Source organism: Gymnoscopelus braueri (genome assembly GCF_963280865.1).
Source record: "Gymnoscopelus braueri genome assembly, chromosome: 14".
Taxonomy (NCBI): Eukaryota; Metazoa; Chordata; class Actinopteri; order Myctophiformes; family Myctophidae; genus Gymnoscopelus; species Gymnoscopelus braueri.
Genome location: NC_137619.1, coordinates 48,751,027 through 48,895,205, shown reverse-complemented (window position 1 = coordinate 48,895,205; position 144,179 = coordinate 48,751,027).

Sequence of the window (144,179 nt, the reverse complement as noted above, 5' to 3'; positions counted from 1 at the left end):
TCTCGGATAAGCCCGAGAGATGTAAAAAAAAGTGTGGCGGACCGTCCAGTGAGGTCAGAGGTCAGAAAAGTGCAGTTTTCAGACAACGGTGGACACTGGACCGGCGCCGGCGGACACTGCCGACACTTCTGACTTACGCACGCGTGCGGGGACACCTCCCCTACAACGCCAGACTCTCGGATAAGCCCGAGAGGTGTAAAGAAAAGTGTGGCGGACCGTCCAGTGAGGTCAGAGGTCAGAAAAGTGCAGTTTTCAGACAACGGTGGACACTGGACCGGCGCCGGCGGACACTGCCGACACTTCTGACATACGCACGCGTGCGGGGACACCTCCCCTACAATGCCAGACTCTCGGATAAGCCCGAGAGGTGTAAAAAAAAGTGTGGCGGACCGTCCAGTGAGGTCAGAGGTCAGAAAAGTGCAGTTTTCAGACAACGGTGGACACTGGACCGGCGCCGGCGGACACTGCCGACACTTCTGACATACGCACGCGTGCGGGAACACCTCCCCTACAACGCCAGACTCTCGGATAAGCCCGAGAGGTGTAAAGAAAAGTGTGGCGGACCGTCCAGTGAGGTCAGAGGTCAGAAAAGTGCAGTTTTCAGACAACGGTGGACACTGGACCGGCGCCGGCGGACACTGCCGACACTTCTGACATACGCACGCGTGCGGGGACACCTCCCCTACAACGCCACACTCTCGGATAAGCCCGAGAGATGTAAAAAAAAGTGTGGCGGACCGTCCAGTGAGGTCAGAGGTCAGAAAAGTGCAGTTTTCAGACAACGGTGGACACTGGACCGGCGCCGGCGGACACTGCCGACACTTCTGACATACGCACGCGTGCGGGGACACCTCCCCTACAACGCCACACTCTCGGATAAGCCCGAGAGGTGTAAAGAAAAGTGTGGCGGACCGTCCAGTGAGGTCAGAGGTCAGAAAAGTGCAGTTTTCAGACAACGGTGGACACTGGACCGGCGCCGGCGGACAATGCCGACACTTCTGACATACGCACGCGTGCGGGGACACCTCCCCTACAACGCCAGACACTCGGATAAGCCCGAGAGGTGTAAAGAAAAGTGTGGCGGACCGTCCAGTGAGGTCAGAGGTCAGAAAAGTGCAGTTTTCAGACAACGGTGGACACTGGACCGGCGCCGGCGGACACTGCCGACACTTCTGACATACGCACGCGTGCGGGGACACCTCCCCTACAACGCCACACTCTCGGATAAGCCCGAGAGATGTAAAAAAAAGTGTGGCGGACCGTCCAGTGAGGTCAGAGGTCAGAAAAGTGCAGTTTTCAGACAACGGTGGACACTGGACCGGCGCCGGCGGACACTGCCGACACTTCTGACATACGCACGCGTGCGGGGACACCTCCCCTACAACGCCACACTCTCGGATAAGCCCGAGAGATGTAAAAAAAAGTGTGGCGGACCGTCCAGTGAGGTCAGAGGTCAGAAAAGTGCAGTTTTCAGACAACGGTGGACACTGGACCGGCGCCGGCGGACACTGCCGACACTTCTGACATACGCACGCGTGCGGGGACACCTCCCCTACAACGCCACACTCTCGGATAAGCCCGAGAGATGTAAAAAAAAGTGTGGCGGACCGTCCAGTGAGGTCAGAGGTCAGAAAAGTGCAGTTTTCAGACAACGGTGGACACTGGACCGGCGCCGGCGGACACTGCCGACACTTCTGACATACGCACGCGTACGGGGACACCTCCCCTACAACGCCACACTCTCGGATAAGCCCGAGAGGTGTAAAGAAAAGTGTGGCGGACCGTCCAGTGAGGTCAGAGGTCAGAAAAGTGCAGTTTTCAGACAACGGTGGACACTGGACCGGCGCCGGCGGACAATGCCGACACTTCTGACATACGCACGCGTGCGGGGACACCTCCCCTACAACGCCAGACTCTCGGATAAGCCCGAGAGGTGTAAAGAAAAGTGTGGCGGACCGTCCAGTGAGGTCAGAGGTCAGAAAAGTGCAGTTTTCAGACAACGGTGGACACTGGACCGGCGCCGGCGGACACTGCCGACACTTCTGACATACGCACGCGTGCGGGGACACCTCCCCTACAACGCCAGACTCTCGGATAAGCCCGAGAGGTGTAAAGAAAAGTGTGGCGGACCGTCCAGTGAGGTCAGAGGTCAGAAAAGTGCAGTTTTCAGACAACGGTGGACACTGGACCGGCGCCGGCGGACACTGCCGACACTTCTGACATACGCACGCGTGCGGGGACACCTCCCCTACAACGCCACACTCTCGGATAAGCCCGAGAGATGTAAAAAAAAGTGTGGCGGACCGTCCAGTGAGGTCAGAGGTCAGAAAAGTGCAGTTTTCAGACAACGGTGGACACTGGACCGGCGCCGGCGGACACTGCCGACACTTCTGACATACGCACGCGTGCGGGGACACCTCCCCTACAACGCCAGACTCTCGGATAAGCCCGAGAGGTGTAAAGAAAAGTGTGGCGGACCGTCCAGTGAGGTCAGAGGTCAGAAAAGTGCAGTTTTCAGACAACGGTGGACACTGGACCGGCGCCGGCGGACACTGCCGACACTTCTGACATACGCACGCGTGCGGGGACACCTCCCCTACAACGCCACACTCTCGGATAAGCCCGAGAGATGTAAAAAAAAGTGTGGCGGACCGTCCAGTGAGGTCAGAGGTCAGAAAAGTGCAGTTTTCAGACAACGGTGGACACTGGACCGGCGCCGGCGGACACTGCCGACACTTCTGACATACGCACGCGTGCGGGGACACCTCCCCTACAACGCCAAACTCTCGGATAAGCCCGAGAGGTGTAAAGAAAAGTGTGGCGGACCGTCCAGTGAGGTCAGAGGTCAGAAAAGTGCAGTTTTCAGACAACGGTGGACACTGGACCGGCGCCGGCGGACAATGCCGACACTTCTGACATACGCACGCGTGCGGGGACACCTCCCCTACAACGCCAGACTCTCGGATAAGCCCGAGAGGTGTAAAGAAAAGTGTGGCGGACCGTCCAGTGAGGTCAGAGGTCAGAAAAGTGCAGTTTTCAGACAACGGTGGACACTGGACCGGCGCCGGCGGACACTGCCGACACTTCTGACATACGCACGCGTGCGGGGACACCTCCCCTACAACGCCAGACTCTCGGATAAGCCCGAGAGGTGTAAAGAAAAGTGTGGCGGACCGTCCAGTGAGGTCAGAGGTCAGAAAAGTGCAGTTTTCAGACAACGGTGGACACTGGACCGGCGCCGGCGGACACTGCCGACACTTCTGACATACGCACGCGTGCGGGGACACCTCCCCTACAACGCCACACTCTCGGATAAGCCCGAGAGATGTAAAAAAAAGTGTGGCGGACCGTCCAGTGAGGTCAGAGGTCAGAAAAGTGCAGTTTTCAGACAACGGTGGACACTGGACCGGCGCTGGCGGACACTGCCGACACTTCTGACATACGCACGCGTGCGGGGACACCTCCCCTACAACGCCAGACTCTCGGATAAGCCCGAGAGGTGTAAAGAAAAGTGTGGCGGACCGTCCAGTGAGGTCAGAGGTCAGAAAAGTGCAGTTTTCAGACAACGGTGGACACTGGACCGGCGCCGGCGGACACTGCCGACACTTCTGACATACGCACGCGTGCGGGGACACCTCCCCTACAACGCCACACTCTCGGATAAGCCCGAGAGATGTAAAAAAAAGTGTGGCGGACCGTCCAGTGAGGTCAGAGGTCAGAAAAGTGCAGTTTTCAGACAACGGTGGACACTGGACCGGCGCCGGCGGACACTGCCGACACTTCTGACTTACGCACGCGTGCGGGGACACCTCCCCTACAACGCCATTCTCTCGGATAAGCCCGAGAGGTGTAAAGAAAAGTGTGGCGGACCGTCCAGTGAGGTCAGAGGTCAGAAAAGTGCAGTTTTCAGACAACGGTGGACACTGGACCGGCGCCGGCGGACACTGCCGACACTTCTGACATACGCACGCGTGCGGGGACACCTCCCCTACAACGCCAGACTCTCGGATAAGCCCGAGAGGTGTAAAAAAAAGTGTGGCGGACCGTCCAGTGAGGTCAGAGGTCAGAAAAGTGCAGTTTTCAGACAACGGTGGACACTGGACCGGCGCCGGCGGACACTGCCGACACTTCTGACATACGCACGCGTGCGGGGACACCTCCCCTACAACGCCAGACTCTCGGATAAGCCCGAGAGGTGTAAAGAAAAGTGTGGCGGACCGTCCAGTGAGGTCAGAGGTCAGAAAAGTGCAGTTTTCAGACAACGGTGGACACTGGACCGGCGCCGGCGGACACTGCCGACACTTCTGACATACGCACGCGTGCGGGGACACCTCCCCTACAACGCCACACTCTCGGATAAGCCCGAGAGATGTAAAAAAAAGTGTGGCGGACCGTCCAGTGAGGTCAGAGGTCAGAAAAGTGCAGTTTTCAGACAACGGTGGACACTGGACCGGCGCCGGCGGACACTGCCGACACTTCTGACATACGCACGCGTGCGGGGACACCTCCCCTACAACGCCACACTCTCGGATAAGCCCGAGAGGTGTAAAGAAAAGTGTGGCGGACCGTCCAGTGAGGTCAGAGGTCAGAAAAGTGCAGTTTTCAGACAACGGTGGACACTGGACCGGCGCCGGCGGACAATGCCGACACTTCTGACATACGCACGCGTGCGGGGACACCTCCCCTACAACGCCAGACTCTCGGATAAGCCCGAGAGGTGTAAAGAAAAGTGTGGCGGACCGTCCAGTGAGGTCAGAGGTCAGAAAAGTGCCGTTTTCAGACAACAGTGGACACTGGACAGGCACCGGTGGACACTGCCGACACTTCTGACATACGCACGCGTGCGGGGACACCTCCCCTACAACGCCACACTCTCGGATAAGCCCGAGAGATGTAAAAAAAAGTGTGGCGGACCGTCCAGTGAGGTCAGAGGTCAGAAAAGTGCCGTTTTCAGACAACAGTGGACACTGGACAGGCACCGGTGGACACTGCCGACACTTCTGACATACGCACGCGTGCGGGGACACCTCCCCTACAACGCCAGACTCTCGGATAAGCCCGAGAGGTGTAAAGAAAAGTGTGGCGGACCGTCCAGTGAGGTCAGAGGTCAGAAAAGTGCAGTTTTCAGACAACGGTGGACACTGGACCGGCGCCGGCGGACACTGCCGACACTTCTGACATACGCACGCGTGCGGGGACACCTCCCCTACAACGCCACACTCTCGGATAAGCCCGAGAGGTGTAAAGAAAAGTGTGGCGGACCGTCCAGTGAGGTCAGAGGTCAGAAAAGTGCAGTTTTCAGACAACGGTGGACACTGGACCGGCGCCGGCGGACAATGCCGACACTTCTGACATACGCACGCGTGCGGGGACACCTCCCCTACAACGCCAGACTCTCGGATAAGCCCGAGAGGTGTAAAGAAAAGTGTGGCGGACCGTCCAGTGAGGTCAGAGGTCAGAAAAGTGCAGTTTTCAGACAACGGTGGACACTGGACCGGCGCCGGCGGACAATGCCGACACTTCTGACATACGCACGCGTGCGGGGACACCTCCCCTACAACGCCAGACTCTCGGATAAGCCCGAGAGGTGTAAAGAAAAGTGTGGCGGACCGTCCAGTGAGGTCAGAGGTCAGAAAAGTGCAGTTTTCAGACAACGGTGGACACTGGACCGGCGCCGGCGGACACTGCCGACACTTCTGACATACGCACGCGTGCGGGGACACCTCCCCTACAACGCCAGACTCTCGGATAAGCCCGAGAGGTGTAAAGAAAAGTGTGGCGGACCGTCCAGTGAGGTCAGAGGTCAGAAAAGTGCCGTTTTCAGACAACAGTGGACACTGGACAGGCACCGGTGGACACTGCCGACACTTCTGACATACGCACGCGTGCGGGGACACCTCCCCTACAACGCCACACTCTCGGATAAGCCCGAGAGGTGTAAAGAAAAGTGTGGCGGACCGTCCAGTGAGGTCAGAGGTCAAAAAAGTGCAGTTTTCAGACAACGGTGGACACTGGACCGGCGCCGGCGGACACTGCCGACACTTCTGACATACGCACGCGTGCGGGGACACCTCCCCTACAACGCCACACTCTCGGATAAGCCCGAGAGGTGTAAAGAAAAGTGTGGCGGACCGTCCAGTGAGGTCAGAGGTCAGAAAAGTGCCGTTTTCAGACAACAGTGGACACTGGACAGGCACCGGTGGACACTGCCGACACTTCTGACATACGCACGCGTGCGGGGACACCTCCCCTACAACGCCACACTCTCGGATAAGCCCGAGAGGTGTAAAGAAAAGTGTGGCGGACCGTCCAGTGAGGTCAGAGGTCAAAAAAGTGCAGTTTTCAGACAACGGTGGACACTGGACCGGCGCCGGCGGACACTGCCGTCACTTCTGACATACGCACGCGTGCGGGGACACCTCCCCTACAACGCCACACTCTCGGATAAGCCCGAGAGGTGTAAAGAAAAGTGTGGCGGACCGTCCAGTGAGGTCAGAGGTCAGAAAAGTGCAGTTTTCAGACAACGGTGGACACTGGACCGGCGCCGGCGGACACTGCCGACACTTCTGACATACGCACGCGTGCGGGGACACCTCCCCTACAACGCCAGACTCTCGGATAAGCCCGAGAGATGTAAAAAAAAGTGTGGCGGACCGTCCAGTGAGGTCAGAGGTCAGAAAAGTGCAGTTTTCAGACAACGGTGGACACTGGACCGGCGCCGGCGGACACTGCCGACACTTCTGACATACGCACGCGTGCGGGGACACCTCCCCTACAACGCCACACTCTCGGATAAGCCCGAGAGATGTAAAAAAAAGTGTGGCGGACCGTCCAGTGAGGTCAGAGGTCAGAAAAGTGCAGTTTTCAGACAACGGTGGACACTGGACCGGCGCCGGCGGACACTGCCGACACTTCTGACATACGCACGCGTGCGGGGACACCTCCCCTACAACGCCACACTCTCGGATAAGCCCGAGAGATGTAAAAAAAAGTGTGGCGGACCGTCCAGTGAGGTCAGATGTCAGAAAAGTGCAGTTTTCAGACAACGGTGGACACTGGACCGGCGCCGGCGGACACTGCCGACACTTCTGACATACGCACGCGTGCGGGGACACCTCCCCTACAACGCCAGACTCTCGGATAAGCCCGAGAGGTGTAAAGAAAAGTGTGGCGGACCGTCCAGTGAGGTCAGAGGTCAGAAAAGTGCAGTTTTCAGACAACGGTGGACACTGGACCGGCGCCGGCGGACACTGCCGACACTTCTGACATACGCACGCGTGCGGGGACACCTCCCCTACAACGCCAGACTCTCGGATAAGCCCGAGAGATGTAAAACAAAGTGTGGCGGACCGTCCAGTGAGGTCAGAGGTCAGAAAAGTGCAGTTTTCAGACAACGGTGGACACTGGACCGGCGCCGGCGGACACTGCCGACACTTCTGACTTACGCACGCGTGCGGGGACACCTCCCCTACAACGCCAGACTCTCGGATAAGCCCGAGAGGTGTAAAGAAAAGAGTGGCGGACCGTCCAGTGAGGTCAGAGGTCAGAAAAGTGCAGTTTTCAGACAACGGTGGACACTGGACCGGCGCCGGCGGACACTGCCGACACTTCTGACATACGCACGCGTGCGGGGACACCTCCCCTACAACGCCAGACTCTCGGATAAGCCCGAGAGGTGTAAAGAAAAGTGTGGCGGACCGTCCAGTGAGGTCAGAGGTCAGAAAAGTGCAGTTTTCAGACAACGGTGGACACAGGATCGGCGCCGGCGGACACTGCCGACACTTCTGACATACGCACGCGTGCGGGGACACCTCCCCTACAACGCCAGACTCTCGGATAAGCCCGAGAGGTGTAAAGAAAAGTGTGGCGGACCGTCCAGTGAGGTCAGAGGTCAGAAAAGTGCCGTTTTCAGACAACGGTGGACACTGGACCGGCGCCGGCGGACACTGCCGACACTTCTGACATACGCACGCGTGCGGGGACACCTCCCCTACAACGCCACACTCTCGGATAAGCCCGAGAGATGTAAAAAAAAGTGTGGCGGACCGTCCAGTGAGGTCAGAGGTCAGAAAAGTGCAGTTTTCAGACAACGGTGGACACTGGACCGGCGCCGGCGGACACTGCCGACACTTCTGACATACGCACGCGTGCGGGGACACCTCCCCTACAACGCCACACTCTCGGATAAGCCTGAGAGATGTAAAAAAAAGTGTGGCGGACCGTCCAGTGAGGTCAGAGGTCAGAAAAGTGCAGTTTTCAGACAACGGTGGACACTGGACCGGCGCCGGCGGACAATGCCGACACTTCTGACATACGCACGCGTGCGGGGACACCTCCCCTACAACGCCAGACTCTCGGATAAGCCCGAGAGGTGTAAAGAAAAGTGTGGCGGACCGTCCAGTGAGGTCAGAGGTCAGAAAAGTGCAGTTTTCAGACAACGGTGGACACTGGACCGGCGCCGGCGGACACTGCCGACACTTCTGACATACGCACGCGTGCGGGGACACCTCCCCTACAACGCCACACTCTCGGATAAGCCCGAGAGGTGTAAAGAAAAGTGTGGCGGACCGTCCAGTGAGGTCAGAGGTCAGAAAAGTGCAGTTTTCAGACAACGGTGGACACTGGACCGGCGCCGGCGGACACTGCCGACACTTCTGACATACGCACGCGTGCGGGGACACCTCCCCTACAACGCCACACTCTCGGATAAGCCCGAGAGATATAAAAAAAAGTGTGGCGGACCGTCCAGTGAGGTCAGAGGTCAGAAAAGTGCAGTTTTCAGACAACGGTGGACACTGGACCGGCGCCGGCGGACACTGCCGACACTTCTGACATACGCACGCGTGCGGGGACACCTCCCCTACAACGCCACACTCTCGGATAAGCCCGAGAGATGTAAAAAAAAGTGTGGCGGACCGTCCAGTGAGGTCAGAGGTCAGAAAAGTGCAGTTTTCAGACAACGGTGGACACTGGACCGGCGCCGGCGGACACTGCCGACACTTCTGACATACGCACGCGTGCGGGGACACCTCCCCTACAACGCCACACTCTCGGATAAGCCCGAGAGATATAAAAAAAAGTGTGGCGGACCGTCCAGTGAGGTCAGAGGTCAGAAAAGTGCAGTTTTCAGACAACGGTGGACACTGGACCGGCGCCGGCGGACACTGCCGACACTTCTGACATACGCACGCGTGCGGGGACACCTCCCCTACAACGCCACACTCTCGGATAAGCCCGAGAGGTGTAAAGAAAAGTGTGGCGGACCGTCCAGTGAGGTCAGAGGTCAGAAAAGTGCAGTTTTCAGACAACGGTGGACACTGGACCGGCGCCGGCGGACAATGCCGACACTTCTGACATACGCACGCGTGCGGGGACACCTCCCCTACAACGCCAGACTCTCGGATAAGCCCGAGAGGTGTAAAGAAAAGTGTGGCGGACCGTCCAGTGAGGTCAGAGGTCAGAAAAGTGCAATTTTCAGACAACGGTGGACACTGGACCGGCGCCGGCGGACACTGCCGACACTTCTGACATACGCACGCGTGCGGGGACACCTCCCCTACAACGCCAGACTCTCGGATAAGCCCGAGAGGTGTAAAGAAAAGTGTGGCGGACCGTCCAGTGAGGTCAGAGGTCAGAAAAGTGCAGTTTTCAGACAACGGTGGACACTGGACCGGCGCCGGCGGACACTGCCGACACTTCTGACAAACGCACGCGTGCGGGGACACCTCCCCTACAACGCCACACTCTCGGATAAGCCCGAGAGATGTAAAAAAAAGTGTGGCGGACCGTCCAGTGAGGTCAGAGGTCAGAAAAGTGCCGTTTTCAGACAACGGTGGACACTGGACCGGCGCCGGCGGACACTGCCGACACTTCTGACATACGCACGCGTGCGGGGACACCTCCCCTACAACGCCACACTCTCGGATAAGCCCGAGAGGTGTAAAGAAAAGTGTGGCGGACCGTCCAGTGAGGTCAGAGGTCAGAAAAGTGCAGTTTTCAGACAACGGTGGACACTGGACCGGCGCCGGCGGACAATGCCGACACTTCTGACATACGCACGCGTGCGGGGACACCTCCCCTACAACGCCAGACTCTCGGATAAGCCCGAGAGGTGTAAAGAAAAGTGTGGCGGACCGTCCAGTGAGGTCAGAGGTCAGAAAAGTGCAGTTTTCAGACAACGGTGGACACTGGACCGGCGCCGGCGGACACTGCCGACACTTCTGACATACGCACGCGTGCGGGGACACCTCCCCTACAACGCCAGACTCTCGGATAAGCCCGAGAGGTGTAAAGAAAAGTGTGGCGGACCGTCCAGTGAGGTCAGAGGTCAGAAAAGTGCAGTTTTCAGACAACGGTGGACACTGGACCGGCGCCGGCGGACACTGCCGACACTTCTGACAAACGCACGCGTGCGGGGACACCTCCCCTACAACGCCACACTCTCGGATAAGCCCGAGAGGTGTAAAGAAAAGTGTGGTGGACCGTCCAGTGAGGTCAGAGGTCAGAAAAGTGCAGTTTTCAGACAACGGTGGACACTGGACAGGCACCGGTGGACACTGCCGACACTTCTGACATACGCACGCGTGCGGGGACACCTCCCCTACAACGCCACACTCTCGGATAAGCCCGAGAGATGTAAAAAGAAGTGTGGCGGACCGTCCAGTGAGGTCAGAGGTCAGAAAAGTGCAGTTTTCAGACAACGGTGGACACTGGACCGGCGCCGGCGGACACTGCCGACACTTCTGACATACGCACGCGTGCGGGGACACCTCCCCTACAACGCCAGACTCTCGGATAAGCCCGAGAGGTGTAAAGAAAAGTGTGGCGGACCGTCCAGTGAGGTCAGAGGTCAGAAAAGTGCAGTTTTCAGACAACGGTGGACACTGGACCGGCGCCGGCGGACACTGCCGACACTTCTGACATACGCACGCGTGCGGGGACACCTCCCCTACAACGCCAGACTCTCGGATAAGCCCGAGAGGTGTAAAGAAAAGTGTGGCGGACCGTCCAGTGAGGTCAGAGGTCAGAAAAGTGCAGTTTTCAGACAACGGTGGACACTGGACCGGCGCCGGCGGACACTGCCGACACTTCTGACAAACGCACGCGTGCGGGGACACCTCCCCTACAACGCCACACTCTCGGATAAGCCCGAGAGGTGTAAAGAAAAGTGTGGCGGACCGTCCAGTGAGGTCAGAGGTCAGAAAAGTGCAGTTTTCAGACAACGGTGGACACTGGACAGGCACCGGTGGACACTGCCGACACTTCTGACATACGCACGCGTGCGGGGACACCTCCCCTACAACGCCACACTCTCGGATAAGCCCGAGAGATGTAAAAAAAAGTGTGGCGGACCGTCCAGTGAGGTCAGAGGTCAGAAAAGTGCAGTTTTCAGACAACGGTGGACACTGGACCGGCGCCGGCGGACACTGCCGACACTTCTGACATACGCACGCGTGCGGGGACACCTCCCCTACAACGCCACACTCTCGGATAAGCCCGAGAGATGTAAAAAAAAGTGTGGCGGACCGTCCAGTGAGGTCAGAGGTCAGAAAAGTGCAGTTTTCAGACAACGGTGGACACTGGACCGGCGCCGGCGGACACTGCCGACACTTCTGACATACGCACGCGTGCGGGGACACCTCCCCTACAACGCCACACTCTCGGATAAGCCCGAGAGATGTAAAAAAAAGTGTGGCGGACCGTCCAGTGAGGTCAGAGGTCAGAAAAGTGCAGTTTTCAGACAACGGTGGACACTGGACCGGCGCCGGCGGACACTGCCGACACTTCTGACATACGCACGCGTGCGGGGACACCTCCCCTACAACGCCACACTCTCGGATAAGCCCGAGAGGTGTAAAGAAAAGTGTGGCGGACCGTCCAGTGAGGTCAGAGGTCAGAAAAGTGCAGTTTTCAGACAACGGTGGACACTGGACCGGCGCCGGCGGACAATGCCGACACTTCTGACATACGCACGCGTGCGGGGACACCTCCCCTACAACGCCAGACTCTCGGATAAGCCCGAGAGGTGTAAAGAAAAGTGTGGCGGACCGTCCAGTGAGGTCAGAGGTCAGAAAAGTGCAGTTTTCAGACAACGGTGGACACTGGACCGGCGCCGGCGGACACTGCCGACACTTCTGACATACGCACGCGTGCGGGGACACCTCCCCTACAACGCCACACTCTCGGATAAGCCCGAGAGATGTAAAAAAAAGTGTGGCGGACCGTCCAGTGAGGTCAGATGTCAGAAAAGTGCAGTTTTCAGACAACGGTGGACACTGGACCGGCGCCGGCGGACACTGCCGACACTTCTGACATACGCACGCGTGCGGGGACACCTCCCCTACAACGCCAGACTCTCGGATAAGCCCGAGAGGTGTAAAGAAAAGTGTGGCGGACCGTCCAGTGAGGTCAGAGGTCAGAAAAGTGCAGTTTTCAGACAACGGTGGACACTGGACCGGCGCCGGCGGACACTGCCGACACTTCTGACATACGCACGCGTGCGGGGACACCTCCCCTACAACGCCACACTCTCGGTTAAGCCCGAGAGATGTAAAAAAAAGTGTGGCGGACCGTCCAGTGAGGTCAGAGGTCAGAAAAGTGCAGTTTTCAGACAACGGTGGACACTGGACCGGCGCCGGCGGACACTGCCAACACTTCTGACTTACGCACGCGTGCGGGGACACCTCCCCTACAACGCCAGACTCTCGGATAAGCCCGAGAGGTGTAAAGAAAAGTGTGGCGGACCGTCCAGTGAGGTCAGAGGTCAGAAAAGTGCAGTTTTCAGACAACGGTGGACACTGGACCGGCGCCGGCGGACACTGCCGACACTTCTGACATACGCACGCGTGCGGGGACACCTCCCCTACAACGCCACACTCTCGGATAAGCCCGAGAGATGTAAAAAAAAGTGTGGCGGACCGTCCAGTGAGGTCAGAGGTCAGAAAAGTGCAGTTTTCAGACAACGGTGGACACTGGACCGGCGCCGGCGGACACTGCCGACACTTCTGACATACGCACGCGTGCGGGGACACCTCCCCTACAACGCCACACTCTCGGATAAGCCCGAGAGGTGTAAAGAAAAGTGTGGCGGACCGTCCAGTGAGGTCAGAGGTCAGAAAAGTGCAGTTTTCAGACAACGGTGGACACTGGACCGGCGCCGGCGGACACTGCCGGCGGACACTGCCGACACTTCTGACATACGCACGCGTGCGGGGACACCTCCCCTACATCGCCACACTCTCGGATAAGCCCGAGAGGTGTAAAAAAAAGTGTGGCGGACCGTCCAGTGAGGTCAGAGGTCAGAAAAGTGCAGTTTTCAGACAACAGTGGACACTGGACAGGCACCGGTGGACACTGCCGACACTTCTGACATACGCACGCGTGCGGGGACACCTCCCCTACAACGCCACACTCTCGGATAAGCCCGAGAGGTGTAAAGAAAAGTGAGGTCAGAGGTCAGAAAAGTGCAGTTTTCAGACAACGGTGGACACTGGACCGGCGCCGGTGGACACTGCCGACACTTCTGACATACGCACGCGTGCGGGGACACCTCCCTACAACGCCAGACTCTCGGATAAGCCCGAGAGGTGTAAAGAAAAGTGTGGCGGACCGTCCAGTGAGGTCAGAAAAGTGCAGTTTTCAGACAACGGTGGACACTGGACCGGCGCCGGCGGACACTGCCGGCGGACACTGCCGACACTTCTGACATACGCACGCGTGCGGGGACACCTCCCCTACAACGCCACACTCTCGGATAAGCCCGAGAGATGTAAAAAAAAGTGTGGCGGACCGTCCACTGAGGTCAGAGGTCAGAAAAGTGCAGTTTTCAGACAACGGTGGACACTGGACCGGCGCCGGCGGACACTGCCGACACTTCTGACATACGCACGCGTGCGGGGACACCTCCCCTACAACGCCACACTCTCGGATAAGCCCGAGAGGTGTAAAGAAAAGTGTGGCGGACCGTCCAGTGAGGTCAGAGGTCAGAAAAGTGCAGTTTTCAGACAACGGTGGACACTGGACCGGCGCCGGCGGACACTGCCGACACTTCTGACATACGCACGCGTGCGGGGACACCTCCCCTACAACGCCACACTCTCGGATAAGCCCGAGAGGTGTAAAGAAAAGTGTGGCGGACCGTCCAGTGAGGTCAGAGGTCAGAAAAGTGCAGTTTTCAGACAACGGTGGACACTGGACCGGCGCCGGCGGAAAATGCCGACACTTCTGACATACGCACGCGTGCGGGGACACCTCCCCTACAACGCCACACTCTCGGATAAGCCCGAGAGATGTAAAAAAAAGTGTGGCGGACCGTCCAGTGAGGTCAGAGGTCAGAAAAGTGCCGTTTTCAGACAACAGTGGACACTGGACAGGTACCGGTGGACACTGCCGACACTTCTGACATACGCACGCGTGCGGGGACACCTCCCCTACAACGCCACACTCTCGGATAAGCCCGAGAGATGTAAAAAAAAGTGTGGCGGACCGTCCAGTGAGGTCAGAGGTCAGAAAAGTGCAGTTTTCAGACAACGGTGGACACTGGACCGGCGCCGGCGGACACTGCCGACACTTCTGACATACGCACGCGTGCGGGGACACCTCCCCTACAACGCCACACTCTCGGATAAGCCCGAGAGGTGTAAAGAAAAGTGTGGCGGACCGTCCAGTGAGGTCAGAGGTCAGAAAAGTGCAGTTTTCAGACAACAGTGGACACTGGACAGGCACCGGTGGACACTGCCGACACTTCTGACATACGCACGCGTGCGGGGACACCTCCCCTACAACGCCACACTCTCGGATAAGCCCGAGAGATGTAAAAAAAAGTGTGGCGGACCGTCCAGTGAGGTCAGAGGTCAGAAAAGTGCAGTTTTCAGACAACGGTGGACACTGGACCGGCGCCGGCGGACACTGACGACACTTCTGACATACGCACGCGTGCGGGGACACTGGACCGGCGCCGGCGGACACTGCCGACACTTTTGACATACGCACGCGTGCGGGGACACCTCCCCTACAACGCCACACTCTCGGATAAGCCCGAGAGGTGTAAAGAAAAGTGTGGCGGACCGTCCAGTGAGGTCAGAGGTCAGAAAAGTGCAGTTTTCAGACAACGGTGGACACTGGACCGGCGCCGGCGGACACTGCCGACACTTCTGACATACGCACGCGTGCGGGGACACCTCCCCTACAACGCCAGACTCTCGGATAAGCCCGAGAGGTGTAAAGAAAAGTGTGGCGGACCGTCCAGTGAGGTCAGAGGTCAGAAAAGTGCAGTTTTCAGACAACGGTGGACACTGGACCGGCGCCGGCGGACACTGCCGACACTTCTGACGTACGCACGCGTGCGGGGACACCTCCCCTACAACGCCACACTCTCGGATAAGCCCGAGAGATGTAAAAAAAAGTGTGGCGGACCGTCCAGTGAGGTCAGAGGTCAGAAAAGTGCAGTTTTCAGACAACGGTGGACACTGGACCGGCGCCGGCGGACACTGCCGAGACTTCTGACATACGCACGCGTGCGGGGACACCTCCCCTACAACGCCACACTCTCGGATAAGCCCGAGAGATGTAAAAAAAAGTGTGGCGGACCGTCCAGTGAGGTCAGAGGTCAGAAAAGTGCAGTTTTCAGACAACGGTGGACACTGGACCGGCGCCGGCGGACACTGCCGACACTTCTGACATACGCACGCGTGAGGGGACACCTCCCCTACAACGCCACACTCTCGGATAAGCCCGAGAGGTGTAAAAAAAAGTGTGGCGGACCGTCCAGTGAGGTCAGAGGTCAGAAAAGTGCCGTTTTCAGACAACAGTGGACACTGGACCGGCGCCGGCGGACACTGCCGACACTTCTGACATACGCACGCGTGCGGGGACACCTCCCCTACAACGCCACACTCTCGGATAAGCCCGAGAGATGTAAAAAAAAGTGTGGCGGACCGTCCAGTGAGGTCAGAGGTCAGAAAAGTGCAGTTTTCAGACAACGGTGGACACTGGACCGGCGCCGGCGGACACTGCCGACACTTCTGACATACGCACGCGTGCGGGGACACCTCCCCTACAACGCCACACTCTCGGATAAGCCCGAGAGATGTAAAAAAAAGTGTGGCGGACCGTCCAGTGAGGTCAGAGGTCAGAAAAGTGCCGTTTTCAGACAACGGTGGACACTGGACCGGCGCCGGCGGACACTGCCGACACTTCTGACATACGCACGCGTGCGGGGACACCTCCCCTACAACGCCACACTCTCGGATAAGCCCGAGAGGTGTAAAAAAAAGTGTGGCGGACCGTCCAGTGAGGTCAGAGGTCAGAAAAGTGCCGTTTTCAGACAACAGTGGACACTGGACAGGCACCGGTGGACACTGCCGACACTTCTGACATACGCACGCGTGCGGGGACACCTCCCCTACAACGCCACACTCTCGGATAAGCCCGAGAGGTGTAAAGAAAAGTGTGGCGGACCGTCCAGTGAGGTCAAAGGTCAGAAAAGTGCAGTTTTCAGACAACGGTGGACACTGGACCGGCGCCGGCGGACACTGCCGACACTTCTGACATACGCACGCGTGCGGGGACACCTCCCCTACAACGCCACACTCTCGGATAAGCCCGAGAGGTGTAAAGAAAAGTGTGGCGGACCGTCCAGTGAGGTCAGAGGTCAGAAAAGTGCAGTTTTCAGACAACGGTGGACACTGGACCGGCGCCGGCGGACACTGCCGACACTTCTGACATACGCACGCGTGCGGGGACACCTCCCCTACAACGCCAAACTCTCGGATAAGCCCGAGAGGTGTAAAGAAAAGTGTGGCGGACCGTCCAGTGAGGTCAGAGGTCAGAAAAGTGCAGTTTTCAGACAATGGTGGACACTGGACCGGCGCCGGCGGACACTGCCGACACTTCTGACATACGCACGCGTGCGGGGACACCTCCCCTACAACGCCACACTCTCGGATAAGCCCGAGAGATGTAAAAAAAAGTGTGGCGGACCGTCCAGTGAGGTCAGAGGTCAGAAAAGTGCAGTTTTCAGACAACGGTGGACACTGGACCGGCGCCGGCGGACACTGCCGACACTTCTGACATACGCACGCGTGCGGGGACACCTCCCCTACAACGCCACACTCTCGGATAAGCCCGAGAGATGTAAAAAAAAGTGTGGCGGACCGTCCACTGAGGTCAGAGGTCAGAAAAGTGCAGTTTTCAGACAACGGTGGACACTGGACCGGCGCCGGCGGACACTGCCGACACTTCTGACATACGCACGCGTGCGGGGACACCTCCCCTACAACGCCACACTCTCGGATAAGCCCGAGAGGTGTAAAGAAAAGTGTGGCGGACCGTCCAGTGAGGTCAGAGGTCAGAAAAGTGCAGTTTTCAGACAACGGTGGACACTGGACCGGCGCCGGCGGACACTGCCGACACTTCTGACATACGCACGCGTGCGGGGACACCTCCCCTACAACGCCACACTCTCGGATAAGCCCGAGAGGTGTAAAGAAAAGTGTGGCGGACCGTCCAGTGAGGTCAGAGGTCAGAAAAGTGCAGTTTTCAGACAACGGTGGACACTGGACCGGCGCCGGCGGAAAATGCCGACACTTCTGACATACGCACGCGTGCGGGGACACCTCCCCTACAACGCCACACTCTCGGATAAGCCCGAGAGATGTAAAAAAAAGTGTGGCGGACCGTCCAGTGAGGTCAGAGGTCAGAAAAGTGCCGTTTTCAGACAACAGTGGACACTGGACAGGTACCGGTGGACACTGCCGACACTTCTGACATACGCACGCGTGCGGGGACACCTCCCCTACAACGCCACACTCTCGGATAAGCCCGAGAGATGTAAAAAAAAGTGTGGCGGACCGTCCAGTGAGGTCAGAGGTCAGAAAAGTGCCGTTTTCAGACAACGGTGGACACTGGACCGGCGCCGGCGGACACTGCCGACACTTCTGACATACGCACGCGTGCGGGGACACCTCCCCTACAACGCCACACTCTCGGATAAGCCCGAGAGGTGTAAAAAAAAGTGTGGCGGACCGTCCAGTGAGGTCAGAGGTCAGAAAAGTGCCGTTTTCAGACAACAGTGGACACTGGACAGGCACCGGTGGACACTGCCGACACTTCTGACATACGCACGCGTGCGGGGACACCTCCCCTACAACGCCACACTCTCGGATAAGCCCGAGAGGTGTAAAGAAAAGTGTGGCGGACCGTCCAGTGAGGTCAAAGGTCAGAAAAGTGCAGTTTTCAGACAACGGTGGACACTGGACCGGCGCCGGCGGACACTGCCGACACTTCTGACATACGCACGCGTGCGGGGACACCTCCCCTACAACGCCACACTCTCGGATAAGCCCGAGAGGTGTAAAGAAAAGTGTGGCGGACCGTCCAGTGAGGTCAGAGGTCAGAAAAGTGCAGTTTTCAGACAACGGTGGACACTGGACCGGCGCCGGCGGACACTGCCGACACTTCTGACATACGCACGCGTGCGGGGACACCTCCCCTACAACGCCAAACTCTCGGATAAGCCCGAGAGGTGTAAAGAAAAGTGTGGCGGACCGTCCAGTGAGGTCAGAGGTCAGAAAAGTGCAGTTTTCAGACAATGGTGGACACTGGACCGGCGCCGGCGGACACTGCCGACACTTCTGACATACGCACGCGTGCGGGGACACCTCCCCTACAACGCCACACTCTCGGATAAGCCCGAGAGATGTAAAAAAAAGTGTGGCGGACCGTCCAGTGAGGTCAGAGGTCAGAAAAGTGCAGTTTTCAGACAACGGTGGACACTGGACCGGCGCCGGCGGACACTGCCGACACTTCTGACATACGCACGCGTGCGGGGACACCTCCCCTACAACGCCACACTCTCGGATAAGCCCGAGAGATGTAAAAAAAAGTGTGGCGGACCGTCCACTGAGGTCAGAGGTCAGAAAAGTGCAGTTTTCAGACAACGGTGGACACTGGACCGGCGCCGGCGGACAATGCCGACACTTCTGACATACGCACGCGTGCGGGGACACCTCCCCTACAACGCCACACTCTCGGATAAGCCCGAGAGGTGTAAAGAAAAGTGTGGCGGACCGTCCAGTGAGGTCAGAGGTCAGAAAAGTGCAGTTTTCAGACAACGGTGGACACTGGACCGGCGCCGGCGGACACTGCCGACACTTCTGACATACGCACGCGTGCGGGGACACCTCCCCTACAACGCCACACTCTCGGATAAGCCCGAGAGGTGTAAAGAAAAGTGTGGCGGACCGTCCAGTGAGGTCAGAGGTCAGAAAAGTGCAGTTTTCAGACAACGGTGGACACTGGACCGGCGCCGGCGGAAAATGCCGACACTTCTGACATACGCACGCGTGCGGGGACACCTCCCCTACAACGCCACACTCTCGGATAAGCCCGAGAGATGTAAAAAAAAGTGTGGCGGACCGTCCAGTGAGGTCAGAGGTCAGAAAAGTGCCGTTTTCAGACAACAGTGGACACTGGACAGGTACCGGTGGACACTGCCGACACTTCTGACATACGCACGCGTGCGGGGACACCTCCCCTACAACGCCACACTCTCGGATAAGCCCGAGAGATGTAAAAAAAAGTGTGGCGGACCGTCCAGTGAGGTCAGAGGTCAGAAAAGTGCAGTTTTCAGACAACGGTGGACACTGGACCGGCGCCGGCGGACAATGCCGACACTTCTGACATACGCACGCGTGCGGGGACACCTCCCCTACAACGCCAGACTCTCGGATAAGCCCGAGAGGTGTAAAGAAAAGTGTGGCGGACCGTCCAGTGAGGTCAGAGGTCAGAAAAGTGCAGTTTTCAGACAACGGTGGACACTGGACCGGCGCCGGCGGACACTGCCGACACTTCTGACATACGCACGCGTGCGGGGACACCTCCCCTACAACGCCACACTCTCGGATAAGCCCGAGAGATGTAAAAAAAAGTGTGGCGGACCGTCCAGTGAGGTCAGATGTCAGAAAAGTGCAGTTTTCAGACAACGGTGGACACTGGACCGGCGCCGGCGGACACTGCCGACACTTCTGACATACGCACGCGTGCGGGGACACCTCCCCTACAACGCCAGACTCTCGGATAAGCCCGAGAGGTGTAAAGAAAAGTGTGGCGGACCGTCCAGTGAGGTCAGAGGTCAGAAAAGTGCAGTTTTCAGACAACGGTGGACACTGGACCGGCGCCGGCGGACACTGCCGACACTTCTGACATACGCACGCGTGCGGGGACACCTCCCCTACAACGCCACACTCTCGGTTAAGCCCGAGAGATGTAAAAAAAAGTGTGGCGGACCGTCCAGTGAGGTCAGAGGTCAGAAAAGTGCAGTTTTCAGACAACGGTGGACACTGGACCGGCGCCGGCGGACACTGCCAACACTTCTGACTTACGCACGCGTGCGGGGACACCTCCCCTACAACGCCAGACTCTCGGATAAGCCCGAGAGGTGTAAAGAAAAGTGTGGCGGACCGTCCAGTGAGGTCAGAGGTCAGAAAAGTGCAGTTTTCAGACAACGGTGGACACTGGACCGGCGCCGGCGGACACTGCCGACACTTCTGACATACGCACGCGTGCGGGGACACCTCCCCTACAACGCCACACTCTCGGATAAGCCCGAGAGATGTAAAAAAAAGTGTGGCGGACCGTCCAGTGAGGTCAGAGGTCAGAAAAGTGCAGTTTTCAGACAACGGTGGACACTGGACCGGCGCCGGCGGACACTGCCGACACTTCTGACATACGCACGCGTGCGGGGACACCTCCCCTACAACGCCACACTCTCGGATAAGCCCGAGAGGTGTAAAGAAAAGTGTGGCGGACCGTCCAGTGAGGTCAGAGGTCAGAAAAGTGCAGTTTTCAGACAACGGTGGACACTGGACCGGCGCCGGCGGACACTGCCGGCGGACACTGCCGACACTTCTGACATACGCACGCGTGCGGGGACACCTCCCCTACATCGCCACACTCTCGGATAAGCCCGAGAGGTGTAAAAAAAAGTGTGGCGGACCGTCCAGTGAGGTCAGAGGTCAGAAAAGTGCAGTTTTCAGACAACAGTGGACACTGGACAGGCACCGGTGGACACTGCCGACACTTCTGACATACGCACGCGTGCGGGGACACCTCCCCTACAACGCCACACTCTCGGATAAGCCCGAGAGGTGTAAAGAAAAGTGAGGTCAGAGGTCAGAAAAGTGCAGTTTTCAGACAACGGTGGACACTGGACCGGCGCCGGTGGACACTGCCGACACTTCTGACATACGCACGCGTGCGGGGACACCTCCCTACAACGCCAGACTCTCGGATAAGCCCGAGAGGTGTAAAGAAAAGTGTGGCGGACCGTCCAGTGAGGTCAGAAAAGTGCAGTTTTCAGACAACGGTGGACACTGGACCGGCGCCGGCGGACACTGCCGGCGGACACTGCCGACACTTCTGACATACGCACGCGTGCGGGGACACCTCCCCTACAACGCCACACTCTCGGATAAGCCCGAGAGATGTAAAAAAAAGTGTGGCGGACCGTCCACTGAGGTCAGAGGTCAGAAAAGTGCAGTTTTCAGACAACGGTGGACACTGGACCGGCGCCGGCGGACACTGCCGACACTTCTGACATACGCACGCGTGCGGGGACACCTCCCCTACAACGCCACACTCTCGGATAAGCCCGAGAGGTGTAAAGAAAAGTGTGGCGGACCGTCCAGTGAGGTCAGAGGTCAGAAAAGTGCAGTTTTCAGACAACGGTGGACACTGGACCGGCGCCGGCGGACACTGCCGACACTTCTGACATACGCACGCGTGCGGGGACACCTCCCCTACAACGCCACACTCTCGGATAAGCCCGAGAGGTGTAAAGAAAAGTGTGGCGGACCGTCCAGTGAGGTCAGAGGTCAGAAAAGTGCAGTTTTCAGACAACGGTGGACACTGGACCGGCGCCGGCGGAAAATGCCGACACTTCTGACATACGCACGCGTGCGGGGACACCTCCCCTACAACGCCACACTCTCGGATAAGCCCGAGAGATGTAAAAAAAAGTGTGGCGGACCGTCCAGTGAGGTCAGAGGTCAGAAAAGTGCCGTTTTCAGACAACAGTGGACACTGGACAGGTACCGGTGGACACTGCCGACACTTCTGACATACGCACGCGTGCGGGGACACCTCCCCTACAACGCCACACTCTCGGATAAGCCCGAGAGATGTAAAAAAAAGTGTGGCGGACCGTCCAGTGAGGTCAGAGGTCAGAAAAGTGCAGTTTTCAGACAACGGTGGACACTGGACCGGCGCCGGCGGACACTGCCGACACTTCTGACATACGCACGCGTGCGGGGACACCTCCCCTACAACGCCACACTCTCGGATAAGCCCGAGAGGTGTAAAGAAAAGTGTGGCGGACCGTCCAGTGAGGTCAGAGGTCAGAAAAGTGCAGTTTTCAGACAACAGTGGACACTGGACAGGCACCGGTGGACACTGCCGACACTTCTGACATACGCACGCGTGCGGGGACACCTCCCCTACAACGCCACACTCTCGGATAAGCCCGAGAGATGTAAAAAAAAGTGTGGCGGACCGTCCAGTGAGGTCAGAGGTCAGAAAAGTGCAGTTTTCAGACAACGGTGGACACTGGACCGGCGCCGGCGGACACTGACGACACTTCTGACATACGCACGCGTGCGGGGACACTGGACCGGCGCCGGCGGACACTGCCGACACTTTTGACATACGCACGCGTGCGGGGACACCTCCCCTACAACGCCACACTCTCGGATAAGCCCGAGAGGTGTAAAGAAAAGTGTGGCGGACCGTCCAGTGAGGTCAGAGGTCAGAAAAGTGCAGTTTTCAGACAACGGTGGACACTGGACCGGCGCCGGCGGACACTGCCGACACTTCTGACATACGCACGCGTGCGGGGACACCTCCCCTACAACGCCAGACTCTCGGATAAGCCCGAGAGGTGTAAAGAAAAGTGTGGCGGACCGTCCAGTGAGGTCAGAGGTCAGAAAAGTGCAGTTTTCAGACAACGGTGGACACTGGACCGGCGCCGGCGGACACTGCCGACACTTCTGACGTACGCACGCGTGCGGGGACACCTCCCCTACAACGCCACACTCTCGGATAAGCCCGAGAGATGTAAAAAAAAGTGTGGCGGACCGTCCAGTGAGGTCAGAGGTCAGAAAAGTGCAGTTTTCAGACAACGGTGGACACTGGACCGGCGCCGGCGGACACTGCCGAGACTTCTGACATACGCACGCGTGCGGGGACACCTCCCCTACAACGCCACACTCTCGGATAAGCCCGAGAGATGTAAAAAAAAGTGTGGCGGACCGTCCAGTGAGGTCAGAGGTCAGAAAAGTGCAGTTTTCAGACAACGGTGGACACTGGACCGGCGCCGGCGGACACTGCCGACACTTCTGACATACGCACGCGTGAGGGGACACCTCCCCTACAACGCCACACTCTCGGATAAGCCCGAGAGGTGTAAAAAAAAGTGTGGCGGACCGTCCAGTGAGGTCAGAGGTCAGAAAAGTGCCGTTTTCAGACAACAGTGGACACTGGACCGGCGCCGGCGGACACTGCCGACACTTCTGACATACGCACGCGTGCGGGGACACCTCCCCTACAACGCCACACTCTCGGATAAGCCCGAGAGATGTAAAAAAAAGTGTGGCGGACCGTCCAGTGAGGTCAGAGGTCAGAAAAGTGCAGTTTTCAGACAACGGTGGACACTGGACCGGCGCCGGCGGACACTGCCGACACTTCTGACATACGCACGCGTGCGGGGACACCTCCCCTACAACGCCACACTCTCGGATAAGCCCGAGAGATGTAAAAAAAAGTGTGGCGGACCGTCCAGTGAGGTCAGAGGTCAGAAAAGTGCCGTTTTCAGACAACGGTGGACACTGGACCGGCGCCGGCGGACACTGCCGACACTTCTGACATACGCACGCGTGCGGGGACACCTCCCCTACAACGCCACACTCTCGGATAAGCCCGAGAGGTGTAAAAAAAAGTGTGGCGGACCGTCCAGTGAGGTCAGAGGTCAGAAAAGTGCCGTTTTCAGACAACAGTGGACACTGGACAGGCACCGGTGGACACTGCCGACACTTCTGACATACGCACGCGTGCGGGGACACCTCCCCTACAACGCCACACTCTCGGATAAGCCCGAGAGGTGTAAAGAAAAGTGTGGCGGACCGTCCAGTGAGGTCAAAGGTCAGAAAAGTGCAGTTTTCAGACAACGGTGGACACTGGACCGGCGCCGGCGGACACTGCCGACACTTCTGACATACGCACGCGTGCGGGGACACCTCCCCTACAACGCCACACTCTCGGATAAGCCCGAGAGGTGTAAAGAAAAGTGTGGCGGACCGTCCAGTGAGGTCAGAGGTCAGAAAAGTGCAGTTTTCAGACAACGGTGGACACTGGACCGGCGCCGGCGGACACTGCCGACACTTCTGACATACGCACGCGTGCGGGGACACCTCCCCTACAACGCCAAACTCTCGGATAAGCCCGAGAGGTGTAAAGAAAAGTGTGGCGGACCGTCCAGTGAGGTCAGAGGTCAGAAAAGTGCAGTTTTCAGACAATGGTGGACACTGGACCGGCGCCGGCGGACACTGCCGACACTTCTGACATACGCACGCGTGCGGGGACACCTCCCCTACAACGCCACACTCTCGGATAAGCCCGAGAGATGTAAAAAAAAGTGTGGCGGACCGTCCAGTGAGGTCAGAGGTCAGAAAAGTGCAGTTTTCAGACAACGGTGGACACTGGACCGGCGCCGGCGGACACTGCCGACACTTCTGACATACGCACGCGTGCGGGGACACCTCCCCTACAACGCCACACTCTCGGATAAGCCCGAGAGATGTAAAAAAAAGTGTGGCGGACCGTCCACTGAGGTCAGAGGTCAGAAAAGTGCAGTTTTCAGACAACGGTGGACACTGGACCGGCGCCGGCGGACACTGCCGACACTTCTGACATACGCACGCGTGCGGGGACACCTCCCCTACAACGCCACACTCTCGGATAAGCCCGAGAGGTGTAAAGAAAAGTGTGGCGGACCGTCCAGTGAGGTCAGAGGTCAGAAAAGTGCAGTTTTCAGACAACGGTGGACACTGGACCGGCGCCGGCGGACACTGCCGACACTTCTGACATACGCACGCGTGCGGGGACACCTCCCCTACAACGCCACACTCTCGGATAAGCCCGAGAGGTGTAAAGAAAAGTGTGGCGGACCGTCCAGTGAGGTCAGAGGTCAGAAAAGTGCAGTTTTCAGACAACGGTGGACACTGGACCGGCGCCGGCGGAAAATGCCGACACTTCTGACATACGCACGCGTGCGGGGACACCTCCCCTACAACGCCACACTCTCGGATAAGCCCGAGAGATGTAAAAAAAAGTGTGGCGGACCGTCCAGTGAGGTCAGAGGTCAGAAAAGTGCCGTTTTCAGACAACAGTGGACACTGGACAGGTACCGGTGGACACTGCCGACACTTCTGACATACGCACGCGTGCGGGGACACCTCCCCTACAACGCCACACTCTCGGATAAGCCCGAGAGATGTAAAAAAAAGTGTGGCGGACCGTCCAGTGAGGTCAGAGGTCAGAAAAGTGCCGTTTTCAGACAACGGTGGACACTGGACCGGCGCCGGCGGACACTGCCGACACTTCTGACATACGCACGCGTGCGGGGACACCTCCCCTACAACGCCACACTCTCGGATAAGCCCGAGAGGTGTAAAAAAAAGTGTGGCGGACCGTCCAGTGAGGTCAGAGGTCAGAAAAGTGCCGTTTTCAGACAACAGTGGACACTGGACAGGCACCGGTGGACACTGCCGACACTTCTGACATACGCACGCGTGCGGGGACACCTCCCCTACAACGCCACACTCTCGGATAAGCCCGAGAGGTGTAAAGAAAAGTGTGGCGGACCGTCCAGTGAGGTCAAAGGTCAGAAAAGTGCAGTTTTCAGACAACGGTGGACACTGGACCGGCGCCGGCGGACACTGCCGACACTTCTGACATACGCACGCGTGCGGGGACACCTCCCCTACAACGCCACACTCTCGGATAAGCCCGAGAGGTGTAAAGAAAAGTGTGGCGGACCGTCCAGTGAGGTCAGAGGTCAGAAAAGTGCAGTTTTCAGACAACGGTGGACACTGGACCGGCGCCGGCGGACACTGCCGACACTTCTGACATACGCACGCGTGCGGGGACACCTCCCCTACAACGCCAAACTCTCGGATAAGCCCGAGAGGTGTAAAGAAAAGTGTGGCGGACCGTCCAGTGAGGTCAGAGGTCAGAAAAGTGCAGTTTTCAGACAATGGTGGACACTGGACCGGCGCCGGCGGACACTGCCGACACTTCTGACATACGCACGCGTGCGGGGACACCTCCCCTACAACGCCACACTCTCGGATAAGCCCGAGAGATGTAAAAAAAAGTGTGGCGGACCGTCCAGTGAGGTCAGAGGTCAGAAAAGTGCAGTTTTCAGACAACGGTGGACACTGGACCGGCGCCGGCGGACACTGCCGACACTTCTGACATACGCACGCGTGCGGGGACACCTCCCCTACAACGCCACACTCTCGGATAAGCCCGAGAGATGTAAAAAAAAGTGTGGCGGACCGTCCACTGAGGTCAGAGGTCAGAAAAGTGCAGTTTTCAGACAACGGTGGACACTGGACCGGCGCCGGCGGACAATGCCGACACTTCTGACATACGCACGCGTGCGGGGACACCTCCCCTACAACGCCACACTCTCGGATAAGCCCGAGAGGTGTAAAGAAAAGTGTGGCGGACCGTCCAGTGAGGTCAGAGGTCAGAAAAGTGCAGTTTTCAGACAACGGTGGACACTGGACCGGCGCCGGCGGACACTGCCGACACTTCTGACATACGCACGCGTGCGGGGACACCTCCCCTACAACGCCACACTCTCGGATAAGCCCGAGAGGTGTAAAGAAAAGTGTGGCGGACCGTCCAGTGAGGTCAGAGGTCAGAAAAGTGCAGTTTTCAGACAACGGTGGACACTGGACCGGCGCCGGCGGAAAATGCCGACACTTCTGACATACGCACGCGTGCGGGGACACCTCCCCTACAACGCCACACTCTCGGATAAGCCCGAGAGATGTAAAAAAAAGTGTGGCGGACCGTCCAGTGAGGTCAGAGGTCAGAAAAGTGCCGTTTTCAGACAACAGTGGACACTGGACAGGTACCGGTGGACACTGCCGACACTTCTGACATACGCACGCGTGCGGGGACACCTCCCCTACAACGCCACACTCTCGGATAAGCCCGAGAGATGTAAAAAAAAGTGTGGCGGACCGTCCAGTGAGGTCAGAGGTCAGAAAAGTGCAGTTTTCAGACAACGGTGGACACTGGACCGGCGCCGGCGGACACTGCCGACACTTCTGACATACGCACGCGTGCGGGGACACCTCCCCTACAACGCCACACTCTCGGATAAGCCCGAGAGATGTAAAAAAAAGTGTGGCGGACCGTCCAGTGAGGTCAGAGGTCAGAAAAGTGCAGTTTTCAGACAACGGTGGACACTGGACCGGCGCCGGCGGACACTGCCGACACTTCTGACATACGCACGCGTGCGGGGACACCTCCCCTACAACGCCACACTCTCGGATAAGCCCGAGAGATGTAAAAAAAAGTGTGGCGGACCGTCCACTGAGGTCAGAGGTCAGAAAAGTGCAGTTTTCAGACAACGGTGGACACTGGACCGGCGCCGGCGGACACTGCCGACACTTCTGACATACGCACGCGTGCGGGGACACCTCCCCTACAACGCCACACTCTCGGATAAGCCCGAGAGGTGTAAAGAAAAGTGTGGCGGACCGTCCAGTGAGGTCAGAGGTCAGAAAAGTGCCGTTTTCAGACAACAGTGGACACTGGACAGGTACCGGTGGACACTGCCGACACTTCTGACATACGCACGCGTGCGGGGACACCTCCCCTACAACGCCACACTCTCGGATAAGCCCGAGAGATGTAAAAAAAAGTGTGGCGGACCGTCCAGTGAGGTCAGAGGTCAGAAAAGTGCAGTTTTCAGACAACGGTGGACACTGGACCGGCGCCGGCGGACACTGCCGACACTTCTGACATACGCACGCGTGCGGGGACACCTCCCCTACAACGCCACACTCTCGGATAAGCCCGAGAGATGTAAAAAAAAGTGTGGCGGACCGTCCAGTGAGGTCAGAGGTCAGAAAAGTGCAGTTTTCAGACAACGGTGGACACTGGACCGGCGCCGGCGGACACTGCCGACACTTCTGACATACGCACGCGTGCGGGGACACCTCCCCTACAACGCCACACTCTCGGATAAGCCCGAGAGATGTAAAAAAAAGTGTGGCGGACCGTCCACTGAGGTCAGAGGTCAGAAAAGTGCAGTTTTCAGACAACGGTGGACACTGGACCGGCGCCGGCGGACACTGCCGACACTTCTGACATACGCACGCGTGCGGGGACACCTCCCCTACAACGCCACACTCTCGGATAAGCCCGAGAGGTGTAAAGAAAAGTGTGGCGGACCGTCCAGTGAGGTCAGAGGTCAGAAAAGTGCAGTTTTCAGACAACGGTGGACACTGGACCGGCGCCGGCGGACACTGCCGACACTTCTGACATACGCACGCGTGCGGGGACACCTCCCCTACAACGCCACACTCTCGGATAAGCCCGAGAGGTGTAAAGAAAAGTGTGGCGGACCGTCCAGTGAGGTCAGAGGTCAGAAAAGTGCAGTTTTCAGACAACGGTGGACACTGGACCGGCGCCGGCGGAAAATGCCGACACTTCTGACATACGCACGCGTGCGGGGACACCTCCCCTACAACGCCACACTCTCGGATAAGCCCGAGAGATGTAAAAAAAAGTGTGGCGGACCGTCCAGTGAGGTCAGAGGTCAGAAAAGTGCCGTTTTCAGACAACAGTGGACACTGGACAGGTACCGGTGGACACTGCCGACACTTCTGACATACGCACGCGTGCGGGGACACCTCCCCTACAACGCCACACTCTCGGATAAGCCCGAGAGGTGTAAAGAAAAGTGTGGCGGACCGTCCAGTGAGGTCAGAGGTCAGAAAAGTGCAGTTTTCAGACAACGGTGGACACTGGACCGGCGCCGGCGGACACTGCCGACACTTCTGACATACGCACGCGTGCGGGGACACCTCCCCTACAACGCCAGACTCTCGGATAAGCCCGAGAGGTGTAAAGAAAAGTGTGGCGGACCGTCCAGTGAGGTCAGAGGTCAGAAAAGTGCAGTTTTCAGACAACGGTGGACACTGGACCGGCGCCGGCGGACATTGCCGACACTTCTGACATACGCACGCGTGCGGGGACACCTCCCCTACAACGCCACACTCTCGGATAAGCCCGAGAGATGTAAAAAAAAGTGTGGCGGACCGTCCAGTGAGGTCAGAGGTCAGAAAAGTGCAGTTTTCAGACAACGGTGGACACTGGACCGGTGCCGGCGGACACTGCCGACACTTCTGACATACGCACGCGTGCGGGGACACCTCCCCTACAACGCCACACTCTCGGATAAGCCCGAGAGGTGTAAAAAAAAGTGTGGCGGACCGTCCAGTGAGGTCAGAGGTCAGAAAAGTGCAGTTTTCAGACAACAGTGGACACTGGACAGGCACCGGTGGACACTGCCGACACTTCTGACATACGCACGCGTGCGGGGACACCTCCCCTACAACGCCACACTCTCGGATAAGCCCGAGAGGTGTAAAGAAAAGTGTGGCGGACCGTCCAGTGAGGTCAGAGGTCAGAAAAGTGCAGTTTTCAGACAACGGTGGACACTGGACCGGCGCCGGCGGACACTGCCGACACTTCTGACATACGCACGCGTGCGGGGACACCTCCCCTACAACGCCAGACTCTCGGATAAGCCCGAGAGGTGTAAAGAAAAGTGTGGCGGACCGTCCAGTGAGGTCAGAGGTCAGAAAAGTGCAGTTTTCAGACAACGGTGGACACTGGACCGGCGCCGGCGGACACTGCCGACACTTCTGACATACGCACGCGTGCGGGGACACCTCCCCTACAACGCCAGACTCTCGGATAAGCCCGAGAGGTGTAAAGAAAAGTGTGGCGGACCGTCCAGTTAGGTCAGAGGTCAGAAAAGTGCAGTTTTCAGACAACGGTGGACACTGGACCGGCGCCGGCGGACACTGCCGACACTTCTGACATACGCACGCGTGCGGGGACACCTCCCCTACAACGCCAAACTCTCGGATAAGCCCGAGAGATGTAAAAAAAAGTGTGGCGGACCGTCCAGTGAGGTCAGAGGTCAGAAAAGTGCAGTTTTCAGACAACGGTGGACACTGGACCGGCGCCGGCGGACACTGCCGACACTTCTGACATACGCACGCGTGCGGGGACACCTCCCCTACAACGCCACACTCTCGGATAAGCCCGAGAGGTGTAAAAAAAAGTGTGGCGGACCGTCCAGTGAGGTCAGAGGTCAGAAAAGTGCCGTTTTCAGACAACAGTGGACACTGGACAGGCACCGGTGGACACTGCCGACACTTCTGACATACGCACGCGTGCGGGGACACCTCCCCTACAACGCCACACTCTCGGATAAGCCCGAGAGGTGTAAAGAAAAGTGTGGCGGACCGTCCAGTGAGGTCAGAGGTCAGAAAAGTGCCGTTTTCAGACAACAGTGGACACTGGACAGGCACCGGTGGACACTGCCGACACTTCTGACATACGCACGCGTGCGGGGACACCTCCCCTACAACGCCACACTCTCGGATAAGCCCGAGAGGTGTAAAGAAAAGTGTGGCGGACCGTCCAGTGAGGTCAGAGGTCAGAAAAGTGCAGTTTTCAGACAACGGTGGACACTGGACCGGCGCCGGCGGACACTGCCGACACTTCTGACATACGCACGCGTGCGGGGACACCTCCCCTACAACGCCACACTCTCGGATAAGCCCGAGAGGTGTAAAGAAAAGTGTGGCGGACCGTCCAGTGAGGTCAGAGGTCAGAAAAGTGCAGTTTTCAGACAACGGTGGACACTGGACCGGCGCCGGCGGACACTGCCGACACTTCTGACATACGCACGCGTGCGGGGACACCTCCCCTACAACGCCAGACTCTCGGATAAGCCCGAGAGGTGTAAAGAAAAGTGTGGCGGACCGTCCAGTGAGGTCAAAGGTCAGAAAAGTGCAGTTTTCAGACAACGGTGGACACTGGACCGGCGCCGGCGGACACTGCCGACACTTCTGACATACGCACGCGTGCGGGGACACCTCCCCTACAACGCCACACTCTCGGATAAGCCCAAGAGATGTAAAAAAAAGTGTGGCGGACCGTCCAGTGAGGTCAGTGGTCAGAAAAGTGCAGTTTTCAGACAACGGTGGACACTGGACCGGCGCCGGCGGACACTGCCGACACTTCTGACATACGCACGCGTGCGGGGACACCTCCCCTACAACGCCACACTCTCGGATAAGCCCGAGAGATGTAAAAAAAAGTGTGGCGGACCGTCCAGTGAGGTCAGAGGTCAGAAAAGTGCCGTTTTCAGACAACAGTGGACACTGGACAGGCACCGGTGGACACTGCCGACACTTCTGACATACGCACGCGTGCGGGGACACCTCCCCTACAACGCCACACTCTCGGATAAGCCCGAGAGGTGTAAAGAAAAGTGTGGCGGACCGTCCAGTGAGGTCAGAGGTCAGAAAAGTGCAGTTTTCAGACAACGGTGGACACTGGACCGGCGCCGGCGGACACTGCCGACACTTCTGACATACGCACGCGTGCGGGGACACCTCCCCTACAACGCCACACTCTCGGATAAGCCCGAGAGGTGTAAAGAAAAGTGTGGCGGACCGTCCAGTGAGGTCAAAGGTCAGAAAAGTGCAGTTTTCAGACAACGGTGGACACTGGACCGGCGCCGGCGGACACTGCCGACACTTTTGACATACGCACGCGTGCGGGGACACCTCCCCTACAACGCCACACTCTCGGATAAGCCCGAGAGGTGTAAAGAAAAGTGTGGCGGACCGTCCAGTGAGGTCAGAGGTCAGAAAAGTGCAGTTTTCAGACAACGGTGGACACTGGACCGGCGCCGGCGGACACTGCCGACACTTCTGACATACGCACGCGTGCGGGGACACCTCCCCTACAACGCCAGACTCTCGGATAAGCCCGAGAGGTGTAAAGAAAAGTGTGGCGGACCGTCCAGTGAGGTCAGAGGTCAGAAAAGTGCAGTTTTCAGACAACGGTGGACACTGGACCGGCGCCGGCGGACACTGCCGACACTTCTGACGTACGCACGCGTGCGGGGACACCTCCCCTACAACGCCACACTCTCGGATAAGCCCGAGAGATGTAAAAAAAAGTGTGGCGGACCGTCCAGTGAGGTCAGAGGTCAGAAAAGTGCAGTTTTCAGACAACGGTGGACACTGGACCGGCGCCGGCGGACACTGCCGAGACTTCTGACATACGCACGCGTGCGGGGACACCTCCCCTACAACGCCACACTCTCGGATAAGCCCGAGAGATGTAAAAAAAAGTGTGGCGGACCGTCCAGTGAGGTCAGAGGTCAGAAAAGTGCAGTTTTCAGACAACGGTGGACACTGGACCGGCGCCGGCGGACACTGCCGACACTTCTGACATACGCACGCGTGAGGGGACACCTCCCCTACAACGCCACACTCTCGGATAAGCCCGAGAGGTGTAAAAAAAAGTGTGGCGGACCGTCCAGTGAGGTCAGAGGTCAGAAAAGTGCCGTTTTCAGACAACAGTGGACACTGGACCGGCGCCGGCGGACACTGCCGACACTTCTGACATACGCACGCGTGCGGGGACACCTCCCCTACAACGCCACACTCTCGGATAAGCCCGAGAGATGTAAAAAAAAGTGTGGCGGACCGTCCAGTGAGGTCAGAGGTCAGAAAAGTGCAGTTTTCAGACAACGGTGGACACTGGACCGGCGCCGGCGGACACTGCCGACACTTCTGACATACGCACGCGTGCGGGGACACCTCCCCTACAACGCCACACTCTCGGATAAGCCCGAGAGATGTAAAAAAAAGTGTGGCGGACCGTCCAGTGAGGTCAGAGGTCAGAAAAGTGCCGTTTTCAGACAACGGTGGACACTGGACCGGCGCCGGCGGACACTGCCGACACTTCTGACATACGCACGCGTGCGGGGACACCTCCCCTACAACGCCACACTCTCGGATAAGCCCGAGAGGTGTAAAAAAAAGTGTGGCGGACCGTCCAGTGAGGTCAGAGGTCAGAAAAGTGCCGTTTTCAGACAACAGTGGACACTGGACAGGCACCGGTGGACACTGCCGACACTTCTGACATACGCACGCGTGCGGGGACACCTCCCCTACAACGCCACACTCTCGGATAAGCCCGAGAGGTGTAAAGAAAAGTGTGGCGGACCGTCCAGTGAGGTCAAAGGTCAGAAAAGTGCAGTTTTCAGACAACGGTGGACACTGGACCGGCGCCGGCGGACACTGCCGACACTTCTGACATACGCACGCGTGCGGGGACACCTCCCCTACAACGCCACACTCTCGGATAAGCCCGAGAGGTGTAAAGAAAAGTGTGGCGGACCGTCCAGTGAGGTCAGAGGTCAGAAAAGTGCAGTTTTCAGACAACGGTGGACACTGGACCGGCGCCGGCGGACACTGCCGACACTTCTGACATACGCACGCGTGCGGGGACACCTCCCCTACAACGCCAAACTCTCGGATAAGCCCGAGAGGTGTAAAGAAAAGTGTGGCGGACCGTCCAGTGAGGTCAGAGGTCAGAAAAGTGCAGTTTTCAGACAATGGTGGACACTGGACCGGCGCCGGCGGACACTGCCGACACTTCTGACATACGCACGCGTGCGGGGACACCTCCCCTACAACGCCACACTCTCGGATAAGCCCGAGAGATGTAAAAAAAAGTGTGGCGGACCGTCCAGTGAGGTCAGAGGTCAGAAAAGTGCAGTTTTCAGACAACGGTGGACACTGGACCGGCGCCGGCGGACACTGCCGACACTTCTGACATACGCACGCGTGCGGGGACACCTCCCCTACAACGCCACACTCTCGGATAAGCCCGAGAGATGTAAAAAAAAGTGTGGCGGACCGTCCACTGAGGTCAGAGGTCAGAAAAGTGCAGTTTTCAGACAACGGTGGACACTGGACCGGCGCCGGCGGACACTGCCGACACTTCTGACATACGCACGCGTGCGGGGACACCTCCCCTACAACGCCACACTCTCGGATAAGCCCGAGAGGTGTAAAGAAAAGTGTGGCGGACCGTCCAGTGAGGTCAGAGGTCAGAAAAGTGCAGTTTTCAGACAACGGTGGACACTGGACCGGCGCCGGCGGACACTGCCGACACTTCTGACATACGCACGCGTGCGGGGACACCTCCCCTACAACGCCACACTCTCGGATAAGCCCGAGAGGTGTAAAGAAAAGTGTGGCGGACCGTCCAGTGAGGTCAGAGGTCAGAAAAGTGCAGTTTTCAGACAACGGTGGACACTGGACCGGCGCCGGCGGAAAATGCCGACACTTCTGACATACGCACGCGTGCGGGGACACCTCCCCTACAACGCCACACTCTCGGATAAGCCCGAGAGATGTAAAAAAAAGTGTGGCGGACCGTCCAGTGAGGTCAGAGGTCAGAAAAGTGCCGTTTTCAGACAACAGTGGACACTGGACAGGTACCGGTGGACACTGCCGACACTTCTGACATACGCACGCGTGCGGGGACACCTCCCCTACAACGCCACACTCTCGGATAAGCCCGAGAGATGTAAAAAAAAGTGTGGCGGACCGTCCAGTGAGGTCAGAGGTCAGAAAAGTGCAGTTTTCAGACAACGGTGGACACTGGACCGGCGCCGGCGGACACTGCCGACACTTCTGACATACGCACGCGTGCGGGGACACCTCCCCTACAACGCCACACTCTCGGATAAGCCCGAGAGGTGTAAAGAAAAGTGTGGCGGACCGTCCAGTGAGGTCAGAGGTCAGAAAAGTGCAGTTTTCAGACAACAGTGGACACTGGACAGGCACCGGTGGACACTGCCGACACTTCTGACATACGCACGCGTGCGGGGACACCTCCCCTACAACGCCACACTCTCGGATAAGCCCGAGAGATGTAAAAAAAAGTGTGGCGGACCGTCCAGTGAGGTCAGAGGTCAGAAAAGTGCAGTTTTCAGACAACGGTGGACACTGGACCGGCGCCGGCGGACACTGACGACACTTCTGACATACGCACGCGTGCGGGGACACTGGACCGGCGCCGGCGGACACTGCCGACACTTCTGACATACGCACGCGTGCGGGGACACCTCCCCTACAACGCCACACTCTCGGATAAGCCCGAGAGATGTAAAAAAAAGTGTGGCGGACCGTCCAGTGAGGTCAGAGGTCAAAAAAGTGCAGTTTTCAGACAACGGTGGACACTGGACCGGCGCCGGCGGACACTGCCGACACTTCTGACATACGCACGCGTGCGGGGACACCTCCCCTACAACGCCACACTCTCGGATAAGCCCGAGAGATGTAAAAAAAAGTGTGGCGGACCGTCCAGTGAGGTCAGAGGTCAGAAAAGTGCCGTTTTCAGACAACAGTGGACACTGGACAGGCACCGGTGGACACTGCCGACACTTCTGACATACGCACGCGTGCGGGGACACCTCCCCTACAACGCCACACTCTCGGATAAGCCCGAGAGATGTAAAAAAAAGTGTGGCGGACCGTCCAGTGAGGTCAGAGGTCAGAAAAGTGCAGTTTTCAGACAACGGTGGACACTGGACCGGCGCCGGCGGACACTGACGACACTTCTGACATACGCACGCGTGCGGGGACACTGGACCGGCGCCGGCGGACACTGCCGACACTTCTGACATACGCACGCGTGCGGGGACACCTCCCCTACAACGCCAGACTCTCGGATAAGCCCGAGAGGTGTAAAGAAAAGTGTGGCGGACCGTCCAGTGAGGTCAGAGGTCAGAAAAGTGCAGTTTTCAGACAACGGTGGACACTGGACCGGCGCCGGCGGACACTGCCGACACTTCTGACATACGCACGCGTGCGGGGACACCTCCCCTACAACGCCACACTCTCGGATAAGCCCGAGAGATGTAAAAAAAAGTGTGGCGGACCGTCCACTGAGGTCAGAGGTCAGAAAAGTGCAGTTTTCAGACAACGGTGGACACTGGACCGGCGCCGGCGGACACTGCCGACACTTCTGACATACGCACGCGTGCGGGGACACCTCCCCTACAACGCCACACTCTCGGATAAGCCCGAGAGGTGTAAAGAAAAGTGTGGCGGACCGTCCACTGAGGTCAGAGGTCAGAAAAGTGCAGTTTTCAGACAACGGTGGACACTGGACCGGCGCCGGCGGACACTGCCGACACTTCTGACATACGCACGCGTGCGGGGACACCTCCCCTACAACGCCACACTCTCGGATAAGCCCGAGAGGTGTAAAGAAAAGTGTGGCGGACCGTCCAGTGAGGTCAGAGGTCAGAAAAGTGCAGTTTTCAGACAACGGTGGACACTGGACCGGCGCCGGCGGACACTGCCGACACTTCTGACATACGCACGCGTGCGGGGACACCTCCCCTACAACGCCACACTCTCGGATAAGCCCGAGAGGTGTAAAGAAAAGTGTGGCGGACCGTCCAGTGAGGTCAGAGGTCAGAAAAGTGCAGTTTTCAGACAACGGTGGGCACTGGACCGGCGCCGGCGGAAAATGCCGACACTTCTGACATACGCACGCGTGCGGGGACACCTCCCCTACAACGCCACACTCTCGGATAAGCCCGAGAGATGTAAAAAAAAGTGTGGCGGACCGTCCAGTGAGGTCAGAGGTCAGAAAAGTGCCGTTTTCAGACAACAGTGGACACTGGACAGGTACCGGTGGACACTGCCGACACTTCTGACATACGCACGCGTGCGGGGACACCTCCCCTACAACGCCACACTCTCGGATAAGCCCGAGAGATGTAAAAAAAAGTGTGGCGGACCGTCCAGTGAGGTCAGAGGTCAGAAAAGTGCAGTTTTCAGACAACGGTGGACACTGGACCGGCGCCGGCGGACACTGCCGACACTTCTGACATACGCACGCGTGCGGGGACACCTCCCCTACAACGCCACACTCTCGGATAAGCCCGAGAGATGTAAAAAAAAGTGTGGCGGACCGTCCAGTGAGGTCAGAGGTCAGAAAAGTGCCGTTTTCAGACAACGGTGGACACTGGACCGGCGCCGGCGGACACTGCCGACACTTCTGACATACGCACGCGTGCGGGGACACCTCCCCTACAACGCCACACTCTCGGATAAGCCCGAGAGGTGTAAAAAAAAGTGTGGCGGACCGTCCAGTGAGGTCAGAGGTCAGAAAAGTGCCGTTTTCAGACAACAGTGGACACTGGACAGGCACCGGTGGACACTGCCGACACTTCTGACATACGCACGCGTGCGGGGACACCTCCCCTACAACGCCACACTCTCGGATAAGCCCGAGAGGTGTAAAGAAAAGTGTGGCGGACCGTCCAGTGAGGTCAAAGGTCAGAAAAGTGCAGTTTTCAGACAACGGTGGACACTGGACCGGCGCCGGCGGACACTGCCGACACTTCTGACATACGCACGCGTGCGGGGACACCTCCCCTACAACGCCACACTCTCGGATAAGCCCGAGAGGTGTAAAGAAAAGTGTGGCGGACCGTCCAGTGAGGTCAGAGGTCAGAAAAGTGCAGTTTTCAGACAACGGTGGACACTGGACCGGCGCCGGCGGACACTGCCGACACTTCTGACATACGCACGCGTGCGGGGACACCTCCCCTACAACGCCAAACTCTCGGATAAGCCCGAGAGGTGTAAAGAAAAGTGTGGCGGACCGTCCAGTGAGGTCAGAGGTCAGAAAAGTGCAGTTTTCAGACAATGGTGGACACTGGACCGGCGCCGGCGGACACTGCCGACACTTCTGACATACGCACGCGTGCGGGGACACCTCCCCTACAACGCCACACTCTCGGATAAGCCCGAGAGATGTAAAAAAAAGTGTGGCGGACCGTCCAGTGAGGTCAGAGGTCAGAAAAGTGCAGTTTTCAGACAACGGTGGACACTGGACCGGCGCCGGCGGACACTGCCGACACTTCTGACATACGCACGCGTGCGGGGACACCTCCCCTACAACGCCACACTCTCGGATAAGCCCGAGAGATGTAAAAAAAAGTGTGGCGGACCGTCCACTGAGGTCAGAGGTCAGAAAAGTGCAGTTTTCAGACAACGGTGGACACTGGACCGGCGCCGGCGGACACTGCCGACACTTCTGACATACGCACGCGTGCGGGGACACCTCCCCTACAACGCCACACTCTCGGATAAGCCCGAGAGGTGTAAAGAAAAGTGTGGCGGACCGTCCAGTGAGGTCAGAGGTCAGAAAAGTGCAGTTTTCAGACAACGGTGGACACTGGACCGGCGCCGGCGGACACTGCCGACACTTCTGACATACGCACGCGTGCGGGGACACCTCCCCTACAACGCCACACTCTCGGATAAGCCCGAGAGGTGTAAAGAAAAGTGTGGCGGACCGTCCAGTGAGGTCAGAGGTCAGAAAAGTGCAGTTTTCAGACAACGGTGGACACTGGACCGGCGCCGGCGGAAAATGCCGACACTTCTGACATACGCACGCGTGCGGGGACACCTCCCCTACAACGCCACACTCTCGGATAAGCCCGAGAGATGTAAAAAAAAGTGTGGCGGACCGTCCAGTGAGGTCAGAGGTCAGAAAAGTGCCGTTTTCAGACAACAGTGGACACTGGACAGGTACCGGTGGACACTGCCGACACTTCTGACATACGCACGCGTGCGGGGACACCTCCCCTACAACGCCACACTCTCGGATAAGCCCGAGAGATGTAAAAAAAAGTGTGGCGGACCGTCCAGTGAGGTCAGAGGTCAGAAAAGTGCCGTTTTCAGACAACGGTGGACACTGGACCGGCGCCGGCGGACACTGCCGACACTTCTGACATACGCACGCGTGCGGGGACACCTCCCCTACAACGCCACACTCTCGGATAAGCCCGAGAGGTGTAAAAAAAAGTGTGGCGGACCGTCCAGTGAGGTCAGAGGTCAGAAAAGTGCCGTTTTCAGACAACAGTGGACACTGGACAGGCACCGGTGGACACTGCCGACACTTCTGACATACGCACGCGTGCGGGGACACCTCCCCTACAACGCCACACTCTCGGATAAGCCCGAGAGGTGTAAAGAAAAGTGTGGCGGACCGTCCAGTGAGGTCAGAGGTCAGAAAAGTGCAGTTTTCAGACAACGGTGGACACTGGACCGGCGCCGGCGGACACTGCCGACACTTCTGACATACGCACGCGTGCGGGGACACCTCCCCTACAACGCCACACTCTCGGATAAGCCCGAGAGGTGTAAAGAAAAGTGTGGCGGACCGTCCAGTGAGGTCAGAGGTCAGAAAAGTGCAGTTTTCAGACAACGGTGGACACTGGACCGGCGCCGGCGAACACTGCCGACACTTCTGACATACGCACGCGTGCGGGGACACCTCCCCTACAACGCCAAACTCTCGGATAAGCCCGAGAGGTGTAAAGAAAAGTGTGGCGGACCGTCCAGTGAGGTCAGAGGTCAGAAAAGTGCAGTTTTCAGACAATGGTGGACACTGGACCGGCGCCGGCGGACACTGCCGACACTTCTGACATACGCACGCGTGCGGGGACACCTCCCCTACAACGCCACACTCTCGGATAAGCCCGAGAGATGTAAAAAAAAGTGTGGCGGACCGTCCAGTGAGGTCAGAGGTCAGAAAAGTGCAGTTTTCAGACAACGGTGGACACTGGACCGGCGCCGGCGGACACTGCCGACACTTCTGACATACGCACGCGTGCGGGGACACCTCCCCTACAACGCCACACTCTCGGATAAGCCCGAGAGATGTAAAAAAAAGTTTGGCGGACCGTCCAGTGAGGTCAGAGGTCAGAAAAGTGCCGTTTTCAGACAACGGTGGACACTGGACCGGCGCCGGCGGACACTGCCGACACTTCTGACATACGCACGCGTGCGGGGACACCTCCCCTACAACGCCACACTCTCGGATAAGCCCGAGAGGTGTAAAGAAAAGTGTGGCGGACCGTCCAGTGAGGTCAGAGGTCAGAAAAGTGCAGTTTTATTTCAAATATTCACTCGATGTCTCGCCTATGGGGAGAGCGCCCTCTGGCGTGATCACAGAAGCATTACCTTATAAACTCCAGACAAACCTTTGGCTGGATTCTGACCTCCCTCTGACTGGAGGGCCCGCCCTCCATCCTATATAAGTCAGGGGAGAGTCATTTTCCGTAATTCAGTTTTTCTTCTCGTTCGATCGAGGAAGCACCTTCTCAGTCCACCTTATGGAGTCGGCACGGCGAAAGTCTCATCAGGACAGGATAATATCTTGGACCGCGAGACGCTGCTGACGGTAGGTGTTGACTTTCTTTACAAAACCTGTGACAATATCGCACGGTTCTTCCCAGAGGAACTTAACATGTTCCCTAGTTTTTCTAGCTTAAATTGCTAACGTGTAGTATAGTCTGCTACTTCTCAGTCTAGTAGCCGTGAGCCAGGGGATGAGCCTAATAAGCTCTCCTCAGCCCCACGGGCTGCTAGCCACAGTTAGCCCCGAGCTAGCTAGGAGAAAAACAAACACGCCAGCATAGTCTGCTCGGCCCCCGTGTTTTGTTTTTCCCTCCTCCCTGTTCCGTTCCCGCGGATTCTTAGCCAAGAGCTAAAACACTGAACAAACACACCAGTGTTTACACTCTTAGTGTGTTTTTTCTCTGGGACAGCCCTGCACGCCACCAACTAGCATAATACGCTACCAGCTAGCTTAGTGCGTTGCCATCGGTGAGCTTAACAAGCTCCCACTAGCAACACGTTACACACTGCGTGCTGACACAGAGTAAACACGACAGCATAACCTGCTTCACATCGTGTTTTCTCTCCGAGGTGGTTTTTAGCCATGAGCTAAACACCGGGCAAACACACCAGCGTCGTCCGCTCCTACTGTGTTCTTTCAGAGACAGCCCTGCACGCCACCAACTAGCATAATATGCTACCAGCTTGCTTAGCACGTTGCCATCGGTAAGCTTAGAGCTCCCACTAGCAACAAGTTTTGCACACTGCGTGCTATCACCGAGTAAAACACGACAGCATCACTGCTCCACATCGTGTTTTTCTCTCTAAGGTGGCCTCTTAGCCACGAGCTAAAACCGAGCAAACACACCAGCGTCTTCCGCTCTTAGTGTTTTTCTTTGGGACAGCTCTGCAAGCCACCAGCTAGCATCATAAACTACCAGCTGGGCAGTCTACAGTTAGCTACACGCTAACACCGACATCGTGTTGTTTCTCTGGGACAATAAAAGCTTAGCAAGTTTTTCTCCCATACACGACTCCCCTGTTTTACAGACCTTGCCACAAACAGGCTCCACGCGTGTTGTGAACAATGACCGCTGCAGCCCAGCAACGAAGGGACCCCTGTCCCTCGAAAGAGTGCGGGGTCTGCGGGAATAGAATGTCGTGTCACAACGGACACAACTCATGTGTTATTTGCCTGGGACCGACCCACGCAGCCCGAGGGCCATGTGAGGAAGGTCCGTTCCGCATAGCATGCGGACTGACTGAACCTAGGTTCGTCAGAAAACGGGCCATACATTTCCAAATGTTTGACCCGGCCATAGGAGTCCACGTCCACCGGGGCGGAGGGGGACGAACCCCCCCAAACCCCGCGAGGCGTCCCTTCTACACCAAGTTAGGAAGAGGACACGGACGAGGCCCAACTACTCCAGGGTACAGAATATGTCCCCTATAACCAGGTCATTGAGCAGGCGATTGGCCAGTAAAACGAGCCTCTCCCCACGACTCATACTCGACCTCGAGTTACCAGCGGCGTAGCCTATGGCCACAGCCGCAGCCAGTATGGGAGAACGGTTTAATGCCTACTCCCGTTGGCAACCAGCACTGGGACAACAGTTGAAGTGTCCTGGGCTGAGCCCTACTCTTCCCGCTACCCGTGGAAGAAGGGGTTGCCACACACCTCACGTCAGAAGCCACGGCTCTGACACGAGAGCCCAACTCCATTGCGAAGCACACGTCGCCTAAACGGCAGGCGCTCCTGCTTGCAACCTACAGGCCAGGGGGGGCACCCTAGCCAGCCAGAGGCAGGCCTCGGGCAGCTACTCTACAAGAGCGAAATAAAGAAAGGAGAGGGACATGGCTGGGACTATGTCAGGAGGAGACGGTGGACACCGCCTCCCCCTCTCTCTCTGGTGGTCCTAGAGTTCTGGTGACCGGGCGGGGCGGGGTGAACACGTTCCACCACCCGATGGAAGGGAGAATGACTTTACACACTATACATTATGTGGATAATGTTGTGTGAATGTAAACATGGGTTACGACTGTAACCCCGGTTCGCTGATACTATGACCAAGATGTCTCCTTTGGCAAGACATCGGAGTGGTTATTAGAAATTGAACCCTCTCTACCTGTTTCTCCAATAAAATTTCAAACCGTTACAGCCTGATTTTCAGGGGCACGGCAAAAAGAAATGAAACAGGACAAAACCAGAACATAAGGGACACAAGCTCGCTACCACAGAGGTCTCACGGACACTTCATGGTAGCGGGGCGAATGCTCGCCATGGGGAGAGGACGATTACGCCCTGTCCCCAAGGGAACGGCTCACGGTCGACTCTGTTCAACCACTATACAGCTGCACTCTATATCCAGGGGATATATACTACAGTTCGCCTCGAGACCTCCCCATGCTAGTGAAAGCTATTTTCTCTTAAGCAGGGGACTGGCGGGCGACTTTCTACAGGAAGACAATTCTCCCTGTTGGGAAAAAGAACTGTACAAGAAATACCCAGAGACCAAGCGAACAGCGGGCTCTACTCGTGCTATTTCCTGGTCAAAAAGAAGGGGGGGGGGGGCTGTGTCCGATACTGGACCTAAGAGCCCTTAATCAGTATCTAAAGGTGTTCAAATTCAGGATGTTATCAAATCCGTCTCTCCTCCGCATGGTGCGCCAGAGAGACTGGTTCACATTGATAGACCTAAAAGACGCCTATTTTCATGCTCCTTTTACCCACCACACAGAAATCTCTGCGGTTAGGGTTCTGAGGTTGAAATTACGAATACACGGTGCTACCGTTTGTAACGTCCTCAGCCCCAGAGTATTCGTCGAATTCACGCAGGTTGCGATTGGCCCTCTGAGAAGAGAAGGCACTCGCATAGCGTCTTACATAGACGATGGGCTGCTACAAGCCGACTCAAGAATCGGCGGCAAGGCAGCATACTCAGAAAGTGGTGTCTCACCTACTGAAATCGGGTTTTCAGGGTCAACTGCGTGTTGGTGCCTGCACAGACGGCGAATTTCATAGGCAGGACTCTGAACTCGCTATCGTTCAGAGCCAGCCCGCCACCGAAAAGGATCAGTCCTTTTTGTCCTGCCTAGCACAATTTACACGGGCCGGAGGGTCTCCTTCAAAATGTGCATGGAAATGTCAGGTATGATGGCCTTAGCCGTATCGCTAAGACGATTGGGCAGTTGCTGTCGTGTGTTGGTCACAGAGGAATGTGTAACAACGCTGTGTCGCTGGAGGAATCTGTGATTCCTCTCAGACGAATGGTCTCTGCACCCGGAGATACCAGGACAGATCTGGGATCGTTTGATCGCCCCCAGATGGATCTTTTTGCTTCACTGGAAGACACGGGATGTCCGTTGTTCTTCCCAGTGGAGGGTGCAGTGCCTCTGGGTCGAAATGCACTAGTGCACGAATGGCTCAGAACTCTTTTTATGCTTTCCTCCGCTGTCCCTGTTAGGTCCCACACTCGTGAGAGTGAGGGACCAGGGGCTGATGGTGATACTGGTGGCCCCAGAATGGGGTCACTGGGTGTCAGTCGAACCTCTCCTGTACGACCGCTTGTGGCTGCTTCCGTTACGCGGAAACATGCTAACGCTAGCAGGGGGCGAGATATTTTGTCCCTGACCAGAACATCTGACTCTCTGGGCTCAGCCCATGAGGGGATGAATCTGAGTACTGAGGGGTTACCCCAGAACGGTTTTGAGATAAGGTGCGAGAAGTCTCGCACTGTGCCGTTCTAAGCCCATGTCCATTAAGTCCTTTTCTACAGGATTTAATGGATAAGGGCAGAGCCTTTTCCACAATAAAAGTCTACTTGGCGGCTATCTCAGCCTGCCGTATTTGCTTGAGGCCGAGACGGTGGGTCAGCACCGCCTGATTTGTCGGTTCATGGAAGGGACCGGACGTCTCTTCCCGAGTCAAAGTCCCCGGGTTCACCCTGGGATTTGAGCCTGGTGTTGGACTCCTTATCTCGGTCACTTTTCGAGCCTCTGAGTCAAATTGACAGAACAACTGTCAGTCAAGACTGCGTTACTGATGGCTTCAGTGACTACTGGAGAGCTCAGTAATCTTCATGCACTGTCAGTACACGAGGAGTGTACACAGTCAAGGAAGGGGCTACAAGGGTGGTTGTCAGACCCAGACCTGGGTATGTGCCAAAGAACCCCTTGGTACCACGTGTCCTTGTGACCTTGAATGCGTTTCGCCCGCCTCTTTTCGCCTCATAGGAGGATGAAAGGTTACATTGCCTTTGTCCGGTTCGGGCTTTGGAAATGTGCATTGGCAGATCTAGGGCTTTGAGAAAGTCAGATCAGCTATTTGTGTCATGGGCTCCACGGATGGTGGGCAAGCCCATTGCATAACAGACACTTTCCCACTGGATTGTAGAGGCTATTCAGTTAGCCTATTCCAGTGGTGGGATGCTGCCCCAGTGGGACTGAGGGCACATTCTACAAGGGAAATAGCGACATCATGGGCCCTCTTCGGGGGGGTCTCCATTTGGGATGTCTGCAGTGTGGCATGTTGGGCTTAGGCCTTGACATTTGCCAGGTTCTACAGTTTGGACGTAACTGCAGCCCCTGTGGCGCATACGGTCCATAGTGTAGCCACCAGACGGGGGTCAGGCCCCTAGGCTGGTTATTCTGGACTTCGAGATAACAATCAGGGAGTTTACTATATCTCCCATAGGCGAGACATCGAGTGAATATTTGAAATAAAACTATAGGTTACTGGACGTAACCCCGGTTTTATGATAATATGAGCGAGATGTCTCGAAAGACACCCTTCTTGTTTACGAACGAGAAGAAAAATGTTATCTTGAATTACGGAAAATGACTCTCCCCTGACTTATATAGGATGGAGGGCGGGCCCTCCAGTCAGAGGGAGGTCAGAATCCAGCCAAAGGTTTGTCTGGAGTTTATAAGGTAATGCTTCTGTGATCACGCCAGAGGGCGCTCTCCCCATAGGCGAGACATCTCGCTCATATTATCATAAAACCGGGGTTACGTCCAGTAACCTATAGTTTTCAGACAACGGTGGACACTGGACCGGTGCCGGCGGACACTGCCGACACTTCTGACATACGCACGCGTGCGGGGACACCTCCCCTACAACGCCAGACTCTCGGATAAGCCCGAGAGGTGTAAAGAAAAGTGTGGCGGACCGTCCAGTGAGGTCAGAGGTCAGAAAAGTGCAGTTTTCAGACAACGGTGGACACTGGACCGGCGCCGGCGGACACTGCCGACACTTCTGACATACGCACGCGTGCGGGGACACCTCCCCTACAACGCCACACTCTCGGATAAGCCCGAGAGATGTAAAAAAAAGTGTGGCGGACCGTCCAGTGAGGTCAGAGGTCAGAAAAGTGCAGTTTTCAGACAACGGTGGACACTGGACCGGCGCCGGCGGACACTGCCGACACTTCTGACATACGCACGTGTGCGGGGACACCTCCCCTACAACGCCACACTCTCGGATAAGCCCGAGAGGTGTAAAAAAAAGTGTGGCGGACCGTCCAGTGAGGTCAGAGGTCAGAAAAGTGCCGTTTTCAGACAACAGTGGACACTGGACAGGCACCGGTGGACACTGCCGACACTTTTGACATACGCACGCGTGCGGGGACACCTCCCCTACAACGCCACACTCTCGGAAAAGCCCGAGAGGTGTAAAAAAAAGTGTGGCGGACCGTCCAGTGACGTCAGAGGTCAGAAAAGTGCAGTTTTCAGACAACGGTGGACACTGGACCGGCGCCGGCGGACACTGCCGACACTTCTGACATACGCACACGTGCGGGGACACCTACCCTACAACGCCACACTCTCGGATAAGCCCGAGAGATGTAAAAAAAAGTGTGGCGGACCGTCCAGTGAGGTCAGAGGTCAGAAAAGTGCAGTTTTCAGACAACGGTGGAAACTGGACCGGCGCCGGCGGACACTGCCGACACTTCTGACATACGCAAGCATGCGGGGACACCTCCCCTACAACGCCACACTCTCGGATAAGCCCGAGAGGTGTAAAAAAAGTGTGGCGGACCGTCCAGTGAGGTCAGAGGTCAGAAAAGTGCCGTTTTCAGACAACAGTGGACACTGGACAGGCACCGGTGGACACTGCCGACACTTCTGACATACGCACGCGTGCGGGGACACCTCCCCTACAACGCCACACTCTCGGATAAGCCCGAGAGGTGTAAAAAAAAGTGTGGCGGACCGTCCAGTGAGGTCAGAGGTCAGAAAAGTGCCGTTTTCAGACAACAGTGGACACTGGACAGGCACCGGTGGACACTGCCGACACTTCTGACATACGCACGCGTGCGGGGACACCTCCCCTACAACGCCACACTCTCGGATAAGCCCGAGAGGTGTAAAGAAAAGTGTGGCGGACCGTCCAGTGAGGTCAGAGGTCAGAAAAGTGCAGTTTTCAGACAACGGTGGACACTGGACCGGCGCCGGCGGACAATGCCGACACTTCTGACATACGCACGCGTGCGGGGACACCTCCCCTACAACGCCAGACTCTCGGATAAGCCCGAGAGGTGTAAAGAAAAGTGTGGCGGACCGTCCAGTGAGGTCAGAGGTCAGAAAAGTGCAGTTTTCAGACAACGGTGGACACTGGACCGGCGCCGGCGGACACTGCCGACACTTCTGACATACGCACGCGTACGGGGACACCTCCCCTACAACGCCACACTCTCGGATAAGCCCGAGAGATGTAAAAAAAAGTGTGGCGGACCGTCCAGTGAGGTCAGAGGTCAGAAAAGTGCAGTTTTCAGACAACGGTGGACACTGGACCGGCGCCGGCGGACACTGCCGACACTTCTGACATACGCACGCGTGCGGGGACACCTCCCCTACAACGCCACACTCTCGGATAAGCCCGAGAGATGTAAAAAAAAGTGTGGCGGACCGTCCAGTGAGGTCAGAGGTCAGAAAAGTGCAGTTTTCAGACAACGGTGGACACTGGACCGGCGCCGGCGGACACTGCCGACACTTTTGACATACGCACGCGTGCGGGGACACCTCCCCTACAACGCCACACTCTCGGATAAGCCCGAGAGATGTAAAAAAAGGTTTGGCGGACCGTCCAGTGAAGTCAGAGGTCAGAAAAGTGCAGTTTTCAGACAACGGTGGACACTGGACCGGCGCCGGCGGACACTGCCGACACTTCTGACATACGCACGCGTGCGGGGACACCTCCCCTACAACGCCACACTCTCGGATAAGCCCGAGAGATGTAAAAAAAAGTGTGGCGGACCGTCCAGTGAGGTCAGAGGTCAGAAAAGTGCAGTTTTCAGACAACGGTGGACACTGGACCGGCGCCGGCGGACACTGCCGACACTTCTGACATACGCACGCATGCGGGGACACCTCCCCTACAACGCCAAACTCTCGGAAAAGCCCGAGAGGTGTAAAAAAAGTGTGGCGGACCGTCCAGTGAGGTCAGAGGTCAGAAAAGTGCCGTTTTCAGACAACAGTGGACACTGGACAGGCACCGGTGGACACTGCCGACACTTCTGACATACGCACGCGTGCGGGGACACCTCCCCTACAACGCCACACTCTCGGATAAGCCCGAGAGGTGTAAAAAAAAGTGTGGCGGACCGTCTAGTGAGGTCAGAGGTCAGAAAAGTGCCGTTTTCAGACAACAGTGGACACTGGACAGGCACCGGTGGACACTGCCGACACTTCTGACATACGCACGCGTGCGGGGACACCTCCCCTACAACGCCACACTCTCGGATAAGCCCGAGAGGTGTAAAGAAAAGTGTGGCGGACCGTCCAGTTAGGTCAGAGGTCAGAAAAGTGCAGTTTTCAGACAACGGTGGACACTGGACCGGCGCCGGCGGACACTGCCGACACTTCTGACATACGCACGCGTGCGGGGACACCTCCCCTACAACGCCAGACTCTCGGATAAGCCCGAGAGGTGTAAAGAAAAGTGTGGCGGACCGTCCAGTGAGGTCAGAGGTCAGAAAAGTGCAGTTTTCAGACAACGGTGGACACTGGACCGGCGCCGGCGGACACTGCCGACACTTCTGACATACGCACGCGTGCGGGGACACCTCCCCTACAACGCCACACTCTCGGATAAGCCCGAGAGATGTAAAAAAAAGTGTGGCGGACCGTCCAGTGAGGTCAGAGGTCAGAAAAGTGCAGTTTTCAGACAACGGTGGACACTGGACCGGCGCCGGCGGACACTGCCGACACTTCTGACATACGCACGCGTGCGGGGACACCTCCCCTACAACGCCACACTCTCGGATAAGCCCGAGAGATGTAAAAAAAAAGTGTGGCGGACCGTCCAGTGAGGTCAGAGGTCAGAAAAGTGCAGTTTTCAGACAACGGTGGACACTGGACCGGCGCCGGTGGACACTGCCGACACTTCTGACATACGCACGCGTGCGGGGACACCTCCCCTACAACGCCACACTCTCGGATAAGCCCGAGAGATGTAAAAAAAAGTGTGGCGGACCGTCCAGTGAGGTCAGAGGTCAGAAAAGTGCAGTTTTCAGACAACGGTGGACACTGGACCGGCGCCGGCGGACACTGCCGACACTTCTGACATACGCACGCGTGCGGGGACACCTCCCCTACAACGCCAGACTCTCGGATAAGCCCGAGAGGTGTAAAGAAAAGTGTGGCGGACCGTCCAGTGAGGTCAGAGGTCAGAAAAGTGCCGTTTTCAGACAACGGTGGACACTGGACCGGCGCCGGCGGACACTGCCGACACTTCTGACATACGCACGCATGCGGGGACACCTCCCCTACAACGCCAAACTCTCGGAAAAGCCCGAGAGGTGTAAAAAAAGTGTGGCGGACCGTCCAGTGAGGTCAGAGGTCAGAAAAGTGCCGTTTTCAGACAACAGTGGACACTGGACAGGCACCGGTGGACACTGCCGACACTTCTGACATACGCACGCGTGCGGGGACACCTCCCCTACAACGCCACACTCTCGGATAAGCCCGAGAGGTGTAAAAAAAAGTGTGGCGGACCGTCTAGTGAGGTCAGAGGTCAGAAAAGTGCCGTTTTCAGACAACAGTGGACACTGGACAGGCACCGGTGGACACTGCCGACACTTCTGACATACGCACGCGTGCGGGGACACCTCCCCTACAACGCCACACTCTCGGATAAGCCCGAGAGGTGTAAAGAAAAGTGTGGCGGACCGTCCAGTTAGGTCAGAGGTCAGAAAAGTGCAGTTTTCAGACAACGGTGGACACTGGACCGGCGCCGGCGGACACTGCCGACACTTCTGACATACGCACGCGTGCGGGGACACCTCCCCTACAACGCCAGACTCTCGGATAAGCCCGAGAGGTGTAAAGAAAAGTGTGGCGGACCGTCCAGTGAGGTCAGAGGTCAGAAAAGTGCAGTTTTCAGACAACGGTGGACACTGGACCGGCGCCGGCGGACACTGCCGACACTTCTGACATACGCACGCGTGCGGGGACACCTCCCCTACAACGCCACACTCTCGGATAAGCCCGAGAGATGTAAAAAAAAGTGTGGCGGACCGTCCAGTGAGGTCAGAGGTCAGAAAAGTGCAGTTTTCAGACAACGGTGGACACTGGACCGGCGCCGGCGGACACTGCCGACACTTCTGACATACGCACGCGTGCGGGGACACCTCCCCTACAACGCCAGACTCTCGGATAAGCCCGAGAGGTGTAAAAAAAAGTGTGGCGGACCGTCTAGTGAGGTCAGAGGTCAGAAAAGTGCCGTTTTCAGACAACAGTGGACACTGGACAGGCACCGGTGGACACTGCCGACACTTCTGACATACGCACGCGTGCGGGGACACCTCCCCTACAACGCCACACTCTCGGATAAGCCCGAGAGGTGTAAAGAAAAGTGTGGCGGACCGTCCAGTTAGGTCAGAGGTCAGAAAAGTGCAGTTTTCAGACAACGGTGGACACTGGACCGGCGCCGGCGGACACTGCCGACACTTCTGACATACGCACGCGTGCGGGGACACCTCCCCTACAACGCCAGACTCTCGGATAAGCCCGAGAGGTGTAAAGAAAAGTGTGGCGGACCGTCCAGTGAGGTCAGAGGTCAGAAAAGTGCAGTTTTCAGACAACGGTGGACACTGGACCGGCGCCGGCGGACACTGCCGACACTTCTGACATACGCACGCGTGCGGGGACACCTCCCCTACAACGCCACACTCTCGGATAAGCCCGAGAGATGTAAAAAAAAGTGTGGCGGACCGTCCAGTGAGGTCAGAGGTCAGAAAAGTGCAGTTTTCAGACAACGGTGGACACTGGACCGGCGCCGGCGGACACTGCCGACACTTCTGACATACGCACGCGTGCGGGGACACCTCCCCTACAACGCCAGACTCTCGGATAAGCCCGAGAGGTGTAAAGAAAAGTGTGGCGGACCGTCCAGTGAGGTCAGAGGTCAGAAAAGTGCCGTTTTCAGACAACAGTGGACACTGGACAGGCACCGGTGGACACTGCCGACACTTCTGACATACGCACGCGTGCGGGGACACCTCCCCTACAACGCCACACTCTCGGATAAGCCCGAGAGGTGTAAAAAAAAGTGTGGCGGACCGTCTAGTGAGGTCAGAGGTCAGAAAAGTGCCGTTTTCAGACAACAGTGGACACTGGACAGGCACCGGTGGACACTGCCGACACTTCTGACATACGCACGCGTGCGGGGACACCTCCCCTACAACGCCACACTCTCGGATAAGCCCGAGAGGTGTAAAGAAAAGTGTGGCGGACCGTCCAGTTAGGTCAGAGGTCAGAAAAGTGCAGTTTTCAGACAACGGTGGACACTGGACCGGCGCCGGCGGACACTGCCGACACTTCTGACATACGCACGCGTGCGGGGACACCTCCCCTACAACGCCAGACTCTCGGATAAGCCCGAGAGGTGTAAAGAAAAGTGTGGCGGACCGTCCAGTGAGGTCAGAGGTCAGAAAAGTGCAGTTTTCAGACAACGGTGGACACTGGACCGGCGCCGGCGGACACTGCCGACACTTCTGACATACGCACGCGTGCGGGGACACCTCCCCTACAACGCCACACTCTCGGATAAGCCCGAGAGATGTAAAAAAAAGTGTGGCGGACCGTCCAGTGAGGTCAGAGGTCAGAAAAGTGCAGTTTTCAGACAACGGTGGACACTGGACCGGCGCCGGCGGACACTGCCGACACTTCTGACATACGCACGCGTGCGGGGACACCTCCCCTACAACGCCACACTCTCGGATAAGCCCGAGAGATGTAAAAAAAAAGTGTGGCGGACCGTCCAGTGAGGTCAGAGGTCAGAAAAGTGCAGTTTTCAGACAACGGTGGACACTGGACCGGCGCCGGTGGACACTGCCGACACTTCTGACATACGCACGCGTGCGGGGACACCTCCCCTACAACGCCAGACTCTCGGATAAGCCCGAGAGGTGTAAAGAAAAGTGTGGCGGACCGTCCAGTGAGGTCAGAGGTCAGAAAAGTGCAGTTTTCAGACAACGGTGGACACTGGACCGGCGCCGGCGGACACTGCCGACACTTCTGACATACGCACGCGTGCGGGGACACCTCCCCTACAACGCCACACTCTCGGATAAGCCCGGGAGATGTAAAAAAAAGTGTGGCGGACCGTCCAGTGAGGTCAGAGGTCAGAAAAGTGCAGTTTTCAGACAACGGTGGACACTGGACCGGCGCCGGCGGACACTGCCGACACTTTTGACATACGCACGCGTGCGGGGACACCTCCCCTACAACGCCACACTCTCGGATAAGCCCGAGAGATGTAAAAAAAGGTTTGGCGGACCGTCCAGTGAAGTCAGAGGTCAGAAAAGTGCAGTTTTCAGACAACGGTGGACACTGGACCGGCGCCGGCGGACACTGCCGACACTTCTGACATACGCACGCGTGCGGGGACCACTCCCCTACAACGCCACACTCTCGGATAAGCCCGAGAGATGTAAAAAAAAGTGTGGCGGACCGTCCAGTGAGGTCAGAGGTCAGAAAAGTGCAGTTTTCAGACAACGGTGGACACTGGACCGGCGCCGGCGGACACTGCCGACACTTCTGACATACGCACGCATGCGGGGACACCTCCCCTACAACGCCAAACTCTCGGAAAAGCCCGAGAGGTGTAAAAAAAGTGTGGCGGACCGTCCAGTGAGGTCAGAGGTCAGAAAAGTGCCGTTTTCAGACAACAGTGGACACTGGACAGGCACCGGTGGACACTGCCGACACTTCTGACATACGCACGCGTGCGGGGACACCTCCCCTACAACGCCACACTCTCGGATAAGCCCGAGAGGTGTAAAAAAAAGTGTGGCGGACCGTCTAGTGAGGTCAGAGGTCAGAAAAGTGCCGTTTTCAGACAACAGTGGACACTGGACAGGCACCGGTGGACACTGCCGACACTTCTGACATACGCACGCGTGCGGGGACACCTCCCCTACAACGCCACACTCTCGGATAAGCCCGAGAGGTGTAAAGAAAAGTGTGGCGGACCGTCCAGTTAGGTCAGAGGTCAGAAAAGTGCAGTTTTCAGACAACGGTGGACACTGGACCGGCGCCGGCGGACACTGCCGACACTTCTGACATACGCACGCGTGCGGGGACACCTCCCCTACAACGCCAGACTCTCGGATAAGCCCGAGAGGTGTAAAGAAAAGTGTGGCGGACCGTCCAGTGAGGTCAGAGGTCAGAAAAGTGCAGTTTTCAGACAACGGTGGACACTGGACCGGCGCCGGCGGACACTGCCGACACTTCTGACATACGCACGCGTGCGGGGACACCTCCCCTACAACGCCACACTCTCGGATAAGCCCGAGAGATGTAAAAAAAAGTGTGGCGGACCGTCCAGTGAGGTCAGAGGTCAGAAAAGTGCAGTTTTCAGACAACGGTGGACACTGGACCGGCGCCGGCGGACACTGCCGACACTTCTGACATACGCACGCGTGCGGGGACACCTCCCCTACAACGCCACACTCTCGGATAAGCCCGAGAGATGTAAAAAAAAAGTGTGGCGGACCGTCCAGTGAGGTCAGAGGTCAGAAAAGTGCAGTTTTCAGACAACGGTGGACACTGGACCGGCGCCGGTGGACACTGCCGACACTTCTGACATACGCACGCGTGCGGGGACACCTCCCCTACAACGCCACACTCTCGGATAAGCCCGAGAGATGTAAAAAAAAGTGTGGCGGACCGTCCAGTGAGGTCAGAGGTCAGAAAAGTGCAGTTTTCAGACAACGGTGGACACTGGACCGGCGCCGGCGGACACTGCCGACACTTCTGACATACGCACGCGTGCGGGGACACCTCCCCTACAACGCCAGACTCTCGGATAAGCCCGAGAGGTGTAAAGAAAAGTGTGGCGGACCGTCCAGTGAGGTCAGAGGTCAGAAAAGTGCCGTTTTCAGACAACAGTGGACACTGGACAGGCACCGGTGGACACTGCCGACACTTCTGACATACGCACGCGTGCGGGGACACCTCCCCTACAACGCCACACTCTCGGATAAGCCCGAGAGGTGTAAAAAAAAGTGTGGCGGACCGTCTAGTGAGGTCAGAGGTCAGAAAAGTGCCGTTTTCAGACAACAGTGGACACTGGACAGGCACCGGTGGACACTGCCGACACTTCTGACATACGCACGCGTGCGGGGACACCTCCCCTACAACGCCACACTCTCGGATAAGCCCGAGAGGTGTAAAGAAAAGTGTGGCGGACCGTCCAGTTAGGTCAGAGGTCAGAAAAGTGCAGTTTTCAGACAACGGTGGACACTGGACCGGCGCCGGCGGACACTGCCGACACTTCTGACATACGCACGCGTGCGGGGACACCTCCCCTACAACGCCAGACTCTCGGATAAGCCCGAGAGGTGTAAAGAAAAGTGTGGCGGACCGTCCAGTGAGGTCAGAGGTCAGAAAAGTGCAGTTTTCAGACAACGGTGGACACTGGACCGGCGCCGGTGGACACTGCCGACACTTCTGACATACGCACGCGTGCGGGGACACCTCCCCTACAACGCCACACTCTCGGATAAGCCCGAGAGATGTAAAAAAAAGTGTGGCGGACCGTCCAGTGAGGTCAGAGGTCAGAAAAGTGCAGTTTTCAGACAACGGTGGACACTGGACCGGCGCCGGCGGACACTGCCGACACTTCTGACATACGCACGCGTGCGGGGACACCTCCCCTACAACGCCAGACTCTCGGATAAGCCCGAGAGGTGTAAAGAAAAGTGTGGCGGACCGTCCAGTGAGGTCAGAGGTCAGAAAAGTGCCGTTTTCAGACAACAGTGGACACTGGACAGGCACCGGTGGACACTGCCGACACTTCTGACATACGCACGCGTGCGGGGACACCTCCCCTACAACGCCACACTCTCGGATAAGCCCGAGAGGTGTAAAAAAAAGTGTGGCGGACCGTCTAGTGAGGTCAGAGGTCAGAAAAGTGCCGTTTTCAGACAACAGTGGACACTGGACAGGCACCGGTGGACACTGCCGACACTTCTGACATACGCACGCGTGCGGGGACACCTCCCCTACAACGCCACACTCTCGGATAAGCCCGAGAGGTGTAAAGAAAAGTGTGGCGGACCGTCCAGTTAGGTCAGAGGTCAGAAAAGTGCAGTTTTCAGACAACGGTGGACACTGGACCGGCGCCGGCGGACACTGCCGACACTTCTGACATACGCACGCGTGCGGGGACACCTCCCCTACAACGCCAGACTCTCGGATAAGCCCGAGAGGTGTAAAGAAAAGTGTGGCGGACCGTCCAGTGAGGTCAGAGGTCAGAAAAGTGCAGTTTTCAGACAACGGTGGACACTGGACCGGCGCCGGCGGACACTGCCGACACTTCTGACATACGCACGCGTGCGGGGACACCTCCCCTACAACGCCACACTCTCGGATAAGCCCGAGAGATGTAAAAAAAAGTGTGGCGGACCGTCCAGTGAGGTCAGAGGTCAGAAAAGTGCAGTTTTCAGACAACGGTGGACACTGGACCGGCGCCGGCGGACACTGCCGACACTTCTGACATACGCACGCGTGCGGGGACACCTCCCCTACAACGCCACACTCTCGGATAAGCCCGAGAGATGTAAAAAAAAAGTGTGGCGGACCGTCCAGTGAGGTCAGAGGTCAGAAAAGTGCAGTTTTCAGACAACGGTGGACACTGGACCGGCGCCGGTGGACACTGCCGACACTTCTGACATACGCACGCGTGCGGGGACACCTCCCCTACAACGCCAGACTCTCGGATAAGCCCGAGAGGTGTAAAGAAAAGTGTGGCGGACCGTCCAGTGAGGTCAGAGGTCAGAAAAGTGCAGTTTTCAGACAACGGTGGACACTGGACCGGCGCCGGCGGACACTGCCGACACTGTTGACATACGCACGCGTGCGGGGACACCTCCCCTACAACGCCACACTCTCGGATAAGCCCGAGAGATGTAAAAAAAAGTTTGGCGGACCTTCCAGTGAAGTCAGAGGTCAGAAAAGTGCAGTTTTCAGACAACGGTGGACACTGGACCGGCGCCGGCGGACACTGCCGACACTTCTGACATACGCACGCGTGCGGGGACACCTCCCCTACAACGCCACACTCTCGGATAAGCCCGAGAGATGTAAAAAAAAGTGTGGCGGACCGTCCAGTGAGGTCAGAGGTCAGAAAAGTGCAGTTTTCAGACAACGGTGGACACTGGACCGGCGCCGGCGGACACTGCCGACACTTCTGACATACGCACGCATGCGGGGACACCTCCCCTACAACGCCAAACTCTCGGAAAAGCCCGAGAGGTGTAAAAAAAGTGTGGCGGACCGTCCAGTGAGGTCAGAGGTCAGAAAAGTGCCGTTTTCAGACAACAGTGGACACTGGACAGGCACCGGTGGACACTGCCGACACTTCTGACATACGCACGCGTGCGGGGACACCTCCCCTACAACGCCACACTCTCGGATAAGCCCGAGAGGTGTAAAAAAAAGTGTGGCGGACCGTCTAGTGAGGTCAGAGGTCAGAAAAGTGCCGTTTTCAGACAACAGTGGACACTGGACAGGCACCGGTGGACACTGCCGACACTTCTGACATACGCACGCGTGCGGGGACACCTCCCCTACAACGCCACACTCTCGGATAAGCCCGAGAGGTGTAAAGAAAAGTGTGGCGGACCGTCCAGTTAGGTCAGAGGTCAGAAAAGTGCAGTTTTCAGACAACGGTGGACACTGGACCGGCGCCGGCGGACACTGCCGACACTTCTGACATACGCACGCGTGCGGGGACACCTCCCCTACAACGCCAGACTCTCGGATAAGCCCGAGAGGTGTAAAGAAAAGTGTGGCGGACCGTCCAGTGAGGTCAGAGGTCAGAAAAGTGCAGTTTTCAGACAACGGTGGACACTGGACCGGCGCCGGCGGACACTGCCGACACTTCTGACATACGCACGCGTGCGGGGACACCTCCCCTACAACGCCACACTCTCGGATAAGCCCGAGAGATGTAAAAAAAAGTGTGGCGGACCGTCCAGTGAGGTCAGAGGTCAGAAAAGTGCAGTTTTCAGACAACGGTGGACACTGGACCGGCGCCGGCGGACACTGCCGACACTTCTGACATACGCACGCGTGCGGGGACACCTCCCCTACAACGCCACACTCTCGGATAAGCCCGAGAGATGTAAAAAAAAAGTGTGGCGGACCGTCCAGTGAGGTCAGAGGTCAGAAAAGTGCAGTTTTCAGACAACGGTGGACACTGGACCGGCGCCGGTGGACACTGCCGACACTTCTGACATACGCACGCGTGCGGGGACACCTCCCCTACAACGCCAGACTCTCGGATAAGCCCGAGAGGTGTAAAGAAAAGTGTGGCGGACCGTCCAGTGAGGTCAGAGGTCAGAAAAGTGCAGTTTTCAGACAACGGTGGACACTGGACCGGCGCCGGCGGACACTGCCGACACTTCTGACATACGCACGCGTACGGGGACACCTCCCCTACAACGCCACACTCTCGGATAAGCCCGAGAGATGTAAAAAAAAGTGTGGCGGACCGTCCAGTGAGGTCAGAGGTCAGAAAAGTGCAGTTTTCAGACAACGGTGGACACTGGACCGGCGCCGGCGGACACTGCCGACACTTCTGACATACGCACGCGTGCGGGGACACCTCCCCTACAACGCCACACTCTCGGATAAGCCCGAGAGATGTAAAAAAAAGTGTGGCGGACCGTCCAGTGAGGTCAGAGGTCAGAAAAGTGCAGTTTTCAGACAACGGTGGACACTGGACCGGCGCCGGCGGACACTGCCGACACTGTTGACATACGCACGCGTGCGGGGACACCTCCCCTACAACGCCACACTCTCGGATAAGCCCGAGAGATGTAAAAAAAAGTTTGGCGGACCTTCCAGTGAAGTCAGAGGTCAGAAAAGTGCAGTTTTCAGACAACGGTGGACACTGGACCGGCGCCGGCGGACACTGCCGACACTTCTGACATACGCACGCGTGCGGGGACACCTCCCCTACAACGCCACACTCTCGGATAAGCCCGAGAGATGTAAAAAAAAGTGTGGCGGACCGTCCAGTGAGGTCAGAGGTCAGAAAAGTGCAGTTTTCAGACAACGGTGGACACTGGACCGGCGCCGGCGGACACTGCCGACACTTCTGACATACGCACGCATGCGGGGACACCTCCCCTACAACGCCAAACTCTCGGAAAAGCCCGAGAGGTGTAAAAAAAGTGTGGCGGACCGTCCAGTGAGGTCAGAGGTCAGAAAAGTGCCGTTTTCAGACAACAGTGGACACTGGACAGGCACCGGTGGACACTGCCGACACTTCTGACATACGCACGCGTGCGGGGACACCTCCCCTACAACGCCACACTCTCGGATAAGCCCGAGAGGTGTAACAAAAAGTGTGGCGGACCGTCTAGTGAGGTCAGAGGTCAGAAAAGTGCCGTTTTCAGACAACAGTGGACACTGGACAGGCACCGGTGGACACTGCCGACACTTCTGACATACGCACGCGTGCGGGGACACCTCCCCTACAACGCCACACTCTCGGATAAGCCCGAGAGGTGTAAAGAAAAGTGTGGCGGACCGTCCAGTTAGGTCAGAGGTCAGAAAAGTGCAGTTTTCAGACAACGGTGGACACTGGACCGGCGCCGGCGGACACTGCCGACACTTCTGACATACGCACGCGTGCGGGGACACCTCCCCTACAACGCCAGACTCTCGGATAAGCCCGAGAGGTGTAAAGAAAAGTGTGGCGGACCGTCCAGTGAGGTCAGAGGTCAGAAAAGTGCAGTTTTCAGACAACGGTGGACACTGGACCGGCGCCGGCGGACACTGCCGACACTTCTGACATACGCACGCGTGCGGGGACACCTCCCCTACAACGCCACACTCTCGGATAAGCCCGAGAGATGTAAAAAAAAGTGTGGCGGACCGTCCAGTGAGGTCAGAGGTCAGAAAAGTGCAGTTTTCAGACAACGGTGGACACTGGACCGGCGCCGGCGGACACTGCCGACACTTCTGACATACGCACGCGTGCGGGGACACCTCCCCTACAACGCCACACTCTCGGATAAGCCCGAGAGATGTAAAAAAAAAGTGTGGCGGACCGTCCAGTGAGGTCAGAGGTCAGAAAAGTGCAGTTTTCAGACAACGGTGGACACTGGACCGGCGCCGGTGGACACTGCCGACACTTCTGACATACGCACGCGTGCGGGGACACCTCCCCTACAACCCCACACTCTCGGATAAGCCCGAGAGATGTAAAAAAAAGTGTGGCGGACCGTCCAGTGAGGTCAGAGGTCAGAAAAGTGCAGTTTTCAGACAACGGTGGACACTGGACCGGCGCCGGCGGACACTGCCGACACTTCTGACATACGCACGCGTGCGGGGACACCTCCCCTACAACGCCAGACTCTCGGATAAGCCCGAGAGGTGTAAAGAAAAGTGTGGCGGACCGTCCAGTGAGGTCAGAGGTCAGAAAAGTGCAGTTTTCAGACAACGGTGGACACTGGACCGGCGCCGGCGGACACTGCCGACACTTCTGACATACGCACGCATGCGGGGACACCTCCCCTACAACGCCAAACTCTCGGAAAAGCCCGAGAGGTGTAAAAAAAGTGTGGCGGACCGTCCAGTGAGGTCAGAGGTCAGAAAAGTGCCGTTTTCAGACAACAGTGGACACTGGACAGGCACCGGTGGACACTGCCGACACTTCTGACATACGCACGCGTGCGGGGACACCTCCCCTACAACGCCACACTCTCGGATAAGCCCGAGAGGTGTAAAAAAAAGTGTGGCGGACCGTCTAGTGAGGTCAGAGGTCAGAAAAGTGCCGTTTTCAGACAACAGTGGACACTGGACAGGCACCGGTGGACACTGCCGACACTTCTGACATACGCACGCGTGCGGGGACACCTCCCCTACAACGCCACACTCTCGGATAAGCCCGAGAGGTGTAAAGAAAAGTGTGGCGGACCGTCCAGTTAGGTCAGAGGTCAGAAAAGTGCAGTTTTCAGACAACGGTGGACACTGGACCGGCGCCGGCGGACACTGCCGACACTTCTGACATACGCACGCGTGCGGGGACACCTCCCCTACAACGCCAGACTCTCGGATAAGCCCGAGAGGTGTAAAGAAAAGTGTGGCGGACCGTCCAGTGAGGTCAGAGGTCAGAAAAGTGCAGTTTTCAGACAACGGTGGACACTGGACCGGCGCCGGCGGACACTGCCGACACTTCTGACATACGCACGCGTGCGGGGACACCTCCCCTACAACGCCACACTCTCGGATAAGCCCGAGAGATGTAAAAAAAAGTGTGGCGGACCGTCCAGTGAGGTCAGAGGTCAGAAAAGTGCAGTTTTCAGACAACGGTGGACACTGGACCGGCGCCGGCGGACACTGCCGACACTTCTGACATACGCACGCGTGCGGGGACACCTCCCCTACAACGCCACACTCTCGGATAAGCCCGAGAGATGTAAAAAAAAAGTGTGGCGGACCGTCCAGTGAGGTCAGAGGTCAGAAAAGTGCAGTTTTCAGACAACGGTGGACACTGGACCGGCGCCGGTGGACACTGCCGACACTTCTGACATACGCACGCGTGCGGGGACACCTCCCCTACAACGCCAGACTCTCGGATAAGCCCGAGAGGTGTAAAGAAAAGTGTGGCGGACCGTCCAGTGAGGTCAGAGGTCAGAAAAGTGCAGTTTTCAGACAACGGTGGACACTGGACCGGCGCCGGCGGACACTGCCGACACTTCTGACATACGCACGCGTACGGGGACACCTCCCCTACAACGCCACACTCTCGGATAAGCCCGAGAGATGTAAAAAAAAGTGTGGCGGACCGTCCAGTGAGGTCAGAGGTCAGAAAAGTGCAGTTTTCAGACAACGGTGGACACTGGACCGGCGCCGGCGGACACTGCCGACACTTCTGACATACGCACGCGTGCGGGGACACCTCCCCTACAACGCCACACTCTCGGATAAGCCCGAGAGATGTAAAAAAAAGTGTGGCGGACCGTCCAGTGAGGTCAGAGGTCAGAAAAGTGCAGTTTTCAGACAACGGTGGACACTGGACCGGCGCCGGCGGACACTGCCGACACTGTTGACATACGCACGCGTGCGGGGACACCTCCCCTACAACGCCACACTCTCGGATAAGCCCGAGAGATGTAAAAAAAAGTTTGGCGGACCTTCCAGTGAAGTCAGAGGTCAGAAAAGTGCAGTTTTCAGACAACGGTGGACACTGGACCGGCGCCGGCGGACACTGCCGACACTTCTGACATACGCACGCGTGCGGGGACACCTCCCCTACAACGCCACACTCTCGGATAAGCCCGAGAGATGTAAAAAAAAGTGTGGCGGACCGTCCAGTGAGGTCAGAGGTCAGAAAAGTGCAGTTTTCAGACAACGGTGGACACTGGACCGGCGCCGGCGGACACTGCCGACACTTCTGACATACGCACGCATGCGGGGACACCTCCCCTACAACGCCAAACTCTCGGAAAAGCCCGAGAGGTGTAAAAAAAGTGTGGCGGACCGTCCAGTGAGGTCAGAGGTCAGAAAAGTGCCGTTTTCAGACAACAGTGGACACTGGACAGGCACCGGTGGACACTGCCGACACTTCTGACATACGCACGCGTGCGGGGACACCTCCCCTACAACGCCACACTCTCGGATAAGCCCGAGAGGTGTAACAAAAAGTGTGGCGGACCGTCTAGTGAGGTCAGAGGTCAGAAAAGTGCCGTTTTCAGACAACAGTGGACACTGGACAGGCACCGGTGGACACTGCCGACACTTCTGACATACGCACGCGTGCGGGGACACCTCCCCTACAACGCCACACTCTCGGATAAGCCCGAGAGGTGTAAAGAAAAGTGTGGCGGACCGTCCAGTTAGGTCAGAGGTCAGAAAAGTGCAGTTTTCAGACAACGGTGGACACTGGACCGGCGCCGGCGGACACTGCCGACACTTCTGACATACGCACGCGTGCGGGGACACCTCCCCTACAACGCCAGACTCTCGGATAAGCCCGAGAGGTGTAAAGAAAAGTGTGGCGGACCGTCCAGTGAGGTCAGAGGTCAGAAAAGTGCAGTTTTCAGACAACGGTGGACACTGGACCGGCGCCGGCGGACACTGCCGACACTTCTGACATACGCACGCGTGCGGGGACACCTCCCCTACAACGCCACACTCTCGGATAAGCCCGAGAGATGTAAAAAAAAGTGTGGCGGACCGTCCAGTGAGGTCAGAGGTCAGAAAAGTGCAGTTTTCAGACAACGGTGGACACTGGACCGGCGCCGGCGGACACTGCCGACACTTCTGACATACGCACGCGTGCGGGGACACCTCCCCTACAACGCCACACTCTCGGATAAGCCCGAGAGATGTAAAAAAAAAGTGTGGCGGACCGTCCAGTGAGGTCAGAGGTCAGAAAAGTGCAGTTTTCAGACAACGGTGGACACTGGACCGGCGCCGGTGGACACTGCCGACACTTCTGACATACGCACGCGTGCGGGGACACCTCCCCTACAACCCCACACTCTCGGATAAGCCCGAGAGATGTAAAAAAAAGTGTGGCGGACCGTCCAGTGAGGTCAGAGGTCAGAAAAGTGCAGTTTTCAGACAACGGTGGACACTGGACCGGCGCCGGCGGACACTGCCGACACTTCTGACATACGCACGCGTGCGGGGACACCTCCCCTACAACGCCAGACTCTCGGATAAGCCCGAGAGGTGTAAAGAAAAGTGTGGCGGACCGTCCAGTGAGGTCAGAGGTCAGAAAAGTGCAGTTTTCAGACAACGGTGGACACTGGACCGGCGCCGGCGGACACTGCCGACACTTCTGACATACGCACGCGTGCGGGGACACCTCCCCTACAACGCCAAACTCTCGGAAAAGCCCGAGAGGTGTAAAAAAAGTGTGGCGGACCGTCCAGTGAGGTCAGAGGTCAGAAAAGTGCCGTTTTCAGACAACAGTGGACACTGGACAGGCACCGGTGGACACTGCCGACACTTCTGACATACGCACGCGTGCGGGGACACCTCCCCTACAACGCCACACTCTCGGATAAGCCCGAGAGGTGTAAAAAAAAGTGTGGCGGACCGTCTAGTGAGGTCAGAGGTCAGAAAAGTGCCGTTTTCAGACAACAGTGGACACTGGACAGGCACCGGTGGACACTGCCGACACTTCTGACATACGCACGCGTGCGGGGACACCTCCCCTACAACGCCACACTCTCGGATAAGCCCGAGAGGTGTAAAGAAAAGTGTGGCGGACCGTCCAGTTAGGTCAGAGGTCAGAAAAGTGCAGTTTTCAGACAACGGTGGACACTGGACCGGCGCCGGCGGACACTGCCGACACTTCTGACATACGCACGCGTGCGGGGACACCTCCCCTACAACGCCAGACTCTCGGATAAGCCCGAGAGGTGTAAAGAAAAGTGTGGCGGACCGTCCAGTGAGGTCAGAGGTCAGAAAAGTGCAGTTTTCAGACAACGGTGGACACTGGACCGGCGCCGGCGGACACTGCCGACACTTCTGACATACGCACGCGTGCGGGGACACCTCCCCTACAACGCCACACTCTCGGATAAGCCCGAGAGATGTAAAAAAAAGTGTGGCGGACCGTCCAGTGAGGTCAGAGGTCAGAAAAGTGCAGTTTTCAGACAACGGTGGACACTGGACCGGCGCCGGCGGACACTGCCGACACTTCTGACATACGCACGCGTGCGGGGACACCTCCCCTACAACGCCACACTCTCGGATAAGCCCGAGAGATGTAAAAAAAAAGTGTGGCGGACCGTCCAGTGAGGTCAGAGGTCAGAAAAGTGCAGTTTTCAGACAACGGTGGACACTGGACCGGCGACGGTGGACACTGCCGACACTTCTGACATACGCACGCGTGCGGGGACACCTCCCCTACAACGCCAGACTCTCGGATAAGCCCGAGAGGTGTAAAGAAAAGTGTGGCGGACCGTCCAGTGAGGTCAGAGGTCAGAAAAGTGCAGTTTTCAGACAACGGTGGACACTGGACCGGCGCCGGCGGACACTGCCGACACTTCTGACATACGCACGCGTACGGGGACACCTCCCCTACAACGCCACACTCTCGGATAAGCCCGAGAGATGTAAAAAAAAGTGTGGCGGACCGTCCAGTGAGGTCAGAGGTCAGAAAAGTGCAGTTTTCAGACAACGGTGGACACTGGACAGGCGCCGGCGGACACTGCCGACACTTCTGACATACGCACGCGTGCGGGGACACCTCCCCTACAACGCCACACTCTCGGATAAGCCCGAGAGATGTAAAAAAAAGTGTGGCGGACCGTCCAGTGAGGTCAGAGGTCAGAAAAGTGCAGTTTTCAGACAACGGTGGACACTGGACCGGCGCCGGCGGACACTGCCGACACTGTTGACATACGCACGCGTGCGGGGACACCTCCCCTACAACGCCACACTCTCGGATAAGCCCGAGAGATGTAAAAAAAAGTTTGGCGGACCTTCCAGTGAAGTCAGAGGTCAGAAAAGTGCAGTTTTCAGACAACGGTGGACACTGGACCGGCGCCGGCGGACACTGCCGACACTTCTGACATACGCACGCGTGCGGGGACACCTCCCCTACAACGCCACACTCTCGGATAAGCCCGAGAGATGTAAAAAAAAGTGTGGCGGACCGTCCAGTGAGGTCAGAGGTCAGAAAAGTGCAGTTTTCAGACAACGGTGGACACTGGACCGGCGCCGGCGGACACTGCCGACACTTCTGACATACGCACGCATGCGGGGACACCTCCCCTACAACGCCAAACTCTCGGAAAAGCCCGAGAGGTGTAAAAAAAGTGTGGCGGACCGTCCAGTGAGGTCAGAGGTCAGAAAAGTGCCGTTTTCAGACAACAGTGGACACTGGACAGGCACCGGTGGACACTGCCGACACTTCTGACATACGCACGCGTGCGGGGACACCTCCCCTACAACGCCACACTCTCGGATAAGCCCGAGAGGTGTAACAAAAAGTGTGGCGGACCGTCTAGTGAGGTCAGAGGTCAGAAAAGTGCCATTTTCAGACAACAGTGGACACTGGACAGGCACCGGTGGACACTGCCGACACTTCTGACATACGCACGCGTGCGGGGACACCTCCCCTACAACGCCACACTCTCGGATAAGCCCGAGAGGTGTAAAGAAAAGTGTGGCGGACCGTCCAGTTAGGTCAGAGGTCAGAAAAGTGCAGTTTTCAGACAACGGTGGACACTGGACCGGCGCCGGCGGACACTGCCGACACTTCTGACATACGCACGCGTGCGGGGACACCTCCCCTACAACGCCAGACTCTCGGATAAGCCCGAGAGGTGTAAAGAAAAGTGTGGCGGACCGTCCAGTGAGGTCAGAGGTCAGAAAAGTGCAGTTTTCAGACAACGGTGGACACTGGACCGGCGCCGGCGGACACTGCCGACACTTCTGACATACGCACGCGTGCGGGGACACCTCCCCTACAACGCCACACTCTCGGATAAGCCCGAGAGATGTAAAAAAAAGTGTGGCGGACCGTCCAGTGAGGTCAGAGGTCAGAAAAGTGCAGTTTTCAGACAACGGTGGACACTGGACCGGCGCCGGCGGACACTGCCGACACTTCTGACATACGCACGCGTGCGGGGACACCTCCCCTACAACGCCACACTCTCGGATAAGCCCGAGAGATGTAAAAAAAAAGTGTGGCGGACCGTCCAGTGAGGTCAGAGGTCAGAAAAGTGCAGTTTTCAGACAACGGTGGACACTGGACCGGCGCCGGTGGACACTGCCGACACTTCTGACATACGCACGCGTGCGGGGACACCTCCCCTACAACCCCACACTCTCGGATAAGCCCGAGAGATGTAAAAAAAAGTGTGGCGGACCGTCCAGTGAGGTCAGAGGTCAGAAAAGTGCAGTTTTCAGACAACGGTGGACACTGGACCGGCGCCGGTGGACACTGCCGACACTTCTGACATACGCACGCGTGCGGGGACACCTCCCCTACAACGCCAGACTCTCGGATAAGCCCGAGAGGTGTAAAGAAAAGTGTGGCGGACCGTCCAGTGAGGTCAGAGGTCAGAAAAGTGCCGTTTTCAGACAACAGTGGACACTGGACCGGCGCCGGTGGACACTGCCGACACTTCTGACATACGCACGCGTGCGGGGACACCTCCCCTACAACGCCAGACTCTCGGATAAGCCCGAGAGGTGTAAAGAAAAGTGTGGCGGACCGTCCAGTGAGGTCAGAGGTCAGAAAAGTGCAGTTTTCAGACAACGGTGGACACTGGACCGGCGCCGGTGGACACTGCCGACACTTCTGACATACGCACGCGTACGGGGACACCTCCCCTACAACGCCACACTCTCGGATAAGCCCGAGAGATGTAAAAAAAAGTGTGGCGGACCGTCCAGTGAGGTCAGAGGTCAGAAAAGTGCAGTTTTCAGACAACGGTGGACACTGGACCGGCGCCGGCGGACACTGCCGACACTGTTGACATACGCACGCGTGCGGGGACACCTCCCCTACAACGCCACACTCTCGGATAAGCCCGAGAGATGTAAAAAAAAGTTTGGCGGACCTTCCAGTGAGGTCAGAGGTCAGAAAAGTGCAGTTTTCAGACAACGGTGGACACTGGACCGGCGCCGGCGGACACTGCCGACACTTCTGACATACGCACGCGTGCGGGGACACCTCCCCTACAACGCCACACTCTCGGATAAGCCCGAGAGATGTAAAAAAAAAGTGTGGCGGACCGTCCAGTGAGGTCAGAGGTCAGAAAAGTGCAGTTTTCAGACAACGGTGGACACTGGACCGGCGCCGGTGGACACTGCCGACACTTCTGACATACGCACGCGTGCGGGGACACCTCCCCTACAACCCCACACTCTCGGATAAGCCCGAGAGATGTAAAAAAAAGTGTGGCGGACCGTCCAGTGAGGTCAGAGGTCAGAAAAGTGCAGTTTTCAGACAACGGTGGACACTGGACCGGCGCCGGCGGACACTGCCGACACTTCTGACATACGCACGCGTGCGGGGACACCTCCCCTACAACGCCAGACTCTCGGATAAGCCCGAGAGGTGTAAAGAAAAGTGTGGCGGACCGTCCAGTGAGGTCAGAGGTCAGAAAAGTGCCGTTTTCAGACAACAGTGGACACTGGACAGGCACCGGTGGACACTGCCGACACTTCTGACATACGCACGCGTGCGGGGACACCTCCCCTACAACGCCACACTCTCGGATAAGCCCGAGAGGTGTAAAAAAAAGTGTGGCGGACCGTCTAGTGAGGTCAGAGGTCAGAAAAGTGCCGTTTTCAGACAACAGTGGACACTGGACAGGCACCGGTGGACACTGCCGACACTTCTGACATACGCACGCGTGCGGGGACACCTCCCCTACAACGCCACACTCTCGGATAAGCCCGAGAGGTGTAAAGAAAAGTGTGGCGGACCGTCCAGTTAGGTCAGAGGTCAGAAAAGTGCAGTTTTCAGACAACGGTGGACACTGGACCGGCGCCGGCGGACACTGCCGACACTTCTGACATACGCACGCGTGCGGGGACACCTCCCCTACAACGCCAGACTCTCGGATAAGCCCGAGAGGTGTAAAGAAAAGTGTGGCGGACCGTCCAGTGAGGTCAGAGGTCAGAAAAGTGCAGTTTTCAGACAACGGTGGACACTGGACCGGCGCCGGCGGACACTGCCGACACTTCTGACATACGCACGCGTGCGGGGACACCTCCCCTACAACGCCACACTCTCGGATAAGCCCGAGAGATGTAAAAAAAAGTGTGGCGGACCGTCCAGTGAGGTCAGAGGTCAGAAAAGTGCAGTTTTCAGACAACGGTGGACACTGGACCGGCGCCGGCGGACACTGCCGACACTTCTGACATACGCACGCGTGCGGGGACACCTCCCCTACAACGCCACACTCTCGGATAAGCCCGAGAGATGTAAAAAAAAAGTGTGGCGGACCGTCCAGTGAGGTCAGAGGTCAGAAAAGTGCAGTTTTCAGACAACGGTGGACACTGGACCGGCGCCGGTGGACACTGCCGACACTTCTGACATACGCACGCGTGCGGGGACACCTCCCCTACAACGCCAGACTCTCGGATAAGCCCGAGAGGTGTAAAGAAAAGTGTGGCGGACCGTCCAGTGAGGTCAGAGGTCAGAAAAGTGCAGTTTTCAGACAACGGTGGACACTGGACCGGCGCCGGCGGACACTGCCGACACTTCTGACATACGCACGCGTACGGGGACACCTCCCCTACAACGCCACACTCTCGGATAAGCCCGAGAGATGTAAAAAAAAGTGTGGTGGACCGTCCAGTGAGGTCAGAGGTCAGAAAAGTGCAGTTTTCAGACAACGGTGGACACTGGACCGGCGCCGGCGGACACTGCCGACACTTCTGACATACGCACGCGTGCGGGGACACCTCCCCTACAACGCCACACTCTCGGATAAGCCCGAGAGATGTAAAAAAAAGTGTGGCGGACCGTCCAGTGAGGTCAGAGGTCAGAAAAGTGCAGTTTTCAGACAACGGTGGACACTGGACCGGCGCCGGCGGACACTGCCGACACTGTTGACATACGCACGCGTGCGGGGACACCTCCCCTACAACGCCACACTCTCGGATAAGCCCGAGAGATGTAAAAAAAAGTTTGGCGGACCTTCCAGTGAAGTCAGAGGTCAGAAAAGTGCAGTTTTCAGACAACGGTGGACACTGGACCGGCGCCGGCGGACACTGCCGACACTTCTGACATACGCACGCGTGCGGGGACACCTCCCCTACAACGCCACACTCTCGGATAAGCCCGAGAGATGTAAAAAAAAGTGTGGCGGACCGTCCAGTGAGGTCAGAGGTCAGAAAAGTGCAGTTTTCAGACAACGGTGGACACTGGACCGGCGCCGGCGGACACTGCCGACACTTCTGACATACGCACGCATGCGGGGACACCTCCCCTACAACGCCAAACTCTCGGAAAAGCCCGAGAGGTGTAAAAAAAGTGTGGCGGACCGTCCAGTGAGGTCAGAGGTCAGAAAAGTGCCGTTTTCAGACAACAGTGGACACTGGACAGGCACCGGTGGACACTGCCGACACTTCTGACATACGCACGCGTGCGGGGACACCTCCCCTACAACGCCACACTCTCGGATAAGCCCGAGAGGTGTAACAAAAAGTGTGGCGGACCGTCTAGTGAGGTCAGAGGTCAGAAAAGTGCCGTTTTCAGACAACAGTGGACACTGGACAGGCACCGGTGGACACTGCCGACACTTCTGACATACGCACGCGTGCGGGGACACCTCCCCTACAACGCCACACTCTCGGATAAGCCCGAGAGGTGTAAAGAAAAGTGTGGCGGACCGTCCAGTTAGGTCAGAGGTCAGAAAAGTGCAGTTTTCAGACAACGGTGGACACTGGACCGGCGCCGGCGGACACTGCCGACACTTCTGACATACGCACGCGTGCGGGGACACCTCCCCTACAACGCCAGACTCTCGGATAAGCCCGAGAGGTGTAAAGAAAAGTGTGGCGGACCGTCCAGTGAGGTCAGAGGTCAGAAAAGTGCAGTTTTCAGACAACGGTGGACACTGGACCGGCGCCGGCGGACACTGCCGACACTTCTGACATACGCACGCGTGCGGGGACACCTCCCCTACAACGCCACACTCTCGGATAAGCCCGAGAGATGTAAAAGAAAACGTGTGGCGGACCGTCCAGTGAGGTCAGAGGTCAGAAAAGTGCAGTTTTCAGACAACGGTGGACACTGGACCGGCGCCGGCGGACACTGCCGACACTTCTGACATACGCACGCGTGCGGGGACACCTCCCCTACAACGCCACACTCTTGGATAAGCCCGAGAGATGTAAAAAAAAAGTGTGGCGGACCGTCCAGTGAGGTCAGAGGTCAGAAAAGTGCAGTTTTCAGACAACGGTGGACACTGGACCGGCGCCGGTGGACACTGCCGACACTTCTGACATACGCACGCGTGCGGGGACACCTCCCCTACAACCCCACACTCTCGGATAAGCCCGAGAGATGTAAAAAAAAGTGTGGCGGACCGTCCAGTGAGGTCAGAGGTCAGAAAAGTGCAGTTTTCAGACAACGGTGGACACTGGACCGGCGCCGGCGGACACTGCCGACACTTCTGACATACGCACGCGTGCGGGGACACCTCCCCTACAACGCCAGACTCTCGGATAAGCCCGAGAGGTGTAAAGAAAAGTGTGGCGGACCGTCCAGTGAGGTCAGAGGTCAGAAAAGTGCCGTTTTCAGACAACAGTGGACACTGGACAGGCACCGGTGGACACTGCCGACACTTCTGACATACGCACGCGTGCGGGGACACCTCCCCTACAACGCCACACTCTCGGATAAGCCCGAGAGGTGTAAAAAAAAGTGTGGCGGACCGTCTAGTGAGGTCAGAGGTCAGAAAAGTGCCGTTTTCAGACAACAGTGGACACTGGACAGGCACCGGTGGACACTGCCGACACTTCTGACATACGCACGCGTGCGGGGACACCTCCCCTACAACGCCACACTCTCGGATAAGCCCGAGAGGTGTAAAGAAAAGTGTGGCGGACCGTCCAGTTAGGTCAGAGGTCAGAAAAGTGCAGTTTTCAGACAACGGTGGACACTGGACCGGCGCCGGCGGACACTGCCGACACTTCTGACATACGCACGCGTGCGGGGACACCTCCCCTACAACGCCAGACTCTCGGATAAGCCCGAGAGGTGTAAAGAAAAGTGTGGCGGACCGTCCAGTGAGGTCAGAGGTCAGAAAAGTGCAGTTTTCAGACAACGGTGGACACTGGACCGGCGCCGGCGGACACTGCCGACACTTCTGACATACGCACGCGTGCGGGGACACCTCCCCTACAACGCCACACTCTCGGATAAGCCCGAGAGATGTAAAAAAAAGTGTGGCGGACCGTCCAGTGAGGTCAGAGGTCAGAAAAGTGCAGTTTTCAGACAACGGTGGACACTGGACCGGCGCCGGCGGACACTGCCGACACTTCTGACATACGCACGCGTGCGGGGACACCTCCCCTACAACGCCACACTCTCGGATAAGCCCGAGAGATGTAAAAAAAAAGTGTGGCGGACCGTCCAGTGAGGTCAGAGGTCAGAAAAGTGCAGTTTTCAGACAACGGTGGACACTGGACCGGCGCCGGTGGACACTGCCGACACTTCTGACATACGCACGCGTGCGGGGACACCTCCCCTACAACGCCACACTCTCGGATAAGCCCGAGAGATGTAAAAAAAAGTGTGGCGGACCGTCCAGTGAGGTCAGAGGTCAGAAAAGTGCAGTTTTCAGACAACGGTGGACACTGGACCGGCGCCGGCGGACACTGCCGACACTTCTGACATACGCACGCGTGCGGGGACACCTCCCCTACAACGCCACACTCTCGGATAAGCCCGAGAGGTGTAAAGAAAAGTGTGGCGGACCGTCCAGTGAGGTCAGAGGTCAGAAAAGTGCAGTTTTCAGACAACGGTGGACACTGGACCGGCGCCGGCGGACAATGCCGACACTTCTGACATACGCACGCGTGCGATGACACCTCCCCTACAACGCCAGACTCTCGGATAAGCCCGAGAGGTGTAAAGAAAAGTGTGGCGGACCGTCCAGTGAGGTCAGAGGTCAGAAAAGTGCAGTTTTCAGACAACAGTGGACACTGGACAGGCACCGGTGGACACTGCCGACACTTCTGACATACGCACGCGTGCGGGGACACCTCCCCTACAACGCCACACTCTCGGATAAGCCCGAGAGGTGTAAAGAAAAGTGTGGCGGACCGTCCAGTGAGGTCAGAGGTCAGAAAAGTGCAGTTTTCAGACAACGGTGGACACTGGACCGGCGCCGGCGGACACTGCCGACACTTCTGACATACGCACGCGTGCGGGGACACCTCCCCTACAACGCCAGACTCTCGGATAAGCCCGAGAGGTGTAAAGAAAAGTGTGGCGGACCGTCCAGTGAGGTCAGAGGTCAGAAAAGTGCAGTTTTCAGACAACGGTGGACACTGGACCGGCGCCGGCGGACACTGCCGACACTTCTGACATACGCACGCGTGCGGGGACACCTCCCCTACAACGCCACACTCTCGGATAAGCCCGAGAGATGTAAAAAAAAGTGTGGCGGACCGTCCAGTGAGGTCAGAGGTCAGAAAAGTGCAGTTTTCAGACAACGGTGGACACTGGACCGGCGCCGGCGGACACTTCCGACACTTCTGACATACGCACGCGTGCGGGGACACCTCCCCTACAACGCCACACTCTCGGATAAGCCCGAGAGATGTAAAAAAAAAGTGTGGCGGACCGTCCAGTGAGGTCAGAGGTCAGAAAAGTGCAGTTTTCAGACAACGGTGGACACTGGACCGGCGCCGGTGGACACTGCCGACACTTCTGACATACGCACGCGTGCGGGGACACCTCCCCTACAACGCCACACTCTCGGATAAGCCCGAGAGATGTAAAAAAAAGTGTGGCGGACCGTCCAGTGAGGTCAGAGGTCAGAAAAGTGCAGTTTTCAGACAACGGTGGACACTGGACCGGCGCCGGCGGACACTGCCGACACTTCTGACATACGCACGCGTGCGGGGACACCTCCCCTACAACGCCACACTCTCGGATAAGCCCGAGAGGTGTAAAGAAAAGTGTGGCGGACCGTCCAGTGAGGTCAGAGGTCAGAAAAGTGCAGTTTTCAGACAACGGTGGACACTGGACCGGCGCCGGCGGACAATGCCGACACTTCTGACATACGCACGCGTGCGATGACACCTCCCCTACAACGCCAGACTCTCGGATAAGCCCGAGAGGTGTAAAGAAAAGTGTGGCGGACCGTCCAGTGAGGTCAGAGGTCAGAAAAGTGCAGTTTTCAGACAACAGTGGACACTGGACAGGCACCGGTGGACACTGCCGACACTTCTGACATACGCACGCGTGCGGGGACACCTCCCCTACAACGCCACACTCTCGGATAAGCCCGAGAGGTGTAAAGAAAAGTGTGGCGGACCGTCCAGTGAGGTCAGAGGTCAGAAAAGTGCAGTTTTCAGACAACGGTGGACACTGGACCGGCGCCGGCGGACACTGCCGACACTTCTGACATACGCACGCGTGCGGGGACACCTCCCCTACAACGCCAGACTCTCGGATAAGCCCGAGAGGTGTAAAGAAAAGTGTGGCGGACCGTCCAGTGAGGTCAGAGGTCAGAAAAGTGCAGTTTTCAGACAACGGTGGACACTGGACCGGCGCCGGCGGACACTGCCGACACTTCTGACATACGCACGCGTGCGGGGACACCTCCCCTACAACGCCACACTCTCGGATAAGCCCGAGAGATGTAAAAAAAAGTGTGGCGGACCGTCCAGTGAGGTCAGAGGTCAGAAAAGTGCAGTTTTCAGACAACGGTGGACACTGGACCGGCGCCGGCGGACACTTCCGACACTTCTGACATACGCACGCGTGCGGGGACACCTCCCCTACAACGCCACACTCTCGGATAAGCCCGAGAGATGTAAAAAAAAGTGTGGCGGACCGTCCAGTGAGGTCAGAGGTCAGAAAAGTGCAGTTTTCAGACAACGGTGGACACTGGACCGGCGCCGGTGGACACTGCCGACACTTCTGACATACGCACGCGTGCGGGGACACCTCCCCTACAACGCCACACTCTCGGATAAGCCCGAGAGATGTAAAGAAAAGTGTGGCGGACCGTCCAGTGAGGTCAGAGGTCAGAAAAGTGCAGTTTTCAGACAACGGTGGACACTGGACCGGCACCGGCGGACAATGCCGACACTTCTGACATACGCACGCGTGCGGGGACACCTCCCCTACAACGCCAGACTCTCGGATAAGCCCGAGAGGTGTAAAGAAAAGTGTGGCGGACCGTCCAGTGAGGTCAGAGGTCAGAAAAGTGCAGTTTTCAGACAACGGTGGACACTGGACCGGCACCGGCGGACAATGCCGACACTTCTGACATACGCACGCGTGCGGGGACACCTCCCCTACAACGCCAGACTCTCGGATAAGCCCGAGAGGTGTAAAGAAAAGTGTGGCGGACCGTCCAGTGAGGTCAGAGGTCAGAAAAGTGCAGTTTTCAGACAACGGTGGACACTGGACCGGCGCCGGCGGACACTGCCGACACTTCTGACATACGCACGCGTGCGGGGACACCTCCCCTACAACGCCAAACTCTCGGATAAGCCCGAGAGGTGTAAAAAAAAGTGTGGCTGACCGTCCAGTGAGGTCAGAGGTCAGAAAAGTGCCGTTTTCAGACAACAGTGGACACTGGACAGGCACCGGTGGACACTGCCGACACTTCTGACATACGCACGCGTGCGGGGACACCTCCCCTACAACGCCACACTCTCGGATAAGCCCGAGAGGTGTAAAAAAAAGTGTGGCGGACCGTCTAGTGAGGTCAGAGGTCAGAAAAGTGCCGTTTTCAGACAACAGTGGACACTGGACAGGCACCGGTGGACACTGCCGACACTTCTGACATACGCACGCGTGCGGGGACACCTCCCCTACAACGCCACACTCTCGGATAAGCCCGAGAGGTGTAAAGAAAAGTGTGGCGGACCGTCCAGTTAGGTCAGAGGTCAGAAAAGTGCAGTTTTCAGACAACGGTGGACACTGGACCGGCGCCGGCGGACACTGCCGACACTTCTGACATACGCACGCGTGCGGGGACACCTCCCCTACAACGCCAGACTCTCGGATAAGCCCGAGAGGTGTAAAGAAAAGTGTGGCGGACCGTCCAGTGAGGTCAGAGGTCAGAAAAGTGCAGTTTTCAGACAACGGTGGACACTGGACCGGCGCCGGCGGACACTGCCGACACTTCTGACATACGCACGCGTGCGGGGACACCTCCCCTACAACGCCACACTCTCGGATAAGCCCGAGAGATGTAAAAAAAAGTGTGGCGGACCGTCCAGTGAGGTCAGAGGTCAGAAAAGTGCAGTTTTCAGACAACGGTGGACACTGGACCGGCGCCGGCGGACACTGCCGACACTTCTGACATACGCACGCGTGCGGGGACACCTCCCCTACAACGCCACACTCTCGGATAAGCCCGAGAGATGTAAAAAAAAAGTGTGGCGGACCGTCCAGTGAGGTCAGAGGTCAGAAAAGTGCAGTTTTCAGACAACGGTGGACACTGGACCGGCGCCGGTGGACACTGCCGACACTTCTGACATACGCACGCGTGCGGGGACACCTCCCCTACAACGCCACACTCTCGGATAAGCCCGAGAGATGTAAAAAAAAGTGTGGCGGACCGTCCAGTGAGGTCAGAGGTCAGAAAAGTGCAGTTTTCAGACAACGGTGGACACTGGACCGGCGCCGGCGGACACTGCCGACACTTCTGACATACGCACGCGTGCGGGGACACCTCCCCTACAACGCCACACTCTCGGATAAGCCCGAGAGGTGTAAAGAAAAGTGTGGCGGACCGTCCAGTGAGGTCAGAGGTCAGAAAAGTGCAGTTTTCAGACAACGGTGGACACTGGACCGGCGCCGGCGGACAATGCCGACACTTCTGACATACGCACGCGTGCGGGGACACCTCCCCTACAACGCCAGACTCTCGGATAAGCCCGAGAGGTGTAAAGAAAAGTGTGGCGGACCGTCCAGTGAGGTCAGAGGTCAGAAAAGTGCAGTTTTCAGACAACAGTGGACACTGGACAGGCACCGGTGGACACTGCCGACACTTCTGACATACGCACGCGTGCGGGGACACCTCCCCTACAACGCCACACTCTCGGATAAGCCCGAGAGGTGTAAAGAAAAGTGTGGCGGACCGTCCAGTGAGGTCAGAGGTCAGAAAAGTGCAGTTTTCAGACAACGGTGGACACTGGACCGGCGCCGGCGGACACTGCCGACACTTCTGACATACGCACGCGTGCGGGGACACCTCCCCTACAACGCCAGACTCTCGGATAAGCCCGAGAGGTGTAAAGAAAAGTGTGGCGGACCGTCCAGTGAGGTCAGAGGTCAGAAAAGTGCAGTTTTCAGACAACGGTGGACACTGGACCGGCGCCGGCGGACAATGCCGACACTTCTGACATACGCACGCGTGCGGGGACACCTCCCCTACAACGCCACACTCTCGGATAAGCCCGAGAGATGTAAAAAAAAGTGTGGCGGACCGTCCAGTGAGGTCAGAGGTCAGAAAAGTGCAGTTTTCAGACAACGGTGGACACTGGACCGGCGCCGGCGGACAATGCCGACACTTCTGACATACGCACGCGTGCGGGGACACCTCTCCTACAACGCCACACTCTCGGATAAGCCCGAGAGGTGTAAAGAAAAGTGTGGCGGACCGTCCAGTGAGGTCAGAGGTCAGAAAAGTGCAGTTTTCAGACAACGGTGGACACTGGACCGGCGCCGGCGGAAAATGCCGACACTTCTGACATACGCACGCGTGCGGGGACACCTCCCCTACAACGCCACACTCTCGGATAAGCCCGAGAGGTGTAAAGAAAAGTGTGGCGGACCGTCCAGTGAGGTCAGAGGTCATAAAAGTGCAGTTTTCAGACAACGGTGGACACTGGACCGGCGCCGGCGGACACTGCCGACACTTCTGACATACGCACGCGTGCGGGGACACCTCCCCTACAACGCCACACTCTCGGATAAGCCCGAGAGATGTAAAAAAAAGTGTGGCGGACCGTCCAGTGAGGTCAGAGGTCAGAAAAGTGCAGTTTTCAGACAACGGTGGACACTGGACCGGCGTCGGCGGACACTGCCGACACTTCTGACATACGCACGCGTGCGGGGACACCTCCCCTACAACGCCAAACTCTCGGATAAGCCCGAGAGATGTAAAAAAAAGTGTGGCGGACCGTCCAGTGAGGTCAGAGGTCAGAAAAGTGCAGTTTTCAGACAACGGTGGACACTGGACCGGCGCCGGCGGACACTGCCGACACTTCTGACATACGCACGCGTGCGGGGACACCTCCCCTACAACGCCACACTCTCGGATAAGCCCGAGAGGTGTAAAGAAAAGTGTGGCGGACCGTCCAGTGAGGTCAGAGGTCAGAAAAGTGCAGTTTTCAGACAACGGTGGACACTGGACCGGCGCCGGCGGACACTGCCGACACTTCTGACATACGCACGCGTGCGGGGACACCTCCCCTACAACGCCACACTCTCGGATAAGCCCGAGAGATGTAAAAAAAAGTGTGGCGGACCGTCCAGTGAGGTCAGAGGTCAGAAAAGTGCAGTTTTCAGACAACGGTGGACACTGGACCGGCGCCGGCGGACACTTCCGACACTTCTGACATACGCACGCGTGCGGGGACACCTCCCCTACAACGCCACACTCTCGGATAAGCCCGAGAGATGTAAAAAAAAGTGTGGCGGACCGTCCAGTGAGGTCAGAGGTCAGAAAAGTGCAGTTTTCAGACAACGGTGGACACTGGACCGGCGCCGGTGGACACTGCCGACACTTCTGACATACGCACGCGTGCGGGGACACCTCCCCTACAACGCCACACTCTCGGATAAGCCCGAGAGATGTAAAGAAAAGTGTGGCGGACCGTCCAGTGAGGTCAGAGGTCAGAAAAGTGCAGTTTTCAGACAACGGTGGACACTGGACCGGCACCGGCGGACAATGCCGACACTTCTGACATACGCACGCGTGCGGGGACACCTCCCCTACAACGCCAGACTCTCGGATAAGCCCGAGAGGTGTAAAGAAAAGTGTGGCGGACCGTCCAGTGAGGTCAGAGGTCAGAAAAGTGCAGTTTTCAGACAACGGTGGACACTGGACCGGCACCGGCGGACAATGCCGACACTTCTGACATACGCACGCGTGCGGGGACACCTCCCCTACAACGCCAGACTCTCGGATAAGCCCGAGAGGTGTAAAGAAAAGTGTGGCGGACCGTCCAGTGAGGTCAGAGGTCAGAAAAGTGCAGTTTTCAGACAACGGTGGACACTGGACCGGCGCCGGCGGACACTGCCGACACTTCTGACATACGCACGCGTGCGGGGACACCTCCCCTACAACGCCAAACTCTCGGATAAGCCCGAGAGGTGTAAAAAAAAGTGTGGCTGACCGTCCAGTGAGGTCAGAGGTCAGAAAAGTGCCGTTTTCAGACAACAGTGGACACTGGACAGGCACCGGTGGACACTGCCGACACTTCTGACATACGCACGCGTGCGGGGACACCTCCCCTACAACGCCACACTCTCGGATAAGCCCGAGAGGTGTAAAAAAAAGTGTGGCGGACCGTCTAGTGAGGTCAGAGGTCAGAAAAGTGCCGTTTTCAGACAACAGTGGACACTGGACAGGCACCGGTGGACACTGCCGACACTTCTGACATACGCACGCGTGCGGGGACACCTCCCCTACAACGCCACACTCTCGGATAAGCCCGAGAGGTGTAAAGAAAAGTGTGGCGGACCGTCCAGTTAGGTCAGAGGTCAGAAAAGTGCAGTTTTCAGACAACGGTGGACACTGGACCGGCGCCGGCGGACACTGCCGACACTTCTGACATACGCACGCGTGCGGGGACACCTCCCCTACAACGCCAGACTCTCGGATAAGCCCGAGAGGTGTAAAGAAAAGTGTGGCGGACCGTCCAGTGAGGTCAGAGGTCAGAAAAGTGCAGTTTTCAGACAACGGTGGACACTGGACCGGCGCCGGCGGACACTGCCGACACTTCTGACATACGCACGCGTGCGGGGACACCTCCCCTACAACGCCACACTCTCGGATAAGCCCGAGAGATGTAAAAAAAAGTGTGGCGGACCGTCCAGTGAGGTCAGAGGTCAGAAAAGTGCAGTTTTCAGACAACGGTGGACACTGGACCGGCGCCGGCGGACACTGCCGACACTTCTGACATACGCACGCGTGCGGGGACACCTCCCCTACAACGCCACACTCTCGGATAAGCCCGAGAGATGTAAAAAAAAAGTGTGGCGGACCGTCCAGTGAGGTCAGAGGTCAGAAAAGTGCAGTTTTCAGACAACGGTGGACACTGGACCGGCGCCGGTGGACACTGCCGACACTTCTGACATACGCACGCGTGCGGGGACACCTCCCCTACAACGCCACACTCTCGGATAAGCCCGAGAGATGTAAAAAAAAGTGTGGCGGACCGTCCAGTGAGGTCAGAGGTCAGAAAAGTGCAGTTTTCAGACAACGGTGGACACTGGACCGGCGCCGGCGGACACTGCCGACACTTCTGACATACGCACGCGTGCGGGGACACCTCCCCTACAACGCCACACTCTCGGATAAGCCCGAGAGGTGTAAAGAAAAGTGTGGCGGACCGTCCAGTGAGGTCAGAGGTCAGAAAAGTGCAGTTTTCAGACAACGGTGGACACTGGACCGGCGCCGGCGGACAATGCCGACACTTCTGACATACGCACGCGTGCGGGGACACCTCCCCTACAACGCCAGACTCTCGGATAAGCCCGAGAGGTGTAAAGAAAAGTGTGGCGGACCGTCCAGTGAGGTCAGAGGTCAGAAAAGTGCAGTTTTCAGACAACAGTGGACACTGGACAGGCACCGGTGGACACTGCCGACACTTCTGACATACGCACGCGTGCGGGGACACCTCCCCTACAACGCCACACTCTCGGATAAGCCCGAGAGGTGTAAAGAAAAGTGTGGCGGACCGTCCAGTGAGGTCAGAGGTCAGAAAAGTGCAGTTTTCAGACAACGGTGGACACTGGACCGGCGCCGGCGGACACTGCCGACACTTCTGACATACGCACGCGTGCGGGGACACCTCCCCTACAACGCCAGACTCTCGGATAAGCCCGAGAGGTGTAAAGAAAAGTGTGGCGGACCGTCCAGTGAGGTCAGAGGTCAGAAAAGTGCAGTTTTCAGACAACGGTGGACACTGGACCGGCGCCGGCGGACAATGCCGACACTTCTGACATACGCACGCGTGCGGGGACACCTCCCCTACAACGCCACACTCTCGGATAAGCCCGAGAGATGTAAAAAAAAGTGTGGCGGACCGTCCAGTGAGGTCAGAGGTCAGAAAAGTGCAGTTTTCAGACAACGGTGGACACTGGACCGGCGCCGGCGGACAATGCCGACACTTCTGACATACGCACGCGTGCGGGGACACCTCTCCTACAACGCCACACTCTCGGATAAGCCCGAGAGGTGTAAAGAAAAGTGTGGCGGACCGTCCAGTGAGGTCAGAGGTCAGAAAAGTGCAGTTTTCAGACAACGGTGGACACTGGACCGGCGCCGGCGGAAAATGCCGACACTTCTGACATACGCACGCGTGCGGGGACACCTCCCCTACAACGCCACACTCTCGGATAAGCCCGAGAGGTGTAAAGAAAAGTGTGGCGGACCGTCCAGTGAGGTCAGAGGTCATAAAAGTGCAGTTTTCAGACAACGGTGGACACTGGACCGGCGCCGGCGGACACTGCCGACACTTCTGACATACGCACGCGTGCGGGGACACCTCCCCTACAACGCCACACTCTCGGATAAGCCCGAGAGATGTAAAAAAAAGTGTGGCGGACCGTCCAGTGAGGTCAGAGGTCAGAAAAGTGCAGTTTTCAGACAACGGTGGACACTGGACCGGCGTCGGCGGACACTGCCGACACTTCTGACATACGCACGCGTGCGGGGACACCTCCCCTACAACGCCAAACTCTCGGATAAGCCCGAGAGATGTAAAAAAAAGTGTGGCGGACCGTCCAGTGAGGTCAGAGGTCAGAAAAGTGCAGTTTTCAGACAACGGTGGACACTGGACCGGCGCCGGCGGACACTGCCGACACTTCTGACATACGCACGCGTGCGGGGACACCTCCCCTACAACGCCACACTCTCGGATAAGCCCGAGAGGTGTAAAGAAAAGTGTGGCGGACCGTCCAGTGAGGTCAGAGGTCAGAAAAGTGCAGTTTTCAGACAACGGTGGACACTGGACCGGCGCCGGCGGACACTGCCGACACTTCTGACATACGCACGCGTGCGGGGACACCTCCCCTACAACGCCACACTCTCGGATAAGCCCGAGAGGTGTAAAGAAAAGTGTGGCGGACCGTCCAGTGAGGTCAGAGGTCAGAAAAGTGCAGTTTTCAGACAACGGTGGACACTGGACCGGCGCCGGCGGACACTGCCGACACTTCTGACATACGCACGCGTGCGGGGACACCTCCCCTACAACGCCACACTCTCGGATAAGCCCGAGAGATGTAAAAAAAAGTGTGGCGGACCGTCCAGTGAGGTCAGAGGTCAGAAAAGTGCAGTTTTCAGACAACGGTGGACACTGGACCGGCGCCGGCGGACACTGCCGACACTTCTGACATACGCACGCGTGCGGGGACACCTCCCCTACAACGCCACACTCTCGGATAAGCCCGAGAGATGTAAAAAAAAGTGTGGCGGACCGTCCAGTGAGGTCAGAGGTCAGAAAAGTGCAGTTTTCAGACAACGGTGGACACTGGACCGGCGCCGGCGGACAATGCCGACACTTCTGACATACGCACGCGTGCGGGGACACCTCTCCTACAACGCCACACTCTCGGATAAGCCCGAGAGGTGTAAAGAAAAGTGTGGCGGACCGTCCAGTGAGGTCAGAGGTCAGAAAAGTGCAGTTTTCAGACAACGGTGGACACTGGACCGGCGCCGGCGGACACTGCCGACACTTCTGACATACCCACGCGTGCGGGGACACCTCCCCTACAACGCCACACTCTCGGATAAGCCCGAGAGGTGTAAAAAAAAGTGTGGCGGACCGTCCAGTGAGGTCAGAGGTCAGAAAAGTGCAGTTTTCAGACAACGGTGGACACTGGACCGGCGCCGGCGGACACTGCCGACACTTCTGACATACGCACGCGTGCGGGGACACCTCCCCTACAACGCCACACTCTCGGATAAGCCCGAGAGATGTAAAAAAAAGTGTGGCGGACCGTCCAGTGAGGTCAGAGGTCAGAAAAGTGCAGTTTTCAGACAACGGTGGACACTGGACCGGCGCCGGCGGACACTGCCGACACTTCTGACATACGCACACGTGCGGGGACACCACCCCTACAACGCCACACTCTCGGATAAGCCCGAGAGATGTAAAAAAAAGTGTGGCGGACCGTCCAGTGAGGTCAGAGGTCAGAAAAGTGCAGTTTTCAGACAACGGTGGACACTGGACCGGCGCCGGCGGACACTGCCGACACTTCTGACATACGCACGCGTGCGGGGATACCTCCCCTACAACGCCAGACTCTCGGATAAGCCCGAGAGGTGTAAAGAAAAGTGTGGCGGACCGTCCAGTGAGGTCAGAGGTCAGATAAGTGCAGTTTTCAGACAACGGTGGACACTGGACCGGCGCCGGCGGACACTGCCGACACTTCTGACATACGCACGCGTGCGGGGACACCTCCCCTACAACGCCACACTCTCGGATAAGCCCGAGAGATGTAAAAAAAAGTGTGGCGGACCGTCCAGTGAGGTCAGAGGTCAGAAAAGTGCAGTTTTCAGACAACGGTGGACACTGGACCGGCGCCGGCGGACACTGCCGACACTTCTGACATACGCACGCGTGCGGGGACACCTCCCCTACAACGCCAGACTCTCGGATAAGCCCGAGAGGTGTAAAGAAAAGTGTGGCGGACCGTCCAGTGAGGTCAGAGGTCAGATAAGTGCAGTTTTCAGACAACGGTGGACACTGGACCGGCGCCGGCGGACACTGCCGACACTTCTGACATACGCACGCGTGCGGGGACACCTCCCCTACAACGCCACACTCTCGGATAAGCCCGAGAGATGTAAAAAAAAGTGTGGCGGACCGTCCAGTGAGGTCAGAGGTCAGAAAAGTGCAGTTTTCAGACAACGGTGGACACTGGACCGGCGCCGGCGGACACTGCCGACACTTCTGACATACGCACGCGTGCGGGGACACCTCCCCTACAACGCCAGACTCTCGGATAAGCCCGAGAGGTGTAAAGAAAAGTGTGGCGGACCGTCCAGTGAGGTCAGAGGTCAGAAAAGTGCAGTTTTCAGACAACGGTGGACAATGGACCGGCGCCGGCGGACACTGCCGACACTTCTGACATACGCACGCGTGCGGGGACACCTCCCCTACAACGCCACACTCTCGGATAAGCCCGAGAGATGTAAAAAAAAGTGTGGCGGACCGTCCAGTGAGGTCAGAGGTCAGAAAAGTGCAGTTTTCAGACAACGGTGGACACTGGACCGGCGCCGGCGGACACTGCCGACACTTTTGACATACGCACGCGTGCGGGGACACCTCCCCTACAACGCCACACTCTCGGATAAGCCCGAGAGATGTAAAAAAAAGTGTGGCGGACCGTCCAGTGAGGTCAGAGGTCAGAAAAGTGCAGTTTTCAGACAACGGTGGACACTGGACCGGCGCCGGCGGACACTGCCGACACTTCTGACATACGCACGCGTGCGGGGACACCTCCCCTACAACACCAGACTCTCGGATAAGCCCGAGAGGTGTAAAGAAAAGTGTGGCGGACCGTCCAGTGAGGTCAGAGGTCAGATAAGTGCAGTTTTCAGACAACGGTGGACACTGGACCGGCGCCGGCGGACACTGCCGACACTTCTGACATACGCACGCGTGCGGGGACACCTCCCCTACAACGCCACACTCTCGGATAAGCCCGAGAGATGTAAAAAAAAGTGTGGCGGACTGTCCAGTGAGGTCAGAGGTCAGAAAAGTGCAGTTTTCAGACAACGGTGGACACTGGACCGGCGCCGGCGGACACTGCCGACACTTCTGACATACGCACGCGTGCGGGGACACCTCCCCTACAACGCCACACTCTCGGATAAGCCCGAGAGATGTAAAAAAAAGTGTGGCGGACCGTCCAGTGAGGTCAGAGGTCAGAAAAGTGCAGTTTTCAGACAACGGTGGACACTGGACCGGCGCCGGCGGACACTGCCGACACTTCTGACATACGCACGCGTGCGGGGACACCTCCCCTACAACGCCACACTCTCGGATAAGCCCGAGAGATGTAAAACAAAGTGTGGCGGACCGTCCAGTGAGGTCAGAGGTCAGAAAAGTGCAGTTTTCAGACAACGGTGGACACTGGACCGGCGCCGGCGGACACTGCCGACACTTCTGACATACGCACGCGTGCGGGGACACCTCCCCTACAACGCCACACTCTCGGATAAGCCCGAGAGATGTAAAAAAAAGTGTGGCGGACCGTCCAGTGAGGTCAGAGGTCAGAAAAGTGCAGTTTTCAGACAACGGTGGACACTGGACCGGCGCCGGCGGACACTGCCGACACTTCTGACATACGCACGCGTGCGGGGACACCTCCCCTACAACGCCAAACTCTCGGATAAGCCCGAGAGATGTAAAAAAAAGTGTGGCGGACCGTCCAGTGAGGTCAGAGGTCAGAAAAGTGCAGTTTTCAGACAACGGTGGACACTGGACCGGCGCCGGCGGACACTGCCGACACTTCTGACATACGCACGCGTGCGGGGACACCTCCCCTACAACGCCACACTCTCGGATAAGCCCGAGAGGTGTAAAGAAAAGTGTGGCGGACCGTCCAGTGAGGTCAGAGGTCAGAAAAGTGCAGTTTTCAGACAACGGTGGACACTGGACCGGCGCCGGCGGACACTGCCGACACTTCTGACATACGCACGCGTGCGGGGACACCTCCCCTACAACGCCACACTCTCGGATAAGCCCGAGAGGTGTAAAGAAAAGTGTGGCGGACCGTCCAGTGAGGTCAGAGGTCAGAAAAGTGCAGTTTTCAGACAACGGTGGACACTGGACCGGCGCCGGCGGACACTGCCGACACTTCTGACATACGCACGCGTGCGGGGACACCTCCCCTACAACGCCACACTCTCGGATAAGCCCGAGAGATGTAAAGAAAAGTGTGGCGGACCGTCCAGTGAGGTCAGAGGTCAGAAAAGTGCAGTTTTCAGACAACGGTGGACACTGGACCGGCGCCGGCGGACACTGCCGACACTTCTGACTTACGCACGCGTGCGGGGACACCTCCCCTACAACGCCAGACTCTCGGATAAGCCCGAGAGGTGTAAAGAAAAGTGTGGCGGACCGTCCAGTGAGGTCAGAGGTCAGAAAAGTGCAGTTTTCAGACAACGGTGGACACTGGACCGGCGCCGGCGGACACTGCCGACACTTCTGACATACGCACGCGTGCGGGGACACCTCCCCTACAACGCCACACTCTCGGATAAGCCCGAGAGGTGTAAAGAAAAGTGTGGCGGACCGTCCAGTGAGGTCAGAGGTCAGAAAAGTGCAGTTTTCAGACAACGGTGGACACTGGACCGGCGCCGGCGGACACTGCCGACACTTCTGACATACGCACGCGTGTGGGGACACCTCCCCTACAACGCCACACTCTCGGATAAGTCCGAGAGGTGTAAAGAAAAGTGTGGCGGACCGTCCAGTGAGGTCAGAGGTCAGAAAAGTGCAGTTTTCAGACAACGGTGGACACTGGACCGGCGCCGGCGGACACTGCCGACACTTCTGACATACGCACGCGTGCGGGGACACCTCCCCTACAACGCCACACTCTCGGATAAGCCCGAGAGATGTAAAAAAAAGTGTGGCGGACCGTCCAGTGAGGTCAGAGGTCAGAAAAGTGCAGTTTTCAGACAACGGTGGACACTGGACCGGCGCCGGCGGACACTGCCGACACTTCTGACATACGCACGCGTGCGGGGACACCTCCCCTACAACGCCACACTCTCGGATAAGCCCGAGAGATGTAAAAAAAAGTGTGGCGGACCGTCCAGTGAGGTCAGAGGTCAGAAAAGTGCAGTTTTCAGACAACGGTGGACACTGGACCGGCGCCGGCGGACACTGCCGACACTTCTGACATACGCACGCGTGCGGGGACACCTCTCCTACAACGCCACACTCTCGGATAAGCCCGAGAGGTGTAAAGAAAAGTGTGGCGGACCGTCCAGTGAGGTCAGAGGTCAGAAAAGTGCAGTTTTCAGACAACGGTGGACACTGGACCGGCGCCGGCGGACACTGCCGACACTTCTGACATACGCACGCGTGCGGGGACACCTCCCCTACAACGCCACACTCTCGGATAAGCCCGAGAGGTGTAAAAAAAAGTGTGGCGGACCGTCCAGTGAGGTCAGAGGTCAGAAAAGTGCAGTTTTCAGACAACGGTGGACACTGGACCGGCGCCGGCGGACACTGCCGACACTTCTGACATACGCACGCGTGCGGGGACACCACCCCTACAACGCCACACTCTCGGATAAGCCCGAGAGATGTAAAAAAAAGTGTGGCGGACCGTCCAGTGAGGTCAGAGGTCAGAAAAGTGCAGTTTTCAGACAACGGTGGACACTGGACCGGCGCCGGCGGACACTGCCGACACTTCTGACATACGCACGCGTGCGGGGACACCCCCCCTACAACGCCACACTCTCGGATAAGCCCGAGAGATGTAAAAAAAAGTGTGGCGGACCGTCCAGTGAGGTCAGAGGTCAGAAAAGTGCAGTTTTCAGACAACGGTGGACACTGGACCGGCGCCGGCGGACACTGCCGACACTTCTGACATACGCACGCGTGCGGGGACACCTCCCCTACAATGCCACACTCTCGGATAAGCCCGAGAGGTGTAAAGAAAAGTGTGGCGGACCGTCCAGTGAGGTCAGAGGTCAGAAAAGTGCAGTTTTCAGACAACGGTGGACACTGGACAGGCACCGGTGGACACTGCCGACACTTCTGACATACGCACGCGTGCGGGGACACCTCCCCTACAACGCCACACTCTCGGATAAGCCCGAGAGGTGTAAAGAAAAGTGTGGCGGACCGTCCAGTGAGGTCAGAGGTCAGAAAAGTGCAGTTTTCAGACAACGGTGGACACTGGACCGGCGCCGGCGGACACTGCCGACACTTCTGACATACGCACGCGTGCGGGGACACCACCCCTACAACGCCAAACTCTCGGATAAGCCCGAGAGATGTAAAAAAAAGTGTGGCGGACCGTCCAGTGAGGTCAGAGGTCAGAAAAGTGCAGTTTTCAGACAACGGTGGACACTGGACCGGCGCCGGCGGACACTGCCGACACTTCTGACATACGCACGCGTGCGGGGACACCTCCCCTACAACGCCACACTCTCGGATAAGCCCGAGAGATGTAAAAAAAAGTGTGGCGGACCGTCCAGTGAGGTCAGAGGTCAGAAAAGTGCCGTTTTCAGACAACAGTGGACACTGGACAGGCACCGGTGGACACTGCCGACACTTCTGACATACGCACGCGTGCGGGGACACCTCCCCTACAACGCCACACTCTCGGATAAGCCCGAGAGGTGTAAAGAAAAGTGTGGCGGACCGTCCAGTTAGGTCAGAGGTCAGAAAAGTGCAGTTTTCAGACAACGGTGGACACTGGACCGGCGCCGGCGGACACTGCCGACACTTCTGACATACGCACGCGTGCGGGGACACCTCCCCTACAACGCCAGACTCTCGGATAAGCCCGAGAGGTGTAAAGAAAAGTGTGGCGGACCGTCCAGTGAGGTCAGAGGTCAGAAAAGTGCAGTTTTCAGACAACGGTGGACACTGGACCGGCGCCGGCGGACACTGCCGACACTTCTGACATACGCACGCGTGCGGGGACACCTCCCCTACAACGCCACACTCTCGGATAAGCCCGAGAGATGTAAAAAAAAGTGTGGCGGACCGTCCAGTGAGGTCAGAGGTCAGAAAAGTGCAGTTTTCAGACAACGGTGGACACTGGACCGGCGCCGGCGGACACTGCCGACACTTCTGACATACGCACGCGTGCGGGGACACCTCCCCTACAACGCCACACTCTCGGATAAGCCCGAGAGATGTAAAAAAAAAGTGTGGCGGACCGTCCAGTGAGGTCAGAGGTCAGAAAAGTGCAGTTTTCAGACAACGGTGGACACTGGACCGGCGCCGGTGGACACTGCCGACACTTCTGACATACGCACGCGTGCGGGGACACCTCCCCTACAACGCCACACTCTCGGATAAGCCCGAGAGATGTAAAAAAAAGTGTGGCGGACCGTCCAGTGAGGTCAGAGGTCAGAAAAGTGCAGTTTTCAGACAACGGTGGACACTGGACCGGCGCCGGCGGACACTGCCGACACTTCTGACATACGCACGCGTGCGGGGACACCTCCCCTACAACGCCACACTCTCGGATAAGCCCGAGAGGTGTAAAGAAAAGTGTGGCGGACCGTCCAGTGAGGTCAGAGGTCAGAAAAGTGCAGGTTTCAGACAACGGTGGACACTGGACCGGCGCCGGCGGACAATGCCGACACTTCTGACATACGCACGCGTGCGGGGACACCTCCCCTACAACGCCAGACTCTCGGATAAGCCCGAGAGGTGTAAAGAAAAGTGTGGCGGACCGTCCAGTGAGGTCAGAGGTCAGAAAAGTGCAGTTTTCAGACAACAGTGGACACTGGACAGGCACCGGTGGACACTGCCGACACTTCTGACATACGCACGCGTGCGGGGACACCTCCCCTACAACGCCACACTCTCGGATAAGCCCGAGAGGTGTAAAGAAAAGTGTGGCGGACCGTCCAGTGAGGTCAGAGGTCAGAAAAGTGCAGTTTTCAGACAACGGTGGACACTGGACCGGCGCCGGCGGACACTGCCGACACTTCTGACATACGCACGCGTGCGGGGACACCTCCCCTACAACGCCAGACTCTCGGATAAGCCCGAGAGGTGTAAAGAAAAGTGTGGCGGACCGTCCAGTGAGGTCAGAGGTCAGAAAAGTGCAGTTTTCAGACAACGGTGGACACTGGACCGGCGCCGGCGGACAATGCCGACACTTCTGACATACGCACGCGTGCGGGGACACCTCCCCTACAACGCCACACTCTCGGATAAGCCCGAGAGATGTAAAAAAAAGTGTGGCGGACCGTCCAGTGAGGTCAGAGGTCAGAAAAGTGCAGTTTTCAGACAACGGTGGACACTGGACCGGCGCCGGCGGACAATGCCGACACTTCTGACATACGCACGCGTGCGGGGACACCTCTCCTACAACGCCACACTCTCGGATAAGCCCGAGAGGTGTAAAGAAAAGTGTGGCGGACCGTCCAGTGAGGTCAGAGGTCAGAAAAGTGCAGTTTTCAGACAACGGTGGACACTGGACCGGCGCCGGCGGAAAATGCCGACACTTCTGACATACGCACGCGTGCGGGGACACCTCCCCTACAACGCCACACTCTCGGATAAGCCCGAGAGGTGTAAAGAAAAGTGTGGCGGACCGTCCAGTGAGGTCAGAGGTCATAAAAGTGCAGTTTTCAGACAACGGTGGACACTGGACCGGCGCCGGCGGACACTGCCGACACTTCTGACATACGCACGCGTGCGGGGACACCTCCCCTACAACGCCACACTCTCGGATAAGCCCGAGAGATGTAAAAAAAAGTGTGGCGGACCGTCCAGTGAGGTCAGAGGTCAGAAAAGTGCAGTTTTCAGACAACGGTGGACACTGGACCGGCGCCGGCGGACACTGCCGACACTTCTGACATACGCACGCGTGCGGGGACACCTCCCCTACAACGCCAAACTCTCGGATAAGCCCGAGAGATGTAAAAAAAAGTGTGGCGGACCGTCCAGTGAGGTCAGAGGTCAGAAAAGTGCAGTTTTCAGACAACGGTGGACACTGGACCGGCGCCGGCGGACACTGCCGACACTTCTGACATACGCACGCGTGCGGGGACACCTCCCCTACAACGCCACACTCTCGGATAAGCCCGAGAGGTGTAAAGAAAAGTGTGGCGGACCGTCCAGTGAGGTCAGAGGTCAGAAAAGTGCAGTTTTCAGACAACGGTGGACACTGGACCGGCGCCGGCGGACACTGCCGACACTTCTGACATACGCACGCGTGCGGGGACACCTCCCCTACAACGCCACACTCTCGGATAAGCCCGAGAGGTGTAAAGAAAAGTGTGGCGGACCGTCCAGTGAGGTCAGAGGTCAGAAAAGTGCAGTTTTCAGACAACGGTGGACACTGGACCGGCGCCGGCGGACACTGCCGACACTTCTGACATACGCACGCGTGCGGGGACACCTCCCCTACAACGCCACACTCTCGGATAAGCCCGAGAGATGTAAAGAAAAGTGTGGCGGACCGTCCAGTGAGGTCAGAGGTCAGAAAAGTGCAGTTTTCAGACAACGGTGGACACTGGACCGGCGCCGGCGGACACTGCCGACACTTCTGACTTACGCACGCGTGCGGGGACACCTCCCCTACAACGCCAGACTCTCGGATAAGCCCGAGAGGTGTAAAGAAAAGTGTGGCGGACCGTCCAGTGAGGTCAGAGGTCAGAAAAGTGCAGTTTTCAGACAACGGTGGACACTGGACCGGCGCCGGCGGACACTGCCGACACTTCTGACATACGCACGCGTGCGGGGACACCTCCCCTACAACGCCACACTCTCGGATAAGCCCGAGAGGTGTAAAGAAAAGTGTGGCGGACCGTCCAGTGAGGTCAGAGGTCAGAAAAGTGCAGTTTTCAGACAACGGTGGACACTGGACCGGCGCCGGCGGACACTGCCGACACTTCTGACATACGCACGCGTGCGGGGACACCTCCCCTACAACGCCACACTCTCGGATAAGCCCGAGAGGTGTAAAGAAAAGTGTGGCGGACCGTCCAGTGAGGTCAGAGGTCAGAAAAGTGCAGTTTTCAGACAACGGTGGACACTGGACCGGCGCCGGCGGACAATGCCGACACTTCTGACATACGCACGCGTGCGGGGACACCTCTCCTACAACGCCACACTCTCGGATAAGCCCGAGAGGTGTAAAGAAAAGTGTGGCGGACCGTCCAGTGAGGTCAGAGGTCAGAAAAGTGCAGTTTTCAGACAACGGTGGACACTGGACCGGCGCCGGCGGACACTGCCGACACTTCTGACATACGCACGCGTGCGGGGACACCTCCCCTACAACGCCACACTCTCGGATAAGCCCGAGAGATGTAAAAAAAAGTGTGGCGGACCGTCCAGTGAGGTCAGAGGTCAGAAAAGTGCAGTTTTCAGACAACGGTGGACACTGGACCGGCGCCGGCGGACAATGCCGACACTTCTGACATACGCACGCGTGCGGGGACACCTCTCCTACAACGCCACACTCTCGGATAAGCCCGAGAGGTGTAAAGAAAAGTGTGGCGGACCGTCCAGTGAGGTCAGAGGTCAGAAAAGTGCAGTTTTCAGACAACGGTGGACACTGGACCGGCGCCGGCGGACACTGCCGACACTTCTGACTTACGCACGCGTGCGGGGACACCTCCCCTACAACGCCAGACTCTCGGATAAGCCCGAGAGGTGTAAAGAAAAGTGTGGCGGACCGTCCAGTGAGGTCAGAGGTCAGAAAAGTGCAGTTTTCAGACAACGGTGGACACTGGACCGGCGCCGGCGGACACTGCCGACACTTCTGACATACGCACGCGTGCGGGGACACCTCCCCTACAACGCCACACTCTCGGATAAGCCCGAGAGGTGTAAAGAAAAGTGTGGCGGACCGTCCAGTGAGGTCAGAGGTCAGAAAAGTGCAGTTTTCAGACAACGGTGGACACTGGACCGGCGCCGGCGGACACTGCCGACACTTCTGACATACGCACGCGTGCGGGGACACCTCCCCTACAACGCCACACTCTCGGATAAGCCCGAGAGGTGTAAAGAAAAGTGTGGCGGACCGTCCAGTGAGGTCAGAGGTCAGAAAAGTGCAGTTTTCAGACAACGGTGGACACTGGACCGGCGCCGGCGGACACTGCCGACACTTCTGACATACGCACGCGTGCGGGGACACCTCCCCTACAACGCCACACTCTCGGATAAGCCCGAGAGATGTAAAAAAAAGTGTGGCGGACCGTCCAGTGAGGTCAGAGGTCAGAAAAGTGCAGTTTTCAGACAACGGTGGACACTGGACCGGCGCCGGCGGACACTGCCGACACTTCTGACATACGCACGCGTGCGGGGACACCTCCCCTACAACGCCACACTCTCGGATAAGCCCGAGAGATGTAAAAAAAAGTGTGGCGGACCGTCCAGTGAGGTCAGAGGTCAGAAAAGTGCAGTTTTCAGACAACGGTGGACACTGGACCGGCGCCGGCGGACAATGCCGACACTTCTGACATACGCACGCGTGCGGGGACACCTCTCCTACAACGCCACACTCTCGGATAAGCCCGAGAGGTGTAAAGAAAAGTGTGGCGGACCGTCCAGTGAGGTCAGAGGTCAGAAAAGTGCAGTTTTCAGACAACGGTGGACACTGGACCGGCGCCGGCGGACACTGCCGACACTTCTGACATACCCACGCGTGCGGGGACACCTCCCCTACAACGCCACACTCTCGGATAAGCCCGAGAGGTGTAAAAAAAAGTGTGGCGGACCGTCCAGTGAGGTCAGAGGTCAGAAAAGTGCAGTTTTCAGACAACGGTGGACACTGGACCGGCGCCGGCGGACACTGCCGACACTTCTGACATACGCACGCGTGCGGGGACACCTCCCCTACAACGCCACACTCTCGGATAAGCCCGAGAGATGTAAAAAAAAGTGTGGCGGACCGTCCAGTGAGGTCAGAGGTCAGAAAAGTGCAGTTTTCAGACAACGGTGGACACTGGACCGGCGCCGGCGGACACTGCCGACACTTCTGACATACGCACACGTGCGGGGACACCACCCCTACAACGCCACACTCTCGGATAAGCCCGAGAGATGTAAAAAAAAGTGTGGCGGACCGTCCAGTGAGGTCAGAGGTCAGAAAAGTGCAGTTTTCAGACAACGGTGGACACTGGACCGGCGCCGGCGGACACTGCCGACACTTCTGACATACGCACGCGTGCGGGGACACCTCCCCTACAACGCCAGACTCTCGGATAAGCCCGAGAGGTGTAAAGAAAAGTGTGGCGGACCGTCCAGTGAGGTCAGAGGTCAGATAAGTGCAGTTTTCAGACAACGGTGGACACTGGACCGGCGCCGGCGGACACTGCCGACACTTCTGACATACGCACGCGTGCGGGGACACCTCCCCTACAACGCCACACTCTCGGATAAGCCCGAGAGATGTAAAAAAAAGTGTGGCGGACCGTCCAGTGAGGTCAGAGGTCAGAAAAGTGCAGTTTTCAGACAACGGTGGACACTGGACCGGCGCCGGCGGACACTGCCGACACTTCTGACATACGCACGCGTGCGGGGACACCTCCCCTACAACGCCACACTCTCGGATAAGCCCGAGAGATGTAAAAAAAAGTGTGGCGGACCGTCCAGTGAGGTCAGAGGTCAGAAAAGTGCAGTTTTCAGACAACGGTGGACACTGGACCGGCGCCGGCGGACAATGCCGACACTTCTGACATACGCACGCGTGCGGGGACACCTCTCCTACAACGCCACACTCTCGGATAAGCCCGAGAGGTGTAAAGAAAAGTGTGGCGGACCGTCCAGTGAGGTCAGAGGTCAGAAAAGTGCAGTTTTCAGACAACGGTGGACACTGGACCGGCGCCGGCGGACACTGCCGACACTTCTGACATACCCACGCGTGCGGGGACACCTCCCCTACAACGCCACACTCTCGGATAAGCCCGAGAGGTGTAAAAAAAAGTGTGGCGGACCGTCCAGTGAGGTCAGAGGTCAGAAAAGTGCAGTTTTCAGACAACGGTGGACACTGGACCGGCGCCGGCGGACACTGCCGACACTTCTGACATACGCACGCGTGCGGGGACACCTCCCCTACAACGCCACACTCTCGGATAAGCCCGAGAGATGTAAAAAAAAGTGTGGCGGACCGTCCAGTGAGGTCAGAGGTCAGAAAAGTGCAGTTTTCAGACAACGGTGGACACTGGACCGGCGCCGGCGGACACTGCCGACACTTCTGACATACGCACACGTGCGGGGACACCACCCCTACAACGCCACACTCTCGGATAAGCCCGAGAGATGTAAAAAAAAGTGTGGCGGACCGTCCAGTGAGGTCAGAGGTCAGAAAAGTGCAGTTTTCAGACAACGGTGGACACTGGACCGGCGCCGGCGGACACTGCCGACACTTCTGACATACGCACGCGTGCGGGGACACCTCCCCTACAACGCCAGACTCTCGGATAAGCCCGAGAGGTGTAAAGAAAAGTGTGGCGGACCGTCCAGTGAGGTCAGAGGTCAGATAAGTGCAGTTTTCAGACAACGGTGGACACTGGACCGGCGCCGGCGGACACTGCCGACACTTCTGACATACGCACGCGTGCGGGGACACCTCCCCTACAACGCCACACTCTCGGATAAGCCCGAGAGATGTAAAAAAAAGTGTGGCGGACCGTCCAGTGAGGTCAGAGGTCAGAAAAGTGCAGTTTTCAGACAACGGTGGACACTGGACCGGCGCCGGCGGACACTGCCGACACTTCTGACATACGCACGCGTGCGGGGACACCTCCCCTACAACGCCAAACTCTCGGATAAGCCCGAGAGATGTAAAAAAAAGTGTGGCGGACCGTCCAGTGAGGTCAGAGGTCAGAAAAGTGCAGTTTTCAGACAACGGTGGACACTGGACCGGCGCCGGCGGACACTGCCGACACTTCTGACATACGCACGCGTGCGGGGACACCTCCCCTACAACGCCACACTCTCGGATAAGCCCGAGAGGTGTAAAGAAAAGTGTGGCGGACCGTCCAGTGAGGTCAGAGGTCAGAAAAGTGCAGTTTTCAGACAACGGTGGACACTGGACCGGCGCCGGCGGACACTGCCGACACTTCTGACATACGCACGCGTGCGGGGACACCTCCCCTACAACGCCACACTCTCGGATAAGCCCGAGAGGTGTAAAGAAAAGTGTGGCGGACCGTCCAGTGAGGTCAGAGGTCAGAAAAGTGCAGTTTTCAGACAACGGTGGACACTGGACCGGCGCCGGCGGACACTGCCGACACTTCTGACATACGCACGCGTGCGGGGACACCTCCCCTACAACGCCACACTCTCGGATAAGCCCGAGAGATGTAAAGAAAAGTGTGGCGGACCGTCCAGTGAGGTCAGAGGTCAGAAAAGTGCAGTTTTCAGACAACGGTGGACACTGGACCGGCGCCGGCGGACACTGCCGACACTTCTGACTTACGCACGCGTGCGGGGACACCTCCCCTACAACGCCAGACTCTCGGATAAGCCCGAGAGGTGTAAAGAAAAGTGTGGCGGACCGTCCAGTGAGGTCAGAGGTCAGAAAAGTGCAGTTTTCAGACAACGGTGGACACTGGACCGGCGCCGGCGGACACTGCCGACACTTCTGACATACGCACGCGTGCGGGGACACCTCCCCTACAACGCCACACTCTCGGATAAGCCCGAGAGGTGTAAAGAAAAGTGTGGCGGACCGTCCAGTGAGGTCAGAGGTCAGAAAAGTGCAGTTTTCAGACAACGGTGGACACTGGACCGGCGCCGGCGGACACTGCCGACACTTCTGACATACGCACGCGTGCGGGGACACCTCCCCTACAACGCCACACTCTCGGATAAGCCCGAGAGGTGTAAAGAAAAGTGTGGCGGACCGTCCAGTGAGGTCAGAGGTCAGAAAAGTGCAGTTTTCAGACAACGGTGGACACTGGACCGGCGCCGGCGGACAATGCCGACACTTCTGACATACGCACGCGTGCGGGGACACCTCTCCTACAACGCCACACTCTCGGATAAGCCCGAGAGGTGTAAAGAAAAGTGTGGCGGACCGTCCAGTGAGGTCAGAGGTCAGAAAAGTGCAGTTTTCAGACAACGGTGGACACTGGACCGGCGCCGGCGGACACTGCCGACACTTCTGACATACGCACGCGTGCGGGGACACCTCCCCTACAACGCCACACTCTCGGATAAGCCCGAGAGATGTAAAAAAAAGTGTGGCGGACCGTCCAGTGAGGTCAGAGGTCAGAAAAGTGCAGTTTTCAGACAACGGTGGACACTGGACCGGCGCCGGCGGACAATGCCGACACTTCTGACATACGCACGCGTGCGGGGACACCTCTCCTACAACGCCACACTCTCGGATAAGCCCGAGAGGTGTAAAGAAAAGTGTGGCGGACCGTCCAGTGAGGTCAGAGGTCAGAAAAGTGCAGTTTTCAGACAACGGTGGACACTGGACCGGCGCCGGCGGACACTGCCGACACTTCTGACTTACGCACGCGTGCGGGGACACCTCCCCTACAACGCCAGACTCTCGGATAAGCCCGAGAGGTGTAAAGAAAAGTGTGGCGGACCGTCCAGTGAGGTCAGAGGTCAGAAAAGTGCAGTTTTCAGACAACGGTGGACACTGGACCGGCGCCGGCGGACACTGCCGACACTTCTGACATACGCACGCGTGCGGGGACACCTCCCCTACAACGCCACACTCTCGGATAAGCCCGAGAGGTGTAAAGAAAAGTGTGGCGGACCGTCCAGTGAGGTCAGAGGTCAGAAAAGTGCAGTTTTCAGACAACGGTGGACACTGGACCGGCGCCGGCGGACACTGCCGACACTTCTGACATACGCACGCGTGCGGGGACACCTCCCCTACAACGCCACACTCTCGGATAAGCCCGAGAGGTGTAAAGAAAAGTGTGGCGGACCGTCCAGTGAGGTCAGAGGTCAGAAAAGTGCAGTTTTCAGACAACGGTGGACACTGGACCGGCGCCGGCGGACACTGCCGACACTTCTGACATACGCACGCGTGCGGGGACACCTCCCCTACAACGCCACACTCTCGGATAAGCCCGAGAGATGTAAAAAAAAGTGTGGCGGACCGTCCAGTGAGGTCAGAGGTCAGAAAAGTGCAGTTTTCAGACAACGGTGGACACTGGACCGGCGCCGGCGGACACTGCCGACACTTCTGACATACGCACGCGTGCGGGGACACCTCCCCTACAACGCCACACTCTCGGATAAGCCCGAGAGATGTAAAAAAAAGTGTGGCGGACCGTCCAGTGAGGTCAGAGGTCAGAAAAGTGCAGTTTTCAGACAACGGTGGACACTGGACCGGCGCCGGCGGACAATGCCGACACTTCTGACATACGCACGCGTGCGGGGACACCTCTCCTACAACGCCACACTCTCGGATAAGCCCGAGAGGTGTAAAGAAAAGTGTGGCGGACCGTCCAGTGAGGTCAGAGGTCAGAAAAGTGCAGTTTTCAGACAACGGTGGACACTGGACCGGCGCCGGCGGACACTGCCGACACTTCTGACTTACGCACGCGTGCGGGGACACCTCCCCTACAACGCCAGACTCTCGGATAAGCCCGAGAGGTGTAAAGAAAAGTGTGGCGGACCGTCCAGTGAGGTCAGAGGTCAGAAAAGTGCAGTTTTCAGACAACGGTGGACACTGGACCGGCGCCGGCGGACACTGCCGACACTTCTGACATACGCACGCGTGCGGGGACACCTCCCCTACAACGCCACACTCTCGGATAAGCCCGAGAGGTGTAAAGAAAAGTGTGGCGGACCGTCCAGTGAGGTCAGAGGTCAGAAAAGTGCAGTTTTCAGACAACGGTGGACACTGGACCGGCGCCGGCGGACACTGCCGACACTTCTGACATACGCACGCGTGCGGGGACACCTCCCCTACAACGCCACACTCTCGGATAAGCCCGAGAGGTGTAAAGAAAAGTGTGGCGGACCGTCCAGTGAGGTCAGAGGTCAGAAAAGTGCAGTTTTCAGACAACGGTGGACACTGGACCGGCGCCGGCGGACACTGCCGACACTTCTGACATACGCACGCGTGCGGGGACACCTCCCCTACAACGCCACACTCTCGGATAAGCCCGAGAGATGTAAAAAAAAGTGTGGCGGACCGTCCAGTGAGGTCAGAGGTCAGAAAAGTGCAGTTTTCAGACAACGGTGGACACTGGACCGGCGCCGGCGGACACTGCCGACACTTCTGACATACGCACGCGTGCGGGGACACCTCCCCTACAACGCCACACTCTCGGATAAGCCCGAGAGATGTAAAGAAAAGTGTGGCGGACCGTCCAGTGAGGTCAGAGGTCAGAAAAGTGCAGTTTTCAGACAACGGTGGACACTGGACCGGCGCCGGCGGACACTGCCGACACTTCTGACTTACGCACGCGTGCGGGGACACCTCCCCTACAACGCCAGACTCTCGGATAAGCCCGAGAGGTGTAAAGAAAAGTGTGGCGGACCGTCCAGTGAGGTCAGAGGTCAGAAAAGTGCAGTTTTCAGACAACGGTGGACACTGGACCGGCGCCGGCGGACACTGCCGACACTTCTGACATACGCACGCGTGCGGGGACACCTCCCCTACAACGCCACACTCTCGGATAAGCCCGAGAGGTGTAAAGAAAAGTGTGGCGGACCGTCCAGTGAGGTCAGAGGTCAGAAAAGTGCAGTTTTCAGACAACGGTGGACACTGGACCGGCGCCGGCGGACACTGCCGACACTTCTGACATACGCACGCGTGCGGGGACACCTCCCCTACAACGCCACACTCTCGGATAAGCCCGAGAGGTGTAAAAAAAAGTGTGGCGGACCGTCCAGTGAGGTCAGAGGTCAGAAAAGTGCAGTTTTCAGACAACGGTGGACACTGGACCGGCGCCGGCGGACACTGCCGACACTTCTGACATACGCACGCGTGCGGGGACACCTCCCCTACAACGCCACACTCTCGGATAAGCCCGAGAGATGTAAAGAAAAGTGTGGCGGACCGTCCAGTGAGGTCAGAGGTCAGAAAAGTGCAGTTTTCAGACAACGGTGGACACTGGACCGGCGCCGGCGGACACTGCCGACACTTCTGACTTACGCACGCGTGCGGGGACACCTCCCCTACAACGCCAGACTCTCGGATAAGCCCGAGAGGTGTAAAGAAAAGTGTGGCGGACCGTCCAGTGAGGTCAGAGGTCAGAAAAGTGCAGTTTTCAGACAACGGTGGACACTGGACAGGCACCGGTGGACACTGCCGACACTTCTGACATACGCACGCGTGCGGGGACACCTCCCCTACAACGCCACACTCTCGGATAAGCCCGAGAGGTGTAAAGAAAAGTGTGGCGGACCGTCCAGTGAGGTCAGAGGTCAGAAAAGTGCAGTTTTCAGACAACGGTGGACACTGGACCGGCGCCGGCGGACACTGCCGACACTTCTGACATACGCACGCGTGCGGGGACACCACCCCTACAACGCCAAACTCTCGGATAAGCCCGAGAGATGTAAAAAAAAGTGTGGCGGACCGTCCAGTGAGGTCAGAGGTCAGAAAAGTGCAGTTTTCAGACAACGGTGGACACTGGACCGGCGCCGGCGGACACTGCCGACACTTCTGACATACGCACGCGTGCGGGGACACCTCCCCTACAACGCCACACTCTCGGATAAGCCCGAGAGATGTAAAAAAAAGTGTGGCGGACCGTCCAGTGAGGTCAGAGGTCAGAAAAGTGCAGTTTTCAGACAACGGTGGACACTGGACCGGCGCCGGCGGACACTGCCGACACTTCTGACATACGCACGCGTGCGGGGACACCTCCCCTACAACGCCACACTCTCGGATAAGCCCGAGAGGTGTAAAGAAAAGTGTGGCGGACCGTCCAGTGAGGTCAGAGGTCAGAAAAGTGCAGTTTTCAGACAACGGTGGACACTGGACAGGCACCGGTGGACACTGCCGACACTTCTGACATACGCACGCGTGCGGGGACACCTCCCCTACAACGCCACACTCTCGGATAAGCCCGAGAGATGTAAAAAAAAGTGTGGCGGACCGTCCAGTGAGGTCAGAGGTCAGAAAAGTGCAGTTTTCAGACAACGGTGGACACTGGACCGGCGCCGGCGGACACTGCCGACACTTCTGACATACGCACGCGTGCGGGGACACCTCCCCTACAACGCCACACTCTCGGATAAGCCCGAGAGGTGTAAAGAAAAGTGTGGCGGACCGTCCAGTGAGGTCAGAGGTCAGAAAAGTGCAGTTTTCAGACAACGGTGGACACTGGACCGGCGCCGGCGGACACTGCCGACACTTCTGACATACGCACGCGTGCGGGGACACCTCCCCTACAACGCCACACTCTCGGATAAGCCCGAGAGGTGTAAAGAAAAGTGTGGCGGACCGTCCAGTGAGGTCAGAGGTCAGAAAAGTGCAGTTTTCAGACAACGGTGGACACTGGACCGGCGCCGGCGGACAATGCCGACACTTCTGACATACGCACGCGTGCGGGGACACCTCTCCTACAACGCCACACTCTCGGATAAGCCCGAGAGGTGTAAAGAAAAGTGTGGCGGACCGTCCAGTGAGGTCAGAGGTCAGAAAAGTGCAGTTTTCAGACAACGGTGGACACTGGACCGGCGCCGGCGGACACTGCCGACACTTCTGACATACGCACACGTGCGGGGACACCACCCCTACAACGCCACACTCTCGGATAAGCCCGAGAGATGTAAAAAAAAGTGTGGCGGACCGTCCAGTGAGGTCAGAGGTCAGAAAAGTGCAGTTTTCAGACAACGGTGGACACTGGACCGGCGCCGCCGGACACTGCCGACACTTCTGACATACGCACGCGTGCGGGGACACCCCCCCTACAACGCCACACTCTCGGATAAGCCCGAGAGATGTAAAAAAAAGTGTGGCGGACCGTCCAGTGAGGTCAGAGGTCAGAAAAGTGCAGTTTTCAGACAACGGTGGACACTGGACCGGCGCCGGCGGACACTGCCGACACTTCTGACATACGCACGCGTGCGGGGACACCTCCCCTACAACGCCACACTCTCGGATAAGCCCGAGAGATGTAAAAAAAAGTGTGGCGGACCGTCCAGTGAGGTCAGAGGTCAGAAAAGTGCAGTTTTCAGACAACGGTGGACACTGGACCGGCGCCGGCGGACACTGCCGACACTTCTGACATACGCACGCGTGCGGGGACACCTCCCCTACAACGCCACACTCTCGGATAAGCCCGAGAGGTGTAAAGAAAAGTGTGGCGGACCGTCCAGTGAGGTCAGAGGTCAGAAAAGTGCAGTTTTCAGACAACGGTGGACACTGGACAGGCACCGGTGGACACTGCCGACACTTCTGACATACGCACGCGTGCGGGGACACCTCCCCTACAACGCCACACTCTCGGATAAGCCCGAGAGATGTAAAAAAAAGTGTGGCGGACCGTCCAGTGAGGTCAGAGGTCAGAAAAGTGCAGTTTTCAGACAACGGTGGACACTGGACCGGCGCCGGCGGACACTGCCGACACTTCTGACATACGCACGCGTGCGGGGACACCTCCCCTACAACGCCACACTCTCGGATAAGCCCGAGAGATGTAAAGAAAAGTGTGGCGGACCGTCCAGTGAGGTCAGAGGTCAGAAAAGTGCAGTTTTCAGACAACGGTGGACACTGGACCGGCGCCGGCGGACACTGCCGACACTTCTGACTTACGCACGCGTGCGGGGACACCTCCCCTACAACGCCAGACTCTCGGATAAGCCCGAGAGGTGTAAAGAAAAGTGTGGCGGACCGTCCAGTGAGGTCAGAGGTCAGAAAAGTGCAGTTTTCAGACAACGGTGGACACTGGACCGGCGCCGGCGGACACTGCCGACACTTCTGACATACGCACGCGTGCGGGGACACCTCCCCTACAACGCCACACTCTCGGATAAGCCCGAGAGGTGTAAAGAAAAGTGTGGCGGACCGTCCAGTGAGGTCAGAGGTCAGAAAAGTGCAGTTTTCAGACAACGGTGGACACTGGACCGGCGCCGGCGGACACTGCCGACACTTCTGACATACGCACGCGTGCGGGGACACCTCCCCTACAACGCCACACTCTCGGATAAGCCCGAGAGGTGTAAAGAAAAGTGTGGCGGACCGTCCAGTGAGGTCAGAGGTCAGAAAAGTGCAGTTTTCAGACAACGGTGGACACTGGACCGGCGCCGGCGGACACTGCCGACACTTCTGACATACGCACGCGTGCGGGGACACCTCCCCTACAACGCCACACTCTCGGATAAGCCCGAGAGATGTAAAGAAAAGTGTGGCGGACCGTCCAGTGAGGTCAGAGGTCAGAAAAGTGCAGTTTTCAGACAACGGTGGACACTGGACCGGCGCCGGCGGACACTGCCGACACTTCTGACTTACGCACGCGTGCGGGGACACCTCCCCTACAACGCCAGACTCTCGGATAAGCCCGAGAGGTGTAAAGAAAAGTGTGGCGGACCGTCCAGTGAGGTCAGAGGTCAGAAAAGTGCAGTTTTCAGACAACGGTGGACACTGGACCGGCGCCGGCGGACACTGCCGACACTTCTGACATACGCACGCGTGCGGGGACACCTCCCCTACAACGCCACACTCTCGGATAAGCCCGAGAGGTGTAAAGAAAAGTGTGGCGGACCGTCCAGTGAGGTCAGAGGTCAGAAAAGTGCAGTTTTCAGACAACGGTGGACACTGGACCGGCGCCGGCGGACACTGCCGACACTTCTGACATACGCACGCGTGCGGGGACACCTCCCCTACAACGCCACACTCTCGGATAAGCCCGAGAGGTGTAAAGAAAAGTGTGGCGGACCGTCCAGTGAGGTCAGAGGTCAGAAAAGTGCAGTTTTCAGACAACGGTGGACACTGGACCGGCGCCGGCGGACAATGCCGACACTTCTGACATACGCACGCGTGCGGGGACACCTCTCCTACAACGCCACACTCTCGGATAAGCCCGAGAGGTGTAAAGAAAAGTGTGGCGGACCGTCCAGTGAGGTCAGAGGTCAGAAAAGTGCAGTTTTCAGACAACGGTGGACACTGGACCGGCGCCGGCGGACACTGCCGACACTTCTGACATACGCACGCGTGCGGGGACACCTCCCCTACAACGCCACACTCTCGGATAAGCCCGAGAGGTGTAAAAAAAAGTGTGGCGGACCGTCCAGTGAGGTCAGAGGTCAGAAAAGTGCAGTTTTCAGACAACGGTGGACACTGGACCGGCGCCGGCGGACACTGCCGACACTTCTGACATACGCACGCGTGCGGGGACACCTCCCCTACAACGCCACACTCTCGGATAAGCCCGAGAGATGTAAAAAAAAGTGTGGCGGACCGTCCAGTGAGGTCAGAGGTCAGAAAAGTGCAGTTTTCAGACAACGGTGGACACTGGACCGGCGCCGGCGGACACTGCCGACACTTCTGACATACGCACGCGTGCGGGGACACCACCCCTACAACGCCACACTCTCGGATAAGCCCGAGAGATGTAAAAAAAAGTGTGGCGGACCGTCCAGTGAGGTCAGAGGTCAGAAAAGTGCAGTTTTCAGACAACGGTGGACACTGGACCGGCGCCGCCGGACACTGCCGACACTTCTGACATACGCACGCGTGCGGGGACACCCCCCCTACAACGCCACACTCTCGGATAAGCCCGAGAGATGTAAAAAAAAGTGTGGCGGACCGTCCAGTGAGGTCAGAGGTCAGAAAAGTGCAGTTTTCAGACAACGGTGGACACTGGACCGGCGCCGGCGGACACTGCCGACACTTCTGACATACGCACGCGTGCGGGGACACCTCCCCTACAATGCCACACTCTCGGATAAGCCCGAGAGGTGTAAAGAAAAGTGTGGCGGACCGTCCAGTGAGGTCAGAGGTCAGAAAAGTGCAGTTTTCAGACAACGGTGGACACTGGACAGGCACCGGTGGACACTGCCGACACTTCTGACATACGCACGCGTGCGGGGACACCTCCCCTACAACGCCACACTCTCGGATAAGCCCGAGAGGTGTAAAGAAAAGTGTGGCGGACCGTCCAGTGAGGTCAGAGGTCAGAAAAGTGCAGTTTTCAGACAACGGTGGACACTGGACCGGCGCCGGCGGACACTGCCGACACTTCTGACATACGCACGCGTGCGGGGACACCACCCCTACAACGCCAAACTCTCGGATAAGCCCGAGAGATGTAAAAAAAAGTGTGGCGGACCGTCCAGTGAGGTCAGAGGTCAGAAAAGTGCAGTTTTCAGACAACGGTGGACACTGGACCGGCGCCGGCGGACACTGCCGACACTTCTGACATACGCACGCGTGCGGGGACACCTCCCCTACAACGCCACACTCTCGGATAAGCCCGAGAGATGTAAAAAAAAGTGTGGCGGACCGTCCAGTGAGGTCAGAGGTCAGAAAAGTGCAGTTTTCAGACAACGGTGGACACTGGACCGGCGCCGGCGGACACTGCCGACACTTCTGACATACGCACGCGTGCGGGGACACCTCCCCTACAACGCCACACTCTCGGATAAGCCCGAGAGGTGTAAAGAAAAGTGTGGCGGACCGTCCAGTGAGGTCAGAGGTCAGAAAAGTGCAGTTTTCAGACAACGGTGGACACTGGACAGGCACCGGTGGACACTGCCGACACTTCTGACATACGCACGCGTGCGGGGACACCTCCCCTACAACGCCACACTCTCGGATAAGCCCGAGAGGTGTAAAGAAAAGTGTGGCGGACCGTCCAGTGAGGTCAGAGGTCAGAAAAGTGCAGTTTTCAGACAACGGTGGACACTGGACCGGCGCCGGCGGACACTGCCGACACTTCTGACATACGCACGCGTGCGGGGACACCTCCCCTACAACGCCAGACTCTCGGATAAGCCCGAGAGGTGTAAAGAAAAGTGTGGCGGACCGTCCAGTGAGGTCAGAGGTCAGAAAAGTGCAGTTTTCAGACAACGGTGGACACTGGACCGGCGCCGGCGGACACTGCCGACACTTCTGACATACGCACGCGTGCGGGGACACCTCCCCTACAACGCCACACTCTCGGATAAGCCCGAGAGATGTAAAAAAAAGTGTGGCGGCCCGTCCAGTGAGGTCAGAGGTCAGAAAAGTGCAGTTTTCAGACAACGGTGGACACTGGACCGGCGCCGGCGGACACTGCCGACACTTCTGACATACGCACGCGTGCGGGGACACCTCCCCTACAACGCCACACTCTCGGATAAGCCCGAGAGATGTAAAAAAAAGTGTGGCGGACCGTCCAGTGAGGTCAGAGGTCAGAAAAGTGCAGTTTTCAGACAACGGTGGACACTGGACCGGCGCCGGCGGACACTGCCGACACTTCTGACATACGCACGCGTGCGGGGACACCTCCCCTACAACGCCACACTCTCGGATAAGCCCGAGAGATGTAAAAAAAAGTGTGGCGGACCGTCCAGTGAGGTCAGAGGTCAGAAAAGTGCAGTTTTCAGACAACGGTGGACACTGGACCGGCGCCGGCGGACACTGCCGACACTTCTGACATACGCACGCGTGCGGGGACACCTCCCCTACAACGCCACACTCTCGGATAAGCCCGAGAGGTGTAAAGAAAAGTGTGGCGGACCGTCCAGTGAGGTCAGAGGTCAGAAAAGTGCAGTTTTCAGACAACGGTGGACACTGGACAGGCACCGGTGGACACTGCCGACACTTCTGACATACGCACGCGTGCGGGGACACCTCCCCTACAACGCCACACTCTCGGATAAGCCCGAGAGGTGTAAAGAAAAGTGTGGCGGACCGTCCAGTGAGGTCAGAGGTCAGAAAAGTGCAGTTTTCAGACAACGGTGGACACTGGACCGGCGCCGGCGGACACTGCCGACACTTCTGACTTACGCACGCGTGCGGGGACACCTCCCCTACAACGCCAGACTCTCGGATAAGCCCGAGAGGTGTAAAGAAAAGTGTGGCGGACCGTCCAGTGAGGTCAGAGGTCAGAAAAGTGCAGTTTTCAGACAACGGTGGACACTGGACCGGCGCCGGCGGACACTGCCGACACTTCTGACATACGCACACGTGCGGGGACACCTCCCCTACAACGCCACACTCTCGGATAAGCCCGAGAGGTGTAAAGAAAAGTGTGGCGGACCGTCCAGTGAGGTCAGAGGTCAGAAAAGTGCAGTTTTCAGACAACGGTGGACACTGGACCGGCGCCGGCGGACACTGCCGACACTTCTGACATACGCACGCGTGCGGGGACACCTCCCCTACAACGCCACACTCTCGGATAAGCCCGAGAGGTGTAAAGAAAAGTGTGGCGGACCGTCCAGTGAGGTCAGAGGTCAGAAAAGTGCAGTTTTCAGACAACGGTGGACACTGGACCGGCGCCGGCGGACACTGCCGACACTTCTGACATACGCACGCGTGCGGGGACACCTCCCCTACAACGCCACACTCTCGGATAAGCCCGAGAGATGTAAAAAAAAGTGTGGCGGACCGTCCAGTGAGGTCAGAGGTCAGAAAAGTGCAGTTTTCAGACAACGGTGGACACTGGACCGGCGCCGGCGGACACTGCCGACACTTCTGACATACGCACGCGTGCGGGGACACCTCCCCTACAACGCCACACTCTCGGCTAAGACCGAGAGGTGTAAAGAAAAGTGTGGCGGACCGTCCAGTGAGGTCAGAGGTCAGAAAAGTGCAGTTTTCAGACAACGGTGGACACTGGACCGGCGCCGGCGGACAATGCCGACACTTCTGACATACGCACGCGTGCGGGGACACCTCCCCTACAACGCCACACTCTCGGATAAGCCCGAGAGGTGTAAAGAAAAGTGTGGCGGACCGTCCAGTGAGGTCAGAGGTCATAAAAGTGCAGTTTTCAGACAACGGTGGACACTGGACCGGCGCCGGCGGACACTGCCGACACTTCTGACATACGCACGCGTGCGGGGACACCTCCCCTACAACGCCACACTCTCGGATAAGCCCGAGAGATGTAAAAAAAAGTGTGGCGGACCGTCCAGTGAGGTCAGAGGTCAGAAAAGTGCAGTTTTCAGACAACGGTGGACACTGGACCGGCGCCGGCGGACACTGCCGACACTTCTGACATACGCACGCGTGCGGGGACACCTCCCCTACAACGCCAAACTCTCGGATAAGCCCGAGAGATGTAAAAAAAAGTGTGGCGGACCGTCCAGTGAGGTCAGAGGTCAGAAAAGTGCAGTTTTCAGACAACGGTGGACACTGGACCGGCGCCGGCGGACACTGCCGACACTTCTGACATACGCACGCGTGCGGGGACACCTCCCCTACAACGCCACACTCTCGGATAAGCCCGAGAGGTGTAAAGAAAAGTGTGGCGGACCGTCCAGTGAGGTCAGAGGTCAGAAAAGTGCAGTTTTCAGACAACGGTGGACACTGGACCGGCGCCGGCGGACACTGCCGACACTTCTGACATACGCACGCGTGCGGGGACACCTCCCCTACAACGCCACACTCTCGGATAAGCCCGAGAGGTGTAAAGAAAAGTGTGGCGGACCGTCCAGTGAGGTCAGAGGTCAGAAAAGTGCAGTTTTCAGACAACGGTGGACACTGGACCGGCGCCGGCGGACACTGCCGACACTTCTGACATACGCACGCGTGCGGGGACACCTCCCCTACAACGCCACACTCTCGGATAAGCCCGAGAGATGTAAAGAAAAGTGTGGCGGACCGTCCAGTGAGGTCAGAGGTCAGAAAAGTGCAGTTTTCAGACAACGGTGGACACTGGACCGGCGCCGGCGGACACTGCCGACACTTCTGACTTACGCACGCGTGCGGGGACACCTCCCCTACAACGCCAGACTCTCGGATAAGCCCGAGAGGTGTAAAGAAAAGTGTGGCGGACCGTCCAGTGAGGTCAGAGGTCAGAAAAGTGCAGTTTTCAGACAACGGTGGACACTGGACCGGCGCCGGCGGACACTGCCGACACTTCTGACATACGCACGCGTGCGGGGACACCTCCCCTACAACGCCACACTCTCGGATAAGCCCGAGAGGTGTAAAGAAAAGTGTGGCGGACCGTCCAGTGAGGTCAGAGGTCAGAAAAGTGCAGTTTTCAGACAACGGTGGACACTGGACCGGCGCCGGCGGACACTGCCGACACTTCTGACATACGCACGCGTGCGGGGACACCTCCCCTACAACGCCACACTCTCGGATAAGCCCGAGAGGTGTAAAGAAAAGTGTGGCGGACCGTCCAGTGAGGTCAGAGGTCAGAAAAGTGCAGTTTTCAGACAACGGTGGACACTGGACCGGCGCCGGCGGACACTGCCGACACTTCTGACATACGCACGCGTGCGGGGACACCTCCCCTACAACGCCACACTCTCGGATAAGCCCGAGAGATGTAAAAAAAAGTGTGGCGGACCGTCCAGTGAGGTCAGAGGTCAGAAAAGTGCAGTTTTCAGACAACGGTGGACACTGGACCGGCGCCGGCGGACACTGCCGACACTTCTGACATACGCACGCGTGCGGGGACACCTCCCCTACAACGCCACACTCTCGGATAAGCCCGAGAGATGTAAAAAAAAGTGTGGCGGACCGTCCAGTGAGGTCAGAGGTCAGAAAAGTGCAGTTTTCAGACAACGGTGGACACTGGACCGGCGCCGGCGGACACTGCCGACACTTCTGACATACGCACGCGTGCGGGGACACCTCCCCTACAACGCCACACTCTCGGATAAGCCCGAGAGATGTAAAAAAAAGTGTGGCGGACCGTCCAGTGAGGTCAGAGGTCAGAAAAGTGCAGTTTTCAGACAACGGTGGACACTGGACCGGCGCCGGCGGACACTGCCGACACTTCTGACATACGCACACGTGCGGGGACACCACCCCTACAACGCCACACTCTCGGATAAGCCCGAGAGATGTAAAAAAAAGTGTGGCGGACCGTCCAGTGAGGTCAGAGGTCAGAAAAGTGCAGTTTTCAGACAACGGTGGACACTGGACCGGCGCCGGCGGACACTGCCGACACTTCTGACATACGCACGCGTGCGGGGACACCCCCCCTACAACGCCACACTCTCGGATAAGCCCGAGAGATGTAAAAAAAAGTGTGGCGGACCGTCCAGTGAGGTCAGAGGTCAGAAAAGTGCAGTTTTCAGACAACGGTGGACACTGGACCGGCGCCGGCGGACACTGCCGACACTTCTGACATACGCACGCGTGCGGGGACACCCCCCCTACAACGCCACACTCTCGGATAAGCCCGAGAGATGTAAAAAAAAGTGTGGCGGACCGTCCAGTGAGGTCAGAGGTCAGAAAAGTGCAGTTTTCAGACAACGGTGGACACTGGACCGGCGCCGGCGGACACTGCCGACACTTCTGACATACGCACGCGTGCGGGGACACCTCCCCTACAACGCCACACTCTCGGATAAGCCCGAGAGGTGTAAAGAAAAGTGTGGCGGACCGTCCAGTGAGGTCAGAGGTCAGAAAAGTGCAGTTTTCAGACAACGGTGGACACTGGACAGGCACCGGTGGACACTGCCGACACTTCTGACATACGCATGCGTGCGGGGACACCTCCCCTACAACGCCACACTCTCGGATAAGCCCGAGAGGTGTAAAGAAAAGTGTGGCGGACCGTCCAGTGAGGTCAGAGGTCAGAAAAGTGCAGTTTTCAGACAACGGTGGACACTGGACCGGCGCCGGCGGACACTGCCGACACTTCTGACATACGCACGCGTGCGGGGACACCACCCCTACAACGCCAAACTCTCGGATAAGCCCGAGAGATGTAAAAAAAAGTGTGGCGGACCGTCCAGTGAGGTCAGAGGTCAGAAAAGTGCAGTTTTCAGACAACGGTGGACACTGGACCGGCGCCGGCGGACACTGCCGACACTTCTGACATACGCACGCGTGCGGGGACACCTCCCCTACAACGCCACACTCTCGGATAAGCCCGAGAGATGTAAAAAAAAGTGTGGCGGACCGTCCAGTGAGGTCAGAGGTCAGAAAAGTGCAGTTTTCAGACAACGGTGGACACTGGACCGGCGCCGGCGGACACTGCCGACACTTCTGACATACGCACGCGTGCGGGGACACCTCCCCTACAACGCCACACTCTCGGATAAGCCCGAGAGGTGTAAAGAAAAGTGTGGCGGACCGTCCAGTGAGGTCAGAGGTCAGAAAAGTGCAGTTTTCAGACAACGGTGGACACTGGACAGGCACCGGTGGACACTGCCGACACTTCTGACATACGCACGCGTGCGGGGACACCTCCCCTACAACGCCACACTCTCGGATAAGCCCGAGAGGTGTAAAGAAAAGTGTGGCGGACCGTCCAGTGAGGTCAGAGGTCAGAAAAGTGCAGTTTTCAGACAACGGTGGACACTGGACCGGCGCCGGCGGACACTGCCGACACTTCTGACATACGCACGCGTGCGGGGACACCTCCCCTACAACGCCAGACTCTCGGATAAGCCCGAGAGGTGTAAAGAAAAGTGTGGCGGACCGTCCAGTGAGGTCAGAGGTCAGAAAAGTGCAGTTTTCAGACAACGGTGGACACTGGACCGGCGCCGGCGGACACTGCCGACACTTCTGACATACGCACGCGTGCGGGGACACCTCCCCTACAACGCCACACTCTCGGATAAGCCCGAGAGATGTAAAAAAAAGTGTGGCGGCCCGTCCAGTGAGGTCAGAGGTCAGAAAAGTGCAGTTTTCAGACAACGGTGGACACTGGACCGGCGCCGGCGGACACTGCCGACACTTCTGACATACGCACGCGTGCGGGGACACCTCCCCTACAACGCCACACTCTCGGATAAGCCCGAGAGATGTAAAAAAAAGTGTGGCGGACCGTCCAGTGAGGTCAGAGGTCAGAAAAGTGCAGTTTTCAGACAACGGTGGACACTGGACCGGCGCCGGCGGACACTGCCGACACTTCTGACATACGCACGCGTGCGGGGACACCTCCCCTACAACGCCACACTCTCGGATAAGCCCGAGAGATGTAAAAAAAAGTGTGGCGGACCGTCCAGTGAGGTCAGAGGTCAGAAAAGTGCAGTTTTCAGACAACGGTGGACACTGGACCGGCGCCGGCGGACACTGCCGACACTTCTGACATACGCACGCGTGCGGGGACACCTCCCCTACAACGCCACACTCTCGGATAAGCCCGAGAGATGTAAAAAAAAGTGTGGCGGACCGTCCAGTGAGGTCAGAGGTCAGAAAAGTGCAGTTTTCAGACAACGGTGGACACTGGACCGGCGCCGGCGGACACTGCCGACACTTCTGACATACGCACACGTGCGGGGACACCACCCCTACAACGCCACACTCTCGGATAAGCCCGAGAGATGTAAAAAAAAGTGTGGCGGACCGTCCAGTGAGGTCAGAGGTCAGAAAAGTGCAGTTTTCAGACAACGGTGGACACTGGACCGGCGCCGGCGGACACTGCCGACACTTCTGACATACGCACGCGTGCGGGGACACCCCCCCTACAACGCCACACTCTCGGATAAGCCCGAGAGATGTAAAAAAAAGTGTGGCGGACCGTCCAGTGAGGTCAGAGGTCAGAAAAGTGCAGTTTTCAGACAACGGTGGACACTGGACCGGCGCCGGCGGACACTGCCGACACTTCTGACATACGCACGCGTGCGGGGACACCTCCCCTACAACGCCACACTCTCGGATAAGCCCGAGAGGTGTAAAGAAAAGTGTGGCGGACCGTCCAGTGAGGTCAGAGGTCAGAAAAGTGCAGTTTTCAGACAACGGTGGACACTGGACAGGCACCGGTGGACACTGCCGACACTTCTGACATACGCACGCGTGCGGGGACACCTCCCCTACAACGCCACACTCTCGGATAAGCCCGAGAGGTGTAAAGAAAAGTGTGGCGGACCGTCCAGTGAGGTCAGAGGTCAGAAAAGTGCAGTTTTCAGACAACGGTGGACACTGGACCGGCGCCGGCGGACACTGCCGACACTTCTGACATACGCACGCGTGCGGGGACACCACCCCTACAACGCCAAACTCTCGGATAAGCCCGAGAGATGTAAAAAAAAGTGTGGCGGACCGTCCAGTGAGGTCAGAGGTCAGAAAAGTGCAGTTTTCAGACAACGGTGGACACTGGACCGGCGCCGGCGGACACTGCCGACACTTCTGACATACGCACACGTGCGGGGACACCACCCCTACAACGCCACACTCTCGGATAAGCCCGAGAGATGTAAAAAAAAGTGTGGCGGACCGTCCAGTGAGGTCAGAGGTCAGAAAAGTGCAGTTTTCAGACAACGGTGGACACTGGACCGGCGCCGGCGGACACTGCCGACACTTCTGACATACGCACGCGTGCGGGGACACCCCCCCTACAACGCCACACTCTCGGATAAGCCCGAGAGATGTAAAAAAAAGTGTGGCGGACCGTCCAGTGAGGTCAGAGGTCAGAAAAGTGCAGTTTTCAGACAACGGTGGACACTGGACCGGCGCCGGCGGACACTGCCGACACTTCTGACATACGCACGCGTGCGGGGACACCTCCCCTACAACGCCACACTCTCGGATAAGCCCGAGAGGTGTAAAGAAAAGTGTGGCGGACCGTCCAGTGAGGTCAGAGGTCAGAAAAGTGCAGTTTTCAGACAACGGTGGACACTGGACAGGCACCGGTGGACACTGCCGACACTTCTGACATACGCACGCGTGCGGGGACACCTCCCCTACAACGCCACACTCTCGGATAAGCCCGAGAGGTGTAAAGAAAAGTGTGGCGGACCGTCCAGTGAGGTCAGAGGTCAGAAAAGTGCAGTTTTCAGACAACGGTGGACACTGGACCGGCGCCGGCGGACACTGCCGACACTTCTGACATACGCACGCGTGCGGGGACACCTCCCCTACAACGCCACACTCTCGGATAAGCCCGAGAGATGTAAAAAAAAGTGTGGCGGACCGTCCAGTGAGGTCAGAGGTCAGAAAAGTGCAGTTTTCAGACAACGGTGGACACTGGACCGGCGCCGGCGGACACTGCCGACACTTCTGACATACGCACGCGTGCGGGGACACCTCCCCTACAACGCCACACTCTCGGATAAGCCCGAGAGATGTAAAAAAAAGTGTGGCGGACCGTCCAGTGAGGTCAGAGGTCAGAAAAGTGCAGTTTTCAGACAACGGTGGACACTGGACCGGCGCCGGCGGACACTGCCGACACTTCTGACATACGCACGCGTGCGGGGACACCTCCCCTACAACGCCACACTCTCGGATAAGCCCGAGAGATGTAAAAAAAAGTGTGGCGGACCGTCCAGTGAGGTCAGAGGTCAGAAAAGTGCAGTTTTCAGACAACGGTGGACACTGGACCGGCGCCGGCGGACACTGCCGACACTTCTGACATACGCACACGTGCGGGGACACCACCCCTACAACGCCACACTCTCGGATAAGCCCGAGAGATGTAAAAAAAAGTGTGGCGGACCGTCCAGTGAGGTCAGAGGTCAGAAAAGTGCAGTTTTCAGACAACGGTGGACACTGGACCGGCGCCGGCGGACACTGCCGACACTTCTGACATACGCACGCGTGCGGGGACACCTCCCCTACAACGCCACACTCTCGGATAAGCCCGAGAGATGTAAAAAAAAGTGTGGCGGACCGTCCAGTGAGGTCAGAGGTCAGAAAAGTGCAGTTTTCAGACAACGGTGGACACTGGACCGGCGCCGGCGGACACTGCCGACACTTCTGACATACGCACGCGTGCGGGGACACCTCCCCTACAACGCCACACTCTCGGATAAGCCCGAGAGATGTAAAAAAAAGTGTGGCGGACCGTCCAGTGAGGTCAGAGGTCAGAAAAGTGCAGTTTTCAGACAACGGTGGACACTGGACCGGCGCCGGCGGACACTGCCGACACTTCTGACATACGCACGCGTGCGGGGACACCTCCCCTACAACGCCACACTCTCGGATAAGCCCGAGAGATGTAAAAAAAAGTGTGGCGGACCGTCCAGTGAGGTCAGAGGTCAGAAAAGTGCAGTTTTCAGACAACGGTGGACACTGGACCGGCGCCGGCGGACACTGCCGACACTTCTGACATACGCACACGTGCGGGGACACCACCCCTACAACGCCACACTCTCGGATAAGCCCGAGAGATGTAAAAAAAAGTGTGGCGGACCGTCCAGTGAGGTCAGAGGTCAGAAAAGTGCAGTTTTCAGACAACGGTGGACACTGGACCGGCGCCGGCGGACACTGCCGACACTTCTGACATACGCACGCGTGCGGGGACACCCCCCCTACAACGCCACACTCTCGGATAAGCCCGAGAGATGTAAAAAAAAGTGTGGCGGACCGTCCAGTGAGGTCAGAGGTCAGAAAAGTGCAGTTTTCAGACAACGGTGGACACTGGACCGGCGCCGGCGGACACTGCCGACACTTCTGACATACGCACGCGTGCGGGGACACCTCCCCTACAACGCCACACTCTCGGATAAGCCCGAGAGGTGTAAAGAAAAGTGTGGCGGACCGTCCAGTGAGGTCAGAGGTCAGAAAAGTGCAGTTTTCAGACAACGGTGGACACTGGACAGGCACCGGTGGACACTGCCGACACTTCTGACATACGCACGCGTGCGGGGACACCTCCCCTACAACGCCACACTCTCGGATAAGCCCGAGAGGTGTAAAGAAAAGTGTGGCGGACCGTCCAGTGAGGTCAGAGGTCAGAAAAGTGCAGTTTTCAGACAACGGTGGACACTGGACCGGCGCCGGCGGACACTGCCGACACTTCTGACATACGCACGCGTGCGGGGACACCACCCCTACAACGCCAAACTCTCGGATAAGCCCGAGAGATGTAAAAAAAAGTGTGGCGGACCGTCCAGTGAGGTCAGAGGTCAGAAAAGTGCAGTTTTCAGACAACGGTGGACACTGGACCGGCGCCGGCGGACACTGCCGACACTTCTGACATACGCACGCGTGCGGGGACACCTCCCCTACAACGCCACACTCTCGGATAAGCCCGAAAGATGTAAAAAAAAGTGTGGCGGACCGTCCAGTGAGGTCAGAGGTCAGAAAAGTGCAGTTTTCAGACAACGGTGGACACTGGACCGGCGCCGGCGGACACTGCCGACACTTCTGACATACGCACGCGTGCGGGGACACCTCCCCTACAACGCCACACTCTCGGATAAGCCCGAGAGGTGTAAAGAAAAGTGTGGCGGACCGTCCAGTGAGGTCAGAGGTCAGAAAAGTGCAGTTTTCAGACAACGGTGGACACTGGACAGGCACCGGTGGACACTGCCGACACTTCTGACATACGCACGCGTGCGGGGACACCTCCCCTACAACGCCACACTCTCGGATAAGCCCGAGAGGTGTAAAGAAAAGTGTGGCGGACCGTCCAGTGAGGTCAGAGGTCAGAAAAGTGCAGTTTTCAGACAACGGTGGACACTGGACCGGCGCCGGCGGACACTGCCGACACTTCTGACATACGCACGCGTGCGGGGACACCTCCCCTACAACGCCAGACTCTCGGATAAGCCCGAGAGGTGTAAAGAAAAGTGTGGCGGACCGTCCAGTGAGGTCAGAGGTCAGAAAAGTGCAGTTTTCAGACAACGGTGGACACTGGACCGGCGCCGGCGGACACTGCCGACACTTCTGACATACGCACGCGTGCGGGGACACCTCCCCTACAACGCCACACTCTCGGATAAGCCCGAGAGATGTAAAAAAAAGTGTGGCGGCCCGTCCAGTGAGGTCAGAGGTCAGAAAAGTGCAGTTTTCAGACAACGGTGGACACTGGACCGGCGCCGGCGGACACTGCCGACACTTCTGACATACGCACGCGTGCGGGGACACCTCCCCTACAACGCCACACTCTCGGATAAGCCCGAGAGATGTAAAAAAAAGTGTGGCGGACCGTCCAGTGAGGTCAGAGGTCAGAAAAGTGCAGTTTTCAGACAACGGTGGACACTGGACCGGCGCCGGCGGACACTGCCGACACTTCTGACATACGCACGCGTGCGGGGACACCTCCCCTACAACGCCACACTCTCGGATAAGCCCGAGAGATGTAAAAAAAAGTGTGGCGGACCGTCCAGTGAGGTCAGAGGTCAGAAAAGTGCAGTTTTCAGACAACGGTGGACACTGGACCGGCGCCGGCGGACACTGCCGACACTTCTGACATACGCACGCGTGCGGGGACACCTCCCCTACAACGCCACACTCTCGGATAAGCCCGAGAGGTGTAAAGAAAAGTGTGGCGGGACCGTCCAGTGAGGTCAGAGGTCAGAAAAGTGCAGTTTTCAGACAACGGTGGACACTGGACAGGCACCGGTGGACACTGCCGACACTTCTGACATACGCACGAGTGCGGGGACACCTCCCCTACAACGCCACACTCTCGGATAAGCCCGAGAGGTGTAAAGAAAAGTGTGGCGGACCGTCCAGTGAGGTCAGAGGTCAGAAAAGTGCAGTTTTCAGACAACGGTGGACACTGGACCGGCGCCGGCGGACACTGCCGACACTTCTGACATACGCACGCGTGCGGGGACACCACCCCTACAACGCCAAACTCTCGGATAAGCCCGAGAGATGTAAAAAAAAGTGTGGCGGACCGTCCAGTGAGGTCAGAGGTCAGAAAAGTGCAGTTTTCAGACAACGGTGGACACTGGACCGGCGCCGGCGGACACTGCCGACACTTCTGACATACGCACGCGTGCGGGGACACCTCCCCTACAACGCCACACTCTCGGATAAGCCCGAGAGATGTAAAAAAAAGTGTGGCGGACCGTCCAGTGAGGTCAGAGGTCAGAAAAGTGCAGTTTTCAGACAACGGTGGACACTGGACCGGCGCCGGCGGACACTGCCGACACTTCTGACATACGCACGCGTGCGGGGACACCTCCCCTACAACGCCACACTCTCGGATAAGCCCGAGAGGTGTAAAGAAAAGTATGGCGGACCGTCCAGTGAGGCCAGAGGTCAGAAAAGTGCAGTTTTCAGACAACGGTGGACACTGGACAGGCACCGGTGGACACTGCCGACACTTCTGACATACGCACGCGTGCGGGGACACCTCCCCTACAACGCCACACTCTCGGATAAGCCCGAGAGGTGTAATGAAAAGTGTGGCGGACCGTCCAGTGAGGTCAGAGGTCAGAAAAGTGCAGTTTTCAGACAACGGTGGACACTGGACCGGCGCCGGCGGACACTGCCGACACTTCTGACATACGCACGCGTGCGGGGACACCTCCCCTACAACGCCAGACACTCGGATAAGCCCGAGAGGTGTAAAGAAAAGTGTGGCGGACCGTCCAGTGAGGTCAGAGGTCAGAAAAGTGCAGTTTTCAGACAACGGTGGACACTGGACCGGCGCCGGCGGACACTGCCGACACTTCTGACATACGCACGCGTGCGGGGACACCTCCCCTACAACGCCACACTCTCGGATAAGCCCGAGAGATGTAAAAAAAAGTGTGGCGGCCCGTCCAGTGAGGTCAGAGGTCAGAAAAGTGCAGTTTTCAGACAACGGTGGACACTGGACCGGCGCCGGCGGACACTGCCGACACTTCTGACATACGCACGCGTGCGGGGACACCTCCCCTACAACGCCACACTCTCGGATAAGCCCGAGAGATGTAAAAAAAAGTGTGGCGGACCGTCCAGTGAGGTCAGAGGTCAGAAAAGTGCAGTTTTCAGACAACGGTGGACACTGGACCGGCGCCGGCGGACACTGCCGACACTTCTGACATACGCACGCGTGCGGGGACACCTCCCCTACAACGCCACACTCTCGGATAAGCCCGAGAGATGTAAAAAAAAGTGTGGCGGACCGTCCAGTGAGGTCAGAGGTCAGAAAAGTGCAGTTTTCAGACAACGGTGGACACTGGACCGGCGCCGGCGGACACTGCCGACACTTCTGACATACGCACGCGTGCGGGGACACCTCCCCTACAACGCCACACTCTCGGATAAGCCCGAGAGATGTAAAAAAAAGTGTGGCGGACCGTCCAGTGAGGTCAGAGGTCAGAAAAGTGCAGTTTTCAGACAACGGTGGACACTGGACCGGCGCCGGCGGACACTGCCGACACTTCTGACATACGCACGCGTGCGGGGACACCTCCCCTACAACGCCACACTCTCGGATAAGCCCGAGAGGTGTAAAGAAAAGTGTGGCGGACCGTCCAGTTAGGTCAGAGGTCAGAAAAGTGCAGTTTTCAGACAACGGTGGACACTGGACCGGCGCCGGCGGACACTGCCGACACTTCTGACATACGCACGCGTGCGGGGACACCTCCCCTACAACGCCACACTCTCGGATAAGCCCGAGAGATGTAAAAAAAAGTGTGGCGGACCGTCCAGTGAGGTCAGAGGTCAGAAAAGTGCCGTTTTCAGACAACAGTGGACACTGGACAGGCACCGGTGGACACTGCCGACACTTCTGACATACGCACGCGTGCGGGGACACCTCCCCTACAACGCCACACTCTCGGATAAGCCCGAGAGGTGTAAAAAAAAGTGTGGCGGACCGTCCAGTGAGGTCAGAGGTCAGAAAAGTGCCGTTTTCAGACAACAGTGGACACTGGACAGGCACCGGTGGACACTGCCGACACTTCTGACATACGCACGCGTGCGGGGACACCTCCCCTACAACGCCACACTCTCGGATAAGCCCGAGAGATGTAAAAAAAAGTGTGGCGGACCGTCCAGTGAGGTCAGAGGTCAGAAAAGTGCAGTTTTCAGACAACGGTGGACACTGGACCGGCGCCGGCGGACACTGCCGACACTTCTGACATACGCACGCGTGCGGGGACACCTCCCCTACAACGCCACACTCTCGGATAAGCCCGAGAGGTGTAAAAAAAAGTGTGGCGGACCGTCCAGTGAGGTCAGAGGTCAGAAAAGTGCCGTTTTCAGACAACAGTGGACACTGGACAGGCACCGGTGGACACTGCCAACACTTTTGACATACGCACGCGTGCGGGGACACCTCCCCTACAACGCCAGACTCTCGGATAAGCCCGAGAGGTGTAAAGAAAAGTGTGGCGGACCGTCCAGTGAGGTCAGAGGTCAGAAAAGTGCAGTTTTCAGACAACGGTGGACACTGGACCGGCGCCGGCGGACACTGCCGACACTTCTGACATACGCACGCGTGCGGGGACACCTCCCCTACAACGCCACACTCTCGGATAAGCCCGAGAGGTGTAAAGAAAAGTGTGGCGGACCGTCCAGTGAGGTCAGAGGTCAGAAAAGTGCAGTTTTCAGACAACGGTGGACACTGGACCGGCGCCGGCGGACACTGCCGACACTTCTGACATACGCACGCGTGCGGGGACACCTCCCCTACAACGCCACACTCTCGGATAAGCCCGAGAGATGTAAAAAAAAGTGTGGCGGACCGTCCAGTGAGGTCAGAGGTCAGAAAAGTGCAGTTTTCAGACAACGGTGGACACTGGACCGGCGCCGGCGGACACTGCCGACACTTCTGACATACGCACGCGTGCGGGGACACCTCCCCTACAACGCCAGACTCTCGGATAAGCCCGAGAGGTGTAAAGAAAAGTGTGGCGGACCGTCCAGTGAGGTCAGAGGTCAGAAAAGTGCAGTTTTCAGACAACGGTGGACACTGGACCGGCGCCGGCGGACACTGCCGACACTTCTGACATACGCACGCGTGCGGGGACACCTCCCCTACAACGCCACACTCTCGGATAAGCCCGAGAGGTGTAAAGAAAAGTGTGGCGGACCGTCCAGTGAGGTCAGAGGTCAGAAAAGTGCAGTTTTCAGACAACGGTGGACACTGGACCGGCGCCGGCGGACACTGCCGACACTTCTGACATACGCACGCGTGCGGGGACACCTCCCCTACAACGCCACACTCTCGGATAAGCCCGAGAGATGTAAAAAAAAGTGTGGCGGACCGTCCAGTGAGGTCAGAGGTCAGAAAAGTGCAGTTTTCAGACAACGGTGGACACTGGACCGGCGCCGGCGGACACTGCCGACACTTCTGACATACGCACGCGTGCGGGGACACCTCCCCTACAACGCCACACTCTCGGATAAGCCCGAGAGATGTAAAAAAAAGTGTGGCGGACCGTCCAGTGAGGTCAGAGGTCAGAAAAGTGCAGTTTTCAGACAACGGTGGACACTGGACCGGCGCCGGCGGACAATGCCGACACTTCTGACATACGCACGCGTGCGGGGACACCTCTCCTACAACGCCACACTCTCGGATAAGCCCGAGAGGTGTAAAGAAAAGTGTGGCGGACCGTCCAGTGAGGTCAGAGGTCAGAAAAGTGCAGTTTTCAGACAACGGTGGACACTGGACCGGCGCCGGCGGACACTGCCGACACTTCTGACATACGCACGCGTGCGGGGACACCTCCCCTACAACGCCACACTCTCGGATAAGCCCGAGAGGTGTAAAAAAAAGTGTGGCGGACCGTCCAGTGAGGTCAGAGGTCAGAAAAGTGCAGTTTTCAGACAACGGTGGACACTGGACCGGCGCCGGCGGACACTGCCGACACTTCTGACATACGCACGCGTGCGGGGACACCTCCCCTACAACGCCACACTCTCGGATAAGCCCGAGAGATGTAAAAAAAAGTGTGGCGGACCGTCCAGTGAGGTCAGAGGTCAGAAAAGTGCAGTTTTCAGACAACGGTGGACACTGGACCGGCGCCGGCGGACACTGCCGACACTTCTGACATACGCACACGTGCGGGGACACCACCCCTACAACGCCACACTCTCGGATAAGCCCGAGAGATGTAAAAAAAAGTGTGGCGGACCGTCCAGTGAGGTCAGAGGTCAGAAAAGTGCAGTTTTCAGACAACGGTGGACACTGGACCGGCGCCGGCGGACACTGCCGACACTTCTGACATACGCACGCGTGCGGGGACACCCCCCCTACAACGCCACACTCTCGGATAAGCCCGAGAGATGTAAAAAAAAGTGTGGCGGACCGTCCAGTGAGGTCAGAGGTCAGAAAAGTGCAGTTTTCAGACAACGGTGGACACTGGACCGGCGCCGGCGGACACTGCCGACACTTCTGACATACGCACGCGTGCGGGGACACCTCCCCTACAACGCCACACTCTCGGATAAGCCCGAGAGGTGTAAAGAAAAGTGTGGCGGACCGTCCAGTGAGGTCAGAGGTCAGAAAAGTGCAGTTTTCAGACAACGGTGGACACTGGACAGGCACCGGTGGACACTGCCGACACTTCTGACATACGCACGCGTGCGGGGACACCTCCCCTACAACGCCACACTCTCGGATAAGCCCGAGAGGTGTAAAGAAAAGTGTGGCGGACCGTCCAGTGAGGTCAGAGGTCAGAAAAGTGCAGTTTTCAGACAACGGTGGACACTGGACCGGCGCCGGCGGACACTGCCGACACTTCTGACATACGCACGCGTGCGGGGACACCACCCCTACAACGCCAAACTCTCGGATAAGCCCGAGAGATGTAAAAAAAAGTGTGGCGGACCGTCCAGTGAGGTCAGAGGTCAGAAAAGTGCAGTTTTCAGACAACGGTGGACACTGGACCGGCGCCGGCGGACACTGCCGACACTTCTGACATACGCACGCGTGCGGGGACACCTCCCCTACAACGCCACACTCTCGGATAAGCCCGAGAGATGTAAAAAAAAGTGTGGCGGACCGTCCAGTGAGGTCAGAGGTCAGAAAAGTGCAGTTTTCAGACAACGGTGGACACTGGACCGGCGCCGGCGGACACTGCCGACACTTCTGACATACGCACGCGTGCGGGGACACCTCCCCTACAACGCCACACTCTCGGATAAGCCCGAGAGGTGTAAAGAAAAGTGTGGCGGACCGTCCAGTGAGGTCAGAGGTCAGAAAAGTGCAGTTTTCAGACAACGGTGGACACTGGACAGGCACCGGAGGACACTGCCGACACTTCTGACATACGCACGCGTGCGGGGACACCTCCCCTACAACGCCACACTCTCGGATAAGCCCGAGAGGTGTAAAGAAAAGTGTGGCGGACCGTCCAGTGAGGTCAGAGGTCAGAAAAGTGCAGTTTTCAGACAACGGTGGACACTGGACCGGCGCCGGCGGACACTGCCGACACTTCTGACATACGCACGCGTGCGGGGACACCTCCCCTACAACGCCAGACTCTCGGATAAGCCCGAGAGGTGTAAAGAAAAGTGTGGCGGACCGTCCAGTGAGGTCAGAGGTCAGAAAAGTGCAGTTTTCAGACAACGGTGGACACTGGACCGGCGCCGGCGGACACTGCCGACACTTCTGACATACGCACGCGTGCGGGGACACCTCCCCTACAACGCCACACTCTCGGATAAGCCCGAGAGATGTAAAAAAAAGTGTGGCGGCCCGTCCAGTGAGGTCAGAGGTCAGAAAAGTGCAGTTTTCAGACAACGGTGGACACTGGACCGGCGCCGGCGGACACTGCCGACACTTCTGACATACGCACGCGTGCGGGGACACCTCCCCTACAACGCCACACTCTCGGATAAGCCCGAGAGATGTAAAAAAAAGTGTGGCGGACCGTCCAGTGAGGTCAGAGGTCAGAAAAGTGCAGTTTTCAGACAACGGTGGACACTGGACCGGCGCCGGCGGACACTGCCGACACTTCTGACATACGCACGCGTGCGGGGACACCTCCCCTACAACGCCACACTCTCGGATAAGCCCGAGAGATGTAAAAAAAAGTGTGGCGGACCGTCCAGTGAGGTCAGAGGTCAGAAAAGTGCAGTTTTCAGACAACGGTGGACACTGGACCGGCGCCGGCGGACACTGCCGACACTTCTGACATACGCACGCGTGCGGGGACACCTCCCCTACAACGCCACACTCTCGGATAAGCCCGAGAGATGTAAAAAAAAGTGTGGCGGACCGTCCAGTGAGGTCAGAGGTCAGAAAAGTGCAGTTTTCAGACAACGGTGGACACTGGACCGGCGCCGGCGGACACTGCCGACACTTCTGACATACGCACGCGTGCGGGGACACCTCCCCTACAACGCCACACTCTCGGATAAGCCCGAGAGGTGTAAAGAAAAGTGTGGCGGACCGTCCAGTGAGGTCAGAGGTCAGAAAAGTGCAGTTTTCAGACAACGGTGGACACTGGACCGGCGCCGGTGGACACTGCCGACACTTCTGACATACGCACGCGTGCGGGGACACCTCCCCTACAACGCCACACTCTCGGATAAGCCCGAGAGATGTAAAAAAAAGTGTGGCGGACCGTCCAGTGAGGTCAGAGGTCAGAAAAGTGCAGTTTTCAGACAACGGTGGACACTGGACCGGCGCCGGCGGACACTGCCGACACTTCTGACATACGCACGCGTGCGGGGACACCTCCCCTACAACGCCACACTCTCGGATAAGCCCGAGAGGTGTAAAGAAAAGTGTGGCGGACCGTCCAGTGAGGTCAGAGGTCAGAAAAGTGCAGTTTTCAGACAACGGTGGACACTGGACCGGCGCCGGCGGACAATGCCGACACTTCTGACATACGCACGCGTGCGGGGACACCTCCCCTACAACGCCAGACTCTCGGATAAGCCCGAGAGGTGTAAAGAAAAGTGTGGCGGACCGTCCAGTGAGGTCAGAGGTCAGAAAAGTGCAGTTTTCAGACAACAGTGGACACTGGACAGGCACCGGTGGACACTGCCGACACTTCTGACATACGCACGCGTGCGGGGACACCTCCCCTACAACGCCACACTCTCGGATAAGCCCGAGAGGTGTAAAGAAAAGTGTGGCGGACCGTCCAGTGAGGTCAGAGGTCAGAAAAGTGCAGTTTTCAGACAACGGTGGACACTGGACCGGCGCCGGCGGACACTGCCGACACTTCTGACATACGCACGCGTGCGGGGACACCTCCCCTACAACGCCAGACTCTCGGATAAGCCCGAGAGGTGTAAAGAAAAGTGTGGCGGACCGTCCAGTGAGGTCAGAGGTCAGAAAAGTGCAGTTTTCAGACAACGGTGGACACTGGACCGGCGCCGGCGGACACTGCCGACACTTCTGACATACGCACGCGTGCGGGGACACCTCCCCTACAACGCCACACTCTCGGATAAGCCCGAGAGATGTAAAAAAAAGTGTGGCGGACCGTCCAGTGAGGTCAGAGGTCAGAAAAGTGCAGTTTTCAGACAACGGTGGACACTGGACCGGCGCCGGCGGACACTGCCGACACTTCTGACATACGCACGCGTGCGGGGACACCTCCCCTACAACGCCACACTCTCGGATAAGCCCGAGAGGTGTAAAGAAAAGTGTGGCGGACCGTCCAGTGAGGTCAGAGGTCAGAAAAGTGCAGTTTTCAGACAACGGTGGACACTGGACCGGCGCCGGCGGACAATGCCGACACTTCTGACATACGCACGCGTGCGGGGACACCTCCCCTACAACGCCAGACTCTCGGATAAGCCCGAGAGGTGTAAAGAAAAGTGTGGCGGACCGTCCAGTGAGGTCAGAGGTCAGAAAAGTGCAGTTTTCAGACAACGGTGGACACTGGACCGGCGCCGGCGGACACTGCCGACACTTCTGACATACGCACGCGTGCGGGGACACCTCCCCTACAACGCCACACTCTCGGATAAGCCCGAGAGGTGTAAAGAAAAGTGTGGCGGACCGTCCAGTGAGGTCAGAGGTCAGAAAAGTGCAGTTTTCAGACAACGGTGGACACTGGACCGGCGCCGGCGGACAATGCCGACACTTCTGACATACGCACGCGTGTGGGGACACCTCCCCTACAACGCCAGACTCTCGGATAAGCCCGAGAGGTGTAAAGAAAAGTGTGGCGGACCGTCCAGTGAGGTCAGAGGTCAGAAAAGTGCAGTTTTCAGACAACGGTGGACACTGGACCGGCGCCGGCGGACACTGCCGACACTTCTGACATACGCACGCGTGCGGGGACACCTCCCCTACAACGCCAGACTCTCGGATAAGCCCGAGAGGTGTAAAGAAAAGTGTGGCGGACCGTCCAGTGAGGTCAGAGGTCAGAAAAGTTCCGTTTTCAGACAACAGTGGACACTGGACAGGCACCGGTGGACACTGCCGACACTTCTGACATACGCACGCGTGCGGGGACACCTCCCCTACAACGCCAAACTCTCGGATAAGCCCGAGAGGTGTAAAAAAAAGTGTGGCGGACCGTCCAGTGAGGTCAGAGGTCAGAAAAGTGCCGTTTTCAGACAACAGTGGACACTGGACAGGCACCGGTGGACACTGCCGACACTTCTGACATACGCACGCGTGCGGGGACACCTCCCCTACAACGCCACACTCTCGGATAAGCCCGAGAGGTGTAAAGAAAAGTGTGGCGGACCGTCCAGTGAGGTCAGAGGTCAGAAAAGTGCAGTTTTCAGACAACGGTGGACACTGGACCGGCGCCGGCGGACACTGCCGACACTTCTGACATACGCACGCGTGCAGGGACACCTCCCCTACAACGCCAGACTCTCGGATAAGCCCGAGAGGTGTAAAGAAAAGTGTGGCGGACCGTCCAGTGAGGTCAGAGGTCAGAAAAGTGCAGTTTTCAGACAACGGTGGACACTGGACCGGCGCCGGCGGACACTGCCGACACTTCTGACATACGCACGCGTGCGGGGACACCTCCCCTACAACGCCACACTCTCGGATAAGCCCGAGAGATGTAAAGAAAAGTGTGGCGGACCGTCCAGTGAGGTCAGAGGTCAGAAAAGTGCAGTTTTCAGACAACGGTGGACACTGGACCGGCGCCGGCGGACACTGCCGACACTTCTGACATACGCACGCGTGCGGGGACACCTCCCCTACAACGCCAGACTCTCGGATAAGCCCGAGAGGTGTAAAGAAAAGTGTGGCGGACCGTCCAGTGAGGTCAGAGGTCAGAAAAGTGCCGTTTTCAGACAACAGTGGACACTGGACAGGCACCGGTGGACACTGCCGACACTTCTGACATACGCACGCGTGCGGGGACACCTCCCCTACAACGCCACACTCTCGGATAAGCCCGAGAGGTGTAAAAAAAAGTGTGGCGGACCGTCCAGTGAGGTCAGAGGTCAGAAAAGTGCCGTTTTCAGACAACAGTGGACACTGGACAGGCACCGGTGGACACTGCCGACACTTCTGACATACGCACGCGTGCGGGGACACCTCCCCTACAACGCCACACTCTCGGATAAGCCCGAGAGGTGTAAAGAAAAGTGTGGCGGACCGTCCAGTGAGGTCAGAGGTCAGAAAAGTGCAGTTTTCAGACAACGGTGGACACTGGACCGGCGCCGGCGGACACTGCCGACACTTCTGACATACGCACGCGTGTGGGGACACCTCCCCTACAACGCCACACTCTCGGATAAGCCCGAGAGATGTAAAAAAAAGTGTGGCGGACCGTCCAGTGAGGTCAGAGGTCAGAAAAGTGCAGTTTTCAGACAACGGTGGACACTGGACCGGCGCCGGCGGACACTGCCGACACTTCTGACTTACGCACGCGTGCGGGGACACCTCCCCTACAACGCCAGACTCTCGGATAAGCCCGAGAGGTGTAAAGAAAAGTGTGGCGGACCGTCCAGTGAGGTCAGAGGTCAGAAAAGTGCAGTTTTACGACAACGGTGGACACTGGACCGGCGCCGACGGACACTGCCGACACTTCTGACATACGCACGCGTGCGGGGACACCTCCCCTACAACGCCACACTCTCGGATAAGCCCGAGAGGTGTAAAGAAAAGTGTGGCGGACCGTCCAGTGAGGTCAAGGTCAGAAAAGTGCAGTTTTCAGACAACGGTGGACACTGGACCGGCGCCGGCGGACAATGCCGACACTTCTGACATACGCACGCGTGCGGGGACACCTCCCCTACAACGCCAGACTCTCGGATAAGCCCGAGAGGTGTAAAGAAAAGTGTGGCGGACCGTCCAGTGAGGTCAGAGGTCAGAAAAGTGCAGTTTTCAGACAACGGTGGACACTGGACCGGCGCCGGCGGACACTGCCGACACTTCTGACATACGCACGCGTGCGGGGACACCTCCCCTACAACGCCACACTCTCGGATGAGCCCGAGAGATGTAAAAAAAAGTGTGGCGGACCGTCCAGTGAGGTCAGAGGTCAGAAAAGTGCAGTTTTCAGACAACGGTGGACACTGGACCGGCGCCGGCGGACACTGCCGACACTTCTGACATACGCACGCGTGCGGGGACACCTCCCCTACAACGCCACACTCTCGGATAAGCCCGAGAGGTGTAAAGAAAAGTGTGGCGGACCGTCCAGTGAGGTCAGAGGTCAGAAAAGTGCAGTTTTCAGACAACGGTGGACACTGGACCGGCGCCGGCGGACACTGCCGACACTTCTGACATACGCACGCGTGCGGGGACACCTCCCCTACAACGCCACACTCTCGGATAAGCCCGAGAGATGTAAAAAAAAGTGTGGCGGACCGTCCAGTGAGGTCAGAGGTCAGAAAAGTGCAGTTTTCAGACAACGGTGGACACTGGACCGGCGCCGGCGGACACTGCCGACACTTCTGACATACGCACGCGTGCGGGGACACCTCCCCTACAACGCCACACTCTCGGATAAGCCCGAGAGGTGTAAAGAAAAGTGTGGCGGACCGTCCAGTGAGGTCAAGGTCAGAAAAGTGCAGTTTTCAGACAACGGTGGACACTGGACCGGCGCCGGCGGACAATGCCGACACTTCTGACATACGCACGCGTGCGGGGACACCTCCCCTACAACGCCAGACTCTCGGATAAGCCCGAGAGGTGTAAAGAAAAGTGTGGCGGACCGTCCAGTGAGGTCAGAGGTCAGAAAAGTGCAGTTTTCAGACAACGGTGGACACTGGACCGGCGCCGGCGGACAATGCCGACACTTCTGACATACGCACGCGTGCGGGGACACCTCCCCTACAACGCCAGACTCTCGGATAAGCCCGAGAGGTGTAAAGAAAAGTGTGGCGGACCGTCCAGTGAGGTCAGAGGTCAGAAAAGTGCAGTTTTCAGACAACGGTGGACACTGGACCGGCGCCGGCGGACACTGCCGACACTTCTGACATACGCACGCGTGCGGGGACACCTCCCCTACAACGCCACACTCTCGGATAAGCCCGAGAGGTGTAAAGAAAAGTGTGGCGGACCGTCCAGTGAGGTCAGAGGTCAGAAAAGTGCAGTTTTCAGACAACGGTGGACACTGGACCGGCGCCGGCGGACACTGCCGACACTTCTGACATACGCACGCGTGCGGGGACACCTCCCCTACAACGCCACACTCTCGGATAAGCCCGAGAGATGTAAAAAAAAGTGTGGCGGACCGTCCAGTGAGGTCAGAGGTCAGAAAAGTGCAGTTTTCAGACAACGGTGGACACTGGACCGGCGCCGGCGGACACTGCCGACACTTCTGACATACGCACGCGTGCGGGGACACCTCCCCTACAACGTCACACTCTCGGATAAGCCCGAGAGGTGTAAAGAAAAGTGTGGCGGACCGTCCAGTGAGGTCAGAGGTCAGAAAAGTGCAGTTTTCAGACAACGGTGGACACTGGACCGGCGCCGGCGGACAATGCCGACACTTCTGACATACGCACGCGTGCGGGGACACCTCCCCTACAACGCCAGACTCTCGGATAAGCCCGAGAGGTGTAAAGAAAAGTGTGGCGGACCGTCCAGTGAGGTCAGAGGTCAGAAAAGTGCAGTTTTCAGACAACGGTGGACACTGGACCGGCGCCGGTGGACACTGCCGACACTTCTGACATACGCACGCGTGCGGGGACACCTCCCCTACAACGCCACACTCTCGGATAAGCCCGAGAGGTGTAAAAAAAAGTGTGGCGGACCGTCCAGTGAGGTCCGCCACACGGATAAGCCCGAGAGGTGTAAAAAAAAGTGTGGCGGACCGTCCAGTGAGGTCAGAGGTCAGGAAAGTGCCGTTTTCAGACAACAGTGGACACTGGACAGGCACCGGTGGACACTGCCGACACTTCTGACATACGCACGCGTGCGGGGACACCTCCCCTACAACGCCAGACTCTCGGATAAGCCCGAGAGATGTAAAAAAAAGTGTGGCGGACCGTCCAGTGAGGTCAGAGGTCAGAAAAGTGCAGTTTTCAGACAACGGTGGACACTGGACCGGCGCCGGCGGACACTGCCGACACTTCTGACATACGCACGCGTGCGGGGACACCTCCCCTACAACGCCACACTCTCGGATAAGCCCGAGAGATGTAAAAAAAAATTTGGCGGACCGTCCAGTGAGGTCAGAGGTCAGAAAAGTGCAGTTTTCAGACAACGGTGGACACTGGACCGGCGCCGGCGGACACTGCCGACACTTCTGACATACGCACGCGTGCGGGGACACCTCCCCTACAACGCCACACTCTCGGATAAGCCCGAGAGATGTAAAAAAAAGTGTGGCGGACCGTCCAGTGAGGTCAGAGGTCAGAAAAGTGCAGTTTTCAGACAACGGTGGACACTGGACCGGCGCCGGCGGACACTGCCGACACTTCTGACATACGCACGCGTGCGGGGACACCTCCCCTACAACGCCACACTCTCGGATAAGCCCGAGAGGTGTAAAGAAAAGTGTGGCGGACCGTCCAGTGAGGTCAGAGGTCAGAAAAGTGCAGTTTTCAGACAACGGTGGACAATGGACCGGCGCCGGCGGACAATGCCGACACTTCTGACATACGCACGCGTGCGGGGACACCTCCCCTACAACGCCACACTCTCGGATAAGCCCGAGAGGTGTAAAGAAAAGTGTGGCGGACTGTCCAGTGAGGTCAGAGGTCAGAAAAGTGCAGTTTTCAGACAACGGTGGACACTGGACCGGCGCCGGCGGACACTGCCGACACTTCTGACATACGCACGCGTGCGGGGACACCTCCCCTACAACGCCAGAATCTCGGATAAGCCCGAGAGGTGTAAAGAAAAGTGTGGCGGACCGTCCAGTGAGGTCAGAGGTCAGAAAAGTGCAGTTTTCAGACAACGGTGGACACTGGACCGGCGCCGGCGGACACTGCCGACACTTCTGACATACGCACGCGTGCGGGGACACCTCCCCTACAACGCCACACTCTCGGATAAGCCCGAGAGATGTAAAAAAAAGTGTGGCGGACCGTCCAGTGAGGTCAGAGGTCAGAAAAGTGCAGTTTTCAGACAACGGTGGACACTGGACCGGCGCCGGCGGACACTGCCGACACTTCTGACATACGCACGCGTGCGGGGACACCTCCCCTACAACGCCAGACTCTCGGATAAGCCCGAGAGGTGTAAAGAAAAGTGTGGCGGACCGTCCAGTGAGGTCAGAGGTCAGAAAAGTGCAGTTTTCAGACAACGGTGGACACTGGACCGGCGCCGGTGGACACTGCCGACACTTCTGACATACGCACGCGTGCGGGGACACCTCCCCTACAACGCCACACTCTCGGATAAGCCCGAGAGGTGTAAAAAAAAGTGTGGCGGACCGTCCAGTGAGGTCCGCCACACGGATAAGCCCGAGAGGTGTAAAAAAAAGTGTGGCGGACCGTCCAGTGAGGTCAGAGGTCAGGAAAGTGCCGTTTTCAGACAACAGTGGACACTGGACAGGCACCGGTGGACACTGCCTACACTTCTGACATACGCACGCGTGCGGGGACACCTCCCCTACAACGCCACACTCTCGGATAAGCCCGAGAGATGTAAAAAAAAGTGTGGCGGACCGTCCAGTGAGGTCAGAGGTCAGAAAAGTGCAGTTTTCAGACAACGGTGGACACTGGACCGGCGCCGGCGGACACTGCCGACACTTCTGACATACGCACGCGTGCGGGGACACCTCCCCTACAACGCCACACTCTCGGATAAGCCCGAGAGGTGTAAAAAAAAGTGTGGCGGACCGTCCAGTGAGGTCAGAGGTCAGAAAAGTGCAGTTTTCAGACAACGGTGGACACTGGACCGGCGCCGGCGGGAACTGCCGACACTTCTGACATACGCACGCGTGCGGGGACACCTCCCCTACAACGCCACACTCTCGGATAAGCCCGAGAGGTGTAAAGAAAAGTGTGGCGGACCGTCCAGTGAGGTCAGAGGTCAGAAAAGTGCAGTTTTCAGACAACGGTGGACACTGGACCGGCGCCGGCGGACAATGCCGACACTTCTGACATACGCACGCGTGCGGGGACACCTCCCCTACAACGCCACACGGATAAGCCCGAGAGGTGTAAAAAAAAGTGTGGCGGACCGTCCAGTGAGGTCAGAGGTCAGGAAAGTGCCGTTTTCAGACAACAGTGGACACTGGACAGGCACCGGTGGACACTGCCTACACTTCTGACATACGCACGCGTGCGGGGACACCTCCCCTACAACGCCACACTCTCGGATAAGCCCGAGAGATGTAAAAAAAAGTGTGGCGGACCGTCCAGTGAGGTCAGAGGTCAGAAAAGTGCAGTTTTCAGACAACGGTGGACACTGGACCGGCGCCGGCGGACACTGCCGACACTTCTGACATACGCACGCGTGCGGGGACACCTCCCCTACAACGCCACACTCTCGGATAAGCCCGAGAGGTGTAAAAAAAAGTGTGGCGGACCGTCCAGTGAGGTCAGAGGTCAGAAAAGTGCAGTTTTCAGACAACGGTGGACACTGGACCGGCGCCGGCGGGAACTGCCGACACTTCTGACATACGCACGCGTGCGGGGACACCTCCCCTACAACGCCACACTCTCGGATAAGCCCGAGAGGTGTAAAGAAAAGTGTGGCGGACCGTCCAGTGAGGTCAGAGGTCAGAAAAGTGCAGTTTTCAGACAACGGTGGACACTGGACCGGCGCCGGCGGACAATGCCGACACTTCTGACATACGCACGCGTGCGGGGACACCTCCCCTACAACGCCACACTCTCGGATAAGCCCGAGAGGTGTAAAGAAAAGTGTGGCGGACTGTCCAGTGAGGTCAGAGGTCAGAAAAGTGCAGTTTTCAGACAACGGTGGACACTGGACCGGCGCCGGCGGACACTGCCGACACTTCTGACATACGCACGCGTGCGGGGACACCTCCCCTACAACGCCAGACTCTCGGATAAGCCCGAGAGGTGTAAAGAAAAGTGTGGCGGACCGTCCAGTGAGGTCAGAGGTCAGAAAAGTGCAGTTTTCAGACAACGGTGGACACTGGACCGGCGCCGGCGGACACTGCAGACACTTCTGACATACGCACGCGTGCGGGGACACCTCCCCTACAACGCCACACTCTCGGATAAGCCCGAGAGATGTAAAAAAAAGTGTGGCGGACCGTCCAGTGAGGTCAGAGGTCAGAAAAGTGCAGTTTTCAGACAACGGTGGACACTGGACCGGCGCCGGCGGACACTGCCGACACTTCTGACATACGCACGCGTGCGGGGACACCTCCCCTACAACGCCAGACTCTCGGATAAGCCCGAGAGGTGTAAAGAAAAGTGTGGCGGACCGTCCAGTGAGGTCAGAGGTCAGAAAAGTGCAGTTTTCAGACAACGGTGGACACTGGACCGGCGCCGGTGGACACTGCCGACACTTCTGACATACGCACGCGTGCGGGGACACCTCCCCTACAACGCCACACTCTCGGATAAGCCCGAGAGGTGTAAAAAAAAGTGTGGCGGACCGTCCAGTGAGGTCCGCCACACGGATAAGCCCGAGAGGTGTAAAAAAAAGTGTGGCGGACCGTCCAGTGAGGTCAGAGGTCAGGAAAGTGCCGTTTTCAGACAACAGTGGACACTGGACAGGCACCGGTGGACACTGCCTACACTTCTGACATACGCACGCGTGCGGGGACACCTCCCCTACAACGCCACACTCTCGGATAAGCCCGAGAGATGTAAAAAAAAGTGTGGCGGACCGTCCAGTGAGGTCAGAGGTCAGAAAAGTGCAGTTTTCAGACAACGGTGGACACTGGACCGGCGCCGGCGGACACTGCCGACACTTCTGACATACGCACGCGTGCGGGGACACCTCCCCTACAACGCCACACTCTCGGATAAGCCCGAGAGGTGTAAAAAAAAGTGTGGCGGACCGTCCAGTGAGGTCAGAGGTCAGAAAAGTGCAGTTTTCAGACAACGGTGGACACTGGACCGGCGCCGGCGGACACTGCCGACACTTCTGACATACGCACGCGTGCGGGGACACCTCCCCTACAACGCCACACTCTCGGATAAGCCCGAGAGGTGTAAAGAAAAGTGTGGCGGACCGTCCAGTGAGGTCAGAGGTCAGAAAAGTGCAGTTTTCAGACAACGGTGGACACTGGACCGGCGCCGGCGGACAATGCCGACACTTCTGACATACGCACGCGTGCGGGGACACCTCCCCTACAACGCCACACTCTCGGATAAGCCCGAGAGGTGTAAAGAAAAGTGTGGCGGACTGTCCAGTGAGGTCAGAGGTCAGAAAAGTGCAGTTTTCAGACAACGGTGGACACTGGACCGGCGCCGGCGGACACTGCCGACACTTCTGACATACGCACGCGTGCGGGGACACCTCCCCTACAACGCCAGACTCTCGGATAAGCCCGAGAGGTGTAAAGAAAAGTGTGGCGGACCGTCCAGTGAGGTCAGAGGTCAGAAAAGTGCAGTTTTCAGACAACGGTGGACACTGGACCGGCGCCGGCGGACACTGCCGACACTTCTGACATACGCACGCGTGCGGGGACACCTCCCCTACAACGCCACACTCTCGGATAAGCCCGAGAGATGTAAAAAAAAGTGTGGCGGACCGTCCAGTGAGGTCAGAGGTCAGAAAAGTGCAGTTTTCAGACAACGGTGGACACTGGACCGGCGCCGGCGGACACTGCCGACACTTCTGACATACGCACGCGTGCGGGGACACCTCCCCTACAACGCCAGACTCTCGGATAAGCCCAAGAGGTGTAAAGAAAAGTGTGGCGGACCGTCCAGTGAGGTCAGAGGTCAGAAAAGTGCAGTTTTCAGACAACGGTGGACACTGGACCGGCGCCGGCGGACATTGCCGACACTTCTGACATACGCACGCATGCGGGGACACCTCCCCTACAACGCCACACTCTCGGATAAGCCCGAGAGGTGTAAAAAAAAGTGTGGCGGACCGTCCAGTGAGGTCAGAGGTCAGAAAAGTGCCGTTTTCAGACAACAGTGGACACTGGACAGGCACCGGTGGACACTGCCGACACTTCTGACATACGCACGCGTGCGGGGACACCTCCCCTACAACGCCACACTCTCGGATAAGCCCGAGAGGTGTAAAAAAAAGTGTGGCGGACCGTCCAGTGAGGTCAGAGGTCAGAAAAGTGCCGTTTTCAGACAACAGTGGACACTGGACAGGCACCGGTGGACACTGCCGACACTTCTGACATACGCACACGTGCGGGGACACCTCCCTACAACGCCACACTCTCGGATAAGCCCGAGAGGTGTAAAGAAAAGTGTGGCGGACCGTCCAGTGAGGTCAGAGGTCAGAAAAGTGCAGTTTTCAGACAACGGTGGACACTGGACCGGCGCCGGCGGACACTGCCGACACTTCTGACATACGCACGCGTGCGGGGACACCTCCCCTACAACGCCAGACTCTCGGATAAGCCCGAGAGGTGTAAAGAAAAGTGTGGCGGACCGTCCAGTGAGGTCAGAGGTCAGAAAAGTGCAGTTTTCAGACAACGGTGGACACTGGACCGGCGCCGGCGGACACTGCCGACACTTCTGACATACGCACGCGTGCGGGGACACCTCCCCTACAACGCCACACTCTCGGATAAGCCCGAGAGATGTAAAAAAAAAGTGTGGCGGACCGTCCAGTGAGGTCAGAGGTCAGAAAAGTGCAGTTTTCATACAACGGTGGACACTGGACCGGCGCCGGCGGACACTGCCGACACTTCTGACATACGCACGCGTGCGGGGACACCTCCCCTACAACGCCACACTCTCGGATAAGCCCGAGAGATGTAAAAAAAAGTGTGGCGGACCGTCCAGTGAGGTCAGAGGTCAGGAAAGTGCCGTTTTCAGACAACAGTGGACACTGGACAGGCACCGGTGGACACTGCCTACACTTCTGACATACGCACGCGTGCGGGGACACCTCCCCTACAACGCCACACTCTCGGATAAGCCCGAGAGATGTAAAAAAAAGTGTGGCGGACCGTCCAGTGAGGTCAGAGGTCAGAAAAGTGCAGTTTTCAGACAACGGTGGACACTGGACCGGCGCCGGCGGACACTGCCGACACTTCTGACATACGCACGCGTGCGGGGACACCTCCCCTACAACGCCAGACTCTCGGATAAGCCCGAGAGGTGTAAAGAAAAGTGTGGCGGACCGTCCAGTGAGGTCAGAGGTCAGAAAAGTGCAGTTTTCAGACAACGGTGGACACTGGACCGGCGCCGGCGGACACTGCCGACACTTCTGACATACGCACGCGTGCGGGGACACCTCCCCTACAACGCCAAACTCTCGGATAAGCCCGAGAGATGTAAAAAAAAGTGTGGCGGACCGTCCAGTGAGGTCAGAGGTCAGAAAAGTGCAGTTTTCAGACAACGGTGGACACTGGACCGGCGCCGGCGGACACTGCCGGCGGACACTGCCGACACTTCTGACATACGCACGCGTGTGGGGACACCTCCCCTACAACGCCACACTCTCGGATAAGCCCGAGAGGTGTAAAGAAAAGTGTGGCGGACCGTCCAGTGAGGTCAGAGGTCAGAAAAGTGCAGTTTTCAGACAACGGTGGACACCGGACCGGCGCCGGCGGACACTGCCGACACTTTTGACATACGCACGCGTGCGGGGACACCTCCCCTACAACGCCACACTCTCGGATAAGCCCGAGAGATGTAAAAAAAAGTGTGGCGGACCGTCCAGTGAGGTCAGAGGTCAGAAAAGTGCAGTTTTCAGACAACGGTGGACACTGGACCGGCGCCGGCGGACACTGCCGGCGGACACTGCCGACACTTCTGACATACGCACGCGTGCGGGGACACCTCCCCTACAACGCCACACTCTCGGATAAGCCCGAGAGGTGTAAAGAAAAGTGTGGCGGACCGTCCAGTGAGGTCAGAGGTCAGAAAAGTGCAGTTTTCAGACAACGGTGGACACTGGACCGGCGCCGGCGGACACTGCCGACACTTCTGACATACGCACGCGTGCGGGGACACCTCCCCTACAACGCCACACTCTCGGATAAGCCCGAGAGGTGTAAAAAAAAGTGTGGCGGACCGTCCAGTGAGGTCAGAGGTCAGAAAAGTGCCGTTTTCAGACAACAGTGGACACTGGACAGGCACCGGTGGACACTGCCGACACTTCTGACATACGCACACGTGCGGGGACACCTCCCTACAACGCCACACTCTCGGATAAGCCCGAGAGGTGTAAAGAAAAGTGTGGCGGACCGTCCAGTGAGGTCAGAGGTCAGAAAAGTGCAGTTTTCAGACAACGGTGGACACTGGACCGGCGCCGGCGGACACTGCCGACACTTCTGACATACGCACGCGTGCGGGGACACCTCCCCTACAACGCCAGACTCTCGGATAAGCCCGAGAGGTGTAAAGAAAAGTGTGGCGGACCGTCCAGTGAGGTCAGAGGTCAGAAAAGTGCAGTTTTCAGACAACGGTGGACACTGGACCGGCGCCGGCGGACACTGCCGACACTTCTGACATACGCACGCGTGCGGGGACACCTCCCCTACAACGCCACACTCTCGGATAAGCCCGAGAGATGTAAAAAAAAAGTGTGGCGGACCGTCCAGTGAGGTCAGAGGTCAGAAAAGTGCAGTTTTCAGACAACGGTGGACACTGGACCGGCGCCGGCGGACACTGCCGACACTTCTGACATACGCACGCGTGCGGGGACACCTCCCCTACAACGCCACACTCTCGGATAAGCCCGAGAGATGTAAAAAAAAGTGTGGCGGACCGTCCAGTGAGGTCAGAAAAGTGCAGTTTTCAGACAACGGTGGACCCTGGACCGGCGCCGGCGGACACTGCCGACACTCCTGACATACGCACGCGTGCGGGGACACCTCCCCTACAACCCGAGAGGTGTAAAGAAAAGTGTGGCGGACCGTCCAGTGAGGTCAGAGGTCAGAAAAGTGCCGTTTTCAGACAACAGTGGACACTGGACAGGCACCGGTGGACACTGCCGACACTTCTGACATACGCATACGTGCGGGGACACCTCCCCTACAACGCCAAACTCTCGGATAAGCCCGAGAGATGTAAAAAAAAGTGTGGCGGACCGTCCAGTGAGGTCAGAGGTCAGAAAAGTGCAGTTTTCAGACAACGGTGGACACTGGACCGGCGCCGGCGGACACTGCCGGCGGACACTGCCGACACTTCTGACATACGCACGCGTGTGGGGACACCTCCCCTACAACGCCACACTCTCGGATAAGCCCGAGAGGTGTAAAGAAAAGTGTGGCGGACCGTCCAGTGAGGTCAGAGGTCAGAAAAGTGCAGTTTTCAGACAACGGTGGACACCGGACCGGCGCCGGCGGACACTGCCGACACTTTTGACATACGCACGCGTGCGGGGACACCTCCCCTACAACGCCACACTCTCGGATAAGCCCGAGAGATGTAAAAAAAAGTGTGGCGGACCGTCCAGTGAGGTCAGAGGTCAGAAAAGTGCAGTTTTCAGACAACGGTGGACACTGGACCGGCGCCGGCGGACACTGCCGGCGGACACTGCCGACACTTCTGACATACGCACGCGTGCGGGGACACCTCCCCTACAACGCCACACTCTCGGATAAGCCCGAGAGGTGTAAAGAAAAGTGTGGCGGACCGTCCAGTGAGGTCAGAGGTCAGAAAAGTGCAGTTTTCAGACAACGGTGGACACTGGACCGGCGCCGGCGGACACTGCCGACACTTCTGACATACGCACGCGTGCGGGGACACCTCCCCTACAACGCCACACTCTCGGATAAGCCCGAGAGGTGTAAAAAAAAGTGTGGCGGACCGTCCAGTGAGGTCAGAGGTCAGAAAAGTGCCGTTTTCAGACAATAGTGGACACTGGACAGGCACCGGTGGACACTGCCGACACTTCTGACATACGCACACGTGCGGGGACACCTCCCTACAACGCCACACTCTCGGATAAGCCCGAGAGGTGTAAAGAAAAGTGTGGCGGACCGTCCAGTGAGGTCAGAGGTCAGAAAAGTGCAGTTTTCAGACAACGGTGGACACTGGACCGGCGCCGGCGGACACTGCTGACACTTCTGACATACGCACGCGTGCGGGGACACCTCCCCTACAACGCCACACTCTCGGATAAGCCCGAGAGATGTAAAAAAAAGTGTGGCGGACCGTCCAGTGAGGTCAGAAAAGTGCAGTTTTCAGACAACGGTGGACACTGGACCGGCGCCGGCGGACACTGCCGACACTTCTGACATACGCACGCGTGCGGGGACACCTCCCCTACAACGCCACACTCTCGGATAAGCCCGAGAGATGTAAAAAAAAGTGTGGCGGACCGTCCAGTGAGGTCAGAGGTCAGAAAAGTGCAGTTTTCAGACAACGGTGGACACTGGACCGGCGCCGGCGGACACTGCCGACACTTCTGACATACGCACGCGTGCGGGGACACCTCCCCTACAACGCCACACTCTCGGATAAGCCCGAGAGATGTAAAAAAAAAGTGTGGCGGACCGTCCAGTGAGGTCAGAGGTCAGAAAAGTGCAGTTTTCATACAACGGTGGACACTGGACCGGCGCCGGCGGACACTGCCGACACTTCTGACATACGCACGCGTGCGGGGACACCTCCCCTACAACGCCACACTCTCGGATAAGCCCGAGAGATGTAAAAAAAAGTGTGGCGGACCGTCCAGTGAGGTCAGAAAAGTGCAGTTTTCAGACAACGGTGGACACTGGACCGGCGCCGGCGGACACTGCCGACACTTCTGACATACGCACGCGTGCGGGGACACCTCCCCTACAACGCCACACTCTCGGATAAGCCCGAGAGGTGTAAAGAAAAGTGTGGCGGACTGTCCAGTGAGGTCAGAGGTCAGAAAAGTGCAGTTTTCAGACAACGGTGGACACTGGACCGGCGCCGGCGGACAATGCCGACACTTCTGACATACGCACGCGTGCGGGGACACCTCCCCTACAACGCCACACTCTCGGATAAGCCCGAGAGGTGTAAAGAAAAGTGTGGCGGACTGTCCAGTGAGGTCAGAGGTCAGAAAAGTGCAGTTTTCAGACAACGGTGGACACTGGACCGGCGCCGGCGGACACTGCCGACACTCCTGACATACGCACGCGTGCGGGGACACCTCCCCTACAACCCGAGAGGTGTAAAGAAAAGTGTGGCGGACCGTCCAGTGAGGTCAGAGGTCAGAAAAGTGCCGTTTTCAGACAACAGTGGACACTGGACAGGCACCGGTGGACACTGCCGACACTTCTGACATACGCACACGTGCGGGGACACCTCCCCTACAACGCCAAACTCTCGGATAAGCCCGAGAGATGTAAAAAAAAGTGTGGCGGACCGTCCAGTGAGGTCAGAGGTCAGAAAAGTGCAGTTTTCAGACAACGGTGGACACTGGACCGGCGCCGGCGGACACTGCCGGCGGACACTGCCGACACTTCTGACATACGCACGCGTGTGGGGACACCTCCCCTACAACGCCACACTCTCGGATAAGCCCGAGAGGTGTAAAGAAAAGTGTGGCGGACCGTCCAGTGAGGTCAGAGGTCAGAAAAGTGCAGTTTTCAGACAACGGTGGACACCGGACCGGCGCCGGCGGACACTGCCGACACTTTTGACATACGCACGCGTGCGGGGACACCTCCCCTACAACGCCACACTCTCGGATAAGCCCGAGAGATGTAAAAAAAAGTGTGGCGGACCGTCCAGTGAGGTCAGAGGTCAGAAAAGTGCAGTTTTCAGACAACGGTGGACACTGGACCGGCGCCGGCGGACACTGCCGGCGGACACTGCCGACACTTCTGACATACGCACGCGTGCGGGGACACCTCCCCTACAACGCCACACTCTCGGATAAGCCCGAGAGGTGTAAAGAAAAGTGTGGCGGACCGTCCAGTGAGGTCAGAGGTCAGAAAAGTGCAGTTTTCAGACAACGGTGGACACTGGACCGGCGCCGGCGGACACTGCCGACACTTCTGACATACGCACGCGTGCGGGGACACCTCCCCTACAACGCCACACTCTCGGATAAGCCCGAGAGGTGTAAAAAAAAGTGTGGCGGACCGTCCAGTGAGGTCAGAGGTCAGAAAAGTGCCGTTTTCAGACAATAGTGGACACTGGACAGGCACCGGTGGACACTGCCGACACTTCTGACATACGCACACGTGCGGGGACACCTCCCTACAACGCCACACTCTCGGATAAGCCCGAGAGGTGTAAAGAAAAGTGTGGCGGACCGTCCAGTGAGGTCAGAGGTCAGAAAAGTGCAGTTTTCAGACAACGGTGGACACTGGACCGGCGCCGGCGGACACTGCTGACACTTCTGACATACGCACGCGTGCGGGGACACCTCCCCTACAACGCCACACTCTCGGATAAGCCCGAGAGATGTAAAAAAAAGTGTGGCGGACCGTCCAGTGAGGTCAGAAAAGTGCAGTTTTCAGACAACGGTGGACACTGGACCGGCGCCGGCGGACACTGCCGACACTTCTGACATACGCACGCGTGCGGGGACACCTCCCCTACAACGCCACACTCTCGGATAAGCCCGAGAGATGTAAAAAAAAGTGTGGCGGACCGTCCAGTGAGGTCAGAGGTCAGAAAAGTGCAGTTTTCAGACAACGGTGGACACTGGACCGGCGCCGGCGGACACTGCCGACACTTCTGACATACGCACGCGTGCGGGGACACCTCCCCTACAACGCCACACTCTCGGATAAGCCTGAGAGATGTAAAAAAAAGTGTGGCGGACCGTCCAGTGAGGTCAGAGGTCAGAAAAGTGCAGTTTTCAGACAACGGTGGACACTGGACCGGCGCCGGCGGACACTGCCGACACTTCTGACATACGCACGCGTGCGGGGACACCTCCCCTACAACGCCACACTCTCGGATAAGCCCGAGAGATGTAAAAAAAAGTGTGGCGGACCGTCCAGTGAGGTCAGAGGTCAGAAAAGTGCAGTTTTCAGACAACAGTGGACACTGGACAGGCACCGGTGGACACTGCCGACACTTCTGACATACGCACGCGTGCGGGGACACCTCCCCTACAACGCCACACTCTCGGATAAGCCCGAGAGGTGTAAAGAAAAGTGTGGCGGACCGTCCAGTGAGGTCAGAGGTCAGAAAAGTGCAGTTTTCAGACAACGGTGGACACTGGACCGGCGCCGGCGGACACTGCCGACACTTCTGACAAACGCACGCGTGCGGGGACACCTCCCCTACAACGCCAGACTCTCGGATAAGCCCGAGAGGTGTAAAGAAAAGTGTGGCGGACCGTCCAGTGAGGTCAGAAAAGTGCAGTTTTCAGACAACGGTGGACACTGGACCGGCGCCGGCGGACACTGCCGACACTTCTGACATACGCACGCGTGCGGGGACACCTCCCCTACAACGCCACACTCTCGGATAAGCCCGAGAGGTGTAAAAAAAAGTGTGGCGGACCGTCCAGTGAGGTCAGAGGTCAGAAAAGTGCCGTTTTCAGACAATAGTGGACACTGGACAGGCACCGGTGGACACTGCCGACACTTCTGACATACGCACACGTGCGGGGACACCTCCCTACAACGCCACACTCTCGGATAAGCCCGAGAGGTGTAAAGAAAAGTGTGGCGGACCGTCCAGTGAGGTCAGAGGTCAGAAAAGTGCAGTTTTCAGACAACGGTGGACACTGGACCGGCGCCGGCGGACACTGCTGACACTTCTGACATACGCACGCGTGCGGGGACACCTCCCCTACAACGCCACACTCTCGGATAAGCCCGAGAGATGTAAAAAAAAGTGTGGCGGACCGTCCAGTGAGGTCAGAAAAGTGCAGTTTTCAGACAACGGTGGACACTGGACCGGCGCCGGCGGACACTGCCGACACTTCTGACATACGCACGCGTGCGGGGACACCTCCCCTACAACGCCACACTCTCGGATAAGCCCGAGAGGTGTAAAGAAAAGTGTGGCGGACTGTCCAGTGAGGTCAGAGGTCAGAAAAGTGCAGTTTTCAGACAACGGTGGACACTGGACCGGCGCCGGCGGACAATGCCGACACTTCTGACATACGCACGCGTGCGGGGACACCTCCCCTACAACGCCACACTCTCGGATAAGCCCGAGAGGTGTAAAGAAAAGTGTGGCGGACTGTCCAGTGAGGTCAGAGGTCAGAAAAGTGCAGTTTTCAGACAACGGTGGACACTGGACCGGCGCCGGCGGACACTGCCGACACTCCTGACATACGCACGCGTGCGGGGACACCTCCCCTACAACCCGAGAGGTGTAAAGAAAAGTGTGGCGGACCGTCCAGTGAGGTCAGAGGTCAGAAAAGTGCCGTTTTCAGACAACAGTGGACACTGGACAGGCACCGGTGGACACTGCCGACACTTCTGACATACGCACACGTGCGGGGACACCTCCCCTACAACGCCAAACTCTCGGATAAGCCCGAGAGATGTAAAAAAAAGTGTGGCGGACCGTCCAGTGAGGTCAGAGGTCAGAAAAGTGCAGTTTTCAGACAACGGTGGACACTGGACCGGCGCCGGCGGACACTGCCGGCGGACACTGCCGACACTTCTGACATACGCACGCGTGTGGGGACACCTCCCCTACAACGCCACACTCTCGGATAAGCCCGAGAGGTGTAAAGAAAAGTGTGGCGGACCGTCCAGTGAGGTCAGAGGTCAGAAAAGTGCAGTTTTCAGACAACGGTGGACACCGGACCGGCGCCGGCGGACACTGCCGACACTTTTGACATACGCACGCGTGCGGGGACACCTCCCCTACAACGCCACACTCTCGGATAAGCCCGAGAGATGTAAAAAAAAGTGTGGCGGACCGTCCAGTGAGGTCAGAGGTCAGAAAAGTGCAGTTTTCAGACAACGGTGGACACTGGACCGGCGCCGGCGGACACTGCCGGCGGACACTGCCGACACTTCTGACATACGCACGCGTGCGGGGACACCTCCCCTACAACGCCACACTCTCGGATAAGCCCGAGAGGTGTAAAGAAAAGTGTGGCGGACCGTCCAGTGAGGTCAGAGGTCAGAAAAGTGCAGTTTTCAGACAACGGTGGACACTGGACCGGCGCCGGCGGACACTGCCGACACTTCTGACATACGCACGCGTGCGGGGACACCTCCCCTACAACGCCACACTCTCGGATAAGCCCGAGAGGTGTAAAAAAAAGTGTGGCGGACCGTCCAGTGAGGTCAGAGGTCAGAAAAGTGCCGTTTTCAGACAATAGTGGACACTGGACAGGCACCGGTGGACACTGCCGACACTTCTGACATACGCACACGTGCGGGGACACCTCCCTACAACGCCACACTCTCGGATAAGCCCGAGAGGTGTAAAGAAAAGTGTGGCGGACCGTCCAGTGAGGTCAGAGGTCAGAAAAGTGCAGTTTTCAGACAACGGTGGACACTGGACCGGCGCCGGCGGACACTGCTGACACTTCTGACATACGCACGCGTGCGGGGACACCTCCCCTACAACGCCACACTCTCGGATAAGCCCGAGAGATGTAAAAAAAAGTGTGGCGGACCGTCCAGTGAGGTCAGAAAAGTGCAGTTTTCAGACAACGGTGGACACTGGACCGGCGCCGGCGGACACTGCCGACACTTCTGACATACGCACGCGTGCGGGGACACCTCCCCTACAACGCCACACTCTCGGATAAGCCCGAGAGATGTAAAAAAAAGTGTGGCGGACCGTCCAGTGAGGTCAGAGGTCAGAAAAGTGCAGTTTTCAGACAACGGTGGACACTGGACCGGCGCCGGCGGACACTGCCGACACTTCTGACATACGCACGCGTGCGGGGACACCTCCCCTACAACGCCACACTCTCGGATAAGCCTGAGAGATGTAAAAAAAAGTGTGGCGGACCGTCCAGTGAGGTCAGAGGTCAGAAAAGTGCAGTTTTCAGACAACGGTGGACACTGGACCGGCGCCGGCGGACACTGCCGACACTTCTGACATACGCACGCGTGCGGGGACACCTCCCCTACAACGCCACACTCTCGGATAAGCCCGAGAGATGTAAAAAAAAGTGTGGCGGACCGTCCAGTGAGGTCAGAGGTCAGAAAAGTGCAGTTTTCAGACAACAGTGGACACTGGACAGGCACCGGTGGACACTGCCGACACTTCTGACATACGCACGCGTGCGGGGACACCTCCCCTACAACGCCACACTCTCGGATAAGCCCGAGAGGTGTAAAGAAAAGTGTGGCGGACCGTCCAGTGAGGTCAGAGGTCAGAAAAGTGCAGTTTTCAGACAACGGTGGACACTGGACCGGCGCCGGCGGACACTGCCGACACTTCTGACAAACGCACGCGTGCGGGGACACCTCCCCTACAACGCCAGACTCTCGGATAAGCCCGAGAGGTGTAAAGAAAAGTGTGGCGGACCGTCCAGTGAGGTCAGAGGTCAGAAAAGTGCAGTTTTCAGACAACGGTGGACACTGGACCGGCGCCGGCGGACACTGCCGACACTTCTGACATACGCACGCGTGCGGGGACACCTCCCCTACAACGCCACACTCTCGGATAAGCCCGAGAGATGTAAAAAAAAAGTGTGGCGGACCGTCCAGTGAGGTCAGAGGTCAGAAAAGTGCAGTTTTCATACAACGGTGGACACTGGACCGGCGCCGGCGGACACTGCCGACACTTCTGACATACGCACGCGTGCGGGGACACCTCCCCTACAACGCCACACT